This window comes from Nerophis lumbriciformis, linkage group LG01 (assembly GCF_033978685.3).
Source record: "Nerophis lumbriciformis linkage group LG01, RoL_Nlum_v2.1, whole genome shotgun sequence".
Lineage (NCBI taxonomy): Eukaryota > Metazoa > Chordata > Actinopteri > Syngnathiformes > Syngnathidae > Nerophis > Nerophis lumbriciformis.
The window spans coordinates 16212501-16355000 of record NC_084548.2 but is presented as its reverse complement, the minus strand read 5'-3'; the positions used below and the strand labels follow the sequence as shown (position 1 = coordinate 16355000).

Here is a 142500-nt window from a genome sequence, read left to right as displayed (position 1 = left end):
ATTTGTCTTTTTCAAACTACCGGTACACCAGTTTTGCCTTTTTTCATTAAAAAAAACACTCAGGAGTAAAAACAGTATTTTCGCTACCAAGGAAAGTATATTTTCTTTGTGTGTTGCCTATTTTATCTTGTTTTTTTAATAAAACTTGATTCAAAGATGTCAGTGTCTTTTGAGCAGATTCAACAATACTGTGATAATAGAAATAACCGTGATTATTTTGGTCACAAGAACCGTCACATAAACGTGTCATATGATTAAATCTATACATATACAGGAAGTTCATTCATATGGGCCTATTCGTCACGGTTTACCTGACACATGAAACATGACAATATTGGGGGAGTGCTTTATCTGCTTTAGCCGCCAGGTGGCAGTGGAGTGTTGAATATCTTAAATATGTTTTGAGGCAATTCCAACTTTGACCACAGCGTCAGTTGCTGAGTTGAGTGGTGCTTTCCATCATTTTCAACAAAAACACATTTCAAAATGATTAACTGCCCCCTTTTTTCTTTTCATATGGCCCTTTTCTGGGCCATATGAACTACTGTCGACAGGTCACACCCATAAGGGCTAAGTGCCAAAATGTTCCATTGTTTTAGACGGCACCGAAACCAAGACAACAAGAATGGTGGTACGGTTGAAAAATACACCGTAGAGTTTACATTGGCAGTAGTGTTTCATAGGTTACAAAAAAATGTGTATTTTTACAATAACAATAAAGTAAATTGCATAAAAATGGAATAAAGCAAGTTATGATTGATTAGTATATCAGTATACAACGCATTGTATTCTTTGTATTTAGTCAAGTGACTTTTTCTTACCTGTTTACGTCCGGTGAACGAAGTGGTGGTCAACCAAACCAACAGTGTGCAAACTATCCCAGTAAGCAAGGGGCCCGCTAAAAGCAGATACGAGCAAAAAATCTTAACTATGCAATAGAATTGATCCCTATACTTTATTAACAAAGATTTGTCGAGTGATCTCAAGGATTATCCGTCCGTCGCATTCCCAGGCATGTCGAACTATCTGGTGCTCCAGATATCATTCTACACGACAAAACAGATGAAAGCCTGGAAAAGCACGGAGGTCTACAACTTCTTTGTGCAAGGCCGGGCCAAGGAAATTGGTATTTATCAAAATATAACTATAGATCTCAGTGTTGTGTATGTGCTCAAAGCTTCATTTATGATTGCTGCCTTTGGTAAAAGCTTAACTCTTTTACAATTTGTTATTCTTTTAGCCAGACCTGTGAGTTTTTTTTCCGTACCTGACGGTTTCGCCTTCCTCAGAGGTTGTCACGTGATGGAAAGCAAGTTTTAGCTGAAACCGTCAGGTACGGAAACAAACACACAGATCTGGCTAGAAGAATAACAAATTGCATCATTTTTTGAAGACCTAATGAACTTCTTTGGATTACTTAACTCTTTTAGTTTTGCTCACCTTTTGCTTTCTTTTATTTAGACTCACCCGGCTGGTGTTTTACGAAACACTCGTAGCAAAAAGGTGTTTAAAAAAAACCTAATACATTGGAAATATTAAACAAACAAACCTTTAACGCAGAGATCACTCAACACTTGTGCATTTCTCGTCGATTCGTGAAATCTTGCTATCTTTCGCCCTTCTTGATTACCTCTCGAGGAACTCTGAAGAAATGTATTATCCTTTCCTCGATTTGAAAAGTTCTAACAGACTAAAACAACACGAGCATAGGGCATTTTTCTCTGAGAAAGGCAAAATGCCGCCCAGAACGCTTTGACAACAGACGCTTGCTTGACCACCACTTCGAGCCAAACATTGCTTTAAATGGGAATGTGGCCCCTGCTAAGATGGCCACCACGTATGCACGTCGAGTTACCGTATAGCTACGACTGAGACATACAGAAATCGGAGCAGTGTTTACTTCCGTCATGTTTTGTACACATCCGTCAATCTTAGACCGCATTTTTCTTTTGTAACAATATCAAAAGATGGGATTGAAAATAATCAGAAAAGGACGTCGTACCCTTCAGTGTGAACAGAGCCATAATAACCTATATTTTAGGCCACTATTGTTGTGCGTTTGTATGCAGCTTTTTGCAGTATACACTGAACACAACTGTGCACGGTAAAACCTAAACATGAAGCAACAAGCGTGTTCTTCATGACAAACTGTCAAAAATGTGACAGAGACGTTAGCTTACACACTTTGTACACAAGTGCATACAGTAATAAACCCTCCTTGACCCAAGATTGCAAACCATCGCCCCTGGACCCCTTAAAAAAAAGACCAAATAACACAATGATGTAAACAAAAAATATCTGTCCAGCCTTATTCAGACTCCTCCTGTTGCTATTTCTCCTCTGGGACGGCCAGGAAGATCTTCTGGCAGAACATGGTGAAGATTTCTGCGGAGAGACAACTCTTTATTATCATCGCCCTCAAACAAAAACAGACTGCAGGCGTCGGGCCCACAGGTGATCTCCACATGTGTGATCTCCAGCTGATGTCCGGAGCACAAATCTCATAACAAAGTGTCATCGATGCCTCGCAGCTCACACCTGCACAAATACGAGCAAATTCCAGAAATGTCTTCACTCACCGAGCATCTTATTGACCACATGCGGTTTCTTCCACTTGTAGCCCAGCAGGTAGGCGGGGATGCCCGTGAGAATGATGCCGCAGCCGATCAGGCACTCAAAGGGAGCCGCCCAAAAGGACACGGCGATCATGAAGATGCAGCCCAGAACAAAAATCACGGGGATGAACAAACACACCTGCACAGACGTAACGAAATGCTAAGTGAGTCAATGTGTCTCAATGTATTTTTTCATCCTAGTCAGGCCTGTTGTGAGTCCGATAAACTAACTAAACTATTAAAAAGTGTTAGTACTTTTACATTTCTCAATCGATTCGAACAGTTCCGAAGTCAAAATGCTTGTTGCTAATGTTAGTCAACTGCTAGCATGCTAGTAATGTGCAAAAACAACACAACTTTTTAAATAGTTGTAAAAGAAGCAGCAACGCTGGTTGCTAGGAAGACTTGGTAGGGCTCAGTCATAAGCGCCCCATTGGCCAATGAAAACAATTGGGAGAAAAAAACAAGAAGGCAAACACAACACTTAAGTATTCTGAGACTAGTCTATTAATAAAGATCAAAACTGCCCTGCATTGAAAATAAAATACATACTTGAAAAGAAAATTGCTAATTCAGTACATATATTATACATGTTTGTAACATGTATAATTGCATTAAAAACATTAGCATTTTTAAAAGATGGGCTCAATGCTGCCTCTTAACACACATTTTAAGCACCTGGTCTGACATAGAATAAGAAGATGTAGAGAGGAGGACATCAGTCTTGCCAACATATATTAAACAATTCAGACGCTAGTGACAAGTCTAGCAAATTTAGAGTTATTGGACACTTTTAAAAAGGTCAACATGAAAGCATGTATCGCTGTTCTCACCGAGCACCGGGTCTCTTACTGAATTAACTTAAAAGCACTTAAAGACTTGTGAGACACGAAAAAAAAGAAACACAAAAAAAAGCGACATTTGATAATAATGCAAACCCACAAACCGATCTATTGTGGTTCTGGAGGAAACACTATTAAGATCCAAACAATACAAATACAATTGATAACAAGTGGAAAAAATGGTGCAGACCACCTTATTTAAATAAGGAATGTGTGTGTATAACCATGGAGACACTCATTTACAGCACATCCATGGCATCATTTGATGCAGTATGTTGCTGTGTTGTGGAACACGCAGCACACAAATATAATCTGCACCACCTTTTTTGGGGCTATTGGAAGCGCTTTTCTGGCGTGATCAAGACAACGGAACCAAATGTTGTCACGCCGAAAGTGCCCTTTGAGAGACGCCAATACTAACTGTGATGATGCGCTGTAATGATCCACTTGCAAGAAAATGCAGTGTTGCAAAAAGTTTTTCAAATATAAAAAAAAAATTCTAAGTCATCCAGCAGCTCAAAAATGGCATTGATAGTCAGATAGACAACATGTCCACTATTTTTTTTTATTTCTGACAGTCCAAATATGTCGACACACTCAGAAAGATTTGTCTCTCTCCCTCGTCTGCCGTTACTCCGATCGCCTCCTTCTCGCCACAATGTCCGTACCTTCCACGCGTGCTAAATATAGAATCGAAAACAGCAGCTGTAAACACTTTCAGGCTTGATAAATGCTAAATGATTAAATTTGCATCCCCTCCTCGCTATTTTGCTTTTTTGCTCATTTAAGACATGGAATTCTCTGCACACAAGCTTAGTACATCAGTTGTGCATGCGCTGTCTACAACACAGACACCTTAAGTCGATCAGGTCCTGAATATACGTTTGTATTATATAGTGCTGTCAAATTATAAATTTTTTAATTAGATGAATCATACTTTTAAATTTGGATTAATCATGATTAATCACAGGTTAACCTGCTTGCTTGATTAAAATGAACGTAAAAATGACCCCAATATTTGCACAGGAATGCAATTTTATTTTTTATTTTTCTTTAAGGTTTTAGGCTACTTTAATGCACTATGTTTATTTGCTCAAAACTTGGTGACAGTTTTGTCTAATGTCAAGTTAGGGTGTATTTGGATGATAAATGTTCCAGTCTATGACTGTGTAATAACACGTACCGCCTTCCAGGTAACCATCCTCGATTATGCTATAGGAGCATGTAAAGTCAAAATAAACTGCTTGATTAATCTGCGTATATACATGATAATGCAAAACTTTTTTATGATTAAGCACATGAGTTAAACTCGTTATTTGTCACAGCCCTAATATTATAATTATACAGAGTAGAGATATATTATGTGTCAATTATCTAATAACCGTATTTTCTGGGCTATAGAGCGCACCCGTATTTAGGCCACGCCCAAATTTTAGAAGAAATAAACATGTTTACATATATTAGCCGCACCAGACTATAAGCTGCAGATATATACCAGTACGAAATATTTTTGTAAATGTATATTTACATACCGGTACGTTAATTGTTTCCAAACGGTGCCTGTCACAGGGCAAACAAACCATAAGTCATCGTCATGGACCCACTAGCTGCGGTAGCTAGTTTTCCAATTAGCTAAACAGACTCAGTAACTCCACCGTGAGAGTTTGGTGAATTTACGAAACTTAAACAATACAAAAAGAATGCGGTTGTAAGTTAATAATACTAACACTCATAAACGTGTTAGCATATTCGCTAATGCTAACGACGCCAGCTTAATTACATTAGGATAGCTCGTACAAATAGGCATGAAAACACTCCTACAGACATCACACATGGGATGGTTTAGTAAGTATAAATTGTTTCAGTTATATTATAAAACTTACAAATGTTGCATGGAGTGATGAATGAAGAATGCTTTCGAGCTGAAACGCTATGGACAAATACTTCCGGTTCAAGGAACGAAACAGGAAGTACATTTTTGAACTCGCAGCGCCTGCAGTGAGCAAACTCGTTCCAAAGATGGCACCATAGCACAAACAATACCACACATTTTCGGTGTCTCTGTTGGTGTAGTATGACAACTATTTGTTGAATACAAAACTTTATGGCCGTTAGCAAAGAAAAATCCATAAATTAGCTGCACCCTTATTATATAAGCCGCAGGGTTCAAAGCGTGGGGGAAAAAAGTATTGGCTTATAGGTGGGTTGCAATCACGTGACCTAGGGGCACATCCGGGCATTTCTGGGTTTCAGGCGATGGTCTAAGTCCCATTAGGCTACTGTATTTTGAAAGGCTTAGAGGCAAATATAAAAGCAATCATGAAAAAAAATATTTTAAATGGGATGGAGTGGATTCTTACACTCTTAAAAAAAGTATATGTTTTTAAAGATTTAAACCATTTATCATCACCAATAGGTTACTGCTATCTCACTTCACTTGACACTTATGGAATTGAGAGAAGATAAGAGGCACATCATGTCTTTATATCTGAGGGGTCCACTAATTAAACATTAATTCGTGAAAGACAAAGTTGGATTTATTCGTGCATCGCTAAGTAACGTATTTGATTGACATAACAGAGTGCCGTGCTGCTGTGATCATGACGCTGATGAGAAAAAGGATACGTTTGTTTGCAGTTGATTTCCTGCTACAAATATTAGTCGCATCTACAATTCATGTCTGCAGTTGTTTTTTTGATGTGAAGTTCATATTTTGTCTCATTATTTGGCTGTTGAATTAATCTTTGCTAGCGATATCAATCGTCAGTATATGCTGTTGAGCCTACGAGATATTTAATCATCTAGTTTATTAAGGATATTTTCTTGATGCTAACTAAATATCACCAAAGACGCTATAATGTGGTCATCCGTCTCGAATAAAGCATTTGGCTTTACTGCACAACAACAACTAAGCTATTAGTTTCTGTTATGAAAACCGAGGAAGGACCAACAATCACAATATTTATTACAAGAACTTAAAATGACGTTAGTTTATTTGCACAAGCAGGTCTTCGTAGTTATATTTAGACATAGCAACCACAAAAGAACACAAACTAATGTGATCTCTTGTCCTTTTCTTACTTTTAGTTCTGCTATCAAACACTACATAACTCGATTGCATCACAGAAAGTTTCTCAAACAAATCAAATGTTCAAACAAACATTTTACAAAGTGATCGCTGCAGACACAAGCGGGCCGATTGTATTCCACAAGATGATGAAAGTGACATTTTTAAGAGACATTTCCTTTGACACACTTTTATTTTCCCTGACTTCATTAACTTTATGAGACACTTCTTTCGGGACTCTTTGAATACTATTTCCTATCCCTCTATTTGAAAGACTAGAACACCCAAGAAAAGAACAGCAATACGGCATTTTCTGCTCAAACTTTACACTCACTCATACTTGTTTTAATGCTACTCTCAAGCTGCTTGACCATCATGTGAATTAAAAAAAACGGATGTGATGTCATATGCAACCCTCCTATTGTCCGGAAAAATGGTACTCCTATAAATTTTCATATTGCTGTTGAGGTCTGACTTCCTGTACCTGCCAACTCTCCCTGACCTTTCTCCGCCTTCTGCTCAAATTGCAGTAAAATTACATTTGGGCACAAATATTTTCACCTATTAATTTCCGCGTGGCCAATAGTGGCTGTTTAAATATGTCCATCCATCCATCCATTTTCTAGCGCTTGTGTCTTTCGGGGTCGCGGGGGGTGCTGGAGCCTATCTAAATCCAATAAATTCTGTTGATCTCCACTACTACTTAATAAAAACTTTCCCCACGTCATACATTATGCTTAGAACTGACTTGACTTGAACAGTTTACTCACACGGAGAGAGCACACAGAGACAACTAGTTAATTCCATTAAGCAGAGGCTGAGAGGTCATTTGTCTCAAAGCAAAAGATGAAAGATGGCACATAATGGCAGAGAAAGAGCGAGCGTACCAACATCAATCCTCTCCGTACACATGTTCAACCAATATAACAATGTTTGGAGTCATAAAAATATCAAAGGTGCTTCAACGAAAAAAATAAAAGTGTTTGAAGTTTAGCAACGTAGACCACTCGACATGGCGCTCTCGGATCCAACCAACGTACCTTTATTGGCCTTCGGCGGTTGGGTTGTTTGAAACGTAGCCACAGCATCCCAGCGATTGCCATGCCGACACAGAGCCAAGTGAAGAAACTGAACAGGTTGATGACAGAGAAGATGTCCTGAGAGATGGCGTACATCATAGACAGCAGACACTGGGGGGAATAAAAAGAATGTACAGTTTTTGCCATGGTGGAAATGACAATTATCATGTGCATTATTTCATCAGACATATGGATGCTCAGAAGCTAATAATTCAAGAGATTTATGACTTGGTTGTTATATCAACAAGATTGTATTAAATGTAACTATTTGCACTGCCTCGACCTTTTCACCCTGCAAATCCCTGGTCATGAATAGTATTACTTTAAGAACAACAAAGAAGCAGCGTTGCAAATGTCTTCTTACTGTGAAGATGAGGGACGGCACCGGTGTGAAAAGGTCAGTGTGGACCAATCCCAGAGCAGCGGGAAGTTGACCCTCGCGAGCTCCAGCGTAGAACAAACTGGAACAGGAGGTGCAGATGTATTTTTTTTTTGTTGTCATGATCCACTTGGCCTTGGTCACGCTGGCCAACAATAACAAACTCAAATTCTGCATTTGATCACACATCACATGACACTTTCTGTCGCATTTGCTGGTTTGCATCTCAAATTTCACCCTTTGTAACAATAATAATAACTTATAAAACTAGTGTATTACTTTACCGTGCCGAGGTGAACAAGGACCCATTGACAGCTCCAAAGCAAGACAGCCCCACGAACACTGGAATTAGCCAAGACATCACACCGAGATGGTACTCCCCAAAACTCTGCAAATCAGCCACAGATCACATAGCTGAATAAAAAATAACCGCAGTCGGACATCTTATGTTAGAGCATGGCAACTCACTACGGCGACAGCCTCAGAATTGACCATCTCCTCGGGAGAAATGGTTGTGAAGTAGGCCAGGTTGGTGAGAACGTAAACAACCGTTACGATGGGCATGGAGATGATGATTGAGAGGGGCAGGTTCCTTGGCGGAGATAGGACAGTGTTCATTCAACATATAATCAGATCCACTTCAAACGATTTGTCAGTGATCATGCACGCGTGACAATAAAGTTACAAATCTGATTAATATAAGAAAATATAATATAGAATATAGAATATTGTCAGGCATGTCACTGACAGTTTGGTTATGTTTTAGTTTTCCCTCTGTTTGCGTTTTATTTCCTGTCAGCGCTCTTATTTTTGTTCAGTTTCCTGCTTGCTTCCCTTAACGCTGTTTCCCCTCAGCTGCGGCTGATTGGCACCTGGCCACACCTGGTGTCAATCAGTCGGCTGCTATTTATCCGGCCTTGCCCTCCAGTCAGGGCTGGAGTATTGTTTGCTTTAGGCTGTGGACTGCTTGCTATCTCCAGTTCTCCCTGTTTCTTGTATGCTGTGAGCTATTCCCTGGTTCCTGATTCCTGTTCCTGTTTCCTGTTTCCTGCCTCCTGATTCGTGTTTTACCTGCATTTTTTGGACATTAAAACCATGTTTTCCTGCACCAAGCCTGCCATCCCTGCATCTTGGGGTTTGTCACCACCAATTCCTGACAGAATAGAAGAAACCGGACTGGAAGTAGTCTTGGTTTAAAACCCGGTTTTGCTTCTTGTTGTTTCTGTGATGTAATGCATGCAACACAAAATACAGTAAAAACTCATAGGTCAAACAAAATGTGTTCTCTGAGGCCATTTTGTTCTTATATCAAAGAAACCGTTCCCTATACCCAACAATGTCGGTAGCGAAATATAAATAATATATTTTGTCCTAATAAGTCAAGTTCATGTTCAATGCTTATCATCACATTTGTCCTATTTGCCATCATTGCTGCCCCCTTTGATAGAAGCATCACAAAAAAGACAGAGAGCCAAATTAAAACACACTTTTGGATTAATTCCTTTAAATTAGTGGTTAGGGCCGCCAAAAAATATCTGTTTCTCAGCTGTAGTCCATATGGACTGCAGCGGTACTCAATTGCAATACACTTTTACAACCAAGTATCAATATCAAACAAACAAGATGTCTGGAGCTAAAGTCATAAAGAAATTATGATTAATGTAAGAAACATACTGTAAATATTATTTATTATGTATTTAGTTAGAATTTATTTATTACTGTATGGGTTTTTCATCAGTTTTTATGGGTCCATTCTTTTGCAGTATATTTGATTAGTATTTATTTTTCTAATCAACATGACCAAAGGCTTGATAATTATCCTTGTAATTAACACATATTTATTCATTATTCATATCATTTGACAAGATGCATCCTGTTAAACTGTAAGTAGGTTAGATATAATTATTGAATATGATTAAATCAAAAGTAAGAATACACATTCAGCGTTGATATTCGAGTGGGCCCCGGGTCCCTCTATAGTGGAAAAGTTGAACCCCCAGGTGAGAAAGGCTAAGAACCCCTGCCTTAATTACTTATTGAACCGAGGCCTCACATTTGCTAAACTCCAAGTTTTGTTGACTTTTGAGGAACATTTTGGTTGAACTGCAAATTGTACGACATTTGGCTTTGACTTTGGTAATTCCACTGTATATTGCAAAGTAAAAATCAGAATTTCCCTTTAGAGATGCTAATTAAACATCAAATATGTCATTATTCATGTCCAATGAATGCATCTAAACTTGTTGAATGTGCAGTTTTTGTAAGGCTTTTTTTTTTGTTTCTGCTAATTTTGGCATTCTGCATCTCCATGCAATTGACAAATAACAAACATGCTCTTTCTTAGTCATCCATGAGCAGAGTCATGCTTTTGGAAAATACTAACAGGAGAACCCCGTTTTAAAACAACCTCCACCACATTTAAGTCACCTCTCTGGATTGATCATCTCCTCTGTAACGTAATTCAGGTAATTCCTAAAAAAAAACAAAAAGACAACAATGTACCATGAAGTTTCAAGTATACAGGAAGGCATTGGTTTAAACAACAACACAATAGTTAACTCTCCAGTTTTGGTTGACACAGTTAGAGAGGTACTAACTTAACAATTTGTGAATTACTGTTTGCAGTGTTGTACAAGGGCACTGCATAGTACTGATAGTAGTAATAAAGGATCGAAACGATATCAGTTTGGCCTGCGGTTGCGATACAAATTTTACTCTTATTGCAATAACATGTTGATGATTTTTTTTCAATGAAATTACCTCCCGGCTTTTGAGCTCTCCTTAAATTAATCTGAATGTGAATGAGTCTGTGGTCTGTGATCCTGTTTTTTTTCTGTTTTATTGTCAGGTTATTGTTATTGAAATGTATATGTACACCAACCTGTCTGGGAACTACCGACGGAAATTAGCTTGAGGCTAAAATCTGACTTAGTTGCATAAGTATATGTTCAGTAATATGTGCTGTCTGTCCCTACTTTAAATAAAGAGAGGGGAAAAGTCACACATTTTATTGTGATGGCTTGGTACTGTTGGAACCTGGGTTGTAATGACATAAAAATGTCATATCATAGTTATCGTGGTCAAAATGATCATGGTTATTATTATTATATATTGAATGTGATAAAGAAATACTTACACCCACACTGAAATCTTTTTTTAAATAAACAAATACAGACATAGTTAGAAAATCCACTATATTGCATGTTTTCTGTTTCTTATGCTTCACTGATAGTGTTTTGGTCTTAGTAATTGATCTGTTGTAATAGCCAAGATTTTATTGTTATTGATTTGTACTGTAGAACTTTAAGAATTATTTAAATGAAACCTATCATTCTTATTTATTATGTCTGCTGGGCGTTGTTGCGTCCTACTATGTTCAGCGGCCCCTGAACGCACCGTAAAAACACTTACCGGGTAAGAATCATAGTCCTCGGAGTATAGCATGATCACTCTGTTCTTGTAGGTTCATGTGCGCAATTGAATACCTTAGTTGCTCATACAACAAAGTGTTTGTATACGTTCAGATTGAGGTATGTCATATCTCAATAGGGAACGACGGTAATGTCTCTTGTTTTCATGTTAGCATTTAGGCTCGTGAGCTGGCGCCAGTCCTTTTGTGAGTTTTTCAAAATGCAGTGGTCACGGTTTTTTGATCATTTTGATTTTAAACGGTAAAACTAACTGTCGAAGTTTTACCACGGTTATCATTAACACGGTTTATCCTTACATCCGTAGTTGGAACTAACATACAATATGTTTGCAGTAGTGTGTGTGCCTTGTACTGGAAGTATTTTCTTAATTCAAATAAATAATTGCTTTAATTAAAAAAAAAAAAGTGTACCGCACAAAATGTTGCAGGCTGTGCAATAGTTTTTTTTGTAGTATTTGTACACCACATTTCAGGAATAGTCAGTATTTAAAGTAGCTATATGTTGTATGTTCCTGCTGTGAGGAGGCAGCCTGTCTCAACAGAATCAGTGCGGATGCGGAACCAGGAAGCATGTCTCGCCCTGCAGGACTGTTTTGAGACCACAGACTTGGACGTGCTCTGTAAGCCTCACGGGACAGACATTGATAGCATCACAGACTACATTAATTTCTCTGAGGACTCCATCATCCCTACAAAAACTGTCCACCATTACCCAAATAAAAAGCCCTGGATCACCAGCCAGCTAAAGGTGCTGCTGAAGAAAAAGAAGCTTACCTTCAGATCTGGTGATAGGGACGATTTGAGGAGGATACAGTGGCAGCTTAAAGTTCAGCTGCCAGAAGGGAAAAATGCCCACAGAAGGAAGCTGGAGGCCAAACTGCAGCAGAATAACACTTGGGATGTGTGGAAGGGCATAAAAACCATCACGTGCTTCAATAACAAAGCCAAACTGCTGGATGTGGGTGTAGATAGAGAACGAGCTTGCATATTTGTACATGCTATCGTAATGTAATGAAGCTAGCCTTGTTAGCATCAGCTAATATGCTAACACATTTACGAGTGACTTTGTTAGTACTATTAACTTACAATGGCATTCTTTTTGTATTGTTTCAGTTTCATAAATTCACCAAAATGTCTTCAGCATCTAGTGGGTCCATAACGATGACTTCTGTTTTGTTTGATCAGCCGTTTTACTGCTGTGTTACAGACACTGTTTAGAAACAATTAAGGTATGTAAATAATCATTTACAAAATCTTTCTGTGTAAATAACTAATTTCACAACATACTTATCTGCGGCTTATAGGCCTGTGCGGTTAATACATGGAAAATTGTGTTTTTCTTCTAAAATTTAGTGGGTGCGCTGTGTAGTCCAGAAAATACGAAAGAGAAAAAACACTTAGTATAATGCAGTACAGTTCTACACAGCTACAAATTAACATTGTTGCTAAATGAATACCTCTCTGATTGTGTGAATCGACATCAAGCTGTGTTATTCATCTTTGCAAAGCCACAATTATTAATGCATTAGTTCAGACGTACCTAATGTTTCCATTCAGGGCAGAAATTAAAATCACTTTGAAAGAATTGTTTCCATTTCTAATCAGTAATTAGGTCACAAATGACTTACCAGCCTCCAAAAGCAAATAAACCACTGTACAGAGCCAAGACAATATTGTCCACACCAAATTTGCTGCCTTCAAATGCATTTTCTGGCTGCAAGTAAGGCACATCACCTGCACACACACACAAAATACACGATTATTGTGCTGTACTCATATTTATTGGAATTTATTGTGAAACATAGGTCTTCTTCCTCATAATGAGGGAGACTACACACCACACGTGCATTTGCTCACACTCCTGTCGTTTTGCGCTTCAGCTCTCTAAAAGGGCCACAGTGTGCGACAGCAGCCGGCAAGCTTTTGCAGCCTCATCGTCATGGCAACACAGCGCCTCGCACAATGATTGTGGGTGTGGCCTTGCAAATGAGGGCGAGCAAGGAGCAGATGTAGCGTGGCGCAGACGGCCGCCATACTGTGTGTGCCTCGTGCTGTGCAGTATATTGTTGTGCGGCTGGGGCTTCAGTGGACAATTTTTAAATGATAATATTCTACGACTAAAATATGGTTTAACGTGTGGAATATGGTAGGTTTTATTCAGAGGGTTTTGGTTTTAAAGATTATTATATAACGCAAAAATATTATTTAAGACTTGCTCTTTGTTCTTTCAATGCTAATGAAGCATCATAAGCAGCATTTTTAATTATGTAACTATATGTTTTGATTATTTTTAAACAAGAATTGATTGATTTGCTTTAATTCCACACATACTTGATTCCATGTAACAGAATTTTGCCTACAATTCACATTTTTTATGTAAGAAAATATTTATTTTTTTTGCATCCTAAAAAGCCCTCTAAAAAGACATCCAAAAACGGCTAACAATACTTAATTTACATTTTGGACCTGAATATCAACCAGGTATTAGTGATATTGTTATTACAAGCGCTAACATTAAAGCCCCACTTAGAAGAACTTGTAATTTTGGTTGATTTTGGCGGCGCCAGTGGACCGAAGCGGTAGTGTTTGCCTGAAGGAAGAGACCATTTCCATTGAGAACCAGCGCATAGCGTCGTAAATCGTCAGAAACTACTGTCACGCACTCACAAACTGACACAGCAATACCACAATGACACATTTTACTCAAACTTTGTATTTGCGGTTTGCAGTCATAGCATTGTTTTTTCTCTATACATTACTTTTGAGTTTGTTGCGTGGCTGGTCGTGTCAGTGTAGAACTGCGAACTATCAAGCTGGTGGCTATTTATTGCTATCACGCACATTTCTTATAGCTAACATTATCATTTTGATTTGAGCATCGAAATGTACTTAATAGTAAAGCAGAAACAGAGCCAAGGCAACATCGGTTTGAAATCCTTAATCATGTTTATGAGCTCACGCCAGCGAGTGAAAGCCCGGCCAGTGTCCATCCCTTTTTCTTTTTCTTTTGTCTCCTCAGACAAAACTTTTCGTTTTTTTGTGTTGTTTTGCAACTTTGGCCATGATAGCAGTAATTCGCATCACTTCCGTCTTTGCAACGAAAGGGAAAAGGGGGGACTGTCGTATGCCGTAAAGCAAGTCAGCACATTGGTAGTTTTTTGTGTGGCAGGGTGTCAGGGTTGCTACTACCCTCCTCATGGTCGCTAAGAGCCAGCAAAAGCAATACAGAACCCCTACGGCCATGACAGAGGTGTCATTCAACTAGTTGTAAGTCCATGTATCACCCCAAAAGTTATGAAAATATTTTGTGAAGGTTGACAAGTTACTTACTGCTGTTTTAAGAACCTATTTTTAGCGGTGCATTGTAACAGAGAGCTAACTTCCTGATGCTGCTGTATTGACATCGTCGGCTGGTGAGCTGCTTCCTGGCCTCGGAGCTCATGAAAGTTTATTCTAGATTATAAATCATGTATCGCACCTGGATAGTAAAAGGATGAGGACGTAATTCGAGAAGTTGGTCAACTGTAACAGCCAATTTAAACCCCGAAATGGCGAAACAGACCGAAAAAGACACATGGTTCCACCCCGCATTTTTCTTTGCGACGATTATGAGTGATTCTTCATCGAAACTGGAATATATCAACATCGTAACAGTCGGCATCCCAGCGAGAGCAGATATTGTACAGTAAGTGATGTTTTATTATGTTTGTTGTTTCCCATTAAGTTTGCAGTGAGTAGTAATCAGTGATGTGTTTGTAAAATTAATGACCAAAATATGTAAATAGTACATGTTATTAAGAATATGCTTGTTACTGCATTACATATGTACAAATGTGTATATAAAACCTTGATCGAGGTGTTTGGATGTTTTTAAGCGCCTTATAGGCAAAATAGAGCCACTCCTCGCATTTATTTACTAGTTAGAATGCATACAAAACAGAAAAACATATGTATGCTTGTCTTACAAAATGATTGTGAATGATATACAAAATAAAATTTAAAAAAAGCGCAGTTCCCCTTTAAGATCATACATTTTAAATCTGACAGGATTAATAGGTAGAATAATTGTTGCATTTTGTAATTTCTGCTCTGTATTTCAGCAGCATTGACACTTGTGTACAGAAGCATACACAAACACACGCATGAGTGCACACTCGCTCGTGGAAGCAGACACACAAGTGTTCACACTTGGCCACTTTGCAAACAACCTGAAAGCAAGTCCTCTACTCGTTAGTGATGACCATCATTAAGAGACAAAAGAATGCATCTTCCTTGTTGATGTTGACACTAGCATTTGATAGCAAAAATGTGAATGTATTCTCTAGTGAGCAGAAATTCTTCCTCAATGATTGTTCCCATGGTTAGTAAGGCAACAAATTGTTAATACGTCAGAACATCAGAGACCTCGGAAAGTTTTGTGTTCTGCTCTAAAGGTAAACAGAAGGCTGGTTGAAAGTTCTAAGACTTACCTGTAAAGATCTCTATGAAGCCAAAGAGGATGATGATGACCAGGGCGAGCAACTTGGAGGCCGTGAACAAATCTTGGACCTTGGTGGCGGCCCTCACGCTGATACAGTTGACAAAGGTAAGGCAAGCTGCGGGAGATCAAACACAAAGAGCCATCAAACGCTGAACCGTGGTCATGATGGCGTTTGTTGCTACTCACTGAGGCAGAGGCAGGCGATGAGCTTGGCGGCACTGTCGGGCACACTGCAGTTGGGGTAGATCGGTTTCAGGAGGTACGTGGCGAACACCAGCGACACAACGTACTGCGACGACGGCCGGATGATGAGCATCTCCACCCACAGTTTGAGGAAGGCTGCCAGCTCGCCGTAGATCTCCAGGATGTATGTGTAGTCCCCCCCGGACTTGGTGATGGTGGTGCCCAGTTCGGCGTAGCAAAGCGCCCCCATGGTGGAGATCACGCCGCACACGGACCACACGATCAAAGAAAGGCCGGCCGAGCCCGTCTCTTTCACCACGCCTGTCGGCGTGACGAAGATGCCCGAGCCGATGATGGTGCCTATGATCATGGCCACGCCGTTGAAGAGGGTGATGCTGCGCTTGAGTTCGATCTTCTGGCTCTTGTCAGCGGGGGGATCTGTGGGGCTTGATGGGGTGGCGAGTGGAGTGGTTGGGGATGGAAGGATCTCACCATCTTGGTCCATGTCTGCTTCAGCTGATGTTAGTCAAGAAAATAAAAAGATCTTCAGATTCAATGTATTTTATACTTACTACAGAGCAGTTCAATGTGTTAGCAAAAATACTGTGTTGTAGTGGGTTTACAACATTCACCCACGGAACTTTAGTTAGAGAATTCCAGTTGGACGGGTTTTGACAGGACACATTTCCTGTGTTATTGTTGTTGCACTAGGAAGCCACAGATGTGGAGGTACTGCTCCATTGATAATTTGAAACAAAATCTGAATGAATTAAAACAGTAAGCTCCTGTCCTCATGCACTACAGTGTATTCATAAATCCCGCTGGTATGTGTTCTTTTTCATTGGCCCAAGGTGCATTTCATTAGCAGTTAGAACCTGTCTAACAGCATCTCAATCGAGGATAATAGCCAACGCTATCTCCCCAGGTCAACTCAACAGCCCGACGTTCAATCACATTATCAAAACGCTCACATCCTTTCTCCTTAGACATTGGAGCAGGTGCGGAGCAGGCAACAGATGAATGCAAATGAAACGCATGTTTGCAGACCATTGGTTGAAACACACCTCAAATGTGCACACGTACCCTGAGGCTTTTCCTTTGTGTAATGCAACATTGCATCAGACCACATGGTGGAACAGTGCCGCTCTGCTCCATGTGCTAACACCAGAAGTGTGTGTTGTAGTGAAGTGTGGTATACTGCACTTACCCGCCTTCTTCTCCTTGGCGATGCTCTCCCGGCTGCTACGTAATTTCAGTTCGGGCTCAGCCATCTTTTCCTCCTAACCTGTGTCCCCTTGTCTTGTATTTCCCCCCTTCTTTACGCCCTGCCTCTATGTCCCCTTCCTCCTCCTGTGACTAAATTCCCTCTGACACACACACACGCCGCGCTTTATCCCTCCCTCCCTCCCGTGATTTGCTCTCCCTCACTCATATACACACACACACACACACACACACACACACACACTTGCTAACTAATGAGACTCCATCTGACCCTGATCCTGTCTGCCTCTCCCCTCCCTCGCCTCCGTCCTTACAGCATACACAGAAAGGTAGAAGCTCCACCTTTGTGATGCTGTGGGGGTCTACGCCCACTCCTGCTGCTCCATGATGACATAACTCAGGGTGGAGGGGGAGGGTGGACCGTGGTTACTGGCAGCCAGTGTTTAGAAGGGGCCACAATGTGACGCTCTAATCTTGTTGTGTACTTCTGGCTAATCCAGACAGTCTGCTCCTGTGCGTGAAAGGGGGGATGTTGCATGGCAACAGCGCTCTCCTGCGGCACGTGTAGTGTAGTGATGTGGTTCTTCCGCCATGATGCCATGCTGGAAGGCGGTGAAATGGATACCCACTAGACCTGTACAAAAACACAGACTGAAATTGGGTCTTCAATGAGCATGATGGTTTATAATTTGAGATAACATGTTCACTTAACTAACTTAAACAACAATAACATCATTGTTAACGTCAAGGGACAAAAATATTGAAAACTTAATACAACATTTACATTCAATATCATGTATAACAGTACAAAACAGAATGTTTAGTGTGTTATGGTACTTTAGTTAAAACTCACCTTGTCTGCTTCAGTTGATGTTAGCCAAGATAATTCAGATTCAATGTATTTTATACTTAATACAGAGCAGTTCAATGTGTTAGCACAAGTACTGTGTTATAGTGGGCTTACATAATTCACCCATGGACTTTAGTTACGGTTAGAGAGTTCCGGTTGGGCAAGTTTTGACGGGACACATTTCCGGTGTTATTGTTGCTGCACTCGGAAGCAATAACACAATTGTTAACGTCAAGGGACAAAAATATTTAAAACTTAATACAACATTTACATTCAATATCATGAATAACAGTACAAAACGGAATGTTTAGTGTGTTATGGTAGCACTGTATTTTAGTTAAAACTCACCATGTCTGCTTCAGTTGATGTTAGCCAAGAAAATAAAAAGATCTTCAGATTCAATGTATTTTATACTTAATACAGAGCAGTTCAATGTGTTAGCAGAAGTACTACACCTGTACAAAAACACAGACTGAAATTTGGTCTTCAATGAGCATGGTGGTTTATAATTTAAGATAAATGTTCATTTAACTAACTTAAACGACAATACCATTATTATTAACATCAAGGAACAAAAATATTGAAAACTTAATACAACATTTACCATTCAATATCATGTATAACAGTACAAAACATAATATTTAGTGTGTTATGATAGCACTGTACTTTAGTTAAAACTCACCTTGTCTGCTTCAGTTGATGTTAGCCAAGAAAATTCAGATTCAATGTATTTTATACTTAATACAGAGTAGTTCAATGTGTTAGCACAAGTACTGTGTTATAGTGGGCTTACATAATTCACCCATGGAACTTTAGTTACGGTTAGAGAGTTCCGGTTGGGCAAGTTTTGACGGGACACATTTCCGGTGTTATTGTTGTTGCACTCGGAAGCAATAACACAATTGTTAACGTCAAGGGACAAAAATATTATAAACTTAATACAACATTTACATTTAATATCATGTATAACAGTTAGTTACGGTTAGAGAGTTCCGGTTGGGCAAGTTTTGACGGGACACATTTCCGGTGTTATTGTTGTTGCACTCGGAAGCAATAACACAATTGTTAACGTCAAGGGACAAAAATATTATAAACTTAATACAACATTTACATTTAATATCATGTATAACAGTACAAAACGGAATGTTTAGTGTGTTATGGTAGCACTGTACTTTAGTTAAAACTCACCATGTCTGCTTCAGTTGATGTTCATCAAGAAATTAAAAAGATCTTCAGTTTCAATGTAGTTTATACTTAATACAGAGCAATTCAATGTGTTAGCAGAAGTACTACACCTGTACAAAAACACAGACTGAAATTTGGTCTTCAATGATGGTGGTTTATAATTTAAGATAAATGTTCACTTAACTAACTGAAACGACAATACCATTATTGTTAACATGAAGGAAGAAAAATATTTAAAACTTAATTTACCATTCAATATCATGTATAACTGTACAAAACATAATGTTTAGTGTGTTATGGTAGCACTGTATTTTAGTTCAAACTCACCTTTAAATCTTTCGATATTAGCTGGATGTATCCGACGATTAGCCGAACAAGTTTACCTTCGGGTACTAATAAAGTAACCTTAGCTAACGCGCAACAGTGAAACATTGAGTTTCCCAGCATGCTTTGTGTCCTTCGTTCCACAGCATTGCTTTGCATGAAAAAGGGTCGAAACAAATAAAGGTGGTTCGTGTCTTGGATGAAATAGCAACATATTTATTAGTATGTGTTAGCTGGATCATGTTATGAATGTGAACATTTAAACACCGTTACAAAAACGACTGGCCAGACAGGCTCGAAATATAACGACATGAACCGTGGTATCGCTTCCGTGGGAGGAAGCTCATTGTAGAGGTCACGTGCAGAGTGCTCGTCACTCATCCAATCACCTCGGGGAAGGTCTGAGACAAGAGCCAATGGCTGCCCTAGCAGGGTGTCACCTGACGTGGGTGAGCGAGCCAACAGTAAGTGTTGGTCAGAGTGTGGTCGGAACAGGAGAAGCTAGGTGGCGCTAATTGACGGCGTCCTTGGTGGATGTGACGCACTCCGACTTGGAACGACTCGCGGCTGGCGAATGAGTTCGATGTATGAGCTGGAGCACGACTCCAGAACCCAATTCAGACTACTCTCCTCCCACATTTTGTTTGTTTTGGGATTATTAATGTGATTTAAATTTTATAAAGTGTATTTTCTGACTTGTATTTTCTAACGTTTTTACAGTTACAGTTAGGAGTTGAGCTAAGTTAAATGTTATTAAATGAATATTATCATATTACAATGTTAACTATATTTACTGTGGTAACAAATCAGTACTAAACTTGATCACCACCCTGATGTCTAATATTTACAGACTGCTTTAAACCGTGTCAAACTCGTTTTCATTTAGGGCCCGCCACTTAATTTTATTTGGCCCTCGAAAGCCTAGAAATAATATGTATCAATAAAGTACTGTAACTTTTTCTTACTAAATGTATTCTTTCTTTCTATTTTGGGAGAACAAAAAATATATGTACTCCACGTACTCGCAAATGATGTTAACTTAAATATTGTCTAATTATGCAAAAATATATTATCAAACATTCAAACCATTTTTGAAATAGAAATAAATACTAATAGTCATGATTTCAAAGCAAGTTATCCATCAATTTGTGCAATGTAAAAATAGCAATAGATTATATACATATACATTGAAACAGAAAATTTTAAATAAATAGAAATTAACTGTGGTTTTTACAGCATTTTTCTCGAAATGAAAAAAACACTAATTATTTTTACTGTAATAAACTGTGGTGTTGTTTTGTCAAACTGAAAAATCTGCAGTTGTTGATTCACAGTAAAAAAACAAACGAACAAACTGGCAGCTCAGGTGCCAAAATGTTACTGTAAAATTGCAGTTTTTTTATTTACAGTAAAAAAAATTTGAATTTTACAGTAAAATTCTGGCAACTGAGCTACTTTTTTTTTTTTTACCATAAAAACAGCAGTACTGTTTTTCCATTTACAATAACTAAAATTTGAGTGAAATTATTGCAACTTACCATATTTTTTTTACATTTTAGTTTAAAAAAAATCTACTAATAAAATGCATCCAAAAATGTGGGTAATAATAGTATTCACTGTTAGAGGCCGCCCTCTGGGACCACACATAACCGCGATGTGGCCCTCAGTGAAAATGACTTTAACACCTCTGATTTAGGGCCACATGACAGTTATGACTGCCCTCAAAGGGCTGCTTGTAACAGTTAATAATAAATCAATATAAATACATAAGGACTTGCCTCATGATATTGTTGTACAATCGCCTGTGTATTTTATTATTGTATATTTTTAGGTATGCTGTAGTAAAAAAAAAAGATTTTATGGTAAAAACAAACAAACTGGCAGCTCAGTCACCAGAATTGTATTGTAAAATTACAGTGTTTTTTTTTACTGTAGATGGGAAAAAAACAGTGCCACTGATTTTCACGGTAAAATTCAGAAGGCTGGGTTGTCATGTAATTTGTGGTTGTTGTTTACGGTGTATTGTATTGTAAATGGAAAATGGTACACCACAGTTTTTTACAGTAAGTACAGGTTTTTTTTTAACTGTTTTTCCCCTGTAAATTCTAACATCATTTTTACAGTGTACAATTTGATGGATACCTTGCTTTGAATTTATAAGTTAAGCAGATATTTCAGTATGTATTTAAATTTCAACAAAAAAATACGTTTAATATTTGTTTATTATTATTAGATAATAATAAAGTTTAAAAGATGCATGCAGTACATACATACGTGATACTTTTTTTTTTTTAACTTGGTGACGGATTAAAAAAACAAAGTACTTGGGTTCAAAACATCACAATTTTTATCCCAATGTCCTTTTTTAAAATGATTGACTTTGTGAATGTTGTCTGTTTATCTGTGTTGGTTGGCCCTGTGATGAGGTGGTGACTTGTCCAGGGTGTACACCGCCTTCCGCCCGAATGCAGCTGAGATAGGCTCCAGCACCCCCCGCGACCCTGAACGGTACAAGCGGTAGAAAATGGATGAATGGATGACTGTGATTTTACCATTTATCTGGGGATATAAGGCGCACAGAATCTCTAAACGACATCTTCAAAAGCCAAAGGTATTTGGAGGCCTCGGCTTACCATGCTTTTTACACTATTATTAGTGTAAAAATTTTATGATTAATAATATATATTTTTTCATCACCAAGGCCAAGAGCCTCTTGCATTACATAATAATTAATGCTCAAAACATTTGGACACAGATTAGAAAATGTTGAAAACTTCCAAAGCCTGATGTGGGATCTGAGCCGAGGATGTCGTTGTGGCTTGTGCAGCCCTTTGAGACACTCGTGATTTAGGGCTATATAAGTAAACATTGATTGATTGATAAGCCATCAGTACACGCCCCTATATGGCGTAGCCTTTCTCCCTTTAAACACAGATGCAGTCTTTAAAAATTGGTATAGGAAAGGGTCTATAAAAGATCTTTATGTCGATTAGGGTCTCTGTTAATTTGAATTATTGCAAACGAAATATAACCTGCCAAAGTCAAGGTTGTTTAAGTATTTACAGTTACGTCATTACACAAGACAAAATATAAACAAGCTTTAAATGACGTTCACCATTGCTCAGTCAATGCTAGGTTACTATTGATTCAATTCAAAGTTATTCACGGGTTACACTACTCGAAGGTTAAGTTGCATAAAATATTTCCCCAAACTTCCCCCTTGTGTGAAAGATGCAAGAGATCAGATGGCACACTTGCACACCAATTTTGGCTATGCCCTAAGATTAAAGATTTCTGGAGTTCGATTTTGAAATGGTATTGTCATGTACTTAAAGTAAATCTGGATCCTGACCCTGAAACTGTTTTGCTTGGCATTTCTAACACTTTAGACAAGATGGGTCGGAATGTTAGCACAGTAATGGCCTATGGCAGTGTTTTTCAACCTTTTCTGAGCCAAGGCACATTTCATTCATTGACAAAATCCTGAGGCACACAACCAGCAGAAATCATTGAAAAATGAAACTCAGCAGCCGACATTGACAATTAAAAAGTTGTTCTCGCAAGTGTTGGATATGAATTTAAACCATAACAAACCATGCATCACTATAGCTCTTGTCTCAAAGTAGGTCTACTATCACTTTTTTGGTGTTTTCCCGTGCATAGTGTTTATTTATATATATATATATATATATATATATATATATATATATATATATATATATATATATATATATATAAATAAGAGAAATACTTGAATTTCAGTGTTCATTTATTTACACATTACACACACATAACACTCATCTACTCATTGTTGAGTTAAGGGTTGAATTGTCCATCCTAGTTCTATTCTCTGTCACTGTTTTTCTAACCATGCTGAACACCCTCTCTGATGATGCATTCTGCTTCGTCTCCTTGTGTGCGCAGTTGTGCACTGAACTCTCTAAAAGCCCTAGATGTTGTTGTCACATATGCATGTACAGTAGATGGCAGTATTGTTCTGTTTAAGAGTGTCACAACATTGCTGTTTACGGCAGACGAACTGCTTTACGGTAGACGAAAACGTGACTGCTGTTGTTGTGTGTTGTTCCCGCGCTGGGAGGACGTTAATGAAACTGCCTAACAATAAAACCACATAAGAAACCAAGAACTCGCCCTCCATCATTCTACAGTTATAACGTGATTGGGCAGGCACGCTGTTTATATTGTGGGAAAGCGGACGTGAAAAAAGGCTGTCGACACGTCACTCAGGTCCGCCTGAATTTCGGGAGATTTTCGGGAGAAAATTTGTCCCGGGAGGTTTTCGGGAGAGGCGCTGAATTTCGGGAGTCTCCCGGAAAATCCGGGAGGGTTGGCAAGTATGGCAGTCAGTTCAGTTTTAGTTTCGTTTTCCATAGTCATCCCTAAGCTTCAATGGCTTTTCTTAGCGGCACTCGCTTTTTGTTAATTTTTGGTTTAAGCGTTAGATACCTTTTTACCTGCATGCTTCTTCATTCATTATTTTTTTATTTACTTTATTATACATGTATATGTTTATATTAAGAGTTTGAGTTTATTTCGAACAAGTAGCATACAACATGATACATCACAACTTCCAGTTCCTCTTTTCAACATGTTCGAAAAGGAGTAGGAAGAAGTGAAGTTAATTATATTTATATAGCGCTTTTCTCTAGTGACTCAAAGCGCTTTTACATTGTGAAACCCAATATCTAAGTTACATTTTTAAACCAGTGTGGGTGGCACTGGGAGCAGGTGGGTAAAGTGCCCAAGGACACAACGGCAGTGACTAGGTTGGCAGAAGCAGAGCTTATTTAATCCTACCCCTTTTCTTTTACATAACAGTCGCCAAAACTTTTTGTTCACTTCTTGTTCACAATTTATTCACAATATACTCCATAAGTAATCACAATAAAAATAAATAATAATAATTTAATAATAATAATTGGTGAAGTCAGTCATATTTAATATGATGAGATAAGTAAGAAAGAAAAGGAAGAAAACTGACAATAAAAATATTTTGAAAAAACAAAACAAAAAGTACTTAATATTTGATAACAAATATTTCAATGGCGACATACAGCCTTCAGGAAACGGTATAAAGTACAATAATTAATACATTACAGACACATTCGACTATATATCTTCTATTCACATATTTGTTCACTGGGCTTCTAAATCAATTTTTCAAAGGTTAAAATAAAGGAAGAAAACGACGAGCATTCGGAGATTAAGCCCCGTTATGTCAATGCAATCAATGCAGTCTTGCATATCTGTAATCAATGACAAAGTCGACCCAGCGATACCAAGCTCAGTTCCAGTGAACATCTTAGCTTACGGCGGTCAGCCGAGTCGACAGCCGCCTTCAAGCGGTGCACTTTCTGCGGTGTGTCCGGGGACTTTCCCCTGAGCAAGTGGTGGAGAAACTAAGTTCTCAGCATGTAGCTCAGAGAGCAAGCCTTCTGAATGCCCGGATGACCAAAGCGCGGGCGGGTGAATAAATACCTCGTAGAAATATTGACATTTTAAATCAGGGTTTTACAACGTCAGTTAGTTTTGCGACTTAGATATTAAGACAAAGTACATGTATACATATTTATAAGACAATGACTTCAGTTTTTACCGAGAAACGATGAGTGAATGTGTTAAAAGACGTGGTTGGAACCCGAAATGAATTGTGGGAAATGTGGTAGCCGGCGAATACCTGTTTTGACTTCGTTCGTCAAACAAGCACATCCGTTGAAGTCAAAATAGAGGGAAAGCTTACAAACTTACGACCGTTTAAATATTAAGATATTTGCCTGTACAGTGTTCGAAACAAATAGGAAAAATGAGACCCAGTCACTTTTTAAAAAACCGCTGCACGGCTACAAAACGGTATGATACTACAAGATTGTAATTAAAGTAATTCGCAGACGAGCAGTATTTCCGTATCACGAGCACTTGGGCTCGTCTCTCCACCAATCATCTGGGGGAAGGTCTGGGACAGGAGCCAATCGCCGCCCTCGCGAGGTGTCACGTGATGCGTGTGAGCGAGTCAACAGAAAACATGATTCAGAGTGTAGTTGCAACAGGAGACGCTAAACGGCGCTGTTTCGCTACCGTCTCCAGTGGAAGTGACACGTTCCCCACTTGGAACGACACGCGGCTGGCAAGTTTTTGATTTATTGATTGAGACTTTTTAATTGCACAGTACAGTACATATTCCGTACAATTGACCACTAAATGGTAACACCCGAATAAGTTTTTCAACTTGTTTAAGTCGGGGTCCACGTTAATCAATTCATGGTAAGTGAATTTGATGTATGAGCTAGAGCAGTGTTTTTCAACCTTTTTTGAGCCAAGGCACATTTTTTTGCGTTGAAAAAATCCAGAGGCACACAACCAGCAGAAATCACTAAAAAAACGAAACTCAGTTGACAGTAAAAAGTCGTCGCAATTGTTGATATGATTTTAAATTATAACCAAGCATGCATCAATATAGCTCTTGTCTCAAAGTATCAATCAATTAATCAATGTTTATTTATATAGCCCTAAATCACAAGTGTCTCAAAGGGCTGCACAAGCCACAACGACATCCTCGGTACAAAGCCCACATAAGGGCAAGGAAAAACTCACCCCAGTGGGACGTCGATGTGAATGACTATGAGAAACCTTGGAGAGGACCGCATATGTGGGTAACCCCCCCGCCCCCTCTAGGGGAGACCGAAATCAATGGATGTCGAGTGGGTCTGACATAATATTGTGAGAGTCCAGTCCATAGTGGATCCAACATAATAGTAAGAGTCCAGTCCATAGTGGGGCCAGCAGGACACCATCCCGAGCGGAGACGGGTCAGCAGCGCAGAGATGTTCCCAGCCGATGCACAGGCGAGCGGTCCACCCCGGGTCCCGACTCTGGACAGCCAGCACTTCATCCATGGCCACCGGACCTGTGCCCCCCCCCCTCAAGGAAAAGGGGAGCAGAGGAGAAAAGAAAAGAAACGGCAGATCAACTGGTCTAACAGGGGGGCTATTTAAAGGCTAGAGTATACAAATGAGTTTTAAGATGGGACTTAAATGCTTCTACTGAGGTAGCATCTCTAATTGTTACCGGGAGGGCATTCCAGAGTACTGGAGCCCGAATAGAAAACGCTCTATAGCCCGCAGACTTTTTTTGGGCTCTCGGAATCACTAATAAGCCGGAGTTCTTTGAACGCAAATTTCTTGCCGGGACATATGGTACAATGCAATCGACAAGATAGGACGGAGCTAGACCGTGTAGTATTTTATACGTAAGTAGTAAAACCTTAAAGTCACATCTTAAGTGCACAGGAAGCCAGTGCAGGTGAGCCAGTATAGGCGTAATATGATCAAACTTTCTTGTTCTTGTCAAAAGTCTAGCAGCCGCATTTTGTACCAATTGTAGTCTTTTAATGCTAGACATAGGGAGACCCGAAAATAATACGTTACAGTAGTCGAGAGTAGATGTACTGTCACCACCTGTCACATCACGCCCTGACTTATTTTGTATTTTTTGCTGTTTTCCTGTGTGTAGTGTCTTGCGCTCCTATTTTTTGGGTATTTTCCTGTAGCAGTTTCATGTCTTCCTTGAGTGATATTTCCCGCATCTACTTTGTTTTAGCAATCAATAATATTTCAGTTGTTTCTATCCTTCTTTGTGAGGACATTGTTGGTTGTCATGTCATGTTCGGATGTACATTGTGGACGCCGTCTTTGCTCCACAGTAAGTCTTTGCTGTCGTCCAGCATTCTGTTTTTGTTGACTTTGTAGCTAGTTCAGTTTTAGTTTCGTTCTGCATAGCTTTCCCTATGCTTCAATGCCTTTTCTTAGGGGCACTCACCTTTTGTTTATTTTTGGTTTAAGCATTAGACACCTTTTTACCTGCATGCTGCCTCCCGCTGTTTCCAACACTTACAAAGCAATTAGCTACCGGCTGCCACCTACTGATATGGAAGTGTATTACACGGTTCCGCTGCTGAGCTTTAGACAGCACCGACACTCAACAACAACACATAATTTGCAGACTATAATTACTGGTTAGCAAAAAATATTATTAACCCAAATAGGTGAATTTAGATAATCTCCTGCTGTATCTCGTGGCACAGTGGTTGAAAAACACTGAGCTGGAGCACAACTTCAGAACTCAATTCAAACTACTCTCCTCCAATTTTTTTAGGTGATTGTACATATACGTATAGTGTATATTTATTCATTAACATTTAAACGCATGTTCTGGTTTATTACTTAAAAGAGTAGCGTAATTAATATGTCCATGTTCAGATTAGTACTAAGTTTCGTGCCATTCCATATGTGCTGGTATGGCAATAAAGTACTTGGAACAAACAATGTGGTATAAGTGTGGGGTTTAAACTGACAAAGGCACCAACAGTGGAGGCAAATAGACTTATGAGATATAATGAATCTCAGTAGAATGTGCCTGTGGATCTTGGTATGAGAACTAACACCATACAATGTATTTCCCTAAAGAGCCCCTACCCTCATATTTCCCTTCTCCCACCTATTATTTCTTTCCTGACTGCCATTTTTTTTCTCTCCACTCTTCAAAAAAACACCCCCTTTTTATTTCCACCCTCGACGTGCACCTCTCGCTTCCGAAGATACCCACATTCCCCAATGAGCACCACAAAGTCTGCTTTTCAATGAGCATGATGGGTTTATTTCACCTCTATTCCAAATTCCTCTACTCTCCCTCGGCTCACATTTCTACGTATTTCTTTACTTCATTTTTTAAAATTGCATTCTCTCTGATCATTCACTGACATGACTCCTGCAGGATATGTTGTATAACCTTCTGAAGAATGTTATCACCTTCTGCTAAACATTACAACATGCCCCAAAAAAGGTCCACATGCCATATCTACTCCACCCGAAGCTGGATGATGAAAGTAGGCCACGGAGCTCAATCGATAAGACAAATCAAAGGATTTCTATTCACAGGTAAATCATATATATTTATGAACATGTCGACAAGTTGAATTTCCTGTTGTCTTGCCACGCATCTGCGTGTGGTGCAATCAAGAAATGTAGGACTAATTAATTCTGCATACATTTCAATACACATTATGAATACTAAATACTTAAAGGTCTAGCTCCATTCTATCTTGCTGATTGTATTGTACCATATGTCCCAGCAAGAATTCTGCGTTCTAAGAATTCCGGTTTATTAGTGATTCCCAGAGCCCAAAAAAAAGTCTGCGGGCTATAGAGCGTTTTCTATTTGGGCTCCAGTACTCTGGAATGCCCTCCCGGTAACAGTTAGAGATGCTACCTCAGTAGAAGCATTTAAGTCCCATCTTAAAACTCATTTGTATACGCTAGCCTTTAAATAGACCCCCCTTTTAGACCAGTTGATCTGCCGTCTCTTTTCTGCTCTGCCCCCCTCTCCTGCGTGGAGATGTTATTAGGTGACCACAGGTGATGCGCGAGCTGTTTAAAGTCGGGACCCGGGGTAGACCACTCATCTGTGCATCAGTTGGGGACGTCTCTGCACTGCTGCAAAGTTTATTTATATAGCCCTTAATCATAAGTGTCTCAAATGGCTGCACAAGCCACAACGACATCCTCGGCTCAGATCCCACATCAGGGCAAGAAAAAACTCAACCCAATGTGCTAGTGGGACCATCCATTGCACCTCCAAGGTTTCTCATTGTATCCCATTGGGTTGAGTTTTTTCTTGTCCTGATGTGGGATCTAAGCCGAGGATGTCGTTGTGGCTTGTGCAGCCCTTTGAGACACTTGTGTTTAAGGACTATATAAATACACTTTGTTTGAAAACTTTGATTGATGAATACCCACAGATAGTATGCTGGCTTTTGACATTAATACTTTACTTAGGATTCAGTTAATACTTTAATACCAGGAGAAAGCTATGTATGCACTTCTTTCGGAAGTTTGCAAATAGTCCATTATGCATGAATGTCAACATTTTGTGCATGTCATTAATTTTATTGCATGCCAAAAAACAAACAGAACATCCACAGAAACAATTTCACATTCTTGATCAAATAAGAAATTAAAAAGCGTGACATATTTTCTCTATGATTTATACATCATGCACATACTGTAAACACGCATCACATTAAAGTAGTAGCAACCATCAAACTGTACATGGACTTATCTGAACTACTTTCATTGACGACTGTACACAATAGACTTGTATTCTCTAGTGTCATTACACAAAACACTTTCTGCATCCAAAATATAAACATCTACTTGAGTGTCCACTGGTTATAACACTGGCTTTTGAGTTTTACGTTATTTGGTTATTAAGGTGTTAATTGTCTGCTAATGTTGCTATATTTACAGTGAAACTCATTGAGAATACATTTGCAATCTACATATAATCTACCTGTTTGAACAATTAGGTCCACGTTTTTTTCCCTAAAGTGCAAGAGTGATAAAAGAGAATAAAGAGTTACATATGCATCATTATTGTCAGTAACGGTTTTTTTTGTCTAATCTCGAGGATGTTTTCATCCACCAGCAGAAAGAGGCTAGATAGCAATAATAGCACACAACATCACAAAGAGGACAAAACAAAATGAGGATAACTCATTATTATTAATATTGAAAAAAGGAGTTAAGTTGAACTTCTTATTTTAGCATGACATAAAATGACAAAGTAGTATCTATAAGAAATCATGCATTATTTTCAGTGTTTTGTGCTTCTAATAAATTAAGAGTAAGAGGTGTGCCCCGTCAATATTATTACTGTTCATCCTGATCGCTCAATTAAGTATTGCATTATCTTCTATTCAAGCTTGGTTTCATCATTTTATACATTGAAGCAAAGCTTTGCGACAAATATTCTGGCCAACATGCCTTGAGGAAAATGAGAATATCTTTAAGAAAAGAGCCACAAAAACAAATCCCATTTTCTCTTCCAATCTTTGCTGATCCAAAGCAGCTTTGCTCCGTCAGTTGTTGTTCATAATCCACCAGGAAGCTGTTTTAAAAAAAAAGTGAATGGTTATTGCGGTTACAATCAGGGGCGGTGTTAGGGGGTGGCTACCTGAGCTCAAACAAAATTGTACTTTTGGGAACTTTTCAGAAATAACGTGCAGTACCGCAGTCCAACAGAGAGGCAGCAGCTGCATTAAGTAGCCGACATACAGGAATGTCCAATTATTCAATCATTTTGGTCCAGAATTTTCTTTTTTTACTCGGGGGTATATCAGAGAAAACTTGTCCCTGACAGGGATATAATCTTGTTTGGGTGGTCTTCAGAAACACAAAAACTTCCAAAATATATTACAACTGTGTTGCTGCTCGGGACGGTTTTGGCCAAAAGACTCATTCTCAAAAACTGGAAAAGCCCATCTGCGCCCAACTTCAGGAACTGGCTAAATGAACTTGTGAATGTAATGACTCTTGAAAAAATAAGATTTATAAACTCTGCAAGTATGAATAAATGGGAACTAACCTGGAAACCTTTACTGACATTAATTGAATCATAACTTAGACATTTAAGGAAAAAAGAAAAAAAACAAGAAAAAACAAAAACTGCCATCTTTTTTGTAGTTGTATTCCTTTTTTATTATCTCTATTCATTTCTGTATTATTCCTACACTATTATTGTTTTTTTTGTTTTTGTTACTTCTGATATGGCTTTACCACGGTTTACCGTATTTTTCGGAGTATAAGTCGCACCGGAGTATAAGTCGCACCTGCCGAAAATGCATAATAAAAAAAGAAAAAAACATATATAAGTCGCACTGGAGCCCGTCCAAACTGTGAAAAAAACTGCGACTTATAGTCCGAAAAATACGGTACTTGCTTATTTATTTTTAAAAAAAATTTTGTGTGACTTTTTATTTTGTATTGTTTTGCATCTGATCAACTTCTGTGACTTTCCTTTTCTTTTTTAAGTGTGAACGATGGAGAGGTCCTCGAGAGGTGATCTTGGGATCACTTCCTGAGGATCCTTGATGCCGAGGAATGTTCATCCATTTTGCTATGGTCTGGATAGCCTGCTGATCCTGAGCCAGAGCGGGATGGATGGATATATATATATACAATCCATCCATCCATCCATCCATTTTCTACCGCTTATTCCCTTCAGGGTCGCGGGGGGTGCTGGAGCCTATCTCAGCTACAATCGGGCGGAAGGCGGGGTACACCCTGGACAAGTCACCACCTCATCGCAGGGCCAATACAGATAGACAGACAACATTCACACTCTCATTCACACACTAGGGCCAATTTTAGTGTTGCCAATCAACCTATCCCCAGGTGCATGTTTTTGGAAGTGGGAGGAAGCCGGAGTACCCGGAGAGAACCCACGCAGTCACAGGGAGAACATGCAAACTCCACACAGAAAGATCCCGAGCCCGGGATTGAACCCAAGACTACTCAGGACCTTCGTATTGTGAGGCAGCGCACTAACCCCTCTTCCACCGTGCTGCCCTATATATACAATATCTGGGTATTTTTTCTAATAATGTTTATACTGTAAACCTTGAGTTGTTAAAGTTTAAGTGCACCTCTCTCCTCAAGTGTGCATGTGAGTGTGTATGAGTGGATGTGTGATTGTATGTAGGCTTTGCATTAGCAAAGTATGACTGTTAAATGTGATTTTAACTGTAAAATTCAATAAAAATATTTGCAAAAAAAAAAAGTCTTGAATTTGAATTGTACTTTTGGGAACTTTTCAGTAGTAACGTGCAGTACCGCAGTCCAACAGAGAGGCAGCATCTGCATTAAGTAGCCGACATACAGCCCGAAGAAGCATTTCCGCAGCTGGATATTGGATATTAGGACTTTTTTTCAACAAAAGTACCGCAACAGTTTGACAACAACACCGGCTGTGATGAAACGTTTAATTATTCAGGTTTGTGAATCTTAATGAAAATTGCTTGATGCAACTCTGCTGGTTTTCTAAATGTTAGCTACTATTCGGAATGTGCCGATTGATTGGCCACCGATGTATGTACGTACCGTATTTTTTCGGACTATAAGTCACAGTTTTTTTCATAGTTTGGCCGGGGGTGCGACTTATACTCAGGAGCGACTTATGTGTGAAATGATTAACACATTACCGTAAAATATCAAATAATATTATTTAGCTCATTCACGTAAGAGACTAGACGTATAAGATTTCATGGGATTTAGTGATTAGGAGTGACAGATTGTTTCGTAAACGTATAGCATGTTCTATATGTTATAGTTATTTGAATGACTCTTACCATAATATGTTACGTTAACATACCAGGCACGTTCTCAGTTGGTTATTTATGCCTCATATAACGTACACTTATTCAGCCTGTTGTTCACTATTCTTTATTTATTTTAAATTGCCTTTCAAATGTCTATTCTTAGTGTTGGGTTTTATCAAATAAATTTCCCCCAAAAATGCAACATATATATGTTTTTTTCCTTCTTTATTATGCATTTTTGGCCGGTGCGACTTATACTCCGGAGCGACTTATACTCCAAAAAATACGGTATGTAAGTATGTGATTCCTCGTGATGGTCAGATGAAGCCTCATTAGGCAGTGAACCACTTGACCACTTTGGTTCGAGAAGTATGACTGGCTTTATTTCACTCTTACGTTTCACTTTGCGATGTGCAACGTTACAAGTGGGTCGACGATATTGGCTCCAAGAGTATTCTGGGTAAAATAGTCATCAACCCTCCACCAAAGTCATCCGTCACTTGTCAACAGAGTACAAGATAGGTGAGCATTTTTACGATGAAGGGCCCTTCATATTAACATAAAAGTGGAGCGGCAAAAATCAAAGAAAAGGAAACCAAGTTTAGAGGTGGTGTACGTTGTTTCCTACTGCTCCAAGCGGGGCGCGAACACTGGTTGCCGGCATGAGAGGCGAGCGTGCTGACTACAGCACAGAGTTTAAAAGGCCCGATGTTTGCCAATCCCAATGCTATTGCTACAAAAGTAACCAATGATCTAATGTGTCAGTTTTTTTTTTTTACCTGGGAGGAGCATAGTGGAGACAATCTCTGGCTCTTCCAGTGAGTCGATGATGCAGCGCTGGAACGTCTTACTGATGGTCGATTGCAGGAAGCTGTGAAAGGAAGACAACACACGTTAGTTACAGACAGTCTGCCCCTTGCTTCAAATCAAGGGATGACATTTTAAAATGTTTAATTGCTACCGAGTGATCTCACCTCATCCAGGAGAGGCGATCCTGCCAAAATTCATACATGATGAAGCAAGATCTGTCTGGTAAGTTCTGGACTGAAATGCTAAAGCAAGAGAAGAGGGCAGAGAGAAAAATAAAGGCCAGTGAAGGCTATAGCAAGACTGAAATCATTTAAAGTCAGATGTAGACAAAGGCACTGACTGCAGGTTGTCGTGTTGTCCAGTGCTGGCCTCTATGTAGATCTTCAGAGCTTGTTGAAAGTTCTCTACGTCTTGTTCCTTCACTGACATTTGTCTTTGAACCAGAAGAATGTTCTAGACAGGCAGCAAGAGAAACAAACATATTGTTATTACTTAACTCCCCTTGAACCGGCTGACTGACATTGTATTTCGCATTGTGTATGGTTCTAGGCTGTGATTTAGGGGTTTGGCTATAGGAGGCAGTGGTGTTTGCCTGCTGGTCAGAGCCTGCTCAAAAGAGAAGAAGAGTTGCCAAGCTGCATTGAAGTGTGGAGTATGAATAACTAATAGAGATGCGCGGATAGGCAATTATTTCATCCGCAACCGCATCACAAAAGTCGTCAACCATCCGCCATCCACCCGAACCAACGTTTTATCAAAACCACACCCGCCCGCCATCCGCCCGTTGTTATATATCTAATATAGACGATGCAAGGCATTAGTGAGGTTATAAAGCTTTTGCCTGTTAAAGAAAGGAGACTGATCCAATGTAGCAGAGACATTCAATGCGTGCCACGCATTAATATCTCTTGGCCACGCATTAGTGGCTAAGAGATATTAATGCGTGATAATATTATTTATCATTATTATAATATTATTGTCATTTCCATTAAGAAAGTGTTGACTATTGTTGCCAATGCCCTCAGATCAGGAGTGCGTTCCTCACACTTTGTGTGCGCAGTTGCAGCAAGCAGAACGAGGCTTTTAAGAAGTTAAAAAAATGTTTTAGAAAGACTAGGCCGATATTTTCGTTAGGTAAAAAAAATGTTCTGAATTTATTTCAATGAATATTAACTTGTTAACGTTATAATGCTCAAATAGGGACGAGGGCGGGGTGCACAGTGAAGCAGTGAACAATTTCGCGACAAAGATGAACCTTTATTGATTGATCTGCAGCCATGACAAAATATCAGACAATCTCCATTGTCAACAACAGGCAGGAAAATAAAGATAAACACATAGCCTATGTTGTAGGCATAGGCATATAGGCTCATACGTTTTTAAGTTGAAATAAAAAAAATAAATAAAAAATGTGCCTCATAAGCTTTAGGCTGTCAATCACGCGCACAAACTTAAATTATACAATAACATATGTATGTCATCTCTATTTAAACAAAAATAAATAAAATAAATAATAATAATAAATTACCTGCAACTTATTGGCCAAGGCAAATAGCTGAAGGGGGGAAATCAAACCCATCAGACTGCACTTTATCATCAAACTTGAATTATAATGAAAATAGACGATTGCGACAAACAAAGCAGGCTAAATAGCCTTACATTGTCGCCAATCGGAGATGCGCTTCACTTGAAAGCGAGGCCAAATAATTATTCACACATAGTAGTATATCTCGAATAGAAAAAAAACACAATAAACAACGCAATTGCCTTAATTCCTTTGCATTGTAGTGCGCCCAAACAACAAGTAACCATCAAAATTATTTAGCTGACCGAACTCAATATAGGTTATACATGGGCTTATTTGGTATAGCCTATAGGTAACGTAGACTAATTCGTTTAACATATCCAACCGTATGTCTACTTACTTTTTTTTTTGTTAGCACTATGCAGGAATAAAATGGCATCTACAGTGCCAGGATTCATGCGAGAGCGCCTGGCCTCTAAAATGCGCCCTGCTGCGCTGAAGGAGCGCTCACTTGCGCCACTTGTTGCTGGGACGCGGTGCCATCTTTTTCTTTTTTTCTTCTTCTTCTGTTGTGTTGTGCTGCAGTGCCTGATGAATAATTGACTGTTTCAAAGAGTGCTGCTCGTTTTTTGTATGTGGGTAACAACATTTAACTATGTATATATATTTCCGAATTGGCTCAACCGCCAACCGCCCGCATCTATTTAAAATCTATTTTTACCCGCCCGACCCGCGGTTTATCCGCGGACTCCGCGGTTGTGTACGCAAACCGCGCATCTCTAGTAACTAATATGTATAGGCGCACGATAATTATCAGGCCGATATTAGGAATTATCACGTCACATCGATAAATCCGATAACATTAAAAATAGATCAAAAATGAAGAAAAAAAATGCTCCAATTAGGCAAGATTACCAATATTGTGCCATAGGTGGTTTAAGGTGAACAAATCAAGCGCTTCTACCTCGTAGGATGTCCTAACTTTCCTTAAGCTCACTGACCTCACAGTTTAAACAAACATGGCGTCGGTTGTGCGGAACATTTTTACTAGGGATGTACTGTAAATCATTCAACAACTGGCGATTTGATTCTAATTCTTGGGGTGACGATTCAATTCAGAATCCATTCTCTATTCAACACGATTCTCGATTCAAACCGATTCTTGCAATATGTTTGGTGAACATATTATTAATCAAATCTTTTCAAAAAGTTAAAAGTTACACTAACTAATTTTGGCTGTTGACACGGCTGGTAAGCGCAGAGATAGCCTAAAAAAATATTTGCAAAAAATTGCAAATGAGCTAATATTTGCAAAAAATAACAAAGTTTTCCAGTTCGAACGTTAAGTATCTTGTCTTTGCAGTCTGTTCGATTGAATATAGGTGGAAAAGGATTTGCAAATCATTGCATTATGTTTGATTTACGATTTACACAACGTGCCAACTTCTTTGGTTTTGGGGTTTGTAATACAACACATGCTGACATATACGGAACAATTGTATTCATGTCGAGGAAAGCGGTCAACCATGCACAGTATTTCAAGCAGGCAATTTTTAATAATCGGAACAACAACATGAGGGTTATCGGGGTCAAGGCTTGATGAGTTGTTCAACATAGACAGGTAGGCGACATGAGCGGGATCGACTTCAGCGGTGGACGATACATCAGATCTATTTTAATGAATACATAATAATTACCATATATTGTTACTTGACTCACCGATTTATACGTCCCTGCCAGTGTGTCTTCTTTGAGAGGTTCCAAATGTGGACTCTGAGAAGGCAGAGATATTTGAGTCAAAGTATGATCTATCAACACATCCAAGCACAAGGAGGATATGGCCAAATGTATATTAAACGTTAGAGCTGTGGCTATAATAAACTCCTGTCTGCATAAAGAAGATAAAGAAATGTCATTACGGGAGTCTTAGCATGGGAGCCAATTTCCTCCTGATCCAGACAGATATCTATCCTGGGAGAAGGTGTCAATTTTGAGTGCATATGTTTGAAGCTAGAAGATACTTTGCAAGGTATTTCTGCAACTTGTGATTGGCAGACAGCATAAAACCCCCCACAAAAACCTTTCTTTGTTGTTTTAGAAATAAAAATAAAAACTGTGGCACTGTGGTTCTCTCTTTTGATTAATTTCTTGTACCCTGTAATTTAATTAATTATATTAGTATATATTTCCTATGCATTTCATATTTAATACAGAGTGATTGATTTTCACTGTGTCTACTCAACTGCAGCGAGTAACACGTGTGTATTTGAAGGTCTATTATTAAAATCATTAGTAGCACCAACAGGGATGGTAAAAGTATTCTATTAGGTAAATTCAAGTCTCTTCTTTCTGCCAACTCTCCTTCCCCCTTTACTGCTGTGTGTGGCAGTGGAGTTCTCCAAATGAGTTAACGACGAGAAGGGGTGTAACAGTATTGTAGATACCGCTGTATTTCGGTTTCAAAGTCTTCACAATAATGCCGTGACGGTATCAAACAAAAATTTGCTTGAAACAGTGAATGTTCCTTTACAATTATCTGCACTTAAAAATACATGTTTGTAGCAAAATATATGATTAGAACATTTTAGCATTATGTTTGTGTTCAATTACAGTAAGTGTGTTTATCCTAAACATTCCTGCTACTTCATTTTACACACTAAAATATTTTTCAATCTTTTTTGGACATATATCACTATAATATCATACCTTGGCCTTAATACTGATACTGTTACATCCCTACTAATTAGGGATGGGTACCATTCACTTTTGAATCCATACTGTACCAATTCCAAGAATCTGGAAATCAATACTCAACTGTACCAATTGCCGGTACTTTTGTGTTTATTCAAATGTGTTGATAAATTACTTAATTGTTCCCAATTTTTGGTATTTTAGCTGTGCTGTCCAGTTTTTATATTGCATTTCTGTGTCTCATTTGCAGATGCTGTACTGTATTTTATAGTAGACTTTGCATGCAGTTACAATTCCAAGGCGTTAGATGGCAGTAGTGTGCTTTTGACCATATTGTTTTTCCTTTTTGGCATGGAAAAAATGTCAAACTATCTAGAGGCAGTCCAGCTGTGTCCGCTGTGAGTCATTGGCTGCTTGTTTCCCGGCAAAGTGCTTGAGGCTGCAACTGGACGTGACCGCACAGGCAACAAAAAGGTATCGAAATATGGCACCGTTTGATTTTGTGTGAATCGGTACCAGGTAGTACCGCCAAGTACCAAATTTGGTACCTATCTCGAATACTAATATCTTATTGTGCTAGAGTGGAGTCCATTCAATCTGCCCAGTAACATGTGATCATGACAAGGATTAGCAGTACTGTTTAACTGCATTGCACCCCCAACTCAGCTAAATTTGATTTATTTTGTGAGTTCTATAGTGAATAACATTGTCTGTGTAGTTCAGTGCATCGTTGCTGAAAGGACATAATAATATTGATTCCATACCAACCTCACAGTCCAGCTTATCTATGAGATGCTCCAACTGGTCAACCTGGGAGCCCCAATGGTAGTCTGACTCCACGCTGACCCCTGAAACACAACATCAACATGATTCTTAGTCTAACGTCACCCTTAAATACAACACATTGTCCTAGTGGATGGAACACACCTGTGGTCAGCATGCCAGAGTAAGGGTCCGTCGGGGAGAGACACATGTTCTTCTGGATGCGTCGGCCCGGACGTTTGGTCACCCTCTGGATGGGCAGGTCCTCTGGCTTCTTCACTGTCCTCCTGCCAGTGCAGCCTTGGTCGTGCACGGCCTCCATCGCACAGTCCAGTGATGACTGCAGGGACTGCAGCTGGGTGGAGGTCTCCCTGAGCAGGAAGCGTGTCACAAACTGACCCAGCACTGAGGAGCCCTGATACTCCTGCATGGTAGGAGAAAAAAATGAAGAAATATACAGATATACAACATTGTTCTTATGCATCATGAGTGTTTTTTAGTTGTATTTAACAACTCTATATTGTCGAGTGTTCCTCCGGGTGAAACCGATCTTCACTGTTCACTCAAACAAACAAATAAATCCAAGCATCCTCTTAAGCTCTCGACTTAAAAACGAATGAACGAGACAAAAAACATAAAATCTTATAGCAGCAGTCCTTCACTGTGACGACAAAGGAGCTACGACACCTCAGCCAATGTTTCCTTTTTTATCTCGGGGGACATTCTACTCCATTTATTGCATCGTTTTTGTGTTTTCCTGCACTATAAAAGCTTCTAGACCAGGAATTCTTGTGAGAGTGTAAGCCACATTGCAACACACAATACTAGAGGCTATTACACGCTACCATTGGGGCATTTAACAGTACTTTTCAGAACAAAACAAAACACAAACTTTAAACGTAATAGCAAAATGAATTAAAGGGGTACTATACTTTTTAATTTTTATTTTGCCCATCGTTCACAATCTTAATGAGAGACATAAGGTTTTCTTTTTTCCATTGTGATTTGTAAAAATCGGCTCGTTCTTGGTGGCTGGCATTGAAGTTAATGGGAGCAATATATACTGCCGCTAAATTACTTTAAAAATGTATCCAAAAAGCGCCAACAATACACCATAACTAAACTGTAGCGAGATTGTTATTGTAATAGCGAACACTGAGGAACTCTTTTTCTAGTGTACTAAGACATTGTCTTAGAATGACATGCTAAGGCATTCGCCGTAAGTTTGGTCAAGCTGGCCGGGGAAGTTTTTTCAAGTTGACTTTGGGTAAGCACACTATATATGTACGCATAGCTTGGCTCCAAGTTCCACATTTACACAGTAAAATCTCGCCAACCTTACTCTTTCGGCTTCCGTCTGCTCCAACGTTTCACCCCAAGTTAGTGCTCCTTTCTATAAGCAGCAGTTCATCCTCCATGTATTCAGCTTCAAAAAGATAAGGTTGTGAATCCTCATTTGTCCAAAAATAGTAATCTTTGTTGTCTGTTACCAAGTCTGCTATGTTTACAACACACTCTCATTTGTTTCCAGAAGTAAAACCACCTATTTGTTGCCGAAAGTCAGAAGTGCGCTGCTGTGGAAACGGAAATAAAAGCGCTGAGGAAAGAAGTTCAGATAATGCATAAAATGACCAAGATACGGTAAATACTGAACATATGACATATTGTTATGAACGTGTCTGTTACTACATTATATATAGACTTGCAACGTGTATATAAAATGTTGATGGAGGATTTTGAAGTTGTTTTAGGGCTTTGAAGGCTACAATGGTGACTCCAATTAGCCACATTTTGCGAGTGTCCTTATCATCTTTAAAATTCTAAAAAATAAAAAAAAGACGTGTGTTCTTGACTTTCATAATGATTGTGAACGATAGGCAACATTTTTTTAAAAGTGCAGTTCCCCTTTTAGTGTTAATATTACATAAAAATTTAACAGGAAGGTAATTCTATTATAAGAAAACAAATCCTGAAATCTATACAAAATAAAAACATAATATATTTTTAATTACAAGAATAATGTTGACACAATGTTGCAATCAATAAGTTTACATGTACATTAAGGTGAGGATTACTGAAAATAACAATTATACTTATATTATACAAAATGAAACGAGTAAACGTCGTAATATTACAAAACACAATTCAAATCAAATCAAAATTACAACAATAATGTTGTAATATTACCATATAAAAACCTGAATAATAGATAACAAGTAGAAAAAAATTAAACAAGTAGAAAAAAAACCTAATTTACAAGATTAAAAATGTACAAGAATAAACCTTGCAATACAAGTCAGTCAGCCGGTTCAGGGGGAGTTAGGAAATAATAATGTTCGGAGGGGGAAACCGACTACCGTAGTATTCTTCTGGTAACCATCAGACTTTTTTGTAGAAATATTTGACTTTATTCTCGTAGTACTGAGAAAAAGACTTTTGTTAAATATTCTTCTAACATAACATTTTTTTTTTAGTACGTCGACATTAATCTCATAATATTATCACTCCATCCATACATCCATGCAACACACATAGACAAGCAACATTTATCAATAATATGACAATATAATTGTAATGTTATATACAGTACATAAATATATATACATATATATATATATATATTACAAAATACAACTTTATTCTTGTAACATTCAGACTATTTCATAGAAATATTTGACGTTATTTTTTTTTCATTACAACTTTTTCTTGAGAAAAACTACTTTATTTATTGTTAAATGTGTATTTACTTCTGTAACATTAAGACTTCTATCTTTTAGTACTGTACTTCGACTTTATTGTCATATAATTATGACTCGTACAAACACAACTATTTATTATTACAATATTATTGTAAGATTATGGCTTTTTAAAATCAATATATTACAACGTTATTTAACATTTTTATTTTTTAGAAAATACAATTTTATTCCTGTAACATTAATGCATAACTGCATTTGTTTTCACTAGATAACATTTTTCTTCTTTGCCGAGTGCTGCAGGATCTGGGTAAACACAGATGCTGTGTGCCTGGTTTGAATAAAACGAGAGAGGATAAAAAAAATGTGGAGGTCATGTGACGTCAGAGGAGTCTGTGTGCCGTGTGCTTTGTCAGTTTGTGTTAATGTCATTGATGCTGCACGACTGGACTTTATTGTTCATCTTACCAGCACAGGAAACACAAAGTAAGTCCCTGCACATTGTAGGGAAAATATCAGTGCCCACATTCATCTCCATATTAACAGTCTATTCATTATTCCCTTCAGTTTGCCGCTGACAAACAAGGGGCCAGTAGGTGAGGAAGACAAGAAGGAAGACACTCTATCAATTTTGTCTCAGAGGAAGTTGTTATAGGTTGAGCTCCATTTGCAAATGTGGAAAACAACGCGAATAAAGCTATTAGGCTCCAGATGCGGGCTCTTTAATCCTCTCTACGTCTCATGAAATATACACAAATGGCAGCAGTCACAATGGTCCAATTAGCACATTCCACATTTTAAGGCTGATGAAGGTTGTGTCTCTGTAAATGTTGTAGAGCAGGATATAAGAAGAATGGCAAAATACACAAAATAGGTAAAAGAAAAAAATATTTAACCTTATTGGGATGAGACGGATGACATTTTTACTCAGTGAGTCCGTGAAGAAGCAAAATCAATATAATGACAAATGGGCTGTGTCAATAATCCCCGTGTGAGTATAAAATATAACAGCAATAACATATAACGGGCTGCCAGAAGAAGTTTTGTTTACATGTTACACTGATTTATACTTAAATAAGCAAACATGATGAAGTCTTTCCATATTTCTTAAACGCTAACATATAGAGTAATACCTAAAATGTATGTTTTTATTGATTCATCTGCCATCATCAGATTAAAGTAACAATAAGGAGTTCATTGTTTTCCCACCTGCTGTGGTAAAGGCTGGACAAATGGACAGAGGTTAAAAGATCTATAGCGTCCAGATGTATTTTTTGCTCCTGAAAATTAATCCGGCACTCATTTTCCATATTATCAATTAGTTTTTGAACAATGGGTAGAAAACTAACTGTATCCGGAATGCCCCCTTTCCATCGCCAGACTCAATATGCTTGGTGTGACGTCATCTATAGAATTGGAGCCAATTTCCCCTTATAGATTTTCTGTTTTGGCTCTTGGGAAAGTCGGTCACACTCCTTCCCATCGCCGTATCTGCCCTACATGCCTCTTTGTCTCATCCTGTCTTGTTTACCTTTCTAGTTGCCTCTTTTTGCACTGCTCTCAAAAATCTAAACAATGGTATTGATCAACTGACCTATCAACAAATTTGACTTCAGGTTCAGAGGAACCTGTCTGTCCTGTCCGAACGGTTGTTGCTGGACACACAACGGACTCTTGGGATAAGAGGAGTTCCCCAAAGACCGTCTGCCCTGCAGGATGAATTTGAGGACCAGAAATAGACAGAGTAAAAAGTGTGTTTTTACTCGCTCAAACACAACCATACAAATCTTGAGTGTTTTCCCCGGTTGTGACATGACAAGGTCGTTGCTTCAAGACTCCCCTCGAGGACAGTGCAGCGAACGTGAAACAAACTCCTTCCCTGTCAACAACACCCAGAAAGATAAACTCTGTTCCTTTGCCACAGCATGCAGAGTGAATCCAGGCCTACAGACTTAACACACACCATGGACCATGGCTACATATACACAAATTGCCATTTTGGAACTTCCATAGCCTGTGTTTCCTCATGCTCTTTCAGCTTTCCCTTGGGGAAAACATCACTAGAAGAGGACATAAAATAGTATCAAACCAAACGTTTTTTTTTCTCTCGTTGATGAGTGCGGGTCTGCTCTTCTTTCTCAATTTTTCCTCAGGTTTGGACTCCGTCTTTCTCCTGTCAAGAGGGCTCCTGATTTTCGGGATCGCATTTGAGTCTTTTACATTTTTTCCATCCAAACTCAGACCAAAACCCTTCTTCTTACACTCTTCTTGCTTAGTACGACACCGTTTGCATGAGTCAATTTGAAGAGGTCCATACTTTCCTTCTTTCGTTGTATTTCTACAACCTGCAACAATGCATCTTGCTAGACATATTTGATAATTTGTTTAAATTATGCATTAAATAATTCATCAAGGAGGTTTGGATCTTCATAATTTTCAATCATATTATTGGGCTGCTAATATAAACTGTATGATGTATTGGTCACACTACCACCTTAATAAGAACTGCCCCATATGGGTAAGAATAAAAGCATGTCGTGCCCTTCTTCGTCACTGCCAGAGTTACTCCAGGCACCATCGCCTTTAACAGAACATTTGTTCATAAGCGACCCAATAGTAAAGCACACACTATGGATTATTTTTCAGTTGAACAAAATACTTAATCTGGTTAGCATTTATCTTTTTAGCCCAGTGAAATTGAGTCATAGATTTATACTGTACCTTCAAAAATTGTCAGAGCCTTTGATGTGGTCTGAAAGGGGCCTGAAAAACTTTTTTAAATAATTGATTTGCTTCTTTCGCACAGATTTAAAAAAAATATATATATTCCTAAATCGCATAAACCTGCAAATTAAAAACTATGTTAAAAGCATCATACCGCAGTTCCCTTATAGTCCCCCGGTTGTTGATATACGTCACTTGACCCAACAAGAAAAGGGACAATCTCGGAAATACTTTGATTAATTTCTACTAAAAAATAATTTTCACTTTCTAAAATTAAAAGAGAATGGGCAAAGGATTTCCAAATATTATTAGATGTTGGAACATGGACAAAGGTTCTGGAAGGGGGTTCACACATCTTCAATGTGTGCTCGACACGCTCTTATTCAATTTAAAGTGGTGCATCAAGTGCATTGCCTCAAGGCCAAATCAGCCAAACTCTTCCCACAAACTAGCCCACCACGTGATGGATGCAACACTGTCTCATATGTTTTGGTCCTGTCAAAGCCTGGAACCTTTTTGGTAGGGCACTTTTGATTCCCTATCTACCATTGTCAGATTTAAAATTGCTCCGGACCCACTGATTTCTCTAGTTGGAGTCTTACCAGACGGGTGGGATACAGGAAATTCTCATTTACTTTAATTTACCATGAATTGATTACGTGGACCCCTACTTAAACAAGTTGAAAAACTTATTCGGGTGTTACCATTTAGTGGTCAATTGTACGGAATATGTACTGAACTGTGCAATCTACTAATAAAAGTTTCAATCAATCAATCAATTTACCACATTACTGGCCCATAGTTTAATTTTACTAGAATGGAAGGAGGCTTCCCCACCCATCCTTTCTTGTAAGATTCATGCTGCTTGCTTTTGAACACAATATTTTTAAATATTTGGAAATGATAAATAAATGATAAATGGGTTATACTTGTACAGCGCTTTTCTACCTTCAAGGTACTCAAAGCGCTTTGACAGTATTTCCACATTCACCCATTCACACACATTCACACACTGATGGCGGGAGCTGCCATGCAAGGCGCTAACCAGCAGCCATCAGGAGCAAGGGTTGAAGTGTCTTGCCCAAGGACACAACGGACGTGACTAGGATGGTAGAAGGTGGGGATTGAACCCCAGTAACCAGCAAACCTCCGATTGCTGGCACGGCCACTCTACCAACTTCGCGAAACATTTATACTCTTTTTCGATATACCCACTACACACATACAGGAATTTCAGAGTGTATAAAAGGGTTTGGAGAATATTGCATATTTTTGAAAAGTAATTTAAAAAACTCTAAAAAATAATTTCTGCGTAAAGACACTGTGATTCGGGATGAACATTTTACCAAATCACAAACTACGCAATATAAAATTGCCACCAGTCTTCTGTAGGTGACGTCAGCAGGCTGATGCAGGCCCACCCACATTTTGGAACTAAAAGTGGGCGTTCAAAAATGTGCTGAAACTCATTACAAAACAAGTCTAAAATAACTACACTACTGTGTCCATTTTAGAGGGAATGTTACCTCTTAACATCATTTTAGGTCCAGAACTATGAAATCAGTGTCATTGTTGACAGCATTAGAAAAGCCCTTTAACATGCATTTAAAGAAGGCTGGTCTACCAATGTTGAAAGTATATAATTTTCCAAGATAAGGATGAATTGATTATTCAGTATTATTCTCCACATATGAGACATCAAAGTGGAAAGTCAACTCACCTCTTTAGTTTTATCCATGGCCTTTAAAATAGCCACATTCAGCTTTTCCAAAGCAGACAGGACACTGACGTACTCCCCCACATGTGGACTGAAGTACTCTAAAATGGAAAGATTTGGCAATAACTAAAATTTAAAAATACAATACATGTAAAAATATGCATACCTGAGAGTTTGTCGATGTCCATGTTGCTATATAAAGAAAAATAAATAGAACTTTCAGACATTGTTCTCTTTGTAAGACCATTGTTCATCAGTTTGCTACAAACTTTAAACGTCATAAGTGAGCATCCATTGTAACGTAAGAAAATATTTCTGCAGCAGGAGGCGCTACAGACGGCAGCAGAACAAAAAGGCGAATAAAATCAGAAGGATCTTACTCTGTGTGCTGCCTGTCGATGGAATAATAAAGCTCCTGCATCTGCTCCTCTGTGAGGACGCCGTCGCTGAAGTATGACTGGAACTCCTCCAAGGACAGCTTCCCGTCATCTGAAAAGACCACAACAATGCAACCAGGTTGTATCAAGACTGGTTCTGCAGCATATTCATTGACAACAAAAAACACAGTTCAATCCTTGGCAAGACTCAAGTGAATACAAACAAAGAGAATATGTATGAGGAAGCTAAGCAGCATCTCAGGGGGTTTGAGAGCTCGTACAGAGGGAACATCTCACACACTAATAAGATCTCGCTGTCATCTTGCCTGCTTTGCTCGACGAGCACACACCACTCAGGGATGTTTGCCAGGCAGCAGAACTCCGCCTGACTTGTCTGAGAGCAAAGTAAATGATATCATCTGTTACTTGATAAGAGCAGTTTTCACTTCCTACTAGCAAGCAATGAGAAGACAGTGCCTTTTTGCAGCAAAAACAAATCTATAATTATTTAATACCAATGTCTGACTGACTCTTTTCCTACACTTCTGAAAATCTGACCACAGTGAAACGCATTTTTTTACAGTAGCGAGAACAGCATTATTTATATAAGTGGAGAGACACTGAAATGTAGGTGCTCTTGTTTGTAATTAAGTAAACATGAATACAGTAATGCACATCAAAGAAAACAATTAACATAGGGAGATAATAGTCCAAATAAATATGTTCTTGTCCACACACAAGTCTGCACTCGTAATTCTCCAAATGCTTGGTTATTTAGTGATCTAAAATGCATTTTTTAATAATCATTGATGAAATCAGACGTCATATAGAGAGGGCCTTCGTGACTCCCCCAGGGGGTCTGTGAAGGTACTGCAGGTGGGGTTGTAAAATATTTAGTTGATTGGACTTTTTCATATATATTATTTTTACACAAATAAATTAAATGGACTGGACTCTTACTATTATGTTGGATCCACTATGGACTGGACTCTCACAATATTATGTCAGACCCACTCGACATCCATTGCTTTCGGTCTCCCCTAGAGGGGGGGGGTTACCCACATATGCGGTCCTCTCCAAGGTTTCTCATAGTCATTCACATCGACGTCCCACTGGGGTGAGTTTTCCTTGCCCGTATGTGGGCTTTGTACCGAGGATGTCGTTGTGGCTTGTGCAGCCCTTTGAGACACTTGTGATTTAGGGCTATATAAATAAAGATTGATTGATTGATTGATTGATTGAAATACATATTATTATTGTCAATAAATGGCATTGGCATGGACACCCTACTCACCCTTACCTTTACACCTGCAGTTTTAAAATCAAAACATAAAACAACTATATTACTGTAGTCATGTAAGCATTTAAGATTGCTAGCGAGTAGCACTCTAGTTGCCAGCGAGCGATTACTGCAGCAGTTGCCATCTAGTGATTAGCTATCTAGTTGCCAGCTAGCAATATAAGGACTAGCTGCTAGCTAGCAATTAGCACACTAGCTGCCAGCTAGTGATTTGCGCACTAGTTGCCAGCTAGCAATTAGTAGTGTGGTTGATAGCTAGCGATTAGCACACTAGTTGTCAGATAGCAATTAGAGGTGTAGTTGTCAGCCAGTGATTAGCGCACCAGTTGACAGCTAGCGATTAGTGCATCAGTTGCTACTGTAATTGTCAGTATCTATTAGCGGCACTACTTAGCATTGTACAATACTAAGGTACTTATACATTACCTTTATGACCAGTTTAGTATAAAACACAATTTTCACAAGATATATGAGTAGGGGATCAGTTTGGGGGTCTTTGGCCTGGACAACGATGAAGACCCTTGGATTAAATATTACCTGAGCTATACTTCAACACCAGAAAAATTACTTTGTATTTCCAATTGTTGTTCCCTTGTTTATTTTTATTATGGTTACCTTTCTATTTTTGATTGGCTCAGGAAATATGTTTACTTGTGTTTTTAGCTATAATTTATTATTTTATTATTTATTTTTCCGTCAGTCTACCACAAGGCATCTGTGGCTCCAAATAACCAACACCAATGTGTGAATGTGGACTGAATGAATGGGCTATGACTGAAAATCAATTTGAGTGTCTAGAAAGGGGATTTTTCAAGCATTCTATCAGTTTGTAGTTGGTTACTTATCTCTGACATACATCACTTTCTTTTCAACTGTGGTAGTATGTTTTTAGAGGGCATTATTGGCAAAGTAGGTCAATTATAATTACATTTATTGTTAGTGGCCACTTGCGAGCAGTTTTTCCACAATTTACAATGAACATAAAAGAGACATGAGTGGTCTTGTCTCACATAATGATTGGGTATAATGGGCAAAAAACAAAGTGCAGTTCCCCTTTTAGTTCCTCACGTGATAGTTTTGTTTTATTTTTGCTGCTGGGCTCCCTCTACAGCTGTGAAATTATTCATGGTAAGCTTACGTTTATTTAACAAAATGCTACTCTGTGTCCATTATGTCTTGAAATAAACAATAATAAGCATAGCACACACCTCTGAACAGTGGTTTTAACGGAAAACTGCACTTAAAAAATATATATTTTGAGAGAGGAGAACATAACGTCTTTCTCTGTTCTGTGCTGACAGTTTTTCACGAACTATGCAAGTAATAGCGATTCACCTATTTTACCTATAAAGCCCTCAAAAAAACAAAACTCCATTTATATTATTAATATTAACCAAGCTATAAGGACATTGTTACTGTAGGAATTAACAGAGAGGAGTGACGCTACCGATAGATCACACAAGCTACTGGAGCTTCTGCGGCTGTATCTCTTTTCAGTTTCTTAACGCCAGTTTATAAGTCAGGCCACGCACGTGTATAGTAGAATGTTTGGCAATATGTGTTATGCAATATGTTGCATTAGCTACCAACTAAAAATCAGAACCGATTGAAGCAGTGGATACTAAGTTTTAACTTAGACTTATTGCGCTCATAATTTTTTACCCGGAGACAATGCTGAATCTACCAGCTCAATAGGGAGCACAAGTGTGTGCTGAAAGATACAGTCATCCCTTAAGAACGCATTCTCTAGTGCTGTTGTTGTTGACGAAAGTAGCGTTCGTTGCTGTGCGCTCTGTGAAATCAATGCACCAAGGAAAGAAGTTCCGATAATGATTAAAATACTGTAAGTATTACATATTGTCATGAATGTGCCTGGTATGGTTACGGCATGTGTATAAAGCATTGTGGGAGGTTTTTGTGAGGGCTTTATAGGTGGAATAGGTGAATTCCCAATACAGTTAAACCTTGGTTTACGTACCCCTCATTGTACAAGCTTTTTGATTTGAAAATATGCTTTGGTGTATGAACTTTGTCTCCGTGTACAAACGTTTCATCCACTCATTGTGTGCCTCGCAGCGAAGCCATTTTCTGCCCGGCAGCACATCCGTTAATGGCAGGCTGATTGATCTCCGGTGCTTATTGTTTGCCAGCTCAACATTGCTGTTGTTAGATACTGTGCTCAGTGCTACTTTGTGTGCTTTTTACGCGTCTTCTTAGCCAACATTTTTCTAGTTTTGCTAGCTTAAAGGGGAACATTATCACAATTTCAGAAGGGTTGAAACCATTAAAAATCAGTTCCCAGTGGCTTGTTTTATTTTTCGAAGTTGTTTTCAAAATTTTACCCATCACGCAATATCCCTAAAAAAAGCTTCAAAGTGCCTGATTTTAACCATCGTTATATACACCTGTCCATTTTCTTGTGACGTCACACAGTGATGCCAATACAAACAAACATGGCGGATTGAACAGCAAGGTATAGCGACATTAGCTCGGATTCAGACTCGGATTTCAGCGGCTTAAGCGATTCAACAGATTACGCATGTATTGAAACGGATGGTTGTAGTGTGGAGGCAGGTAGCGAAAATGAAATTGAAGAAGAAACTCAAGCTATTGAGCCATATCGGTTTGAACCGTATGCAAGCGAAACCGACGAAAACGACATGACAACCAGTGACACGGGAGAAAGCGAGGGCGAATTCGGCGATCGCCTTCTAACCAACGATTGGTATGTGTTTGTTTGGCATTAAAGGAAATTAACAACTATGAACTAGGTTTACAGCATATGAAATACATTTGGCAACAACATGCACTTTGAGAGTGCAGACAGCCCAGTTTTCATCAATTAATATATTCTGAAGACATACCCTCATCCGCTCTCTTTTCCTGAAAGCTGATCTGTCCAGTCCAGTTGAAAATGCATCTGCTTTGAGTGTCGCAGGATATCCACACATTCTTGCCATCTCTGTCGTAGCATAGCTTTCGTCGGGGTAGTGTGCGGAACAAACGTCCAATTTCTTGCCACTTTCACATCTTTGGGCCACTGGTGCAACTTGAATCCGTCCCTGTTCGTGTTGTTACACCTTTCGACAACACACCGACAAGGCATGATGTCTCCAAGGTACGGAAAACAGTCGAAAAATTGGAAAATAACAGAGCTGATTTGACTCGGTGTTTGTAATGTGTTTGAGAAAATGGCGGATTGCTTCCCGATGTGACGTCACGTTGTGACGTCATCGCTCCAAGAGCGAATAATAGAAAGGCGTTTAATTTGCCAAAATTCACCCATTTAGAGTTCGGAAATCGGTTAAAAAAATATATGGTATTTTTTCTGCAACATCAAGATATATATTGACGCTTACATAGGTCTGGTGATAATGTTCCCCTTTAAAGAAAGCAATGGAGAGGCGACAAGGAGACATTCAGGAAGTATCCACAGCATTGTCGACACTGCCTCCCTTCCTGTGTGTTTCTGTCTCATCTCAAGGATTGTGGATTTGGGGAAAAAAAAAAAAAAATGCCATTTTTCTTTTGATTGTACCGAAAAGTGCTACAGCAACATGAGAAGTGTCCCATTCTGTGCTCCTTATCTGAAAAATGAAGCAGGATATTTAGGATGAATGCATTACATATCGTTGCCTTAAATTGGTGGTCAACGAGCTGAATGCTGCAACTTCGGTGTAAAGAAATAAACAATATTTTGAGCAGGATACTTCATTCGGCAAGATGTAGGAGGACACCAGATCTGACTCATTCTGCCGCCTTTCTTCACCATCACCTTCACACACAACTCAACTTTAGTGTGCAGCTCAGATGGCACATTATGTAAGTGCCTGTCATAGAACAGGAGGACTGGTGTGGCAGACCTCACAAGCTGGACTGTAATCTGTCCGGCATGTGCTTTGGTGGCGCCACACAGTAAACAATCAATCCATTAACCTGGTCAAACATGTCTAATTATGTCATCTTGATTGTTGTTTTCATGCAATTAGTGATGAGGAGCAAAAACTGACGGCATTGCAGTCGACAGTCTCAGTAGCAGAATATGCGTATTCTCATGCAATAGATACACAGCAGCATTGTGGCTATTTAAAGAGCTGTTCTTTAGGCAGATAATACATCAGTACCTCACGCCAGACACTCTCCTCACTGTCTCACGCCGTACTGTATATACTGTAGCTGCTGTTCTGAGCGTGTATCTCACCACAAACACATTTCCTTGAGGGAGTTTACAGCAGCAATAATTCCTGAAGCTTTGCACAGCGCCATACAGGAACATATAATGTGTGCTGCTAGTAAAAAACTGTGGTGTTTTTGGAGTTATTTCCTTAGTGACTCAAATAGCTCAGTCTGATGTGGGCAAATCTGAAGCTTGACAGCTCTTTCCATTGACTTCTGGAGCAACCATGAATGAGCCTTATGAAACGAGTGCCATATTTTTCTTTAATAAGAATGTCATGTCAATAATTTATCAACTTTCTTTTCATATTGATCATATTTATAATATTTAGTTTTTGTATAAACATTTCATCAGTGGTTGGCCGTCAGGGCCAGCAAGGCCTTCTCTCCTGGCCTAACATAACCAGAAATCCATCCATTTTCTACCGCTTGTCCCTTTCGAGGTCGCGGGGGGTGCTGGAGCCTATCTCAGCTGCATTCGGGCGGAAGGCGGGGTACAGCCTGGACAAGTCGCCACCTCATCGCAGGGCCAACCCAGATAGACAGACAAACATTCATACTCACATTCACACACTAGGGACAATTTAGTGTTGCCAATCAGCCTATTCCCAAGTGCATGTCTTTGAAGGTGGAAGGAAGCCGGAGTACCCGTAGCCACCCACACAGTCACGGGGAAAACATGAAAAGTCCACACAGAAAGATCCCGAGCGCAGGATCGAACCCAGGACCTTCGTATTATGAGGCAGACGCACTAATCATGACCATTATTAAAGATAAAAGTAATTTTTTATTTACTTTCCCTAAATATCTAAAAGTAGGGATGTCCGATAATGGCTTTTTGCCGATATCCGATATTCCGATATTGTACAACTCTTTAATTACCGATACCGATATCAACAGATACCGATATCAACCGATATATAGTCGTGGAATTAACACATTATTATGCCTAATTTGGACAACCAGGTATGGTGAAGATAAGGTACTTTTTAAAAATAATAATAAAATAAAATAAGATAAATAAATTAAAAACATTTTCTTGAATAAAAAAGAAAGGAAAACAATATAAAAACAGTTACATAGAAACTAGTAATTAATGAAAATTAGTAAAATTAACTGTTAAAGGTTAGTACTATTAGTGGACCAGCAGCAGGCAGAATCATGTGTGCTTACGGACTGTATCCCTTGCAGACTGTATTGATATATATTGATATATAATGTAGGAACCAGAATATTAATAACAGAAAGAAACAACACTTTTGTGTGAATGAGTGTGAATGAGTGTAAATGGGGGAGGGAGGTTTTTTGGGTTGGTGCACTAATTGTAAGTGTATCTTGTGTTTTTTATGTTCATTTAATAAAAAAATATATATAAAAATAAAAAAACGATACTGATAATGAAAAAAACGATACCGATAATTTCCGATATTACATTTTAACGCATTTATCGGCCGATATTATCGGCAGGCCGATATTATCAGACATCTCTATCTAAAAGTATTCATATTCTCTTCATGTCATATTATGCTCTTTCCAATGCTGTTGTTTTAGGTTAGAGTTTGTATCCAATCACAATTCAGCTAGCTTATGTTGCCATGCTGTACGAAATCTGCCCGGAACCTTCAGAATCAACAATGCAGGCATCTTTGCACTGTCAGTGAACAGACACATAGAGATGATAGACAATTGCGATAGCCAATCAGATCACGAGTTGTTGTCAGCAAGGCCTTCTAGCTGGCCTAACACAGTGATTGGATACTCACAGTTTTTGCATTTTGCCACAACGCCGGCGGCAAAAGGGTTTGCTCGCCACTTTCACACGAATCAAAGGACTACGACGGTACCACTGGCTTATACGGCGTCGGATGTATACTACAAATTGTGAGTTCAAATATTTTATGACTTTATTTTTCATGTTTCATTTGTTTTACACAATTATTTTAATTTTGACAGTACCACGTAAGATATGTTTTAATTGCTGAAGCGGGTTTATTGAATGTTAAATGAAAAATAGACCATTTTGTAAACTTTTGAAGTTATTCAATGTCCAGTAGTGTGCAAGTGTGTTTCTGTATAGTATCTCCAGCCGTGTCCATGTGGTGACCTGAAATACGGTATTTTAAGAAGTGAAGTCGGACTAGGTAGGACATCACTGAACGCCTAGGTGAGAAACGCACAGCCTGCCACTGCATTTCATTATGTAATAGTATAATATATTATTGTTTGTATTATATCTTTATCCTTATATTTATTTCATAAGTTATGGGTCATGTACCTTAATTAAGTTTTGATCGATTGACTGACACTACTTCAAACTTTCCAGCAGGTCAAAATAAGGTAAGCAAAGCAGCATTCTTTACTAAACCTATCCAGGAGATCGCAAAAAGCCGCTGCCTGACCAGGGCTCAGAAAATCTGCAAAGACTCCTCCCACCCCCACCAAGGACTGTTTTCACTGCTGGACTCTAGAAAGAGGTTCCGCAGCCTCCGAAGCAGAACCTCCAGGTTCTGTAACAGCTTCTTCCCTCAGGCCGTAAGACTCTTTAACGCATCATACTTAAATTAAATTAACCCCTCAACTCCCCCCAAAATGGATTAACTCGCTGGAATAAAAAAGACAATATAACATACATCCATAAACGTGGACGCATGTGAAAAAGTGCAATATATTTATCTGTACAGTAATCTATTTATTTATTTATATATATTTATTTATTTTATACATATATTATATACATTATTTATATATTTTTACTTATTTATATATGCACCTTATTGCTTTTTTATCCTGCACTACCATGAGCTAATGTAACGAAATTTCGTTCTTATCTGTGCTGTAAAGTTCAATTTGAATGACAATAAAAAGGAAGTCTAAGTCTAAGTCTAAGTCTAAATGTGGTGTATCACACTTAACTACAGTATATTATTTATAGGGGCGCTCCACAAAATCGATTCACATCCGAATAGCGATTTGTATTTATTCCGATTCTAAATCCATCCACCCATCCATTTTCTACCGCCTGTCACGTTTTGGGGTCGCGGGGGGTGCTGGAGCCTATCTCCAATCACAATTTTCAAAAATCGATGTAGAAAAAAAGTAAGAATACCTTTTTTTAAGGGACATTTGCAAAATTTGTAAATAATAAATTTTTTCAAGAATCCATCCCCGCTCACTCGCTGCGTGTATACATCATTCTGTACGTCCGCAGCCAAGAGGAGCTTTTGTAACCTGTAACATCTTTTTAAAAGGTTTTATTATCATTCTTGTACCAAATAATAGATTGCAGGAATCGGTTTGAATGGAGAATCACTTTGGATCGAGAATCAATTCTGAATCGAATCGTCACCCCAAAAATCGGAATCAAATTGTTGAGTCGTTGTAAGATTCCTATCCCTATTTATTAATGAGGGAAAAAACAATACAAGCAGAAATCTCCACACTCATTTCTACTATTGTCGACTAAGAAATATGATGAAATAAATGAGTTGTAGTTTGGTAATTTTTAGATGACAAAATTAATTGCCTATTGTGTTGGCACTGAGGATTTAGAGTCTAATTTCAGCGATTGCATCCGTCAGCATCAACATACTTTATTACAAGCCATCTCCTCCAATGGCAGGCTGGAGAAAAGCTTCCAGTTTGGGCTTGATATCATTATTTTTTTTCAAATATCAGTCCTTGTCACAATATTGCAGTAAAGAAAGAATAGAAGAATAGGATGTGCTGATAGGAGGTCCTCATTAAATGGTAAATGCGAACAGCTCCAGGCCGAAGTTGCAGCAGCAGCCCACTCAGTGCCGAGTGCTTGCTTGAGAGGAGGACACACCTTCCTGCCGGCCCTTTACAGACCGCGTGCACACAAGCTGTGAAGTGAAGATAGCTCGCACAAACAAGCCACGGAGTTCTCTTCTCTTAACCTCCTCTCAGTTCCGCACAGGAAAGAACAAAAAAGGAGGGAGGAGGGATGAGGAGGAAACAGGCCTGAAGCTTGCATTGCCAATGTCTATGTCCTGGCTGCTCAGTACAATATGGTGAACGAAACAACAACTTGACAATTAATTGAAATTGAAACCCTGCCTTAAAATCCTATAATTTACTCATGTGTATATCTGACTTCCTGTTGCTACCGACTCTATCCGTCTTTTCTTTGCTGTGCGGGGTTAATTACCCTTCTGGTTGTAAAATGAACAGTACAGTTCATCCACAAAAACTCTTCCCTACAATGGTACCGAAATTTAAAAGGGGAACTACACTTTTTTTTTTTTTTTAAATGTTGTCAATTATTCACAGATAAGAACAAACATGTTTTTCTTTTTTCATGTATTCTAAATCGCAAATAAACGTTAGCAAAAGTCAGCTTACAATGTAGTCGATTTATTCCGCCGATAAAGTGCTCTAAAAAACATCCAAAAATCTCTATCAATGCCCGATTGTAGCTGAGATAGGATCCAGCGCCCCCGGCGACCCCGAAGGAAATAAGTGGTAGAAAATGGATATGGATGGGTGTTTTATATACACACTGTAAGAATATATGCATTGTAGTAACAGTCACATTCATAATAGCATGTAGTATTTACGTATTTTAATCATTTTAAGCATACCACGGCGTATTAAGTTTACATACACATAACAACATTCACATTTTCCTTCAACAATCATAAATCTACTAGTTATAGCAGACGTCACAAGAGGCCACTTTGGGACAAATGACGATCCACAACCTTATATTTTTGAGCCTGCATGTAAGGAGGATGAAAGTTGTAGAAGTTGTGTGCTGAACAAATTAAGCTTTAGTGAAACACTAAGCATCATGTAGCACTACTACTAAGTGCTAAACAAGAAATACAAACTACGAACATAACAAAACAATCACTTACTGTACAATGTCTGCTCTCACTGGGATGCCGACGGATGGGTTGTTTATATAGTCCCGTTTAGATGAAGAATTAATCATAATCCTCATGTAGGGGTGGGGAAAAAATGTGCCGCAAAGGACAACTTTTCGTGTCTTTGTCGCTGTCTCCGGATATAAGATGAATGTCAGTGTAGACAACTTTTCAGTTCATGGCCACTATACACGTTTTTTTTAACTCTCTCTTTTAAATAACCTGAATGTTACTGAGTCTGTGGTGGTCATCCTGACTTTTTCTCTGGTTTGTGTGAATGTTATTGTCGTTTGATTGTGTGTATACACCAACCTGTCTGGGGACTACTGGCGGAAATTAGCCTTTGGCTAAAACCTGACATATATACATATTGCATACATGTTCATTGATATGTGCTGTCCCTATTTTAAGTAAAGAATTAAAAAAAAAGTGAGAGGCATAATTTATAATCTAGGATTAACTTTCATCAACTGCAGTAGCAGCAGCTCAGTATGTCAATACTAAAGCTGCATAAGATAGTTAGCGCTCTGTGATCACGGTGCAGCTAAAAATAGTTACTTAACGTTAGCGCTTATCATAACAATATGGCTAACACTTGGTTGATATTCAGGTCACAAGATGTAAATGGAATATTGTTTTTAGAGGGCTTTATGGGCAGAATAGTGTACTTCTATTAGCTGAATTGTTAGCCACCTCGTACTTGCCGTATATAACAACTTAGAATGCATACAATAAAAATAAAAAAACATACGTGTTCTTGTCTTACATAGGGATTGTGAATCATAGGCAACATTTCCAAAAAAGCGCAGTTCCCCTTTGAGCATACTTGCTAACCTTGAGACCTCCGATTTCGAGAGGTGGGGAGTTGGGGGGGGGGGGGGCGTGGTCGGGGTGGGGCGGGGGCGTGGTTGGGGGTGTGGCTAAGAGGGGAGGAGTATATTTACAGCTAGAATTCACCAAATCAAGTATTTCATATATATATATATATATATATATATATATATATATATATATATATATATAAATATATATATATATATATATATATATATATATATATATATATATATATATATTATAGTGCATGTGGATCACATATGTTACCATGGTAAGAAAACATGGAGAGACTGCCAGTTATCTAGTCTCCACCAGTTGCAGAAAATGTGCCATCAGTACAACTGGACAGTGCTGTTTCAGTTCCATCACCAGGACCATCAGTGAGTCAGACACAAACTAGTCTCATCATTGAACCAGATTCAAGGGCTGCTGAGTTGCCATCATCAGAACCCAGATCACCCACAACAAAAACCCCACCAGTGATCCGCAGTTACCCAGAAAGGTTTTGAGTACCACCAAAAAAACTGAATCTCTGAAGACGGTATAAAAATCTGTGTTAAAGATGTACAAATACTGTTTGTATAATAAGCATGTTATTGTTTACAAATGAGGGTTAAGAGTTCAGTACTAAAAAAAAGAAAGAATGTGGCTTAAGTACAGTTTTTTAATTGAGCTGCTGCATTTTTTGGTTGGGTTGTTTATTTCTTTTGAGTAAATTCTACACTTCTAAAAGGGGAGGAATGTAATGGAGTGATCTTGGGCAAGACACTTCACCCCTTGCTCCTGATGGCTGCTGGTTAGCGCCTTGCATGGCAGCTCCCGCCATCAGTGTGTGAATGTGTGTGTGAATGGGTGAATGTGGAAATACCGTCAAAGCGCTTTGAGTACCTTGAAGGTAGAAAAGCGCTATACAAGTATAACCCATTTATCATTTATTATTATCTATGTTTGTCTGTTGCCATCTCCTGGTGAATGTTGGCTATAGCGTACTGGGGTTACTTTTTGGTTGGCCAACGATTTACGTGGTGTTGCGCACCTGACGTCAAGTGTGTGAGTCTGTTCTGAAGTCTACAGTAAAGAGACCTACTTCATCCCCTCGCCTGGTTATTGCCTCCAACTCAATATATTACAACAACATTGCACCATGCAGACCCTCCAGGTCCGCATGGAGCTGGAGGGGGCGTGGCCTCCAGGTCCGCCTGAATTTCGGGAGATTTTCGGGACAAAATTTGTCCCGGGAGGTTTTCGGGAGAGACGCTGAATTTCGGGAGTCTCCCGGAAAATCCGGGAGGGTTGGCAAGTATGCCTTTGAGAGTGCCCTGACTTAAGAGTGTTTTGATATAAGAGCTGTCTCTCGGCTAATTGTTACGCTTCACGTTGGAAGCGCAAATGTTAGTTACGAGCATCCCCGCCATTAGTTGCCGTAGCAAATGTCATTTTTAACCCCATAAAATCTTCCCAAAATATCTGGTCTTACTCGCTAGCGTTAGCTTATCGCTAGAGGTCGACAAATCTTTGTTTTCCAACCATGGGAAGGAAGAAAGAGAGTGCGGAGGACAGTGCTGACAAGACGAAGTGGATGATATTCATTGAATTAAAAAAAGGAAAAAGGATCAAAAACATGACAGAGCGTGTAGTCGACTCGACGAAGCAATCAGCACAGTACTGAAGCAGAATGAGTCTAATGCAGTGGTTCTTAACCTGGGTTCGATTGAACCCTAGAGGTTCGGCGAGTCGGGCTCAGGGGTTCGGCGGAGGTCAAGACACACCCGACTCATTGTGTAAATAAAAACTTCTCCCTATCGGCGTATTACGGATACGGCAACAGCAGAAGTCAGACTGATTTGCAGGTGTGTAAGTTGTTGTGAGTTTATGCACTGTGTTGGTTTTGTTCTTTGAACAAGGTGATGTTCATGCATGGTTCATTTTGTGCACCAGTAAAAAAACATGGTAACACTTTATTATGGGGAACATATTCACCATTAATTAGTTGCTTATTAACATGCAAATTAGTAACTTATTGGCTCTTAACTAGTCATTATTAAGTACTTATTAATGCCTTATTCGGCATGGCCTTATTATAACCCTAACCCTCTAACCCTGGCCCTAACCCTCTAACCCTAACCCTAACCAAATAACTCTAAATTAAATCTTTCTTACTAAGAATATGTTCCCGAGTGTCCAAAAAACTCTAAATTAAGTCTTTGTTACTTAGAATATGTTCCCCTTACTAAAGTGTTAATGTTCCCCTTACTAAAGTGTTACCAAAAACATATAACTTTGTCTTGAATTTGAAAGAAAAAAAAACATTTTATTTTTCACGGTGAATGCGCATATGAAACTGGTGAGGTTCGGTACTTCCAACAAGGTTAAGAACCACTGGTCTAATGCAAGCCAAGAATGTTAAAATATCTAAACGGCGGACATTAATTCATGAAAATATGGAAAAGCTGCTGATGGTGTGTTTGATGTAGAAGCAGCTGAATGGAGATATCGTAGAATTTCACTCTCTAGGATGACTGCTGTACATTATTATTACATTACTCCATACATGTACTATAGTTGTTAGTAGCACATTATAATGTATTGCGACCCCGTAATGGACAAGCGGTAGAAAATGGATGGATAGATGTTTTTTTACAATCTTTCTTATCTAAAAGTTTGTTTTAAAAAGGCATGTTACATGATAAATTGTGCAATTTTGAAGGGACAAGCACCATTTAAATTGATATCAATTAATTGATTTGTACTTTTTAAGATTTAAATCCATTTCAATGGGAGACGTTAAGAGTTCGGTCACATAACCAATTAAGCTCGTATGTTGAGGTACTATATGGAATATGTAAATATGAGAAGTGATGGGAAAAAATCTTAGCTGCTACTGCATAATTTACTTATTTGATTTACTCATTGTTGTGGTGATTGTTTGTTCTGAGTTGGAATATGTTGAAGTGAAGTGAATAATATTTATATAGCGCTTTTACTCTAGAGACTCATAGCGCTTTACGTGGTGAAACCCATAATCTAGATATTTAAGCAACATTTAAACCGGTGTGGGTGGCACTGGGAGCAGGTGGGTACAGTGTCTTACCCAAGGACACCACGGCAGAGACTAGGATGGCGGAAGCTGGAATCGAAACTGGAACCCTCAGGTTGTTGGCATAGCCGCTCTACCAACCGAGCCACGCCAGTAAATACCAGAGAAAACCAGGTCATCCACAATGGACAGAGCAACTCACTTTTCCTATCTGAATATCTCCTCACACCTAACTCGTGTACAGCTTCGTGCAAATAACATTAGTGTGCCTCTTATATAACACAACCTCCTGAGGAATACTCAGATACTCTAAATGCACAAAACACTTACCCATTTAGCATTTTGAATGTCATTACACGGAGATGCATGCATGAATAAACGATTAGGAGGGAAAACATTTCCCTTTATGTCAGCGCTGTTGTTTCCCATCCAATGCTGTTTTCCCTGAAGGAGGTTCTGTGAAGAGGATTTAGTATCCTCAAGTTTAAAGGGCACTTCAATTAATCAAGTTAGGTGAATTAAGATCCTAATTAGGTGCACATGTTTTCTCTAAATTGACAATTTGGGAGTTGAGATGCTTTTCTAAAAAAAAAAAAAATAGCCTGCTGGTGAAATAAAAGTGACATTAAGCGCATATCGTCACCTAGGGGGACAATTGGAACCCCAAAATATATTCTTGCTGCATTAATATCAAATTGACCATGCAAAATAATCACAGTAACAGAGCTTTTTCTGTAACTCACCATTTTTGTCTGCCCGTCGGAATATCTGCAACAGGAAAAGAATATCATGTTTAAGATTCTGGTGTGTCCACATAGGAAACGCAGTGATGCAACCATTATAATAATAATAAGAATGGATTCAATTTTCTTTCTTTTCTATTATTAGATACTCAAACCCATCATTCATTCACACTTGGTGGTGGTAAGCTACATTTGTAGCCACAGCTGCCCTGGGGTAGACTGACGGAAGTGAGGCTGCCAGTTTGCGCATACGACCCCTCAGACCACCATTCATTCATCGTTCATTCACCAGTGTGAGCGGCACCGAGGAAAAGGGTGAAGTGTCCTGCCCAAGGACACAACGGCAGCGATTTGGATGTCAAGAGGCAGGGAGTGAACCTGCAACCCTCAGGTTTCTAGCACGGCCGCTCTACCCACTACGCCATGCCGCTGCTGCACATGAGTGCATTGGATGCACTGATTTTAACACTGACACACAAAAATCTCAAGAAATGACAAGTATGTGCGATACGTTGCATTCAGATCAGTGTGCACTTCATGAACTACATCAGAACTCTGTTGAAAATGAATGCAGCACAACCCTGATGTTGTATGGCACATACTTAAGCCTTTAAAATAGTAGGTCAAATAATCCACAATATAGAGTCTTTTACAAAAGTGAGTTCAGTTCTCACATTTCAGCAACTGTTTTATTTTATAGGGACAACATGGAAAATGACACCATGGAACTGAAACTTGGATATACCTCAGCTTGGAAAGCAGCATATTTATTCCCTATTCAGTGAAAATATATCATTGTGGAAATAAGGAGTGAGTAGACAGTGAACATGTCTAAATTGGCCACTTCTTTCGCAAGGCACTTGCCATCTTGGAGATGTTTTTGGGCTCCTTATGTTGTAAAACTGCCATGAGAGGCAGTTCCCCAAGCGAGGGCTCATGTTCAGCTTCACAATGTCACAGTACATGTTATTATTATGTTTCTCTAAACCAGGGATGCCCAAATTTGGCCCCATGTGTCATTTTCTTGGAAGGAAGGCTATCAAATTTAATACATTTTCATACTGACCCCTTTCAAGCTGCACAATCAATGTCTGATTGATTGATTGAGACTTTTATTAGTAGGTTGCACAGTGAAGTACATATTGCATACAATTGACCACTAAATGGTAACACCCGAATAAGTTTTTCAACTTGTTTAAGTCGGGGTCCATGTCAGGAAGGCTACTGTAAAAAGTTAACCATAAAAACCTGCCAACTCAGTAAAATGATCAGTGGTAACAATTTTCCATTTCCAGTAATGCAATGTAAAAACAAGGAAAATAGTTTTGACAGAAAAAGGTAGCAGCTTAGTCTCCAGTATATTGCAGTAAAAATAACAGTTTTTCAATTTATAGTAATGCGCTGTAAAAAAAATTTTGTAGATTTTTCTGTAAAAAAAACTGGCAGGTCATTTGCCAAAATATTACTGTAAAAAGAACAGTGGTATTATTTTTCAATGCACAGTAATGCAGTGTAAAAATATTACTGTTGATTTTTCCGTTCAAAAAAATGGCAGCTAAGTCTCAAAAATAATACTGCAAAAATATTACTGCAAAAATATTACTGCAAAAATAACAGTAGTACCGTTTTCCAACTTACAGTAATGCACTGTAAAAAAAAATGGCTGTGGATTTTCCGGTAAAAACTGGCAACTCAGTCACCAGATATTCAACGTAAAAACAACAGTGGTAAAGTTTTTTAATTTACAGTAATTTGGTGTAAAAATCAAAATCAAAAATCAAATTTCACGGTAAAATTCTGGCGACTCAGCTGCTACTTTTTTTTACTAGAAAATCTGTATATGTTTTTTTTGCAGGCTAGCTAATTGCCATCTATCGAACTTGACGGTTTCTACTACCTTTTGTTTCAGACCACTGCCAATGAGCAGGTCTAGTTAGGTCTATTTTAATAGAAAAGGCACACCCAATTGTAAGGCGCATTAAAGAGGCCATATTATGATTTTTTTTCTACATATCTAACACTTCTTGGTGGTCTACACAACATGTAATGGTGGTTCTTTGGTCAGAATTTTGCATAGATTATGTTTTACAGACCATCTTCAAGTCGCTTTCTGACCGTCTCTTCAGGATGCGCTGTTTTGTGGGCAGGTCTTACTTACGCAGCTTCACTTCGACAGCGTCTTCTCTCTGTCATATTTGTTGTGCCCATATATTTTAGGACTTCCTTAGCGAGTCTACTGACAGATATAAGTTAGAATTATGCTACTTTATATTAGAAATGGCAACAGCGGAGGATGAATGCCCCACAACAAGAGGATCGAGAAAAAGAAAGAGCTTATTGACTACGCTGCAGATTACAATGGCGGACGCACGCAAATTTTCCGGACTTATGCAGATCCCTAATATACATCAGCAGATACCAGTAAGAAAAGTTGATTTTGCATAATAGGTCGAAACAAAACACCAGATAATATGTCTCTTAGTAGGTGCCATTTTGGGATCCTTAGACACAAACCACAATAATATACGTATGTTGAAGCACAGCACGCCTGACTACGGTAGCCGACAATCGTAGCTTACCAAAGTCGTACTAAAACCTTTTCACAGATATTTGATCGCCGTGTGAAATGTTCTATATTCTCAATGAAACATCAAAGTTCTGGTGTTGCTTGCTTACGAGTACTTGCTAGCGTCATTTATTGAACAGGCGTCAACCTACAATACATACGTCTCTCTTATGTGTGACTGCCATCTACTGGTCACACTTATCATTACACCATGTATCAAAAAAATTGCTTCGAGGTCGATAAGCACAACCAGAATTAGGCGCACTGAGTTCTAAGGCTCACTGTCGATTTTTGAGAAAATTATTTTAAGTGTGCCTTACGGTCCAAAAAATACAGTACTTTATATTTATATATGGCGGTATGAGGCTAAATTCCTCACTTGTGGTGCTGTTACATGGTAAAAATCACTGTTTGGCCCACAGACCATAGGCATATTTTCAGTTTGGCCGTTGAGAGCAAAACGTTTGGCCACCCCTGCTCTAAACGAACCGCAGCTCACCGTACCAGGACCACTCCTGCAGCCCTAGATCATTATCTTACCAACTTGTGTGTCATTTTCAGAGGACAGTAAACAAGATATACACTGACTACTCTAGTATTTCAATAGCAATGTCCTTTAAGAAGACTATGTGTAAAAAAGGTTGCTAAAATGTCAGTGGTAAGATACTGAGAGATGACTGAGGTACATTAAACAAGTGGTGTGGCCTTTTAACAATGTTTAGGCGATGCAGGCATTTTCAGAGGCCAGTGATAGCGTGATACCTGGAAGCTGAGCCATCATTGTCACTGCTCCCTAAACCTTGAAAGTGCTGATGTAAGCGCTGTATAAAAAGATGCCTTCGAGGGAGCCCACAGCAAGTTGCTTTGTAACATTTGGGGGACTAAAGCGATAGCAATAAACATCGACTGGGTGACGGAGGTGATGAAGATCTTCTACAAGCCAACACTGTGCACAGCCCCAAAAACCCCTAGCTATTCCCTGGAGACAGTGAACACGTCACTCTGAGACTTATTGAAGACAATAAAGCTGCAGCAGCGGGAGAAGGAGGAAGAAAGACACAGCTGCATCTAGAAGGCTTCCAGTCAGCCTCTGTAGAAATTAGCCTGCAATAAATTTTTCAGAGACATCTAAGCACCGCACAGGTGTGAGTCTATTCCAACTAACAAGTTGCACGTCTGCACATGCACAAAAACACCAAAAAGAAACACAACTCTGAGCTTATGAGACTTTAGCTTGAGAAAAACACAAATCAAAGTGCAACAAAGGAAGAGAACAGAGTCAGAGGTTGCAAATAGGTAAATAAAGGCTTTGTGTGTGTTCATTTGGACCGTAGTTAAACAAGAACAGGCCATAATGGCACTCAGGAATGTGCAGCTTTGACGACTTGAATTGGGATCTGCACTAAAAATCGCACAGCTCCTACATATGGCTGAATGAATATGTCATATTAAGAGTCATGCAAATCGTCACAGAGAAATAACAAGAATGTGTAATGAAAAAAACATCCAAAATCTGCTCTTTCATTTAAATATACCTCATGTTTAACGTAACATGCAATGATTAGCCACTTTCATACGGTTTGTTTATATACATTTGGGCAATTTAAAACAATTTGCCTCTGGGTAATGTACATTTTATTTATAGATAATCATTTGGAGGAGGTTCAAAACTGGGATGATGTTCAGTACATCCTGTCATGTTGTGGGGTTTTTTCTAGGTCATCACCTCCATAAATCAGCAGCATAGATGGTTTATAATACTGCGATTGTCAGTAAAGAGGCATTCATGTTAAATAGGAAAGAGTTGGATCATTTGCATTTGCAACAATAATTGAAAGTGTGCATGCTTGCTATTTTACAAAGTGCTTTACAGCAGAGAGAAGGTTATTGATTTTTTTTTTTTATATTGGCTTCTTATATAGCAGGTACAGTAATGACCCTCACGACCAAATTACGTGAAACATTGTGATATTTTGCAGGATTATACTCAAACATATTATTTGCTGTTTTGACACTCACATTTCTTACTTGCATAACAAGCTAATCACAATTGATTCCATTTGAATGGACGCTGTTTGGATTTGCACCATTCATAAGGAGCAGCATTACTCCAAGCTGTGACCCCCTCCCCCCTTAGAAAAATAGGACTCGATTTTTTTCCGCCACATATCTGATCTATTAGGCAATGTAGAGACACAGTTTAAATGACATAAAGCTGAATAAAATGTACTTACATCGTGAAAAAGGGGTGCAGTGTGGTTATGGTTGTGGTCACACGCTTTCTGCTGCTTGCTGAGATGTTGCTGCTTGGCTGACTGCAGACACATGGTGATCATCTCTGTACACGCCAGCATCCTGCCGCTGAAGCCCGCTCGGGTGCACCTTGCCTGGGTTGGATGGATGGATACTGTGCCGCCGTGTGAGGATGAGATGGATGGAGGTAGGATGTAAGTCGACGCTTTGCACCGTGCTCACTAGTAATAAACTCCGCCTTCTGGAGGGAGGGTCTTCAGGGGGTCTGTCAGACTCAGATCTGGAGAAAGGCACCCTCTGCTGGTTACTGCACGGGCCTAAACACATGATGAACATGATCACACATCATCATGCACCAGGGACAACAACAAATCATGTTACTTACTCATGAGACTGTATAATCTGAAATGATTATATTTTTAATCCCAATAGCATTTTATTGCTCCTTAAATCTGAACATAGAATGCATTATGTTGTCCCACAGGTGAAACTTAAAGGCCTACTGAAATGCGATTTTCTTATTTAAACGGGGATAGCAGGTCCATTCTATGTGTCATACTTGATCATTTCGCAATATTGCCATATTTTTGCTGAAAGGATTTAGTAGAGAACATCGACGATAAAGTTCGCAACTTTTGGTCGCTGATAAAAAAGCCTTGCCTCTACCGGAAGTAGCAGACGAGTAGTGTGACGTCACAGGTTGTGGAGCTCCTCACATCTGCACATTGTTTACAATCATGGCCACCAGCAGCGAGAGCGATTCGGATCGAGAAAGCGAGGATTTCCCCATTAATTTGAGCGAGGATGAAAGATTGGTGGATGAGGAAAGTGAGAGTGAAGGACTAGAGGGCAGTGGGAGCGATTCAGATAGGGAAGATGCTGTGAGAGGCGGGTGGGACCTGATATTCAGCTGGGAATGACTAAAACAGTAAATAAACACAAGACATATATATACTCTATTAGCCACAACACAACCAGGCTTATATTTAATATGCCACAAATTAATCCCGCATAACAAACACCTCCCCCTCCCGTCCATATAACCCGCCAATACAACTCAAACACCTGCACAACACACTCAATCCCACAGCCCAAAGTACCGTTCACCTCCCCAAAGTTCATACAGCACATATATTTCCCCAAAGTCCCCAAAGTTACGTACGTGACATGCACATAGCGGCACGCACGTACGGGCAAGCGATCAAATGTTTGAAAGCCGCAGCTGCATGCGTACTCACGGTACCGCGTCTGCGCATCCAACTCAAAGTCCTCCTGGTAAGAGTCTCTGTTGTCCCAGTTCTCCACAGGCCAATGGTAAAGCTTGACTGTCATCTTCCGGTAATGTAAACAATGAAACACCGGCTGTGTTATCTGGCACAACAGTCAAGGGGTGCATTCTACGGCGGGGGTGCGTTATCCAGCACACCTGCCGCAATACACCGCTTCCCACCTACAGCTTTCTTCTTTGCTGTCTCCATTGTTCATTGAACAAATTGCAAAAGATTCACCAACACAGATGTCCAGAATACTGTGGAATTTTGCGATGAAAACAGACGACTTAATAGCTGGCCACCATGCTGTCCCAAAATGTCCTCTACAATCTGTTACGTCACGCGCAGGCATCATCCTACGGAGACGTTTTCAGCAGGATATTTTGCGCGAAATTTAAAATTGCACTTTAGTAAGCTAACCCGGCCGTATTGGCATGTGTTGCAATGTTAAGATTTCATCATTGATATATAAACTGTCAGACTGCGTGGTCGGTAGTAGTGGGTTTCAGTAGGCCTTTAAAAAAAACAATAGAATAAAGACATTCATTTTTTCAGCAATTAAATCCCAAATCTACCGTATTTTTCGGAGTATAAGTCGCACCGGAGTATAAGTCGCACCTGCCCAAAATGCATAATAAAAAAGAAAAAAAACATATATAAGTCGCACTGGAGCCCGGCCAAACTATGAAAAAAAACTGCGACTTATAGTCCGAAAAATACGGTACTCATTACATACAAAGTGAAATATGTCAAGCTTTTTTGTTATGGTCTACAGTTTTTGGAAACCCAAAATTTTCTGACATTTTCAATTCAACGTTTTCATAAATTGTAAGCCGTAATCATCAAAATTATATAAAAATAAGTCTTGAAATTACATGAGTTGCATGTCATGAGCCTATGTCATATATTAGTGTCACCTTGTAAATCTGATTGCTGGTATACACGAATCTTTGAACCATATTTTTTTAGTTTCATCTGTATACAGCAAGGGTGCCCAGAGTGCGACCCAGGTACACTTTGTGGCCCACGGCTTGTATTATTGGCCCGCGAAACATTCTAAAGACAGTATAAACATGTCCAGGATAAGAACATTACACACAAAAACAAAAACAAAAAAAAACATAGCCGACCCGATTCCCCCCAAAAATGTCAGTCTTAGGCCATGTCTTAGGCGCAAGCATGATCACATCACACCTATTCTCAAATCACTCCACTGGCTCCCTATCGCATACCCAATTTAAGATCAACCTGCTCACTCACCAATGCATCTACGGCAACGCCCCCTCCTACCTCAAGGCCTCAACCCCCTATCCGCAACCTCCGCTCCTCAAACACTAACCTGCTCAAACCCATCAGGACAAAGTTACAATCTATGGGCCGCCGGGCTTTCTGCTCGACCGCTCCCGAACTTTTGAAACGCTCTCCCCGACCATCTTAGAGCACCACAGTCGGTCGACCATTTTAAGAAGGGACTAAAAACCCACCTTTCTAGCACAGCTTTTACCTAATTTCTCTGCCTTCTTGTTTTTAAATGCACTGCTTGCGTATCTGTTTTGTATCCAGTGCTTTCATGCTTTTTATTTCTATTTGTATCTATGTTTCTGTTTGTGTGTCATGATTTCATTTCTATTTTAATTTTTTATTATACATTCTTACTTTCTATTTTTTTTATACTGTGTAGCACTTTGAGATTTTAACAAATGTAAACTGCGTTACAAATGCAATTCATTATTATTTTTACTATTATGTCCGCACGAACACGGAGAGTTTTAAAAACACATATTTGGGGTTAAAACGATCTCCATCCACACAAATGTAGTTTCAAAACTGTCTACGTCAACACCCAAACGCATACACTTGCTGTCATGCACATTTTGTCCAATCAGAAGCCTGAAAAAAGCAGCAATATCTGACTTGGTGCAGCATTACACCTCCTATTATGTTTATTTTGATATACTAGACGTACAATAACATGTACATTATCTTTAAAACCAGCCTGCATGTACACAAAGCCCCGGGAACATTATTAAAGAGCGAATGCACACCTGTGCTGCTGAAACCCAACACTCATAGAATTATAACATGTTCAGCAACATGGTGATGTATTACATGTGCAGTGAAGTGTACATTATTTCTAAAATCAGCACGCAGTAATGAGCCAAGGAAACCATTTTGCATGTTTAAATGCCTATATAAAGCAGACGGACGCGCGTGTGCTGCGACAAAATTCTTATGGAATTATAAAGCATTTAATGATGGATATAGTGATACAGTACATGTAAAAAGTACCACTGATATTCACACACACACACTAGGTGTAGTGAAATTACTCTCTGCATTTGACCCATCCCCTTGTTCCACCCCCTGGGAGGTGAGGTGAGCAGTGAGCAGCAGCGGTGGCCGCGCTCGGGAATCATTTTGGTGATTTAACCCCCAATTCTAACCCTTGATGCTGAGTGCCAATCAGGGAGGTAATGGGTCCCATTTTTATAGTCTTTGGTATGACTCGGCTGGGATTTGAACTTACGACCTGTCTTTAACATCAGTACACACCACAAAGAGGACGCTACATTATGGTTTTTTTTAGTGGCTTGGTTGCTTTTTACTCCATCTCCAAAAATGAAGGCAAGACACGAAAGTTAACTTCTAACTGGGTTCGACAGCGATCTTATAAAAAACAGCTGACTGTCATTTGCGCCGGCGGGAGTGTCGCAAAGCCCATTTTGATGTGTCTTTTTTATTAATGTTGAATGAAAAGAGCAGCATGTTTACGCTCAGACATACAGTAAGTCCTCTTAAAGTGTGTTTAAAGCCAGCAAGGCAGTGTTGTTGAGCTTGGAAATGACAGCGCACAACCGTGACGTCATCACAAATCTCCGTTTGTGCGGTGTACACGCATACGCTAAGCGGAGAGTTTTGGATCTCTACACTTTAGCCAGCGTTTGCAAAAGTCTGCGTTTTTAAAGAAAAAAGTATGCGTCTGCGTGTGGTCAAGAGGCCTAAACGCAGAGATAAGTATGCGTTTATTAAGTATCTGTGTTCGTGTGGACATGGCCTTACTGTATATGGTCTTTGATGATTTCCATGTGTCCTGTCATAATGAGAAAACTATGGTACGTTTTTGGGTGTACTAAAAAACGGTTCTAATTGGCGGTACAATATTAGTGAAGCATAATTAATTAAAAAAGAATGATGTGAACTAAAGAGACAGTCGTAGTAAACCATGGTGATGCTGTGGTGGTGGCAGCTATAGTGGGAGGAGCTCTGTGTTTTTTGTGTTCTTTGATGTATCCCTCTCGTTTTTATGTGTTTTTGCCTTTTTTGTGGACTATTGGATCTGCTCAAAAGACTCCTTTTGGTCATGGCTTGGTTGTTTGCATGTCCATCACTGGAGCCGAGGTTGCTGAGGTAATCAAAAAACTGCCCAGCAGCAAGGCCCCAGGAAAGGACGAGATTCGCCCCGAATATCTAGATGTTCTGGATGTTGTGGGAATGTTGTGGCTGACACGTCTCTTCAATTTAGCATGGAGGTCTGGGGTGGAACCTCTGGATTGGCAGACTGGGGTGGTGGTCCCTCTTTTCAAGAAGGGGGACCAGAGGGTTCCAATTAAAGTTAAAGTTAATGTTAAAGTACCAATGATTGTCACACACACACGAGGTGTGGCGAAATTATTCTCTGCATTTGACCCATCACCCTTGATCACCCCCTGTGAGGTGAGGGGAACAGTGGGCAGCAGCGGGGGCCGCGTCCGGGAATCATTTTTGGTGATTTAACCCCCAATTCCAACCCTTGATCTGAGTGCCAAGCAGGGAGGTAATGGGTCCCATTTTTATAGTCTTTGGTATGACTCGGCCGGGGTTTGAACTCACAACCTACCAATCTCAGGGAGACACTCTAACCCCTAGGCCACTGAGGGATCACACTTCTCAGCCTTCCAGGGAAAGAGAGGAGAGTCCGGCCGATAGTCAAGCTTCAGATTCAGGAGAAACACTGTGGTTTTTGTCCTGGTCGTGGAACACAGGACCAGATTTATATCCTCACTAGCAGTGTTGGGACTAACGCGTTACAAAGTAACGCGTTACTGTAACGCCGTTAGTTTCGGCGGTAACTAGTAATCTAACGCGTTATTTTTTATATTCAGTAACTCAGTTACCGTTACTACATGATGCGTTACTGCGTTATTTTACGTTACTTTTTATGTAGTATAAAGTGTGTTTTATCGGAGCGCTGCTGTGTCATCGTTCTGATTCTTCTTGTGTCACAAGCCGGAGAAGAGAGACATGCGCTCTGTGTGTGTGTGTGAGTGTGGGGAGGGAGGGGAGGAGAGGGGGGGCGTGTCTGATCATGGCGGAGCCAGAAGTCGAGTTTGCTAACATGGAGATATTTTCACTACTTTTCTTTTGTCGAGCACAAAGAAATTAACATTTTAGCTAAATGCAAATTGTGCTTTGGATCAAAGATCCCATCTACTGCCCAAAACAGCAATTCAAATCTGCTGAAACAAGCTACATAAGCAACATGCTTCGACGAAGCTAGTAAAGAGAGATAGAGACTCCAATGACACTTCACCTCCACCACCACCACTTAAGGATTAACTCTGCCTCTGCTCATCATTCAGCACTGAAGATACACACACTCTGTCAAGCAATGTTCCCTCTAATTGTTCATGTGTGTGAGCAAACGCAAAAAGTCCCTGAGCATTGAGTGGAGCCCATGTGAGCAACATCACACGTGCACACTGTGGCTACACCAGCAGCACACCTGTCCCAAACCTGACTAAATAACAACTTCAATCCCCATCCATCCATCCATTTTCTACCGCTTGTCCCATTCAGGGTCGCTGGAGCCTATCTCAGCTGCATTCGGGCGGAAGGCGGGGTACACCCTGGACAAGTCCCCATCCATCGCAAGGCCAACACAGATAGACAGACAACATTCTCTTATTATTATAATCAAATGACAGCAGTCATTTCCATTTCTAATATAAGTGTTTAGGCTCACTTACAATGACAATAACAAAAAATATTGTTTTTCATGAACTGTGTATTGTTCGTCTGGTTCTCAGTAGGAAAAGGGTGGACTGCACCCCTCGGGTCGGGAGTGAAGTTCTACCTCAAGTGGAGGAGTTCAAGTATCTCGGGGTCTTGATCACGAATGAGGGAAGAATAGAACATGAGATTGACAGACAAATTGGTGCAGCGTCAGCAGTGATGCAGTCACTGTACCGGTCTGTTGTGGTGAAGAAGGAGCTGAGCCAGAAGGCGAAACTCTTGATTCACCGGTCAGTCTACGTTCCTACCCTCACCTATGGTCACAAGCTTTGGGTATTGACCGAAAGGACAAGGTCGCGAATACAAGCGGCAGAAATTAGTTTCCTCCGCAGGATGTCTGGGATCACCCTCAGAGATAGGGTGAGGAGCTCGGTCGTCCGGGAGAGACTCAGAGTAGAGCCACTGCTCCTTCATGTCGAGAGGAGCCAGCTGAGATGGCTCGGGAATCTACTACGGATGCCTCCTGGACGCCTCCTTGGTGAGGTGTTTTGGCCATCTCCAGCCGGAGGGAGGCCTCGGGGCAGACCTAGGACACGTTGGAGGGACTATGTTTCACAGCTAGCCTGGGAACGTCTCGGTGTTCTCCCTGTGGAACTAAATGAGGTGGCTGGGGACAGGGAAGTCTGGGCATCTCTGCTTAGACTGCTTCCCCCACGACCCAAGCTCGGATAGGCGGCGGAAAAATGGATGGATGAATGGACTTCCCAACCAATTAATTTGTCAAAATAAAAATAAATACCGTATTTTTTGGAGTATAAGTCGCACCGGAGTGTAAGTCGCACCTGCCTAAAATGCATAATAAAAAAGGAAAAAAACATATATAAGTCGCACTGGAGCCCGGCCAAACTATGAAAAAAACTGTGACTTATAGTCCGAAAAAAAAGGTACTTAAATATCTGGGTGACTTTTGATTTCAAAGCGAGTTATCCATTAAATTGTACACTATAAAAATTCCAAAACATTTTACGGTGAAATTTATGGTGGTGTTTACAGCATATTTCTATAAATTGAAAGAACTGTAACACCAATTTTTTATGGTAAAATTATGTCGACCGAGTCAGTTTTTTACCGTAAAATATATGAGTTTTTTTTGCGGTGCAGTACCATAAATGAGAAAACACATTTTTTTATGGTAAAAAACTGTCATCTTAGTTGCCAGAATAAAAATAAATAAATAGTGTATTGTTTTTCCATTTACAGTAATATGTTGTAAATACCACAGTGAATTTACAACTAAGCTGCCAGTTTTTCCCCGTAAAAAAAACAGTGCTACTGTTTTTCCATTTACTTTAATATGTGTGAATGTGAGTGTGAATGTTGTCTGTCTATCTGTACTGGCCCTGCGATGAGGTGGCGACTTATTCATGGTGTACACCGCCTTCTGCCCGAGTGCAGCTGGGATAGGCTCCAGCACCTCCCGCAACCCCGGGAGGAATAAGCAATAGCAAATGTATGGATGGATGGATGTAAAAAAAATTTTTTATATTTTACAGTAAAAGTCTGGTAACTGAAATGGCAGTTGTTACTGTAAAATCAACATTTATTTTACAGTGTACATAAAAAATATACATAACAATCAGATGCAATGGCAAATTTGTATATTATTTGCTGTTACAAGCGGCCCTCTGACGGCAGCCTAACTGCAATGTGGCTCTCAATGAAAACGAGTTTGGCACCCATGGTTTAGCATGTATTTTTTTACATTCATCGTATTGGTCTTAGTATCTTTAATGTAGAGAATTTATCAAAGTGGCCCCCGCATTCTTCAATATTTCTGTACGCGGTCCTTGCTGAAAAAGTTTGGACACCCTCGCCCTATAGCAGTTATTGTCAAACTGTGGTACATGTAGCTCTAGTGGTGCGTGGGCTCCATCAATTGATACGCCAAATAATCACTTGATTAAAGTACAGTGTTTTATTTTCCTATATTCAAACACAGTGTTACTGTTCAAACTGTGTGTAATGCTACAGTGGCCAAACATGAAATATACTTGTCAAATAAAGTCTCTGCCTTGTTTTTAATGAATACTTAGGCCTACTATGCTACTGTATTTTAATGTTGGTCATTATGGTGGTACTTAGAGAGCCAAGTGTTTTCTGTGGTGGTACTTGGTGAAAAATGTTTGAGAACCACTGGCTTATATTATTGTGGTTTAATATGTTATAGTTTATATTTTATGCTATACATAAGGATGCTACAAAGGGCATACTACAGGATAAAAATGCTTTTCACAAAAAATAAAAGGTGTCAAAATATAGTACCTTATTTTTCGGACTATAAGTCGCAGTTTTTTTCATAGTTTGGCCGGGCTCCAGTGCGATTTATATATGTTTTTTCCTTCTTTATTATGCATTTTCGGCAGGTGCGACTTATACTCCGGTGCGACTTATACTCCAAAAAATACGGTAAATAATTACAAATATAGGCAAATTATGCCAATGCGGCTTCTCAAACAAACAGCAGATGGGTACAACGGCTGTCGCAATATGGTTTAAATTAAATTAAATTTGTATTTAATAGCATTGATGCAAAATATACAACATATATCAATGATAATAACTGTATTTAAATTGTGTTTCATTCATTCAAACACTGACACAGTCAAACAAAAACCACAGTATTTTAAATATTGTGATGATGATCAGATAATTTCGCATATCCATAAACATTTACCTATACTGTGGTCTGTAATCATAACTAGGGATGTCATCATCTGCAGAAAACCCTCCTACATGGGTGCAACCCTCAATGGTGAGTTGTGACATGTTGGAGGGGTGGGGGCAGAGCTGATTGCGTAATGCACCAATAAGTGTGGACTCTTCTTGACAGTTGGTCTATTGGCTGTTTTGAAGTTCGTCCTCAGTGCAGGTCAACAGGTGAGTATTTGCTTTATGAAAATTGCGTTGTTTTATGTGCAGTGATAATTTCATTGGATTGAATGACCCCGAAGGGAATAAGCGGTAGAAAATGGATGGATGGGATGAATGGTAGTAAATGTGATTAAAAATGTATTTAAATGTGAATGTTAATAGTATTGGTGTTATCCATTTTCTATTCTTCCATGGGGTATGTTTCAATTTATGAAGTACAATATATTAAAAACTAATATTACATTCTTATATTGCCGGCTAAAGTTAAACGAATGATGGGATTTTTTTTGCTATTGACAGTATGAAACTAAATGCTGAAATTTATGATTTTGAAATACAATTTGACCCACTTTTGTTCTATAAAGGTCTTTCATTGACAGGCTCATGTAAAGATAACATCTGACCACAAGAGAAAGCCTGCACAGATCCTAAGAATTGTCTTATCTTTTGACAACAGACCAAAATATACATACGAAAGACATAATGCAGCTGGCTGTTTGTAAACTGAACCTGTGCATAGATGCATTTGAACACTAATCAAAAAATGATTAATCTAGATTCAGCATCTTTGTAGAATTATTAATTATTATTATCGCAAAGTATACATTCTCTCAGAGAGGTATTAATCCAACAATGTTTTTATTATTGGGATAATTGTTTTGCATCATATTAAGCCGTTTCTATTATTTTGGTAACCTTAACACATACAATAAAATTATTGGCCAAATAATACATTCCTGGCCAGCAAAATTAGCTTTATTTTCAAATATAATTAAGTATAAGAATTTGAGACACTTTTGTTGCGTCTTACATTGGAGTATGCGACACTAGTCTTTGGTGATGACGTGTGTAACGCAGCACTGCAAACGCCTGCAGGGAGAAGATAAACCGCACCCTGAGGGTTGTACCTTTTGCTCTCATATGTAGAAGGTTGACAACCACATTGACTGCAAAATTCATCAAAAATGTTTCGTCTGCAATGTGGAGAGAGATATTGCAGATGCAGAGTCAATTCATGGCACGAAAATAACTAGAAAGACTTTCGGACATGGCAGACTTCCGTCAGACTCTACCTCTCAGTAGTAAAAAAAAAAGTCCTGAATCCAGACGGTTATCAGGATCACCCACAAAATGTAATCACTTGTTCTTTATCCCATCTCTGACCAAGTGCCTATAACTTTTTGATTTATCTATAGCGAGTTTAAAGAAACATATTTGTCTGTGTTAGTGGAAATGAGGAAAGAAGCATACACACACCGAAGTTGAAGCTTGAAATGTACAAAACCCAAAACCAGTGAAGTTGGCACGTTGTGTAATTCGTAAATAAAAACAGAATACAATGATTTACAAATCCTTTTCAACTTATATTCAATTGAATAGACTACAAAGACAATATATTTAATGTTTGAACTGAGAAACACTTTTTTTTTTTTGTGAATAATCATTAACTTAGAATTTGATGGCAACAACACATTGACACACACTGACAGTGGTTTTCTGAAGTGTTCCTGAGCCCATGGGGTGATATCCTTTACACACTGATGTCGGTTTTTGATGCAGTACCGCCTGAGGGATTGAAGGTCACGGGCATTCAATGTTGGCTTTCAGCCTTGCTGCTTACGTGCAGTTATTTCTCCAGATTCTCTGAACTTTTTGATGATATTACGGACTGTAGTTGGTGAAATCCTTAAATTCCTTGCAATAGCTGGTAGATAAAATGTTTTTCTTAGACAATTTGCTCAAGCATTTGTTCACTAAATGGTTACCCTCACCCCATCCCTGTTTGTGAATGACTAAGAATTTCATGGAAACTGCTTTTGTACCCAATCATGGCACCCACCTGTTCCCAATTAGCCTGTTCACCTGTGGGATGTTCCAAATAAGTGTTTGATGAGCATTCCTCAACTTTCTCAGTCTTGTTTGCCATTTGTGCCAGCTTTTTTGAAACATGTTGCAGGCATCAAATTCTAAATGAGCTAATATTTGCAAAAAATAACAACGTTTTCCAGTTTCAACATTAGGTATCTTGTCTTTGCAGTCTATTCAATTGAATATAGGTTGAAAAGGATTTGCAAATCATTGTATTCTGTTTTTATTTACGATTTACACACCATGCCAACTTCACTGGTTTTGGGTTTTGTAAATGTAAAGTAATGTAGTCAAAATGACCCGGATCAGCCCCAAAAGTTAGGTAGTGACATTCATCCACGGTATTTGTGTCTGCGGGGATACTTGCATACGCACACACAGAAATGTAAACGTTACATTCTTCTCAAATAGTGGGGCGGAACACTGCGGGGGGCGCGATGCAATGGCAGGGAGGCGCGTGTTACCCTGGGTAAGATGCTTTATCAGTATCATGCAGTATCACCCTTTTTTTCCCCCGCTTCGAAAAGCTGTGCACTAAAAATGTGCTCATCGAATCCAATAATCCTGATTTCCTCATTTTGTTTCAAAAGAAAATCAGCAAAAATTGTTTTATTAATTCTTGTTTTGTCAGTTGAAGTGTTTTATATATTTTGCTCTTGAGTTAATTTGGCTGATAAAGTTTAAGTTATTATTTATTGAGTTATTTTATTTTTCACTACCAAATGGTTCAAGTCAGTCAAAAAATGTTTATAGTTTAAATAAGGATTTAATTTTGGGTGGGATTTCAGGCAAATTAATGCACTTTAAAACATTTCTGCTACAGACTCAAAAACAATGTTGATAAAGTTATTATTTATTGTAAATTGATCTATATTTCTTTCTATTTTTCTTTTCTTTAATATCAATGTTATGGTGAGGTGTAGGTAATACAATTGGATAGACAAATTATACTTTTAATAGTAAGCAAAGAATGGTGGTGGGCACAAAATGTTTGGGCTCAACAGAAAATAATTGAGAAGTACTGAAGTAAGATAACATAGTAGAAATTATTCAGATCATGAATTGATTTACTACCATGAATTGATTTACGTGGACCCCGACTTAAACAAGTTGAAAAACTTATTCGGGTGTTACCATTTAGTGGTCAATTGTACGGAATATGTACTGTACTGTGAAATCTACTAATAAAAGTTTCAATCAATCAAAGTTTCAATCAGTTGTTCCTTATCCCATTTCGGATATGTCATCAAAGTTTCATGTAAATTTGTCCATTACCTTTTCAGTTATTTTGCTAACGAACGAACTGACAAACCAAGGATTACTTAAAGGGGACCTTTGAAGATTTTAATCTACGGTACATTAAAAACACACACAGGCATCCATAACTGTGTGCAAGCTCACACCCAAATGCATGAATCTCATGATTTGATGGCATTGTTTAACACCAGTATCCAATATTGTAACAATTTTTCAAGTCAGAAAAGACCGAAAATATAATTGGTCCCCTTTACAATCCTGGCAGCAGTAATAGTGATGTTGTCATCTCCTACCTTATTAACTCAGAGCAGAAACAGCTGGTGCAAACATGGCTGCCTTCCTTCACCACTGCCCCTTCTTCAAGTCTGCCACCAAGCCATCTTTGAGAAGACAAGGACCCTCCTTGCTGTCACTGGCCAATCAGTGTCCCATCATTGCACGTCAGATCAGCGTCTGCGGGTTGGCATCGCTGGAGGCCAAGCTGAGCGCATCCTATTCCAGCCCTGACTGTAACCAGCGTACCACGCTGGAGCAAAGGAGGATGTTTGCTCAAACGGCTCCTCAGGTGGCCGAGTCGACATCAAAGGCTTGCCCTTTTGTCACCTCTCGCATCGGGATGGTTCGAGCCAGACCTGAAGTGCAGGAGGATGTCCAAGAGGGTAAGACTCAGTATTTGATTCTTTGTTTATGACTGTGATGTGATGACAAATGAGCATTATTTTCTTACAGGCATGATGATCTCTCTGTTGAAAGATTTAAAGGAGTCTCTTCTCCCGAAACCATCTCAAATCAGTACCATCAGTCACCTCCTCACAGACAACATGGGTGTGTTTTACAACATCCCACATGTGCATACACACCTAAATATTGTATATTGCATTACATAACTGACATGTTGTTCATGTAGCTGGACCCAGCTATGATTATGACCACTTCTTCTCTGAGAAGATCGCTGAGAAGAAGAAGGACCACACTTATCGAGTCTTCAAGACAGTAAACCGTAGTGCCGGTTCATTTCCTTTGGCTGAGGATTACTCTGTGTCAGACCGTGATAGGTCCCAAGTCTCTGTGTGGTGCAGCAACGACTACTTGGGCATGAGTCGGCACCCACAAGTTATTAGCACCATCAGGTAAAAGTGGTGATGAAGAACATTCGGAACTCTGTCCACATTTTCTTCATTGTTCTTCAGTGAGGCCCTGAGCAGGCACGGTGCAGGAGCAGGAGGAACCAGAAACATCTCAGGTACTAGTAACTTCCACGTGTCTCTGGAGAAGGAGTTGGCTGAGCTGCATCAGAAGGACGGTGCTCTTGTCTTCTCTTCCTGCTTCGTGGCAAACGACTCCACTCTCTTCACTTTGGCCAGGATTCTACCAGGTACTACATCTGGTCCAGTTCATTCCAAAGGTGTTTAATGGGATTTTTGCGTTTTGGCTCGGCTTTGTGCAAGGGCTGTGAAGAAAGAAATAGGTCTAAATCTGGGACCTCCTAAACTGAATGCTGTGCCATCTCATGTGTTCTGGTATGACAATAAAGGTCCTTGAATATTTTGACACTGTTAAAGGGGAACATTATCACCAGACCTATGTAAGCGTCAATATATACCTTGATGTTGCAGAAAAAAAGACCATATATTTTTTTAACCGATTTCCGAACTCTAAATGGGTGAATTTTGGCGAATTAAACGCCTTTCTATTATTCGCTCTTGGAGCGATGACGTCACGTTGTGACGTCACACCGGGAAGCAATCCGCCATTTTCTCAAACACATTACAAACACCGAGTCAAATCAGCTCTGTTATTTTCCGTTTTTTCGACTGTTTTCCGTACCTTGGAGACATCATGCCTCGTCAGTTTGTTGTCGGAGGGTGTAACAACACGAACAGGGACGGATTCAAGTTGCACCAGTGGCCCAAAGATGCGAAAGTGGCAAGAAATTGGACGTTTGTTTCGCACACTTTACCGACGAAAGCTATGTTACGACACAGATGGCAAGAATGTGTGGATATCCTGCGACACTCAAAGCAGATGCATTTCCAACGATAGTCAAAGAAATCTGCCGCCAGACCCCCAGGAAAAGAGAGCGGATGAGGGTATGTCTACAGAATATATTAATTGATGAAAACTGGGCTGTCTGCACTCTCAAAGTGCATGTTGTTGCCAAATGTATTTCATATGCTGTAAACCTAGTTCATAGTTGTTAGTTTCCTTTAATACCAAACAAACACATACCAATCGTTGGTTAGAAGGCGATCGCCGAATTCGTGCTCGCTTTCTCCCGTGTCGCTGGCTGTCGTGTCGTTTTCGTCGGTTTCGCTTGCATACGGTTCAAACCGATATGGCTCAATAGCTTCAGTTTCTTCTTCAATTTCGTTTTCGCTACCTGCCTCCACACTACAACCATCCGTTTCAATACATGCGTAATCTGTTGAATCGCTTAAGGCGCTGAAATCCGAGTCTGAATCCGAGCTAATGTCGCTATACCTTGCTGTTCTATCCGCCATGTTTGTTTGTATCGGCATCACTATGTGACGTCACAGGAAAATGGACGGGTGTATATAACGATGGTTAAAATCAGGCACTTTGAAGCTTTTTTTAGGGATATTGCGTGATGGGTAAAATTTTGAAAAAAACTTTGAAAAATAAAATAGGCCACTGGGAACTGATTTTTAATGGTTTTAACCCTTCTGAAATTGTGATAATGTTCCCCTTTAAGCTCCTCAGGAGATGGTCAGAGACACTTCTGTTTGCTTAACTGAAGTTGCTTTTGTATTGCCTGACAAAACTGCCAAAATAAATTGTACTATCAGTCGCCCAGGGTTCACCAAACTAGGAAGTCAAGTGTATGGCTACAAAATATAGGCCCGCTGGCTGCAAGAGTAGGACCCATGAATCAGGGTGTACTACAGGGTCTCATCCAATGATTGAATAAAACACTAAAATATGCATATTTTATCAAAGGAAGACATATAATCTCAGGATTCACGGTGTGTTTACTGTCACACCCACAGGCTGTGAGATCTACTCTGATGCCGGGAACCACGCCTCAATGATTCAGGGCATCAGAAACAGTGGAGCCAAGCGCTTCATCTTTCGCCACAACGACAGCCAACACCTGGAGGAGCTACTGCAACGCTCTGACCCGAAGACACCCAAAATAGTGGCGTTCGAGACGGTGCATTCAATGGACGGTAAGGATTGGAACATCCTCAATTACGAATAAAATTGTAGACTAGCCTTTAACTACATTTTCATATAAATGTATATTTTAGATTATCGACTTGCTTATGTAGGGATATTTTACATTATAGATATGTATTGATAAGTGTCTATGTTAAGTGAAACTAGCTCTTGATTTTGTGTCATTTGTTTGTGGCTATAGACACTTTATTAGGCACACATTCAAAATCTAACGAGATACTAGAGCTGCATCAAACACAATTAACAATTTCCATTTTTAATTGATTGATTGATTATTGAATTGTTTAATTATATGTTTATATTCACTTTGCATAACATTAGATTTGCAGGTGCAGCAAATGCTGTGACCAATCAGTGTATATTGTGTTGTTGGAAAATGTATTTACAAATGTGTCTTATGCGAGGAAATTGGTCTCTCTGGCGGCTCAATTATTAATGAAATAAAACATACACATGTTCTATTATTATGACAGAATAAATCATAATAATCCCTCTACTTTTCTTTATTCTACCCTCCTATTTTGGGCTGACAGTGGTTGTTCAACAGCAATCGTTTTTCCACACAATACCTTAATGCAGTGGTTCTTAACCTCGTTGGAGGTACCGAACCCCACCAGTTTCATATGCGCATTCACCGAACCCTTCTTTAGTGAAAAATAAAATGTTTTTTTTTTCCAATTCAAGACAAAGTTATATGTTTTTTTTACTGGTGCACAAAATTAACCGTGCATGAACATCACCTTGTTCAAAGAACAAAACCCACTGCATAAACTCACAACAAATTACACACCTGCAAATCCGATGGAAAATTAGAGGGAACATTGTTCGGGGGTATCCATAATACGCCAATAGGGAGAAGTTTTTAATTACACGATGAGTCGGGTTTGTCTTGACCTCCGCGGCAGATACTCTGCCGAACCCCTGAGGCTGACTCACCGAACCCCTAGGGTTCTACTGAACCCAGGTTAAGAACCACTGCCTTAATGCTAACGAGGGGAGAGTCCTCTTTAACGACTGTCGTTAGCATTAACAGAAAGGTTACTCCTTAGCATCTCAACGGTTGTTTTGAACTACATTAGGGTGGAACCATCCTTGCCCAGGAATGCCCTCCATGTGTTGGAGACAAGATCTGACCATTCTAAGTCAATGCGCATGAACTGATGAAGCCTACTTGGATGAGAGGCGAAACGTCTTCTAAGACAAACTGAACATTCCAGTTGCGATTGATTGATTGGCCTGAGAATAGTTTTATGAAGCAATGTAATAATAATGTACATAATTTACCTTAGAGATTGGACCTCTACGGTATCTTCTTCCCAGTGACGTGCGGTCACTGGAGGCAGGTGAGCGCGGGGCCTCACCTGCCATCATGGAAAGAAAAAAAATGTAAAAAGAAAAAAAATGTATTAAATTGTTATATGTATTCAGTGATTATACTATAAAGTTATTTTCCATTTAACTTCACCAGTTTTAGATTATTTTTATTAAAAATCGCTGAATTTTCACATTTGCCGTTCAAATACTGAGAAGAGACGGTGCGGTGATCAGCAGCCAGTTGAGGCACGTCACTCAGTGCCTCAACAGGGATTGCGCAATGACTCGGCTAACTGCTGGCCTGCTGTGCAGTGAGACCGTATTGCTATATGAATTATATTATACATTTCCATAGTTTAGTTAGCTGAAGTATATAATGTACAGTGTATTTTGTCAACAACTGTATGTGTGTAAAGTATTTATTGTGCTGAGCAATCATAAAACTGCTGCGAAGACGCACTGGCTGATGCTCGCAGTAATCCCGCCTCCTGGTGCCGGTTAATGCACCCCCCGACGGAAGCGCCACACCAACCAAAGCCACACCCAAACCCTCCACGTACAAGACCGAATCCACCCAAAAAAACTTAACAAAAAGCCAAAAAGTGCAAAAACAACAATGCTCGCGCCGGAGACAGGGACACAACATTAGGTACACCTGCAGACTGCAGCACGGATTTCATATTTCATTCATTCACAACTCCAACACGAACACCACTGTTCCCACACTTATAAGTAAAGGTAAGACCATAATAACCTTTTTTTAATTAAATGTGCTTTTTTGTGTGCTACAGTTTGTATGTGTAAAGTTAAAGTTAAGTTAAAGTACCAATGATTGTCACACACACACTAGGTGTGGTGAAATGTGTCCTCTGCATTTGACCCATCCCCTTGATCACCCCCTGGGAGGTGAGGGGAGCAGTGGGCAGCAGCGGCGCCGCGCCCGGGAATCATTTTTGGTGATTTAACCCCCAATTCCAACCCTTGATGCTGAGTGCCAAGCAGGGAAGAATGCTGGTATGAGCTTTTAAACATAACCCGTTAACTGCTGCCAATCAAATGGTGAATAAGATACTCTTTAGGGTTCATATGTTTGTAAATCTGACTGTGATGAAGTCGGTGCCTCACCAGTCATGAACCTCACCGCACGTCACTGCTTCTTTCAACTGATACTCCATCAAACACACCATCAGCAGATTTTCTATGTTTTCATTGACAAATGTCCACCGTTTTACTTTAACATTCTTGGCTGGCGTTAGACTCATTCTCCTGCAGCACTCAAATTGCTTCACCAACTATTTGAGTGCAAATGTGCTTGTTGATTGCACTTATTCATTTTTAATATAATCCAAATAACAATTTTATTGATTTACAAAGATAATATTGCTCTATTTTGACAATATGTTTATTATTGTTATTCTTTTCAGGTGCCATATGTCCTTTGGAGGAGCTGTGTGACGTTGCTCACCTTTATGGAGCTCTGACGTTTGTTGATGAGGTCCACGCTGTTGGCCTGTATGGAGCCCATGGAGCTGGAGTGGGAGAGAGGGACAATGTTATGCACAAGATTGACATTGTGTCTGGGACCCTAGGTGAGACTTAACTGTGATCCTATTTCCACGACACCATTAGTCTCCGATCTTGGCTAAAGTCATACTTAACTGCCACTGTTACGGTGCCAACATCGTTATGATAACTCATGCATTGGGGCTGGGAGAGGTGGAGGCGCTCTCATCACAAGAATCAGAGATTTATCAGCACGGTGCCGCCTCTACTGACACTGTGGCTTGAGTTGATAACACAACATCAGAGGTTGGGTCCACTTTAATGGCAACTACAAGTTGTTAGTTAAAAAAAATACTGGCAAACACACATTCAGTTAATTGCAATGCTTACTTAAAGTGTTCTGAGTAAGTAAAAATGATACATCGACATGACACATTACCACTCAGTTCACAGCACTTCGTGTTATATCTGTTATGTGTTGTTAGGTTTCACGTTTTCTGTTTTTGCTACTGCACCCAATTCATTTATGTAATGTGATATTGCGTTTAAAGTATATGGAGAGTGATTTCATCAGAGGGTTGGCAATTTTGTAGTAATGTTCTTTTTACAATAAAGCTATCTACATATCGATAATATAAAGTAGACATAACACTGTTGTAAGCAAATAAAATAAAAATTAGGGCTGACAAAAATAACAAGTTGACTCATGTGAATAATCACAAAAAAATATTGCATTAATCACATATATACGCAGATTAATCACGCAATTTATTTTGACCCTCCACGCTTGTTTAACTTAACCATGGATGGTTACCTGAAAGGCAATGTGGGTTTTTAAACTGTCAGCAATCAGGTCACTGCATACGTCAGTGCAAAGATGACTGAGGAGACTCAAACTGTTTAAATTTCACTTTAAAATATACCCAAATAGGACTTTAGAAAAAACTGTTACTGTCAAGACTTGGACTATGGCGTGGTTTGTTCTCCCGTGGTGCAAATGAACATTTGGACCAGATATGGCTTGAAGATGAAGACATATTTATTTTTATTATAACAAAAAGAACAAACTAAAGGTGCGCACAAGGCGGAAGTACAACCTTGACAAATGAAACCAATACTTGCACGTGGGCAAAAAACTAAGGACATGAACAAAAGTCGCTAACTGTGGCATGAATCGAAAAAACTTACTTGGACAGGGCATGAAGTACGCAGAGGTAAACAGAGTGTGACAGGGGTATGGTGTCACCAGCCAAACAGCCTGGCAACTGGAAGCTTAAATAATAGTGACATGATTAAAGACAGGTGCGTGAGTCGTGAGGGCAGGTGAAAACTAATGGGTTTCTATGGTGACAAACAAGAGTGCACAATGAGTCCAAACGTGGAACAGGTGAAACTAATGGGTAACTATGGAAACAAGACAAGGGAGTGAAAAGCCAGAAACTAAAGAGTCCAATAACTAAACAAAACAAAACATGACATGACTAAAACAAAACATGATTACACAGACATGACAGTTACCAAGTTTTGAAAAATAAATGACTTGCATTCAAATAAAACCTTTAAATGGATATCCTCTATGACATTCTGGAAAAAAAAATACACTTGTGTCCGAATATTGGGCTCTTTTTTAAGGTCAATTTGAATTACACAAGCGAGTAATAACCTCTAATTAATCATGATTAATCAAATATATGAATAATTTGACAAAACTAATTAAAATGGATAGTTTTTATTAATTTTGTATCTTTAAAAATAAAAAAAGGTTACGCTAAAAACAATTATGTACATTCCATGTTATAATCATATAATAATCATATAAAAATTATACTATATAACATAGATTTTCCAAGTGTGGTTCCAGTAGCTTGAGAGGAAAAAAATGAACTTTTTTTTTTAAATCTGCTGAGCTAACTTTAGTGACAGATTGAAAGGTTAATTTAAGTTTTAGTTCCTACAGAAATATAGATAAGTTAGCTTCAGTCAAGTGGCAATAAAAAAATAAATGCATCACCTCCCCTTACATACAGTATATATCAACTGTGACTCTTCCAGGGAAGGCCTACGGCTGTGTGGGAGGCTACATTGCCAGCAGCGCCGCCCTGGTGGACACAGTTCGCTCCTACGCGGCCGGCTTCATCTTCACTACCGCCCTGCCACCGATGGTCCTGGCCGGAGCCCTGGAGTCTGTGCGTGTCCTGAAGGGCCCTGAGGGACGCTCCCTGCGCAGAGCACACCAGAGAAACGTCAAACACATGAGGCAGCTTCTCCTGGACAAGGGCCTGCCTGTGGTCCGCTGTCCCAGCCACATCATCCCCATACAGGTATGGACCAGAGCCAGAGGTCTTTGTGGAAAAAATGTACCTTTCCAGAGCTGACATCATGTTGTTGTTTTTCACAAAATAGTTGAGGTTGAAAAAACAGCGCCTCTGCTGGTTGCACTCCATATTGCCTAAACTGCTTCAAGACGAATAAACAATCAGTTGCGATTGCACACAATCTATTATATTGAAATTATAATTTAACTAACGTAGAGCACTCACATAGTTTTGCTCCTGTATAGATCATCACTGCTGCTTTTGTTGCCTTCTCTAGGTGGGCAATGCTGAGCTGAACACCAAGGTGTGCGACACCATGCTGGAGAGACACAACATATACGTCCAGGCCATCAACTACCCTACAGTGCCTCGTGGCGAGGAACTGCTGCGCCTGGCCCCGTCTCCTCATCACCACCCAGCCATGATGGAGTACTTTGTGGGTGAGTGGCTGTTTCAGGGAAATTACTAATCAGGATAAGTAAGGCCAGTGAATGATTTGTGTACTTTTATTAAAACCCCGTACACACTCTTGGCACCCTACTATCAACACAATGACACAGAGCAATGTGTGTGCAAGCTCATTCAGCGAGAAATATAACATTAAGATTCAAATTCACAGAGAAACTGGTGGACGTGTGGCAGGAGGTGGGACTCAAGCTTAACAACCCTGCTGCTGCTTCCTGCACCTTCTGTGACCGCCCCCTGCACTTTGACCTCATGAGTGAATGGGAGAAGTCCTACTTTGGCAACATGGAGCCCCAATACATAACTGTGTCTGCATAGAGGACACAGAATCTCATCTACAACATATATTTTGAATTATGTCTAGCTTGCATTAAAACAATCACCTCTTGCTTTCTGTGTGATAAAAAAAACAAAACATTTAGATGTACTCTCATATCAATATAAAGAATTGGATTGTATAAATGCCAGGTAATGTGTATTTGCCGCTCTAGTTTTAAAGTGTAAATCCTGCACAATAGACACTTTCTTATCTCTAGATATGTTTGTTTGACTTTAAAAAAACTAATGTGTGAATTAACCAATTTGGCCTTCAAATTGAGAAAAAAATTTCACATATTGACAAGAAGGCTTATAATGTATGCATTTGTGATTATAAATATGATAATAAAACATTGAATACATTGAGACTGGCACCAAATATTCAGCTGTATAGCTATTTTAGATTCTGATACTTCAAATTGTTGTAGAAATATTTCATAAATACTAATAAATAATAATCTTCACCCAAAAAAATAGCTTAGGGTTAATATTTATCACAAACATTGTATTTCATGTTTTCTCCAATTATTATACAATACTGTGAAGTATTTTAAATTGTATTGAATGAAATACTAAATCTAACTGGAAAAATAGATTAGGTTAGTATTCATTTCAGAAAATGTATTTCATGTTATTAAAACGTGTAAGCGGTAGAAAATGGATGGATGGAAAACGTGTATGAAACAATCTGAAGTATCAAGATCTGAAATAACTAATTGTATAACTGTGTCAAAATACTGTATGATATTTTGTATGTTCGCAGGCACAGTTCTTTTCATGTTGCTAGAACAAAGTCCAGTTCCAACATGACATTGTGTGTATTTTTTTATGATTTCATCTAAAATTGTCTTTTGAACCATTTTTTAAATTTGTTTATGTTTTAGTTTGCTCATACAGTAATACCTCAGGTGAAGAGTGCTCCATCTTTGGAGTGTTTTGAAATAAGAGCTGTCTTTGGGCTGATTATTATGCTTCAAGTTGAAGCAAAACAATTGAGTCGCAAGCATCCCCGCCATTAGTTGCCGTGGAATCTTACAGTAAACCCTATAATATCTGACCAAAACATCTGGTCTTACTCGCTACCATTAGTAGTATTAGTCAACTTGGTGAAGCAGTTCGAGCACAGCACTGCTAATCTGCACAATATGAAAGCAGACTAAATCGATAATGCCACCAAAGAATGTTGAAATAATATCTAAACGGCAGACATGTATCCATGAAAATGTAGAAAAGCTGCTGATGGTGTAATTGATGGAGAAGCAGCTGGAAAGAGATACCATAGAAGTCCAGTCTCCATTATTTTTACATTACTTAATAACAGGGAAACTAGAGGGAACAGTGAACAACATTTGTCAACGGTCTAAGAAATGTTATCGGAAATATCAGTAATATAGAACTTATACATAGGGCGAATGACAGAGGAAACTGGAAGGCTCTGATCATCGATGTCTGCAAACAGGCCTGATATTCCATGATGATGATATTTATCTTTTAAGTAAAACACCAGTCAAAAGTTTGAGAACACATTCTCATTTTACTGAATGAGAATTTGTGTGTAAATGTTTGACTGGAACTATTTGTTGTAAATTTGCAAGTGAATAATAATATTTACTTATTATTTACAATCTTATTATTGAATCCCAGACCAAAGACTGTATCAGGTCTAAATACATTAATTTAATATGTAGTGTAAGGTTATTCTATTAATGAGTGGATTGGATCACCATTTGGTTTGTGGACTCACTAGTTGACATTACAAGGACTGGCCACTTCTCGCTTGACCTTTGCCCGTACTTTGCGCAGTTCTGCATTGTCTTCATCCACAACAAGGCCACACTCAATTAATGTCCAAGCTTTGCTGAGCTGCTGCTCTCCATAGTGCTGCAGTGCCCCTCGCAAAAAGCACTCTGCCAACCGCAGCCTACCCAGACCTTCCTCAACACATTGCATTGCCCGCTCTCTGTGGAGCTCAAGAGCCCGGCTAAAATCCTCCAGAGCTAGTCCTTCTCTGGAACACAACACTAGGCTGTGACCGCGCTGACAAAGACCTTCTGCCAAGATTCGGGGGTCCTCAGAAGAGCTGGCGTCGGACCCACCGTGTTTCTGAATGACTTGGTCGAGGTCGGCTACAGCACGCTCGTGTAAGCCGAGCTGAGCGAGGCAGGTAGCCCGCTGGCGGAGATACTGAAGTCTGTGTTTGTCTGCTGTTTGTACTGCCACCGTCAGGAGAGGGAGGGCCTGATCCCAACTTCCATCTGAAGACATGCTGCTGGCATCCTGTGCTGCCACCTGCCATTGGAAAAATGTTATATTTGTATAATGAATACACAGCACCGTACTACACCATCACAATTGTTGTTTTAGCAAATACCATATAACCAGAATGTAATGCATTGACCCGAATATACTAAAACAATTATTTTTTAAGACAAAATGTTTTTTTTTTTAAATCATGTTTTAGTATAAGTAAAATGGCATCTAGTATGTTGCCAGAAAAGAGTATATTATATTTCAAAGCTGCTTTACAGTTGATTGATTAATGTTATCTTGAACATTGGCATTATCACTCCTTTGTGTGTTGTTTGCCAACTTTTTCAACATTGGATACTTTTTTTCCTCTGTTTAGCGGTTTAAAATCACAGGTTTGTGTAAGTGACAAGAAGAAAAGCTCAGACTCGCTTGGGGAGAAGTCAAGTGGCGCCACATGTTGGTTTGCATGTACAGTTGATGTCTTCAAACCCACAATATATAACTACTCATATTTTAGTATTTTTCTCTGGAAAAAAACCCCATCTTATATTTAGGTCAATATGGTAACTGTCAATTGCCAAACTGTTCACACAAGTGGGAGGAAAAACTTGTGTTTGTCATTTAGTTATCAGGATACTTCCTGGTTCATGGAGGATAATGGACATGATGTTGGGATTTAAGGTGATTTAATTGATGCCATTGTGACTCAAATGATGCACATTTAAGTTAGTAGACATTAATAAGAAAAAAATATCTAGCAGCTTTAGTAGTACAACTAAGATGTTGCATGGTAGCACATATGTACTTGCACCATGTTTCGCCCTAAAAAAAAGGTTAACAACAACTAGAAAAGCACACAAGAGAGCGCAGATCTCCGCCAGACTCTATCTCCTAGTAGTAAAGAATCCTTTAAAAAAATCCTGAATCCAGACGGTGATTCGGATCACCCCCAAAATGGAATCACTTGTTCCTTATCCAATTTCTGACGTTTCCTAAAAGTTTAATTAAAATACGGTCATGCCTTTTCAAGCTATCTGTAGCTGGATTAAATTAACAGAGTAAACTCTCTTGTGAGTCATCCACTCTCTTTGTTTGGCTCTGTGGGTGGAGGCGGGGAAGCCATTATAGCTAGAAGTTGAGTCTTGTAACGTAAAGGTAAGGTATCAGAGTAGAAATGACCCAGATCACCCCTAAAATGTAATCACTTGTACCTTATCCCATTTTGGGCATTTCCTGAAATTTACGGTAATCAAAATTAGCCCATAACTTTATGAGCTATATTAAACTAACTAAATAACAAACAGACAGACAAACCCTAACCAATACATAACCTCCTGGCGGAGGTTGATTACCTCCGCCAAGAGGTTAGGTATACTACACTTGTACTTTATTGTGGATCCTATCATAACGGGAATGGACTGAAAAATAGTTTAAACACAGAATTACTGTAAGTAATCTGTCGTCTATTTCCTTGGTTCAAAGAAGTGCTATGATGATTATGGAGAAATATAAATAGCTTCCGTAGAATTACCTGTGCCACGCGTTTCCTTTGATTAAGTGGGATCAAAGCCAACAAGAGATCCAAACATGACGGCTCTTTCTCAGCGAGTTTGCTGAGTCTGCATGCTGCGCTGCAAGATTTGTGCTGCCAGGCCTCTACCACGCCTACCCTGGCCTGGGCTGCTGAATCTCTTGGCTCTTGGCCAAACACCTGGCTCAGGTGGACACCTGCCGCCTCTACTTCACCTGGAGCATATGAGCGAGGACAGCAGCAGCTAGAAAATCACTTCAAACAATGTCCAAATCAGATAATTTTAAGCAAAGTCATACTGTGTAATCGTGCGGCAAAGATTGGTTAAGTCACACCTTTGGCTAAAAGTATGTCAACATGGAGGAGATGCCATCTGGGAGCTCTGCAGTCTGTCCTTATCAGAGCAGCACAGATTATAGAAGCCTCTCTAAGTCGCTCCTCGTGGCAAGGGACAGCATTGGTGACCAGGACGTCTGACAGGCTGCTCCTGCAGAACCGATGCAGCCAATCACAGACTAGTTTGCGTGCCCTTTCCTTGAGGGACAGGAGGTCTTTGGTGACCTCATCAGTATTTATCTGCAGAGCAGCCAGGATGTCATGAGTGCATTCCTACATTATCCGAGAAAATGTTGAAGGTTAGTATATTATGATAAATGTAAGACAAAGGGACTCTTTAAAATACATTTTGTGGACAAAAGCATTGGAACAAGAGGGCTAAATGGGACAAAATTAAATAAACATGTCATTGTTAATTAGAATTTTAATTAAATGTAAAGTTACATTTAATTATTTCACTATTTATTAAACTATTGAATTAATTATTTAATATATTTAATTAATTATTTCATCATTTAATTAATTATTTCATCATTTAATTAATTATTTCACGATTTGTTTAATTATTGATTTAATTATTTCACGATTTGATTAATTATTGTTTAATTATTTCATGAATTTAATTTATCTGTCAAACTCACCTGTCAAAGTCAGTGGGCGGGGCTAATGCGAATCCAGTCCAATCATTGCAAGTGGAAGTGCCAGGTAACCAATCAGCTGTTAGGATCCGCCCACTGACTTGATAAAATTAATTAATGAAGCGTTGCCAGGGGCCAAATTGGACAAAATTAGATAACTAAATAAAATGGAAAACATTTTAATTAATATTTAAATATGTGTTACTAATTAATTAAATCCTTAAATTATGAAATAATGAAATCAATAATTAATAAAATAATTAAATAATTAAATTTAATTTAAAATTAAATAAATGCCTGACATTTATTAACACATTTATGTATTTAACTCCATTTATAACTAATTAATGACAACATTTAAGTAACTATTCAAAGATCTCTTTATTCAATTGTGTCCTCCATATTACAAATTTTACACAACATTACACATTTGTTGTGTGTTTGAGTCCATTCAACCGGAATAAAAATCCCAAAACTGTTTAATGTGCCTCTCAAACACCTTGCTGTTTTATACACTGGATCAGAGAAGAGGTGTGTCGTTTCAGATGTACCTTTTGCTGGTTGAGCAGGAGGTAGGTGAAACCTCTTCCACATAGTGCTTGAACATGCTTGGGCTGCTCCTTAATAATGGTACTGAAATCAAAGATGGCTGTCTTTCTTTGGCCAAGTAAAGCATAACACCTGCCTCTCTCCAGCAAGGACTCTGCTGCCCCGCCCCCTAAAAGGGTTATAATTTGAAGTCATATGATTCCTTCATGTGTCAACGAAAATAAAACATTTTAATTACCAGATATGATGATGGCAATGGAGAGATAGGCCACTGCCTCCCTGATGGTGCTCTCGTCTCTCGCGCCCCCCAGTATGCGTTTGGCAGCGGAGTGGCAATGTGCCTGCAGCAGCGCCCGGTCCTTCTTCTTAGCCACTGCCAACAGTGGGCGCAAACAATTGGTGTCGCCACACTGAACAAGTTTCTTTAACAGCTGCAAGACAAAAACAGAACATAATATGTTACACTCTCTCAGTACAAAACACATTTAAATAAATACTTTTCAAATATTATAGTTCAACAGAATTATTGCAGCTAAAGTTGCTGGTGTAAATAAATAATTTAATTGTGTTCTATTTGAATTTCACAGTAGTTTGCTTGGGTGATTTTTTATCAATTTAGGCTGAACTTATTGAAATCATCAAAGGGGATATGATGATTTCCCTTTTTTCGAACTTAAACTCCCTTTTTGTGTAAACTTATACTTTAGATCATGCATGGACTTGCTTACGTAGGGATAATTCATAGGGAGAAATACATTACATATACATGTATTAATCAGTGACTACAGAACTTAGGTATTGGTTTTGTAACACTTGTTTGGGGACACTTTCCCGATGATTCCCGGGCGCGGCCACCACTGCTGCTTCAGTGCTTACTGCTCCCCTCACCTCCCAGGGGGTGAACAAGGGGATGGGTCAAATGCAGAGGCTAATTTCACCACACCTTAACTTTTTTTCTTTGGCACACATTTACAATCTAATGAGATGCAATACAAGAGCTGCATCAGACAAAGATAATAATTCACATTTGCATTTGATTGATTGGTCACTTTGCATAGCTTGAGATTTACAGGTGTACCAAATGCTGTAACCAGTAAGTGTACCCTGTGTTATTACTTATAACTTATCGACAGAAAAGTTTTGTAGTCCATCCATCCATTTTCTACCGCTTATTCCCTTTTGGGGTCGCGGGGGGCGCTGGAGCCTATCTCAGCCTAAAGCCTCTTGTTTTGTTTTCCTAAAGAAACTCCAATATTTGTCCTTTTTTCCAGTAAAATAACTGGAGTAAAGAAAATGTTATTGATAAATTAAAGGTACCAATGATGATTTTCCCCTAAATGTTATTACAATGTTGGATACTTGTGTTATACAATGTCAAAGCGTAAAATCATAAGGGTCATGCATTTCAGTGTGAGCTTGCACGCAGTTTTGGATGCGTCTAAACGCTGTGTTTTGCAGTCTTTTTTAAGAGTGACGTCACAGTGTAGAAGGGTTGTTTGGTACACTGGTAGTAATAAAGTACCGTGGTACTAATGCATTTAAAAAAGTATAATACTTCCTTCAAAAAATACCGGTACTTTTTTGCCATCTGCATATGCTGCCATGCGGCAGAGACGTTGCTGAGCCAAGGTGCATGTTGTGTGTCAACGCTCACACACAGAGCGCATACAAGCAGAAACAGAGTGGAGAGGAAGAATGGCAAAAAAATGCAATTCTACTGGTTAAAAAAGAGGGTACATGAAACGCAACAATGAGATATTTGGACTTCAAAACGAACAATAAAGGTGACGCTTTCAGAAGCGCTGCTCTGCAGGTGCTGCTTTAAAGTACCAGTAGAGTGGGAAAACAAGTTGACTTTATATATTCTTAATTGTGTTTCATTCTATCCATTAAACCAAATGCAATTGTATTTACAATCTGCAAAGTATGCCACAAATTCTGTCAGCCATTTTGAATTATTCGCTCTGAACGTCTTCGGTAATTTCCGTAGATTGACGTCACTGTAGTAACACTTCTGCACTATGACCATAGTATCAGATCAGTCTTACTGGAAATATGCAAAAATTAGACAGAGATGTACTGTATATCATTCAAAATCCCTACATGAGACATGAACAGATATGTTTTTCTTGTTTTTATTGCATTCTAAGTCGTAAATAAATAAACACATAAATAGTCTGACAATGGGGGCTCTCTATTCCACCCACAAAATAATAACCATCCAAAACCCGCCAACAATAGTCCTTATATATATCGTGACCTGAATAGTAACCAAATATCAGCGATGTTGTTATTACAAGCACTGACGCAGATTGACAGCACACAGCTAAGTACCCCTCTGCTGCTTTTATTGTGAGCCGGCTCGTCAAAGTTATTCTACATTAAAAACCATGCCTCTCATCATATTAGGAGGATTTAGCCATAAGTCTAGAAGTTGTTCATCTGTGACCTTCAATTTAAACCCTGAGATGGAGACACATAGACACAACCACAGGCAGTGTCTGCAGGGAGACTTTTCCATGTTAACCATTTGTGTGTATCATGGTTAATTCTTCAAATAAACGGGAAGATATGGACATCCTATCAGTCATCATCACAGTTAGAGCAGACATTGTACAGTAAGCTATCGTTTGTAGTTTGTATTACTTGTTTAGCATTTAGCAATACTGCTACATGATGCTTAGTGTTTCACTAAAGCTGAACCTGTTTAGCAAAGCTTTTAAAACTTGTAGCTTATCCTTCTTATATCCAGGATCAACAATACAAGTTTCTGGATCATAATGTTTCCCAAAGTAATCATTATAGGCTCCTCCAAAGTCTGCATGATTTGCATTGTTGTTGGTGATGAAGGGATCTGCGGTCCCTACCTCTACGTCACGCGATGACATGACTGGCTGGTTCATTATCTCACAAAATGGCTCGGGAATCTGCGTGAAATTAATACTACAGTATTTTGATCATATCTATTTACTCACAAACTTTGGAAGTCTTTCAGTGTCATACATCAGATATATATGATAATAGTTTCAATATAGAGGCAACTTGTTTTTCCACTCTACTGGTACTTTAAAACATGCCACATCAAAAATAGCAAAACAGCATTACCACCTTTGCTTCAAACTTAGGTAAATATTTAAATAAGAAGCATTCCGACCCACACAAAGAGTTTAAAGATTGACAGGTAATATAGTTAAATAGCTCCCACTGTGCACATATACAGTACTGTAGATACGAGATGTGCACACAGCTGGTTGACTTGTTGCCAATTATTAACGGAGTCAAAACCACCCTTATAGCGTAAACTAATGCAAGTGAATTGACTAAATTTCGTAACAAAATCCCACTATTTCATTTGTGTTTTATCTTTAACAATGTGTGCTTTACCTTCTCCATGTCTTATCTGTGTAGTTTTAGCCATAATATTGTTTATAGTATTTAATAATTATTGTATTTGTCTTAAAGCACAGATCAAAATTGGCACCATTTAATACAAAGCCAATCAGGCTTTCTATTCTATTCTTACCTAATTCTAGATTATAAAAGGCTATATGTAATATGTAAAATTGTAAACTGTTCGTTGAGTGCATAAGAAATAGGTGAATTCACACCTCATATTTCAAGTCCTTTTGAGCACATTCTGTCACATATAGCACCAGTTAACAATATACCTGATTGGTGTCATACAGAAACCCTCTGTGCAGTTGTAGCAGGGCAAGTCGGGCCAAGATGGGTGCACGGGTAGTGGTGGGTCCCATGCAAAGCAGTAGCAGGCGGTAGGCTTCCTCTACTCGGCCAAGCTGGTGTAAGGCGTCTGCTGCTAGAATCTGAGGACCATCAGTGCCGGGCTGGAGGTCCACGAGAAGCACAGCCAAGGAGTGAACACCAGCAGGAGTCCTACATAATGAAATGTGTCATTAAGGCAGTCCTTCTCAAATAGTGTGCAGTGCAAAACATGCTCATTGTAGCCATTAATTTTGACTTCATTTTAATTTATAAAAATCAAAATCAGCACTAATCGTTGCATTAATTTTTGTTTTATATATTGTGATCCTGAGTTAAAGGCCTACTGAAACCCACTACTACCGACCACGCAGTCTGATAGTTTATATATCAATGATGAAATCTTAACATTGCAACACATGCCAATACGGCCGGGTTAGTTTACTAAAATGCAATTTTAAATTTCGCGCGACATATCCTGCTGAAAACGTCTCGGTATGATGACGTCAGCGCGTGACGTCGCGGATTGTGGAGGACATTTTGAGACAGCATGATGGCCAGCTATTAAGTCGTCTGTTTCGTCGCAAAATTCCACAGTATTCTGGACATCTGTGTTGGTGAATTTTTGCAATTTGTTCAATGAACAATGGAGACAGCAAAGAAGAAAGCTGTAGGAGGGAAGCGGTGTATTGCGGCCGACTTTAGCAACACAAACACGGCCGGTGTTTCATTGTTTACATTCCTGAAAGATGACAGTCAATCTTTACCATTGGCCTGTGGAGAACTGGAACAACAGAGACTCTTACCAGGAGGACTTTGAGTTGGATACGCAGACACGGTACCGTGAGTACGCTTCCAAACGTTTGATCGCTTGCCCGTACGTGCGTGCCGCTATGTGCATGTCACGTAAATAATTCAATGTATACACCCTGATGATTATCTTGTGTGATGACTGTATTATGATGATAGTATATATGATAGTATATATCTGTATCATGAATGAAGTGGACCCTGACTTAAACAAGTTGAAAAACTTATTCGGGTGTTACCATTTAGTGGTCAATTGTACGGAATATGTACTTCACTGTGCAACCTACTAATAAAAGTCTCAAAAAGTCTCACGTACGTTAGTTTGGGGACTTTGGGGAAATATATGTGCTGTATGAACTTTGGGGAGGTGAACGGTACTTTGGGCTGTGGGATTGAGTGTGTTGTGCAGGTGTTTGAGTTGTATTGGCGGGTTATATGGACGGAGAAGGGAAGGTGTTTGTTATGCGGTATTAATTTGTGGCATATTAAATACAAGCCTGGTTGTGTTGTGGCTAATAGAGTATATATATGTCTTGTTTTTATTTACTGTTTTAGTCATTCCCAGCTGAATATCAGGTCCCACCCGCCTCTCACAGCATCTTCCCTATCTGAATCGCTCCCACTGCCCTTTAGTCCTTCACTCTCACTTTCCTCATCCACAAATCTTTCATCCTCGCTCAAATTAATGGGGAAATCGTCGCTTTCTCGGTCCGAATCGCTCTCGCTGCTGGTGGCCATGATTGTAAACAATGTGCAGATGTGAGGAGCTCCACAACCTGTGACGTCACGCTACTCGTCTGCTACTTCCGGTACAGGCAAGGCTTTTTTATCAGCGACCAAAAGTTGCGAACTTTATCGTCGATGTTCTCTACTAAATCCTTTCAGCAAAAATATGGCAATATCGCGAAATGATCAAGTATGACACATAGAATGGACCTGCTATCCCCGTTTAAATAAGAAAATCACATTTCAGTAGGCCTTTAAAGTCGCTGATCAATTTGAATTCATCATTATTTTTTGAGTTTATTATTAATAATTTTATTTTGAAGTATCAAATGGCTCAAGTCGATCAACTGTTTTATAGTTTAAATAAGGATTGATGCACTTTAAATCTTTTCTGTTTCAGGCTAAAAAAAACATTGTCAACAAAGTTATTATTTGTTGTAAGTTGATCTATATTTCTTTTGTTTTCTTTAATGTTAATAAGGATACAGTGTTATGCAGAAGTGTACTTATAGCAATTTTATATTAAAATTATACTATAATTATAGTGGCAATGGAGAGTGTGTGTGGGGTGGGGGTTGTGTAACAGAAAATAATTGAGAAGCAGCTGAGATAGGCTCCAGCACCCCCCGCGACCCCAAACGGGACAAGCGGTAGAAAATGAATGGATGGATGTATTCAAGTGACAGTGGATGCAGCTTTTTAACTTATGTGATAAGCATCATACCCTGCTCTGTGGTTGTCTTGCTTTGATGTGGCTTGCCGCTGACCCCCTTGCAGGGTCTGCTGGGAGTTTCCACATGAGGCCGGATGATGCTCTCCAGCCCCCTCCAGCATGACTCGGCCCTGCTCCATTAAAACAGTGAAAAGCAACCCCCGGAGGTTCCACGGCACAAGACAGCGAACGGTGAGCGCCGTCTCCAGAGGGTGCAACCTGGTCGCGGTCACATAGTCGAGCGCTGTGAGGTAGTGGAAGCCGGCCATCATGCGTAGAAGACCCCTGCCACAGAGCGCCCGCACACAGCTGGGTGGGTGGGGGGCGTTGTGTTCGATCACTGCCTGAAAGTCCTCCAGAGCCCCCTTGTGGTCGTCTGTGAGAAGTCGTGTATATCCACAGAGAACTTCTACTGTGTTCTGATAGCTGTGCTGGTCTTTGGCAGCAGCCAGCTGGCTACATATAGAGAGAGCTTCTTTGTGCTCTCCCCTTAGTAGAAGACATTCGGTCAGTCGCACCCGCAGCGCTCGTCCTCCTCCGTCAGGCTCCAAATGGCAAAGGGTCCGTAACTGAGCGATCACCGGATCAAGAAGTTCCACTCCTTCTGTGGCCCTCATATCTGCTCGGGTGACAACCATCTCTCGAAAACCAGATAGACCCTTCTCAGCCTGCTGACGAAGATGGCCACGCGCAGCCCCTCCCGTACCGAGATCAGTGAAGAGCTTTTGGAAATAAATCCGAGCACACGCAGGGTGAACGTCGAAGGCCTCGCCCAGATCCACACAGGCCTCTTCAACGCGGACGCCGCCTGAGAAGAAAGCTGCTGCTCGGCTGGTTAAGAGCCTGGCTCGCTTCTCGGCTGTGTCTTGCACAGTCTTCCCAGCGTCATTCTGCAAGATAGCAGAGTACACATCTGCACTGTCGCCAAACTGGCCCGAGAAAAACAAATGTGCTGCCTGGAGTTCCTGCACTTTGCTGTTACCCGGTGAGAGCTCCAATAAGAAGTCAATCAGTGGAGCAGCGGCTTCGATTTTCACATGTTCACTCTCCTTTGAACTCACTTCACTATCGCTGTCCAACATCAAGGAGGGATGCCAGAGATGCATTTGCTTTGTAAAAGCCTTGACTATTGTGGCTATATGAGAAGCTTGTCTACTCTTCACCAGTTTGACAGTTTCACATTTGTTGCTCTTGTAAGAGCTGAGGTAGAGCTTCAGGCCCTTAGCACGGCCACGCTCTGACAACAAGCAGGCCAAGGCACGAGTTATTTCCAACGCCGCACAACAAACACCCTCTGGATTAGGCTTTTGTTTTCCCTCTAGCAGGGCAGTGCAACGAGAAAAAATCTCCTCACAGCCTTGCCCGCTACTCTGAAGGAGAGACTCCATTTTATAAATGGTGGCCGACAGATTATTAGGGCAGAGCGTGGACAAAAAGACAGCTACCAGACCTTTACTGAGACCCCCTCCAGGCTGTTTCTCCTGGCGATTATCAAGCCAACCCTCAAGGGTTGATACGACCCCCTGTAGTTTGGATGCCTCCATTTTGCGCATGTGGGACATGGTGGTAGCAGCGTGAGTACTGAAGGCAGACATGTAGAGGGAGGTGGCCCGCACCAGATCCCTGGTCTCTAGAAACTTGTCTCCGTCTTCACACAGAATTGGAACTTTAATGGCAGGTCGCACCTGAGTAGTCATGATCACTGTTTTTTTCCCTCTGTTGCACAGTCACCTGGCAATGTAAAACATAATAGGTTAGCCTTTTTCATACCAAACATGTCGCCGTAGAAAGGATATTAGGTCACTGACAACAAACTGATACACTTCTGAATATCTGAACACATATGCCAAGCAATATTGGTGTTTAGTATTGTTTTTAAGACTACATTTTAAGCTATGAACACTTTAAATCTAACATATTCATTTTTGGAATATAGAGAACTCATATTTAGAAGCGTATAGACATGATAAATTTAAAAAAAAAAGGTTAAAAAAAAGACAATTTAGTTTAGTTTATTGAGTATGTCATAGTCAGTTCCATATCATACATGTATTATATAATATACATACATATCTCCAGAGAAAAATATTGTGTTCAATGGCAATATTATTATTTCATATAATAATATTTAAATAAATAATTCATTATTTAAAGTCTCAATGTCATACAGTAATATGACAATTGGCCGCTAAACTCCCATTGCAGCGGGAGTTTAATTGTGTTTAATGGGAGTTTAATGGTCGGATCCAGGTGATTTGCGATGTGCGTCATAATTTTATGTGTGTGGGGGTTATTTGTAGAATTTTACATTTCAAGATCAAACAAAATTATACCCAGATTTAAGTTTGCAACGCTTTACATATAGTTTAAACAGTTTGTATACATATCTGTCCTTATAATCCTGAAATATGAAATTAATCTGAGCATTGAAACATGTTTTTTGTGCAAGCCAAAACTGTCTCTCCTAGGTCATAAAAAGCTATGAACATTTTGTAACATTTCATCCAGAAAAACTTCACTAAGGTCAAATAGTAACAATGTTTTTAAACTATTCACAGGTACAGTATGCCTATTCCATAAGTATGATCTTCCCGCTAAATTATTTAGCGGGAAGATCATACTTATGGAATAGGCGTATTTAGCCTAAATATAATAATAAATTAATTAATCAAGTTTTTAATTGTTTCCCTAAGTGATTTTCTTTGGGTTACTGAACTAATCCATGTGCTTTTTATGTCATGCATGTATGACAAATAATTAGTTAGCTATGATATTTTGATTTTGCAAAAATATAAGCGGTAGAAATGGATGGATGGAAGGTCACACATATTGTCTTAATCGCTAAAGACTAGAAAATGAGTACATTCTTTAACTTTCATAGCTCCCTTAATATTTAGCCTATCACAATGGCTGAAGTACCATTGGAAAGTTTTTCCCAAGGTTTTTAAAATAGAATCAATTGCTTTGAGGTATTTTGCATTTGAAATGTTTTATCACGTACCTAAAACAGGGGTGGGTTTCATTGTAGCTTAGCATGTTAGCATCATTTTAGATACATTTTATGGTGTGTTTTGTTCAAAAATATTACTTGAAGAACAAGCATGTGGGAATTTGACATAATAAATGTCTCAATATATCGTACATGTACAAGGTAACATTTTTTGTTTTTAACTTAAAAGAGAGATACGATGAAGGTCCTGTACCGAACCATGTCTAATTTACGTACCATTAAAACTGTGGGAATTTTCGCTATCAAACTTACCTTCGCCTTTAGTTTTCGTGTGCAAAAGCAGACCCAGCAAAACTTACCCCAGACCAGAATGGCTCAATGTCTTCTGAAAGTCCGGATAAAGGTGGTAAAAACGTCATGTAATTGTTCCAGAGAGAAAACCAAACAAACTGAGCTCTCATTTTTTGGTAATTCAATAGCGCTGTGCTTGTCGTTGCCAGGACAATACGAAATGACCGCTCGGCAGGCACCAAAGGCGAGTTTTTGAGTCTGTAAAGACAGCTACAAATAAAGACATTAATAATAACGATACACTTGAACCCCAATTGTCTGTTTTTGCCCAACTTTTCTTGACTCGTGATGACGTGATCCGCGGTCCTCGTGAGCGCTGGTCTGGTTGCCATGGTAACTTGGAAGACACCGTGTAGCCTCCCGCTTGGCGTCACAGCGCCCATATTCATGTTCACTTTTTTCCGTTACATTTGTCTGCTTTACGTGAAGCATGAGTATACAAATATTTACAGTCCACAACAAGCTACACAGGAAGATCCTATGAGTACTAATTTGACATAATATGTATTATTATGCGTTGCTGTAGCATAGAACTGCACTGATGTTGATTACTGTACCTGTATACTGAAACGTCTAGGCTAGGGGTCCCCAAACCACGGCCCGCGAGCCGGATACGGCCCGCCCGCGTCCAAAATCTGGCCCGCGGGAAGTCCCAAGTAAAAAAATAAATTATTATTATTTAAAAAAATCTGACCTTTCTAATCCATTTTCTGCCGCATGTTACTCTCGGGGTCTCCTAGCCGCTCAGACAAATCATATTTTCTAAAAATGCATTTTCCCATCGATAACGTGACATCATCCCGCCGCAGTGTCGGGCGAGCGCGCGGCAAGTGCGCGTTCTTTCAGTCAATTAATACATACATACATACATACATACATACATATATATATATATATATATATATATATATATATATATATATATATATATATATATATATATATATATATATATATATATATATATACAACACTCCAATACGTGCACCATGACAGCAACCACCCACCCACCACCACGAAAAGAATACCTACCGGAATCAATAAAAGGCTATTGATGCTGTCATCTAGCAAAGCTGAATTTGACCAAGCAACCCCCCCGTACCAAAAAGCCCTTGATGAAAGCGGATACAATTTCACCCTCACCTATGAACCCACGCCAGGAAACCAGCCAAAAAAGAACAGAAAACGAAACGACATCATCTGGTACAACCCCCCATACAGCAAAAACGTCTCAACGAACATTGGACACAAATTCCTCAATCTGATTGACAAACACTTTCCCAAAGACAACATCCTAAGAAAAGTATTCAACAAGAACAACATTAAATTGAGCTACAGCTGCATGAACAATATACGACAAATCATCTCAAACCACAACAAAACAATTGCAAATGAGCCGTCGGCCCCCAGACAGAGCGACTCCAAAACCAACAAAGGATGTAACTGTCGAAAGAAACCTGATTGCCCTCTCAACGGGGGGTGCTTACAAACATCAGTTGTCTACCAATCTAAGGTAATACGCAAGGACATTAACACATCCGACACATATGTAGGATTAACCGAGGGAGAATTCAAAACCAGATGGAACAATCACAAGGCTTCTTTCAGGAACAAAAACCTGCGAAATACCACAGAACTCAGCAAACACATTTGGGACCTCAAAGACAATAATGTTGAATATTCAATAACATGGCAAATTCTTGCATCCAGCACACCTTACAATAGTGGTAATAAAAGATGCAACCTATGCTTGAAAGAGAAACTGTTTATTATTTACCGTCCAGACCTGTCATCCCTCAACAAGCGCAGCGAAATTGTAACAACATGCCGCCATAGACGCAAACACCTCCTAGGTAACACATGAGCCAATCACCACGCCCCTAGGCCAGCCTGTACCCACCCACTCTGTACCCTATATAAACCATGGTATGCGAATGCTCCCATTAAAATCTCCTGATGATTGAGGGTACCCCCCCTCATGAAACAGGCCTGTAGAGATGAAATAGTCTTGTGATTATTTTCCCACACATACATATATTGCCCTCTACTACGGTATTGAGCACTATTTTTTGGATAACCTTATTAAGACATATATATATATATATGTATATATATATATATATGTATATATTTTTTTTATTATATATATATATATATTTATATATATATATTATATATATATATATATATATATATATATATATATATATATATATATATATATATATATATATATATATATATATATATATCCTGCCAATCTTTATTCAACCCAATGCAAGTCCAAGTCAAAAAGTTTGGAGACCCCTGGTCTAGGCCTATTTTGACCCTAGCAGTTACAAGATATAAACACATTTGGAAAGCATTTTCAAACTTTTTAAAAATAATCTAAATCCATAGCTATTGCTAAGCAGAATACATGTTTTTTTATAATACCATCCATCCATTTTCTACCGCTTGTCCCTTTCGGGGTCGCGGGGGGTGCTGGAGCCTATCTCAGCTGCACTCGGGCGGAAGGCGGGGTAAACCCTGGACAAGTCGCTACCTCACCGCAGGGCCAACGCAGATAGACAGACAACATTCACACTCATAAATTGAAATGCAAAAGATTGGTTTAATCCAAGATTATGCCAGCATTTAAATGATACTTTATTTACAAAGCTGATCTCCACTCAAACAGTGCAGTCAGTGTCTTCATCTCATTTGTGGCAATTTATCATTGAATACATTCATAATGTCTGAAGTGAATAGTTGTAAAAAAAATACTAAGAGTTTAAGCAAATATTGTTTCACTCTTTTGGTAAGAAAAAAAAATGTAGAGGACTGCTACCTGGTGTACAGTAAATAAATAACAACAAACAAACCCAGTAAACACAACATTTCCAATTCTGATAAATAGTTACAATATTTAAAAACACAAATACATACACAAATAGATTTAAACATAAAATACTGACAATCAAAATCAAAATAAAATTTCCCCTTGGGATCAATAGAGTAAACAGATTTGGATCAATGTGTTCCAGCTTGACAAGAACAAGGAACAAATATTGCCTTTTAGTTCATAATAAAGTTCTTATCAGTCAGTTTTACTGGGAAAGCCCAATGTTTTCATTTTCAAAATGAGTTACGCATACACCACAAAAGGAAACCATGAGTTTAGACAGAATACGTGTGGCTGGGGAGGGTGTGATACCGCTTTATGCCTTTTGACATACACAACTTGCTGCAAGTGCAAACTGGGATTATGACATTTTGTGGGGATTTCAGTCTCATTGCTTGTTTTTTCCTTTCCACTGGGCAAGAAGCCGGATTCTTGTGTCACCAAAACATAATAATTGTAAAAGAGCATCAAACTGGTGCAATCATGTGAAACTAGAAATAAAGGGAAGTAAGGTATACATTTCCTTATTTTAGCATCATACATTTTGCAATTGCACTAGGAAACAAGTCAAGAAAGTTAAGAAAATAAAAATCTTTGATCTTTGAAAAAAAAAAAAAAAAGATTTTCTATCCTTGATGTATTGAACTCGTGATAACTTGCACAGCTTCAGTATCTACTGTAGGCCAGGATTTCTTCTGGGTTGTTATTTTTTATCTCAAGACTGAAACTGGGACTCAACCTTGCTCAAATATGTCATATATTGCCATGTGCTTGGATGTATTTGTATGTGTAAGCAAGCTTTAATCCTGAACCAATGTACAGAACAAAACAAATAGCAAATACATGCACCCAGACTAGGCTGGCAGTGCTATTATTTCTCAGATCAATTCACCAGATAGTGCTGCTGTTGTTAAACCCCAATGTGTGACTCCGTAAGTCGGATTGACTTGGAATTTCTCACACACACCCTGTAAATTGAGGGTGATTGGGCATTTCCTAATGTTTTACTTGAAATGACACTTCAGCAGGTGATGAAAGCCTCATTTGACTGGTTTCTGCGCTGAAGCTTCTCCAGGTTCTCCTGCAGCGTCTGAGCACAGCCTGACAAATCCATGGAATGCAAGGCGGAGAAGACATGTTCCAGACTGGAGGAGGAGCCCTGACTCCACAGCAGCAACATCTGGTACTGCCTCTCAAGGAGGCCCAAGCCCACCTCCAGCTCCACACGCTCCAGCTGATGGTCTGCCACCGACAGCAACCTCAAGAACTCCTTCCACCGTCGCAGGGGAACCTCCTTGATGATGGCGTAGAGGACCATGGGCGGCCAGCGCTCGCATGCCTTCTCTTGCCTAGAAACTGTGAGGAGACAACTTTGTAGGCTCCATTGTATGTTTATTAATAGTTGTACGATAATTTAGTACACCCACGCAACCCAAGAAGATCTAGTTAATTGTATTTTATTTTATATATGGTGCCAGATCACAAGAAGAAATCAAAAGATGACTTTCATATAGAACATGTTGTGTTTTTTTTAATAAACAGGCTACAGTAAATAGCCTTATCTGATTTACGTTTTTTTACACGGAGATATTGCATTACTTAAATGACATGTCTTAATTTTGACTTTGTGGACTAATTTGGTGTCCTTCTGTTGCATATTAATCAATGTACCGTATTTTTCGGACTATAAGTCACAGTTTTTTTCATAGTTTGGTCGGGCTCCAGTGCGACTTATATATGTTTTTTTCCTTCTTTATTATGCGTTTTCGGCAGGTGCGACTTATACTCCGAAAAATACGGTATAATGAATATTTGTGAAATATAGCAGTGGAGCAGCAACTGCAATACAGTCGACTATACAGTAGCACTTCAATTTACATGCTTAATTGGTTCTGTGCTTCTGGTTGTCTTTTACTCAACACAATCTTAAATTATCTCAAATGAAAAAAATAAAATAAAAAAATTAAATTTTTTTTAAATGATTTCAAATGCATGTCTCCCATTGAAATAAAGTGAAAATCAATAAGAGGTTGCCCCCCAACCCCAAACAGCACACTTTTAACATGCAACATGCCTTTTAGAAATAAATCAAACTATCACATAACAAATATTGTATAGAATGTAATACAAAAAACTACAGTAGTTTTATGAAGAAATTTAATATTAATGCATAGTATTTACTTTGGAGAGTGGACCAACAGTAAAGTCTTAAGAGGCACATATCATAGAAAAAAATTAATGTTATTCTGTAGAATTTAACAAAATAAAACATAAGTATGAGGAAATTATGCTAGAATGAAACAATTAGTAACATTTTTAAAACTTAAAAATCTTTTGTTATCTCCCTAGAAAATATATTGGTGAAACCTATAATATTGGAATGGTTTGTTTACAGTTGTTTAGGTGAAACTATGATAAACATAATGTCATGTCTGTGTGATCATGTTTTGTTTTAGTCATGTTCGGTTTTGTTTTTGGACTTTTTGTGCACTTTTGTTTTGTTTTGTCACCATAGCAACCATTAGTTTTCACCTGTCACGTCACGCACCTGTTTCACGTTTTGAGTCACGCACCTGCTTTCACTAATCATGTCTATAGTATTTAAGTTCATTGTTTTCAGTTTGTCGTTCTGGTGACATCTTGCATTTATGCTCTACACACTCTTCATCCTCTTAGATCATGCTTCATGTCCCATGCCAAAGTAAGTTTTTGTTCCAGGTTTATAGTCGTTTTGGTTTCATAGTTTGTTCTCCGCCATTTGTTTACTTCCTTTTTTTTTTGTAGTTATAGTGTTTAAATAAATATGTACTTACATTCCCGTCTCACCCGAGCCAACTTTCCGTTGCATCCCGGAAAAGCAAACACCCAGGACCAAGTCTTGACACATAACATGCAACTCAAGATATTTCGAGCTTTCTTTTGATATCATTTTGAATGATTATGACTTGCGTCTTATGAAAACCTTGAAGTGAAAATCTCAGACTATGTGGGGTCTTCAAAAACTGTAAGCTGTGATCATCAAAACCATAATAAATAAAGGCTTGACATATCTCTCTTTACATGAGTTGATATCACATATTAGTTAAGTTAAAGTTAAAGTACCAATGATTGTCACACACACTAGGTGTGGCGAAATTATTCTCTGCATTTGACCCATTACCCTTGATCACCCCCTGGGAGGTGAGGGGTGCAGTGAGCAGCAGCGGTGGCCACGCCCGGGAATCATATTTGGTGATTCAACCCCCAATTCCAACCCTTGCTGCTGAGTGCCAAAACCTACCGATCTCAGGGCGGACACTCTAACCACTAGGCCACTGAGTAGTTTCACATTTGAAGTTGAAATGCTGACATGAATGGAATTTTACATGATATTCTAATTTTATGAGTTTCAAGTGTGGTTGCATGAAACCATGCATGCAATTGAACCTTCACCTTTTGAAAATCAGGAGCACTGTGGCAAATGTGCTCAGGCTTTTGACCACAAACTTATTCCCTGCTTGTCTGTGTACTCTTCCCTGCCGCGGTGAAAGGAGAAGCTAGCGCCGGGAAGCAGGCATGAACTGGAACTAGTACTTACTGCCAGCCTCGGATCCAGTCAGAATCTGTGTCTCGTCTTGCTCAAGAAGGCATTCATTTTAATTTGACAACTAGTTCTAACATGATAGGCGGTGAGTTAGTACCTGTTGTATTTATGGCAAATGACATGCTAGCATGACTGCTCCTGGGGTGAGATCGACGTGGTTCAAAAACGCGACTTTTAATTTATAGTTATGGTATGCTGAATGGTAAGATGTTTCCGCATATTGCTTGTACGTCTTCCTCTTGATGAAATAGCAATCTCGCAATTATTACAACCATGGCCATAACTACAATCTGTACTTTTTTTAAGTGACAAAAATAAGATAATATGACTGACTGCAAAAATACTTTGTGTAGGACATTGTGTACGCTGTACATCACTTGTGTGCGCTGTAAATCACCGTGCGGTAGATCATCCTCTCTCAATATACAATCTTTGGTCAACTCCAGACAACAATGTAACGCAATGAAGTCCACTTTTGCTGACAACATAATTCGATCCAAATTGTGCTGTCAACATTGATTGATTGATTGAGACTTTTATTAGTAGATTGTACAGTACAGTACATATTCCGTACAATTGACCACTAAATGGCATACTTGCCAACCTTGAGATCTCCGATTTCGGGAGGTGAGGGGTGGGGGCGTGGTCGGGGGTGGGGCAGGGCGTGGTTGAGGGCGTGGTTAAGAGGGGAGGAGTATATTGACAGCTAGAATTCACCAAGTCAAGTATTTCATACATATACATATATATATATATATATATATATATATATATATATATATATATATATATATATATATATAGCTAGATCCTGAAAATATGCAAATAAAACTGTGTTTAGATAATTGATACTTCAAACTTGCATAAATAAATATTAAGGAATATAACATAACTTGGCTTCTGAGAGCTTCAAAATGTAATGAATAAAATGCTAAAGTTGTTGATAAACAAGCAATTATTTTAATAATTAAATATGGTCATTTTAAATGAATTATTATGATAATTTAAAATTAATTATTTCAAATATGTTTATTTTAATGTATAATTCTAATGGCTGGATGTAAAAAGAAGTCAGAAAAAATACAAATAGAAATACAATTAATTTTGATGTTTTAGCAAAATATAGTAAAAATTTATTTCGTTTTTTTTTTTTTTTTATTAATAAATATATTTATTTTTAGGTAAGATAAACATAATAATACAATTTATCTCGTCTGGATGATTTAGTTCTTGTCACCCTGTTGTCCTCCCGTCAAAAAAAGGCTGTCCTCACTCAGGTCCGCATGGAGCATGGAGCGTGGCCTCCAGATCCGGCTGAAAATCGGGAGATTTTCGGGAGAATATTTGTCCAGGGAGGTTTTCGGGAGAGGCGCTGAATTTCGGGAGTCTCCCGGAAAATTCGGGAGGGTTGGCAAGTATGCTAAATGGTAACACCCGAATAAGTGTTTCAACTTGTTTAAGTCGGGGTCCAGGTTAATCAATTCATGGTAATTCATGTTAACATAACGTTAACATTATATTATACTGATCAGTGGTGTGCTGTCAGGGACGTCAAAGCCTTCTCTGCTGGCCTAACATAACCAGAAATCATGATCATTGGTTCTCTTGGACAACCAATTTTTGAGTTCGGTATTTGTCAAATTATAGTTACGGCTCTGATTACAAGTAGCGCAGTTGCAATCTTTTCTTTTAAAATGTAGCCAGATTTGAAAATGAAAATGTGAACAAGCACACGTGCAAAGCAAATAGATATCAGGTCAAATATGGAAGCTTACCATTGTTTGGCAGTACAGCGTCCATGTGGTCCATGTTTACTGGTGCAACTGATGTCTGGCAGGGTATCATCATGGTGGTTTCCTTACAGACCTTAACTGTCTTGATAAAAGTGACAAAAAAGGAATTAGGACCTTGATAGTTGTGTTTTCACACAATAACATTGACTGGGGTTCCGCTAAGAACAATTCAAAGTTAGGTGTACTTGTGTCATTTCTGAACAGAATTTCATGTGTGGCTTATTTGAGACAAGCAAAAAAAATGTTTTCCCTATATAAACATGTATATACATGTCAAAGGCGTGAGAAAAGCAATAATGCTACAAGCGGTCATGGCACAGACCAGGTGGATTACTTTGACATCATCCCTGTTATTTGTATGGTTTCTGGGAATTGCTATGATATGTAGTCATGTATTAACCAGTAAATCATTTATCAATGCATTTCTAGGACATACTGTCATTTGTTATCATTGACAAACAATGTATGCTTCATACAAAATAGTATACAGTTATATAAACAATACATGATATACAATATACATGCAAGTGAGAACTTACCACTGTGGTCGGGTCGCTGCTTGAATAACTTTGAGTTTCTGTAGAGAGAAAAACAGATATAATCAGTGAGATTCTTTGCAAAACTTCCCAGAAAGCAACATAAATAGGTCACTGACATTTCTGTAAAATATAATCATAAACAAAACTGATTTTTTTTATCATTTTAATTTATTAAAAATAGCCCCTTAAGATGCAGCATCTCGCTTCTGAGGGGGTCCCTAGGTCCGTACGCTTTTATTAAAAAACTGAAAATTAAATGTCTAAAATAAAACTAAGAATATTTTTCTTTCCATTTACTTTCTATGTTAGACCAATCTCAAGTAATATGCACTGAAACCTATATACCTTTTAAAATAAGTTAAATACAGTCCTCCCTTGTTTTTCGCTGTTGAATGGTTCCAAACATGAGCACGGTGAATACATTTTTGCGAAGTAGGAATCATTTACAACCTTCTATATACACTTTTCAACATTACGAGCGCCATCTAGACATGAAATATCACCCATCAGTCACCTTTACACTCTTTTAATCTAATATAGTAATGCTGCATGAGGCTAAACCAATCAGTGGCCACGATACTTAACAGTGCGCTCTGATTGGTTTGGTTTGGTTTGTTGTATTGATATTTTTAGCTTATTTAGCCATTTTTGATTTAAGACTAAGAAATAATAGCTATAAATACATACATATTTATATATATATATATATATATATATATATATATATATATATATATATATATATAGACAAACGGTAGAAAATGTATGTATGTATGTATGTATATATATATATATATATATATATATATATATATATATATATATATATATATATATATATATAGACAAACAGTAGAAAATGTATGTATGTATGTGTATATATATATATATATATATATATATATATATATATATATATATATATATATATGTATATATATATATATATACAAATAGAGCATTTGTGTGAATCTGCTCATTTCCTCTCTTCTATTGAAAAATAATATTTTACTTATTTACCATTAAAGCATTCTGTATCCTTCCCAGGGTTCTTGTTGATTCTGCAGCAGGGATGAGAGCAAGGGTAGGAGGCAACACAGATGCAGAACACCACAACCAGGATCATGATCATCCACCACTGGACATCATTTCCTGCTGTGAATGCAAAATAATTTAAACCTAATTGTAGAAAATGACCAATTCAGACATTATTATTCAAACATATGATCTGACCAATTAAAACTATACAACCAGCAAATGGGTCCGTAGTAGCAGATGTGTTAAAAAACATAAAACATACCATTAAGCGGAGCTTCATTTCGTGATTCATTTGAGTTGAAATCACTTGTCTCGGTTGTGAATGAAGTAGTTGTCGTCGTAGTTGCACATTTTTTCTTGCATTTTGCATCTTTCAAACACTGTTCCTTGCTAAACGGCATAAAGAGAAGTATAATTTTGCAAATTAATTTATCTCCACACAGTCTGCTGTCTACAACATTAGGTACACCTGCACAATTTAACAAATAAAATAAATGAGGGTTGCGAAGAAAATTCTGAAATTGTAATAATAGCTGTCATTGACATGCCAGAGAAGCATTCATTTTACAATGTTTATTATTCAGGTTGTTGTGGTGTAGAAGTGCACAACTTAATACTAAAACATATTTTGTGCCCGTCATGTACTGTAGATCTTCAAATAGTGCCCGCATCTCAAATAAACATTCCGTATTTTCTGCAATTGCGTTAAGAAAAAAAGACACTCCCGCGCATTATTTGAGGAAATCATGTTCATGTCTTGATCATATAGAACAGGGGTCACCAACGCGGTGCCCGCGGGCACCAAGTAGCCCGTAAGGACCAGATGAGTAGCCCGCTGGCCTGTTCTTAAAATAGCTCAAATAGCAGCACTTACCAGTGAGCTGCCTCTATTTTTTAAATTTGATTTATTTACTAGCAAGCTGGTCTCGCTTTGCTCGACATTTTTAATTCTAAGAGAGACAAAACTCAAATAGAATTTGAAAATCCAAGAAAATATTTTAAAGACTTGGTCTTCACTAACTGACAAAGAAACAGATAACAGATTTGGTGTCCAGTTCAAAGTGTGACATGATTTATTTAAAAATTTGAGAGTTGACTTTTGTATTTTACATGAGTTATTATTTGTACAAAGATGGTGGAAAGTAATTCATGATTTGTTAAAAAATGTTAGTGGCTAGCTCAGGGGTCGGCAACCCAAAATGTTGAAAGAGCCATATTGGACCAAAAATACAAAAACAAATCTGTCTGGAGCCGCAAAAAATTAAAAGCCATATTACATACAGATAGTGTGTCGTGAGATATAAATTGAATTAAGAGGACTTAAAGGAAACTAAATGAGCTCAAATATACCGGTAGCTACAAATGAGGCATAATGATGCAATATGTACATATAGCTAGCCTAAATAGCATGTTAGCATCGATTAGCTTGCAGTCATGCAGTGACCAAATATGCCCAATTAGCACTCCACACAAGTCAATAACATCAACAAAACTCACCTTTGTGCATTCACGCACAACGTTAAAAGTTTGTTGGACAAAATGAGACAGAAAAAGAAGTGGCATAAAACATGTCCTAGAAAGTCGGAGAAAGTTATACATGTAAATAAACTACGGTGAGTTCAAGGACCGCCAAAATTAGTAGGACAAAACGGCGCTCGCCAAATACTCGAATCCGTGAAGCTGGCAGTGTGCTTTATAACAATTAGGGAGGTTTGTGTCATGTTTTGTCCTCCTACAGAAACCATATTAAAACAAAAAATATATTTTTTTCCCCTCATCTTTTTCCATTTTTCATACATTTTTTAAAAAGCTCCAGAGAGCCACTAGGGCGGCGCTAAAGAGCCGCATGCGGCTCTAGAGCCGCGGGTTGCCGACCTAGCTAGTTAAAATGGGATATTGTGATTTCACAAGACTGTCTTAGAAGTGATCATTTGAAAATGTTCAATTTGAAAAATGTGCACTTAAAGAAAATATAAAAATAAAGTGTTGCATATTGATATTTATCTGTTTCTATATATATTTATTGTGAGAAATCATTAAGATGATCAGTGTTTCCACAAAGATAAACATCATTAATTATTAATAATAACATAGAGTTAAAGGTAAATTGAGCAAATTGGCTATTTCTGGCAATTTATTTAAGTGTGTATCAAACTGGTAGCCCCTGCGATGAGGTGGCGACTTGTCCAGGGTGTACGCCGCCTTCCGCCCGATTGTAGCTGAGATAGGCTCCAGCGCCCCCCGCGACTCCAAAGGGAATAAGCGGTAGGAAATGGATGGTTGGAAACTGGTAGCCCTTCGCGTTAATCAGTACCCAAAAAGTAGCTCTTGGTTTCAAAAAGGTTGGTGACCCCTGATATAGAAACACCTCTCTGTATGATGCATCCAAGCGCTAATGTTTTTGTGCACTGTTGTGTTCTTTTGCAGGTATTTCCCCAATGAATAACCAACAGATGCTCCTGTTATGACTCACCTAAGACAGGCCGCACACATATCAAAAGGAGGGTTATTGCTAGAATCTGAAAAACAGAAACAAAACAAATGACCAAAGAAAAATACAAACATTGGGAATAATGAACAATAATAAATAAATATAAATTACTTTCACAGCCTTCACAGTAGCACATGTGGCAAGATTTCCTCAATTTGTAGTATCCATCCTTGCAATCACATACTACGTCACTTTTGGAGGTGCACTTCTGTTTTTCAACTAGATTACCTGAGGAGAAATCAGAAATCTGTCACACTTTGGATGTGTTTCCCCTTCTTTATCCAAATGTTTTTTTGAATTGGGTTTCCTTCTCGACACAATCCCAATATTGATTGTAGAATTCAAACAGAGGTGGGCATAGTAGCCAAAAAATTATACTCAAGTGAAAGTACTGTTACTTTTATATCAGTCAAGTAAAAGCAGTAACATGTGGTGACCTTTACACTAGGTAAGGCATAGATGCCTTTGGAGGTTGTTTTTTTTTACTTGAATTCATACGCTCATATCAGCGTTAATACGGGTTGTAGATTAAAATAACAAGAAAAAAAGGGAGTCATTCACTTAATAAAAGTGTTACGATTATGATATGATAAATGTGACCAAAAAGTATTTGATGACGACGTTATCAAATTATTTTTGGTCCCATTTGCTTTAATGAAATAATAATAAGTATTAATTCACTCATTAATTTCATTTAATTCCATTCCTTTTAACAAAATTGTATTCAAAGCAGTTAAACAACATGTTTGCATCTGACAAAAACGCCCCACAAACGCTGGCTTCCTGTGTTACAAATTCCATGATTGTTATGAATAACATTGTTTAACCCCCGCGACCCCCGAAAGGGATAAGCGGTAGAAAATGGATGGATGTTTAAAAAAACGCTGGTTTCCTCGCTGGTTACACATTGATTGGTTGTGTGGTCCTCTGTGTTTTTAAATTTGTATTTCTATCTATTGTTTTAATTAGTTTTACCCTTCAAAATCGTTTTAATCATATTTTTTTAATATTGTTTTTATTTAGTTTTTATTCAGTCATTGGTGGAGCTAAGGATAGTATTTGAATCTTGTTTTTAATAATTTTTGTGCTGCACATTTTTGTTGTTTTAATGTGCTATATAAATAAAGTGGATTGGATTGGATTGGAGTAAACTGTCAAAATTGAGAACAGGAAGTGAATAAAAGTGCTAGTAATGGCTATGATATGGAAAAGGGGTAGGATTAGATAAGAGCTGCTTCTTCCTACTCCTCTTCGAACTTGTTGAATAGAGAAACAGGAAATTGTGATGTATCATGTTGTAACTGTATTCATGTTCGAAATAAACATAAACCATAAATATGAACATTTCTACTGACACAAATGACAGCACATGATGTATATGTTCTTTTTTCCTACATTGTAAGTAAACATTGAAGAGTTAAACTGCCTTTTCTGACGTCATTATGGCACTTTTGAGTGCAGTCATGTGACTGCCAGACTCCGTTTGATTGGTGAAATGGAGTCAGGTCACTAGTGCTTAGGTTGGATTGGTGAAATAGATTTATGTGACCATCATGTGATAAGAAGTCCCTCTAACAAGCCAAATAAATGATTCATTGCAGCAGTAATCAATGGATTATAAATTAATATAATGATGAATAAATACATAAATGTAGGGATCGGAATGAAATTCAATGTTTAAATACTTAGAAGGAAAAAGTATGTTGCATTAAAACTACTTGTACAATTTATCCAAAAAGCTATTGTAAATGTAGCAGTTCTGATTTTAAATGATAACTTTGCTTTAATATCACATCACCCATCCATCAGTTAGTATTACCGACTTGTTGCGTTATTTCTTTTTGTATGATGATGTAGAATGTGTGATGAAATCATCTTGGTAGGCAACAAAACGAATGTTACTCACCTTCACACCTGCTACAACTAAAGCATTTATTCCTAGTGTTGTTGTTTGCTGTGTATGTGCGATTCTCACATTGTCCACATCTCTCAGAAAAGAGATCATCGCAGTTTCCCTTTTTATAGTAACCTGTAGGCGACAAAAAAAGTACTTTAAATAAAACCAGTTAAACAGAAGATAACTAATGAATCTAAGTGTTAGAACTTACCAGCTGGACACGAACAGGAATCGTCACTATGTCCAATGGAAAATAAGGCCAGAAACAAGAAAATCTAAAACACAAGACAATGTGTTTTCTATACAGATTAAATAAAATAATCAAAAAAGACTGAGAATAAATAAACATGTACATTTTACCTACATACACTACAATATATCAGTGAGTACAACTCTGACATTTTAGATTGTCACTAGATCTTGTATAGCAGTCATACTTGCCAACCCTCCCGGATTTTCCGGGAGACTCCCGAAATTCAGCGCTTCTCCCGAAAACCTCCCGGGACAAATTTTCTCACGAAAATCTCCCGAAATTCAGGCGGACCTGAGTGACGTGTCGACAGCCTGTTTTTACGTCCGCTTTCCCACAATATAAACAGCGCGCCTGCCCAATGACGTTATAACTGGAGAATGATCGGGGACGAGTTCTTAGTTTCTTATGTGGGTTTATTGTTAGGCAGTTTCATTACGTCCTCCCAGCGCGGCAACAACGCACAACAGCAGTTACGTTTTTGTCTACCGTAAAGCAGTTTGTCTGCCGTAAACAGCAAGGTTGTGACACTCTTAAACAGGACAATACTGCCATCTACTGTACATGCATAAGTGACAACATCTAGGGCTTTTAGAGAGTGCAGTGCACAACTGCGCACACAACAAGGTGATGAAGCAGAATGCATCATCAGAGAGGGTGTTCAGCATGGTTCGAAAAATAGTGACAGAGAATAGAACAAGGATGGACAATTCAACCCTTAACTCAACAATGAGTAGATGAGTGTTATGTGTAAATAAATGAACACTGAAATTCAAGTATTTCTCTTATCTATATATATATATATATATATATATATGTGTATATATATATATATATATATATACATATATATATATATATATATATATATATATATATATATATATATATGTATATATATATATATAAATAGAATTCACTGAAAGTCAAGTATTTCTTATATATATATGAAATACTTGACTTGGTGAATTCTAGCTGTAAATATACTCCTGCCCTCTTAACCACGCCCCCAACCACGCCCCCCGACCGCCCCCCTCCCGAAATCGGAGGTCTTAAGGTTGGCAAGCATGATAGCAGTATACATTTATCATCCACACAAAAAAAATTGTCAACATACAGTCATTATTGTCTAAATAGTTGGAAAACCAAGGGAGTGCAAAGATTGCTGTAGTTGCTGTCACGACTTGGTCCTTGGTGTTTGCTTTTCCGGAAGGCAACGGAAAGTTGGCTCGGGCGAGACGGGAATGTAAGTACATTTTTTTTTTTTTACACTAACAAAGGACAAAAAAAAGAGTACAAACGAAAAGCGCGCACAGTGGCGGAGAACAAACTATGAAACCAAAAGACTATAGCATTAATAAACAAAAATTTAATTGGCTTGGACTAAAATAGCAGCATGAAAGATGGACATGAAAACAAGTGTCAGGAATGTGAAGAGCATAAATGTGGGATGTCGCCAGGAAGACAAACTGAAAACAATGAACTTAAATACTACAGACATGATTAACGAAAACAGGTGCGTGACTCAAAACGTGAAACAGGTGCATGACGTGACAGGTGAAAACTAATGGGTTGCTATGGTGACAAACAAGAGTGCACAATGAGTCCAAACGTGGAACAGGTGAAACTAATGGGTAACCATGGAAACAAGACAAGGGAGTGAAAAGCCAGAAACTAAAGAGTCCAATAACTAAACTAAACAAAATATGACTAATACAAAACATGGTCACACAGACATGACAGTTGCCCACTTCATTATAGACGCATGCATTACTATCTTCAATAAACTATGAAATACAAGTGTGCATTGATTGTGAGTAAGCTTGTTGATCCTGCTATTACAGATGAATTTAAATTCATAAGATTTTTTAAAGGTAAAAAGTCTTGATATATTTTAACCCAGTCAACAATAGTGCATTATACAACAATATGTTGCTATTAATAATACTAGTAGAGCTAAACTAGTTTTTGGGGTTCATCGGGGGTTCCATTTAAGGAACTCTTATATTTCATATCTATATCAATGATTTAAAAAATGTTTGTAAGAATTGTACTACCTCCTGTCTTTTAATATCATATTCAAATCTTGATGTTTGACAAGGAAAGCAAATGAAGAACTGTCTAATATTTCTGAATTGTTTAAGGTTAATAAACTGTCATTTTATATAGAAAAAACCCTTGAACTATATGATTTTTAGTATGAAGAACAAGAGCTACAATAAAGACGCTGTAAAATTATTCATGAATTCGTTCATTGCATCAAAATTAATCTGTTGCCTCAAGCCAAAAGTTTTAGGAAGTATTTTATTTTATTTTTTTAAATAACTTGAAAATAAGATACTGTACATAACTTGTCCAATAAGTTAATGAAACCAATAGTTATTTTGAGTACAAGAGGTCATGTTATTAATAGTTCTTGTATGTAGACATTATATTATAGTTTAATATATTTTTACATTCGTATTTGGGATGCTACTTGTCAATCACACCTTTACAACAGCTCATTAATTCAAAATTAATTCTTAATAATAATAACATTTTCCAATAGATCATTCATCTGGTCCTCTTTTAATTGAAGACAACAGTTTTACATACTTCTGATATACAGCACATACTAATCAAATCAAATCAAATCAACTTTATTTATAGAGCACATTTAAAATTTACCACAGGGGTAGCCAAAGTGCTGTACAATGAGCAGGTTAAAAGATAAAACGAGTACCGAGCAAACACAACACAACACAAACAGAACACGATAAAAAATAAATAATTAAAATAGAATTAATAAAAACATAAAAACATAAAAACAGGATCACAGCAGGTGTATTATGGGGCGCCATACTAACTCAACAAGACACCGTTGTAACTTTTATCTACCATGTAGATTAGAATATCTATGAGGATATGCTCAACTACACTTAAATATAGAGAACCCTCTCTTTCTTTCTTTCTTTATTCTTTTTCAAAAAACTATTTAGGCTATGTTGGTCTCCAGGGAACTATGATGTGTATTGTATTGTATCTTATATTCATTTTTTTGTGTGTGTAAATAAATAAGGGCTAGGTTAAACTGAAAGTGAAATGAACAAAGTTTCAGTAAGGAATTATCGAATTACGAGTGCATAATTTGATCAGTAAACAATTGTTTTGATTTTAAATACCAATCAACTGCAGTAACAAAGCACTTGACATGATTACACGCTTAACAACAAACAATATTACCAAATATGGTATTGTTTGATCATCATGATCAGTTTTTACAAGCACTACAGCTACTGCATGTGTTTTGCTTCTTCCTCACCTTTTAAGTGACATGCATTAGAAAAATAACATGAACTCCTTTAAGAAGCTCGGTCAGAAGAAATACACAAGAAGAAAAAGAAACAATGTAAGTTACGTAATGGCCACAGTGTGACCCCAGAAGAGATTCATTGAGGATTTTATGTTGAAACAAATCACCTACAATAATGCATTCTGAAAAAAATACCGATGCTCACCAAGTCCATGTTGGATAAGTAGACCTTGAGGTGACACAAATGACAAACTTCTGATGGAGTTGGATCTGGTCATCTGAGAGACAGCGTGGCACATAGGAGGGCATCAACGGGTAAGGAAGCCCTTCCGACACTCTGCCATCATGAGGGAGTGAAAGGAAATACGGGTAATTTAGAGTCGGTGTGTGTCGGTCTGCCTTAGGTTCAGGTTGTTTTCTCAGAGGGCTGCGAGAGACAGGAAATCTGGTGACATCAGCTTATACCACAACACACTCAGATGGTGACGACCAGCATTAAGTTTCACTTCATGATGATTACAATAATTCCTGTAAATCTTCGTGATGCCAGTCATGCGGATGTCTTGATAATATGCAAAAAAGGCACCACAGTATACTGTATAACACATGTTTTGATGTCGTGTAAACATGAATGGCTTTTTTGCAACTCCAGTTTCCTCATTTGTGGGACTAAATCTAAGTATACTAATAAAATAGACACCTGCATGCTTGGCTGGTAACAAGCAAGTACTGTCTAGAACGTTTTACAGATTTAAAATCTTCATTGAGTCATGGGGCATTCACTGAAACAAGGCTGGTGGTCGGGAGTTAAGAAAACCCCAACCCTAACCCTAACTGCTGAAAACATTACCATGAATTGATTTACGTGGAAAACAAGTTGAAAAACGTATTCAGGTGTTACCACTTAGTGGTAAATTGTACAGAATATGTACTGTACTGTGCAATCTACTAATAAAAGTTTCAATCAATCAATCAACACCTTGTGGCATTTCTAAGACATGTTTGCGGTTTGTCAGTTCATTTATTTCATATTTTTTTGAGGGACAGGTAAGTGTCACTTATAACGTAAGCTCATCACATTGAGATACAAGTGCATTAGTATACTTTACAATTTAGATTTTTTTTAGATTTAGATTTATTGGTCCCCTTGGGGAAATTCATTGTCACAACCTGTATCCAAAATAAGGCTAGGTAGTGGACGGCGTGGGAACCCGAGAGTCCCTGGTTCAATCCCCACCTAGTACCAACCTCGTCATGTCCGTTGTGTCCTGAGCAAGACACTTCACCCTTGCTCCTGATGGGTGCTGGTTAGCGCCTTGCATGGCAGCTCCCTCCATCAGTGTGTGAATGTGTGTGTGAATGGGTAAATGTGGAAGTAGTGTCAAAGCGCTTTGAGTACCTTGAAGGTAGAAAAGCGCTATACAAGTACAACCCATTTATCATTTATTATTTAGTGTTGCACAGACAGTGTCAGAGAAGTTGTAGCACACCAGGATGCGTATCGTAGTAATTTGCCCATTATGAAAGAAACAAGTGTACCAGTTTACTCATTCCAGAATTCTACTTTCACTTAGATATGGCTATGTATGAGAAAATCCACAAGATGTCCAATGGAATACATTGTGAATAGCTCTACTAAGAGTCGTGTAGAGAGAGTATGGCCAACTCGGTTTCAGGCGATTTCGTCAATGATTGGTCAAAAGGCACTCATGTGACTACAGGGCGCCATGACTGCTACCATATTGAAGCATTTATTTCAAACCTGCACAGTACAACTACACACATTTTTTTAAAATATATTTTGGCAGATACATTTTATATTACATATTACAAGGCTTGAAAAGGGCTTGGATGAAGCAGATGCTTATAATATCCCAACCCCTCTCACTCATTACACATTTAACATAAACAATATAAAACAAGAACAATACTATAAAAACAAAAACAAGAAAAGCTCCTGTACACTAACAATACAATAGTACCACTATTACTATGAGACAAGACAAAAGGAGACAAACACACACACACACACACACACACACACACACACACACACACACACACACACACACACACACACACACACACACACACACACACACACACACACACACACACACACACACACACACACACACACACACACACACAGGCCCAAACACTCTCTGACCATACACCTCTCTCCCATCGCTCTGTGCTGAGGGCATCACTCTCTTTCCTCCTCGTACTTCTTCTTTAAACAGTGTTTTAAATTTAATCATGTTAGAACACGTTTTTAACTCGTCCCCTAAGTTGTTCCACACACTGACTCCACGCACTGAAATGCACATTGATTTTAAAGTTGTTCTAAATTTAGGCAAATATAATTTGTTGTTTCCTCTTAGACTGTAACTATGGTGAGCATCTCTATCCTGGAATAGGTTCTGTATATTGGATGGTAGAGAGTTTTGGGATGCCCTAAACATCATTTGAGCAGTTTTAAAGTTAATCACATCGTGCAGTTTAAGTTGCTTTAACTCCATGAATAGTGGATTTGAATGATGTCTGTAGTGAACATTGGACACAATCCTAATGGCTCGCTGACAACAAGCTATCCATACACTTGGGTAAAACGGAATCCATCCTATTTGGGTCCCACATCAACCTTAAGAAAGTCAATGACTTCAATATAAAAGTGGGTGACATTGTTATCACCAGGAAAGATGAGGTCACCTACCTCGGTTCCATTCTAGAGGCTAATCTTTCCTGTGATAAAATGGCAACCAAGGTAATCAAAAAGATCAACCAACGAACGAGATTTCTCTACATAACCTTCTCTCTGGTCAACAAAAGCACCATGAAGATTGTAGCGGGAACTCTCGTTCAACCCTTTTTCGATTACGCATGCACCTCCTGGTACCCTAGCACCTCCAAAACCCTAGACCCTAGACCTCCAAAACTCTAGACTCCAAATATCCCAGAACAAGCTAGTCAGATTACTTCTAGACCTCCATCCCAGATCACACCTCACTCCTACCCATCCCCTGGGAGGTGAGGGGAGCAGGGGGCAGCAGCATTTTTGGTGATTTATATAGTTTATATAGTTTATTATTCTTCGGTCAATCGTCAACAAAATAAAGAAACAGTTGAACATTCATAGATTGAAAATGAAAATGTTGCAGACCGAAAGGGTTTAGGCTGAAGTTGAACACTTATTGCGCCTAACCCTATAAACAATGTCAAGTACAAGATGAACTTCCGAAAATTGTTAAATGTCCTTTGTACAACATATTATAAATACACATTATACACAGCATGAACACAGTTCAATTATATACACAGTAAAGGCATGTGAAATATCCTTGTACACGTGTTAAACCTTTGTACCAATTTATATACTATATACAAACAATTATACTTCCATTATTATTTATATCCCACATTTAGAATTTTAATTAACATTGATCATAGTATTAACTACTGTGTTGATTCAAGAGTGATATATGTTTTCAAGACATTGGTCTTAAAGTTTTTTTTTAAATGTGTGAATGGAATTGGAACATTTTAAGGAATCATCCAAGCTGTTCCACAGTTGAACCCCCCTGATAGAAACACATCTACTTTTTAAGCTTGTTCTTATCTTAGCTTTCTGGAAGACAGCTACGCTATGAAGTGAGGGGAAACTGAGTGAATAATGACAGGTTATATCAGGGGTAGGGAACCTATGGCTCTCGAGCCAGATGTGGCTCTTTTGACGACTGCATCTGGCTCTCAGGTAAATCTTAGCTGACATTGCTTAACACGATAAGCAATGAATAATTCCGCTGGTAATCACAGTGTTAAAAATAACGTTCAAAATATAAAACCTTCTCATGCATTTTAATCCACCCATCCGTTTTCTACCGCACCTGTTCAAGAAGTGGCATTAATGGTAAGAAGTATTTTATTTATTATTGGCTGGCTTCAGAATAACAATGTTATTATGTGCATCGGTTGGGAACATCTCTGCGCTGCTGACCCGTCTCCGCTCGGGATGGTTTCCTGCTGGCCCCACTATGGACTGGAATCTTACTGTTATGTTGGATCCACTATGGACTGGACTCTCACAATATTATGTCAGACCCACTCGACATCCATTGCATTCGGTCTCCCCTGGGGGGGGTTACCCACATATGCGGTCCTCTCCAAGGTTTCTCATAGTCATTCACATCGACGTCCCACTGGGGTGAGTTTTTCCTTGCCCTTATGTGGGCTCTGTACCGAGGATGTCGTTGTGGCTTGTGCAGCCCTTTGAGACACTTGTGATTTAGCCCTATATAAATAAACATTGATTGATTGATTGATTGATTAAAAAGAATAAGAGACCTATTATACCCTAAAAATGTTGGTCTTATTTAAAAATGCACGCATTTAGTTGTGTTCAGTGTTAAAAAATATGATATGGCTCTCACGGAAATACATTTTTAGAATATTTGGCTTTCATGGCTCTCTCAGTTAAAAAGGTTCCCGACCCCTGAGTTATATGATTATTTATTTAAACCATACTTGCCAACCCTCCCGGATTTTCCGGGAGACTCCCGAAATTCAGCGCCTCTCCCGAAAACCTCCCGGGACAAATTTTCTCCCAAAAATCTCCCGAAATTCAGGCGGACTCAGGTCCATGCGGACCGGAGTCCGCTTTCCCACAAAATAAACAGCGTGCCTGCCCAATCACGTTATAACTGTAGAATGATCGAGGGCGAGTTCTTGGTTTCTTGTGTGGGTTTATTGTTAGACAGTTTCATTAACGTCCTCCCAGCGCGGCAACAACACACAACAACAGCAGTCACGTTTTCGTCTACCGTAAAGCAGTTTGTCTGCCGTAAACAGCAATGTTTGTGACACTCTTAAACAGGACAATACTGCCATCTAGTGCATTTGATGAAGGCACTTTTGTGCGTGCCACACAGCAATGCATCATCAGAGAGGGTGTTCAGCATGGTTCGAAAAATAGTGACAGAGAATAGAACAAGGATGGACAATTCAACCCTTAACTCAACAATGAGTAGATGAGTGTTATGTGTCTGTATGTGTAAATAAATGAACACTGAAATTCAAGTATTTATTATATATATATATATATATATATATATATATATATATATATATATATATATATATATATATATAAAATACTTGGTGAATTCTCGCTGTAAATATACTCCTTCCCTCTTAACCACGCCCCGCCCCCCACCTCCCGAAATCGGAGGTCTCAAGGTTGGCAAGTATGATTTAAACTCATATTCGGGCCACTTTATAATGAATATGTCGGCATGTATTTGTAAAAAAATAAAAATAAAAATAAAAATATATATATATAAAACACCAAATTATTTAGGGGGGGCTTAAGAATATTTTAGGGGGGCTTGAGTGTACAGTATTACTGTACACTCCAGTATCGTGCAGGTGTTCCTAGTAATAATATTTTACTTTTTGACGCAGGAAACACTTGCAAGAGATACATCGCCATGTGCTGTTGTAAGGCATTTATATCGCGTTTAGGTTTATTTCTAATTGTCACATAAACACAGTATGAGCGAGCGCCATTAAAAGTAGGTCAGAGTGAGTCGCAAATCCAGCCTAAAATGATTTCCTCTGTGTGCGTGTGTGTGTGTGTGTGTGTGTGTGTGCAGCTGCACAGAGGCTGCAGTGGCACCCAGAAGTGAACAAAGCGACCCGGAAGCGCTGTTGGAACTGGAGGCAGGCAGAAAGAAAGAACATCCAGTCTTTTTTTATATGAAAGCTGTGCTGGCAAGACACTACCTGCAGTCAGGACCAAAAGGTATTTATTTGTGCATGTAATGTGGTGCCCGTGAGTTCACCAAACGTCTGCGTCGTGCAGGGAAATAAAATGCAAACCGCCGTCATTTCGATTCGTCCAAAAGTTGCAGTGTGGGGGGAAAAAAAACCCTGAAAGTAGGATTTGGTTAAAAATGGCACGTCGCGCGTCCACTGCAAAGCGGTTTTTTGTGAGCTTCCTCAAAGATAGGTGCTCGTCTAGCCTGCACGATCTTGCCTTCGTGTTTCCGCGCTGCTTTTTTTTTTGTCGACAGGGCATGGTTGTAGGAAGTGTCAGTTTTTTTAAGGGGTGGGGAGGCCGGGCTATTCAAAGCTGCAAGTGTCCGTAAACAATCCATCATGCTAACATGGACGTGATAAACACGCCACAACATCCTCGCCGAGCAAGCGATCAATGTATTTCTTTTGGAGAGGTGGAAGAAGAAGACTGCAGAATATGGCGTCCCGCCTTATAAAAATAAGGCTGCCATTTTTGTTTCCCTTTTGTCTGGGAATGTTTTAAGATGACCGTCTGGGAATGTTAGCTCCGCGCCGGGCGATTGTGTACCGAACTAGAAGCTCCTCTAGCCGGGGCGGCCTGAGGTGTTCGACCACGGGGCGCATGGAGGCAAAGTTAGACTTGAGATGAAAAAAAAAATGTCGACCAACTATTTCTTGTTAAAGAGACACAGACACGTCAGAGCAGAAATGGTGGAATGAATTAGACGAAGACACATAAAAGGCACATTACAAACACGATCACTGAATTTTGTATGTGTGTGTACAGCTCCACTAATGGACATTGGAGTGTTACTTTCAAAGGCAAAGTTAAAGTATTGCTAGAAACATAATTTTATAAGGGACTTTATTGTATTATATGTATAGTACATGTTCCAAAAAGAAAAAAGCATAAAACACCACCAGAATTGCTCATGACTTGGTGTAACTAAACCAGGGGTCGGGAACCTTTTTGGCTGAGAGAGCCATGAAAGCCAAATATTTTAAAATGTATTTCCGTGAGAGCCATATAATATTCTTTAACACTGAATACAGCTAAGTGCGTGCATTTTTAAGTAAGACCCACATTTTTAGAGTACCGTATTTTTCGGATTATAAGTCGCAATTTTTTTCATAGTTTGGCCGGAGGTGTGACTTATACTCAGGAGCGACTTTTGTGTGAAATTATTAACACATTACCGTAAAATATCAAATAATATTATTTAGCTCATTCACGTAAGAGACTAGACGTATAAGATTTCATGGGATTTAACGATTAGGAGTGACAGATTTTTTGGTAAACGTATAGTATGTTCTATATGTTATAGTTATTAGAATGACATAATATGTTACGTTAACATACCAGGCACCTTCTCAGTTGGTTATTTATGCGTCATATAACGTACACTTATTCAGCCTGTTGTTCACTATTCTTTATTTATTTTAAATTGCCTTTCAAATGTCTATTCTTGGTGTTGAGTTTTATCAAATAAATTTCCCCAAAAATGCGACTTATATGTTTTTTTCTTTCTTTATTATGCATTTTCGGCCGGTGCGACTTATACTCCGAAAAATACGGTTTAATAAGTTTCTTTTTCTTTTTAATAACAGTTATTCTGAAGGTAACCAATAATAAATAAAATACTTCTTACCATTAATGCGACTTCTGGTGCTGTATGGTTTTGATGATGGCTTTGTAGTCTGGTTGATACGTGGTTATTTTTAACACTGTGATTACCAGCGAAATTATTCAATACTTATCGTGTTAAGCAATGTCGGCTAGGATTTATCCGAGAGCCAGATGCAGTCATCAAAAGAGCCACATCTGGCTCTAGAGCCATAGGTTCCCTACCCCTGAACTAAATATTACCCTATAACAGGGGTCGGGAACATTTTTGCCTGAGAGAGCCATGAAAGCCAAATATTTTAAAATGTATTTCCGTGGGAGCCGTATAATATTTTTTAACACTGAATACACCTAAATGCATGCATTTTTAAGTAACACCAACATTTATAGAGTAGACCAAGTTTCTTATTCTTTTTAATAACATTGTTATTTTGAAGCTAACCAATAATAAATCAAATACTTCTTACAATTAATGCGACTTCTTGAACAGGTGCGGTAGAAAATGGATGGATGGATTAAAATGCATGAGAATGTTTTATATTTTGAACGTTATTTTAAACACCGTGATTACCAGCGGAATTATTCATTACTTATCGTGTCAGCTAAGATTTATCTGAGAGCCAGATGCAGTCATCAAAAGAGCCACATCTGGCTCGAGAGCCATAGGTTCCCTACCCCTGCCCTATAAGATGAAGGCAATTGCATTTTATTGATATTTGAAATTTATTCAATGTTTATAAATGAATATTTAAATATACTAAATGTAAAAAAGGGAATAAATATTCAAAATAAGATCATTAAATGAAATCTAGTTTGGTTACGCCATCATGAGCGCAACACAATGTTGTAAAAGTTTCAACTACAATTCTAAATAAGATGTCAAAATCAAACTGAGATCAAATACACACAGCTTAAAGATTGATCAATACATATTTAAATTTAGTAATACATAAATATGATGATTGATCAAAATTTAAAAGAAATATACCTGAACAGAACGCTCATGATGGTTACACCAAAAAGTAACGCTATGAATCGCGTTTTTCCAAGTTTTGGGGGCATTTTTATGCTATTTCCAAGCATCTCCTTTTTATTATCGTTGATTCTAAATGGTCAAACTAATGCATATTAGATATGCATGCCCTAGTAAACAAAACAAAAAAGTCATTTATTTTGATTGTTACATTTTGAAGTACATTTGTGCAGGTGAGTGTGAATGTACCCATTACCAGAGCTGTACACATGTATGTTTGGATGACGTGTTCGAACTGTAGTAACCTAAACAGGCAGGCAGACTCATGACTGTTTTATACATGACAGCTCTCAATTTGCCACTTTGATCTTTCAAACATCCATCCATTTTCTATCGCTTGTTCCGTTCGGGGTCGCGGGAACCTATCTCAGCTGCATTCGGGTGGAAGGCGGTGTACACCCTGGACAAGTTGCCACCAAACATATTAATGTATTTTAATACTGTACACCATAACTTTATGGTTACTAAACAATCCAATACATCTTAGGCCCCATGTTATTGTAAAAAGGAAAGTGTGTCATTAATTAAGTTAAAGTTAAAGTACCACTGATAGTCACACACACACACACACACACACACACACACACACACACACTAGGTGTGGTGAAATTACCCTCTGCATTTTTACCCATCCCCTAGTTCCACCCCATGGGAGGTGAGGGGAGCAGTGAGCAGCAGCGGGGGCCGCGCTCGGGAGGTAATGGGTCCCATTTTTATAGTCTTTGGTATGAGTCGGCCGGGGTTCGAACTCGATCTCAGGGCGGACACTAACCACAAGGTCACTGAGCAGGCTTAATTGAGTAAGTTAATTGTATTGATCAGTGGTTCTCAAACTTTTTTCAGCAAGTACCACCTCAGAAAACATTTGGCTCTCCAAGTACCACCATAGACCAACATTCAAATACAGTAGCGTAGTAGGCTTAGTTCATAGATTAAAAGCTAGATGGAAGTGAAAGCTCAAAAAACGTAAGCATAAACATTGTTGGTTTTGAGAGTTTGGCACATGAACCCTCCTTCCTCATGAACTCATTTTCCTCTAAAGTGAAAAACTGTAAAACGACATTCCAGCTCATCACACTTATGTTCATGGCTTACAAGTACATGCTCTTATTTCAGGATGGCGGAGCCTCGATTTAACAACCCTTATTTCTGGCCGCCACCTCCATCCATGCCTGGCCAGGTAAGTCCACATTTGACATGAAGTAACTATGACATTTCCATGTAGAAATGATCGCATTTTCTTCTCAGTGTGCATGAATGACAATTCACACACGGTGGCTGTTTTTTGTTGAGCATGACCCGTTAACCCTTTCAGCTGGATAACCTGGTGCTCATTAACAAGATCAAGGAGCAGCTGATGGCCGAGAAGATCCGACCCCTGCACCTACCGCCTACCTCCACCCCTTCCCAGCAACCCTTGTTGGTGCCCACCTCCCCGGATGGCAACGCCCAGCATGGTATGCAGATGCCTAAGCCGCAGCAGGTGCCCAGTCACCACCCACATAGTTCCGTACAGTTAGACATCGCTTTACACGGTCGGCAAGTCTCCAACTCTGGACCAGGTATCAAATCCTTTTGTCATATTTTGTCACGTAATTATTGTTTAGTTTTATCGCGTCACAAGATTAAACTGAAACCTCCAAAAATGTGTGACCATTTAAAGTTTGCATGGCCTCACTTCTGCTAGATGGAAACATGGACGACAAGGCAGCTCTGAAGGCCAAGGGATTATGGGAAGACTGGCACATGAGGCAACTGAGTGAGCAACACAGCCGCAACAACCATCGCTCAGGTACTGCGAACCACTGTAAATGTAACAGTCCCAAACAAATTGAGTCTTTTGAACGGCTCTGTTTAGTGAAAGATGACAACCGATTAGCGTGTCGCCCAACCTACAAATGGACTCGAAGAATAGGACTAGGTTGGGTAGTATAATTTTTTATTCACATTTCTAATATGTCAGAGTATTATTTATTCATTTTAATATACATTTTATTCATACCTTTTTTGTGTATTTTTTCTGCACAGTCGCCCCCTATTTATCGCGGTTAATTGGCAAACAAATTTCGGCAAAGTAGAAAGCATCAATTATAAATCAAATATTTTCATAACTAGAGCATACCACCTTCTAAATATGTTTTTTCAACATTATGAGATCACTCTAGACACGAAAAAGGGCCCTCTAGTCACACTCTTTACTCCAATATAGTAATGGTGCCTGAGGCTGAGCCAATCAGTGGCCATGATACTGAACAGCGCACTGATTGGTTTGGCCTCCTCTAGTGGCCAATACTAGTGTAGTATTGATATTCTGTGTTTATTTAGTCATTGTATGCTTGAAAATGCTTCATTTATGGCAAACATTTGACAGCATATGCTTGAAAAAAAAATCCGCATTGATGTGAATTCGCAATATTGGAAGCAAGATATATTGAGGGACAACTGTATTGTCAAAATGCTCTTGCTAGTAGGACTTCAGCTTTCGATTATTGTAGTAATCGAGTAAGGTATTGATTAATTTGTTCAATTATTAAAATAAAGCACACTTTCTAGCCTCAATGCGACATTTAGGGAAAATAGATCAAATAAACAAGGATTTTTTTAACGACCTTTATTCTTTTTTCTTAGAAATAACATTAAAGTTGCACTTTTTCAATAGGAGCATCAGTATGTATTATTTATATTTAAAAAAAAAAATAACAGAAAAACTGTAGCCAGGTCAACATGAACCAGGTAATACATAATAAATAAAGAACCAAACTAAACAAAAATACTCTGTTAAGCTATGATAAATTGAGTGCCAATGTATTTAACAATTGAACATATCCACTTTTAAAAGGGTATTAATTGGAGGAGTGGTGGTTAGCACTAACATTTAAACTGTAGATGCCAACATGTCCTCACATGTGTTTGAATTTGTGATGCAAGTTAAACAAATAAGATGACATTAGCAGATAAAATGGATGTGTACTTTGTTTCTGCTTGTTTGCTGTTTTTAAATATGCAGGATGATTTCTAGAATTGTTGCATCATTGGTGTAGTGCTATTGTGAAATGCCAGCTTTGTTTGACAGTGCAAACATTTCACTACAATATCTGTCTTTTTCACTTTTAAAATGATCGCCAAAGCTCTTTCATCTTCTCAGAGCTCTTTGCTGTCTTTCCACTTTGTCGTTTTTTTTAACCATCTCTCTCTATCGGCACTCCACTAGTCCCGCCGCCACACACTGGCTTTTTGTGCCATCCATTTGCTTTTTTAAAGCATTGCATGGATTCAATTCTTTAAGATGTCAATAAACTTCTCAATCAATCAATCAAAAACATCATCGGCTCATTAAACGAATCATCAAAGCAACAAAATACAAATCGATGCCTTTTTCTAATAAATTAATCGATTTGATCGTTGCAGCCCTACTACAATTAAGAAAAAAATGGTGATGTCACTGTCAAAGCATGGGGATATGGCACCACCTTATGGAATGTTTACAATGAAAACACTACATAAGAAATAATTCCCACCAATAAAGAATTATTGATGTAGATTTATGATTCTGACCCAAACTTTCCTTGTAACTGCTACCAATGATTGTTTCATTGATAACAAATACGTTTTTAAAGAAGTGCACAATAGGTAGACATATTGGAGTATGTGACATAAATACCCTGCTTCCCACCCCCACAGGTCTGTCTCCTTCATCCCGACCCGACAGCCACAGCACCTCAGAGGCTCTAACTCCCACGACTCTAACCTCAAGCAGCCAGAACCGCATGGGCGGTGCCCCCTCTGTCAATATCCTCTCCGGGTTGGCGAGTGGCCCCGGCATGGACCACATGAAGGTTGGAGGCCTGGCAGGACTGTTGGGCCCCCCACCCAAAGCACCGCGAGGGCGTAAGAAGATTAAAGCTGAGTCAGGTCCTCTGCTGGTGGTCCCCTACCCGATTCTAGCGGACCAAGGCTGCATCACTGTGGCACCCAAAGAGGGGAAAACCTACAGGTAGGATGCTCAAAGTTTCTACTTCATATTTCCTATAATGCAGGTTTAGACTTGACATCCTTAAATGAGCTTTAATTCTAGTCTTTTAGGTGTCAGGTTAATTAAGTGGTCTGTTGATGATTTGCAAGAGTGCTTCCTCACATAAATGTCTATATAAACACAAGTATGAACTAGGTATGTAACTGTAAACGGTATAATGATAAACCGCGGTAAAATTCCTGACGGTTAGTAATACCGTTTAAATTTTTAATTACCGAAAAAACAATTTATCAATGCATTTAGGCAAAACTGCTTACTTCCTAGATACAGAGTCAGGGCAGCGCTGGCGTCGTTCGGCTTGAAGAAACCTGGCGGAACACAACTATACGGACTTGGCAACAGAGATTTCCCCTCGGAGTAAACGGAGCCGATCGCTTGGTTCAACTTCGTTTTCCCTCGCTTCATTTTCGTAGAGTCTCGGCTTGCGTTTAAAAGCGCACTGCTGTTCATAGATGGCGACAGGTGTGGACAATATTGGAGACAGACGCATTTGTCTCACACTAAAAGTATACAGCGAAGGAGAAAGCTATTTGATGTTGCTTTTATTTTGTCAATACAGCGTCCATCAGCTGCTGTGACTGAGAGTTAATGACGTGAGGAAACGTGCAGCAAGCGATGTGTCGGGAATGTTGCCACAACTTGTTTATAAAGTCTTTAGTTTGTTTACTGGTATGCTCACTCGTCCTTTATTTAACTGCAAACGGTATCAGTGTTCCAATAACATCAATACCAGCTGTAATGTTTTGTCATCTCATCGAACTGAACGCAGGCTGTGAAGATTGTATATTAGATGTGAGAGGTATCACTTCTGTTTATTTTTGTTGGCCAATTTGTTGCACTGGAACCACTAGGAGGCGTTGTTAGAGAAGAACAAAGCTTGTTTATTATACTTCATCTTCATTATCCAAACTGCTTTGTGTGTTATATTGATATCAAAAAGTAAACCAACTTCATCAGGTGCCATCTTTCAAAATTCTTACAATTGTTTTTATTTGTTTATCTCTTATGTCCATAAAGTGCTATTTTGCACAATTTTCCCATTTATTTTATTTATTTATGTTTTGTTTTTTTCTGCCATATTACTTTTTTATAATTTTTGTTTGCTTTCTTATGCACATTCAATTTCTACTTGAGGTCCATGAAACAGTGTTTTTATCTACAATATTGTTTCTTCTACAAAGGAAATCATTTTGAGTGTTGTTTTTAAATAAAACTTGGTTTGAAAATTTTAGCACATTTAAAAATACCGCGATAATTATAACTGTGATAAGAAATGTTCATACGTGACATCCCTAGTATGAACTGACCAGATGAATGCTTCACTAATTGAATAATACATTGATAAGAATTACTGTTGTCATATGTGGTTTGGTTCACAGGAATGGCAGCTCCCGCAATCAGTGTGTGAATGTTAGTGTAAATGGGTGAATGTGGAAATAGTGTCAAAGCGCTTTGAGTACCTTGAAGGTAGAAAAGCGCTATACAAGTATAACTCATTTACATGATAACCGGGTCTTTGGTGTTATTTGTGGGGCAACATTTTTTATTAATAAGTAAACAAAAACATGAAGAGAAAAACAAATACGTTTAGAAATACGAAGACATTTTCTTCTGTCAGTTATTTTTATGTCACAAATTAGATTTGAGATGCTTTTATATAGGGTAGGGGCCAACAGTAGGACTCACTACAATGCGTGCTTTCATGGCGGACTACAAAAGTCCAAAAGTGCCCAAAAAAGGTCGCTGGATTTATCATTAGTGCCATAGAGGTCAGAATATTCCCTAAATATAGCGTAGGGTATTGGGAAAGAATACTGCGGGTGACCACATGCCTTGCGGTGTGGTGTGTAGTGTAGATAGGTGTGTAATTTAGGGACGGCGTGGCGCAGTGGAAGAGTGGCCGTGCGCGACCCGAGGGTCCCTGGTTCAATCCCCACCTAGTACCAACCTCGTCATGTCCGTTGTGTCCTGAGCAAGACACTTCACCCTTGCTCCTGATGGGTGCTGGTTAGCGCCTTGCATGGCAGCTCCTTCCATCAGTGTGTGAATGTGTGTGTGAATGGGTAAATGTGGAAGTAGTGTCAAAGCGCTTTGAGTACCTTGAAGGTAGAAAAGCGCTATACAAGTACAACCCATTTATCATTATTTATTTATAAACGCTTAATTAGATAAATGAAAAGAAATGTCAATTAATTAATTAACATCAATTAAAGATGCATCAATAATCGATTTTTTATCAAATCGTAGCTCCTGAATCATTATCGTAATCGAATCATGAGTTGGCCAAAGATTACCACCTCTAGAAATGATGTACATTTGGCCAACGATATAACTTTTAATACTACAGTTCTATTGTGATAATGCATATTGATGACACATTCTACCTGTGTCCCGCAAATTTGACAGCGACAAGCGAACAAAAGCGTCCTCAACGCAATGTAGCATTCATGCTCGCGGACAGAGGTGGGTAGTAACGCGCTACATTTACTCCGTTACATCTACTTGAGTAACTTTTGGGATAAATTGTACTTCTAAGAGTAGTTTTAATGCAACATACTTTTACTTTTACATAAGTATATTTATAGAGAAGGAACGCTACTTTTACTCCGCTACTTTTATCTACATTCAGCTCGCTACTCGCTACTAATTTTTATCGATCTGTTAATGCACGCTTTGTTTGTTTTGGTCTGTCAGACAGACCTTCAAAGTGCCTGCCTTACTGGTGACGTTTCACTTCGTTCCACCAATCAGATGCAGTCACTGGTGACGTTGGACCAATCAAACAGAGCCAGGTGGTCACATGACCTGACTTAAACAAGTTGAAAAACTTATTGGAGTGTTACCATTTAGTGGTCAATTGTACGGAATATGTACTGTACTGTGCAATCTACTAATAAAAGTTCCAATCAATCAATCAAAAGTGTGAGGGAAAAAAGATACTTGTTTTATTTCAACCGTACCGTCAAAAGCCTCAAGACTGACCGCACTTGAGGACGTTCCTGTCTTCACAATAAAAGTGCCGCGCCATCGCGCCTGCGCTTTCAAAACAAGAGTCTCCGAAAGCCAGCGCAAACAAGCTAGCAAGCTACGGAGTTTGACGCCAATATATTTCTTGTAAAGTGTATAAAAACGAATATGGAAGCTGGACAAATAGGATGCCAAAAACCCACCACTTTCATGTGGTATTGGACAGAAAGGAGGAACTTTTCTTCTCCTCCATTTGAAAACGTGGACATTATCATCACAACTGTCTGATTACAATCAATGCAAGTCATCAGAATCAGGTAATACACCAACTTATATTCTAGTCTTCATTAAAGAAAGGAATCTATATGTTAAACATGCATGTATATTCATTAAAACACCTTTAACATGTAAACAAAAACAGCAAAATAAATACTTATAAATTATATACTGTATATATCAATGTATATGTATGTATGTATGTATATGTATATATATATATATATATGTATATGTATATATATATATATATATATATATATATGATATGAGTGTGTATGTTACTCATCAGTTACTCAGTACTTGAGTAGTTTTTTCACAACATACTTTTTACTTTTACTCAAGTAAATATTTGGGTGACTACTCCTTACTTTTACTTGAGTAATAAATCTCTAAAGTACCGGTAACAGTACTCTTACTTGAGTACAATTTCTGGCTACTCTACCCACCTCTGCTCGCGGATAATGCCGCTCCACAGTGCAAAACCACTTCTAAGTCAGTAATCATCGCCTCCATGGTGGCAAATGAACAGTTTATTTAGAAAGAATCCTCCCTGGAGGATGAGGAATAACTAAACATGCTACACTACACGTTGTAGGAGGCTTTGCTAACCACAAGATAGAGCTCATGAATGTAGTCAAAGGTGGGCGGATCGATACAAATATCGACAGTAACAATACAAGTATAGTGTCAGACTATGATCGATAAAATGGTTAAATCGATATCTTTTACTATCAAAAACTCGTTTGTGGATTTTTTTTTTTTTTAATTGTTTACAAACTCAGGAAATAAGTCCCTAAACACACGAGAGATTTAGGGGCAACAACCAAAGGATATAAATCAGAGCCAATGGTGAAAAATAATTTGAATATTTAATTGAATTTGTTACACCGCCATCCTGTGTTTTTGTCTGAATATAAAGGTGATTTAAAAAAAAAAAAAAAATAATTAAATGATCTTGAAAATGTTAAGTATCTGTATCAGTACTGGTATGACTACTACTGCCCCTGTAACTACTTGGTATTGAATACTCAAATTTGTAGTATCGCTTAAAACTAGGGATGTCCGATAATGGCTTTTTGCCGATATCCGATATTCCGATATTGTCCAACTCTTAATTACCGATACCGATATATACAGTCGTGGAATTAACACATTATTATGCCTAATTTGGACAACCAGGTATGGTGAAGATAAAGTCCTTTTTAAAAAAAAATTATAAAATAAAATAAGAAATACATTTAAATCATTATCTTTTGAATAAAAAAGAAAGTAAAATATAAAAACAGTTACATAGAAACTAGTAATTAATGAAAATGTATCCCTTGCAGACTGTATTGATATATATTGATATATAATGTAGGAACCAGAATATTAATAACAGAAAGAAACAACCCTTTTGTGTGAATGAGTGTCAATGAGTGGGGGAGGGAGGTTTTTTGGGTTGGTGTACTAATTGTAAGTGTATTTTGTGTTTTTTATGTTCTTTTAATTAAAAAAACAAAAACAAAAAAACCCGATACCGATAATAAAAAAAAAACGATACCGATATTTTCCGATATTACATTTTAAAGCATTTATCGGCCGATAATATCGGCACGCCGATATTATCGGACATCTCTACTTAAAACTAATGTGAAGTTGTCAAACCGAATAAGTGCCTATCACATTTTAACAGAAGTGTAGATAGAACCATGTTAGAGCAGAAAGTAACCAGATAATAACATGTAACCCATTTTGAAATGGTTTTATTATCATTTACATACCAAGTAATACATTGTGGCGAGCTGTCTATCTTGCTATCCATATCTATGTTAAATTTATGTTTTTGCACCAGGTAGGTGTTTGGGTTAGTGACGTTCTGTTCCTTAGTGTAAGGTAATGGATTATTTGCTTAGCTGACAAGCTTCCATAAGCAAACCAACGTTTGTCTCGCAACAAAGTCACTGAGTTGGCAATATTGAGCCCTCATGTTATGTCTTCTTATTCTTTGACAAAGTGCCTAGTCACGAACCATACCGCCACCTGCTGTACGACAAGTTGCATTCACAAACAGTGACATTCTATTGTGTTTGAATAATGACCAACAGGTCCAAATTAATTTCTGTTGGGCCCGCTACAAATAAATGTATTTATGGGAAGCACTGGGCTACAAAAAAAACTTCTGCCGCGTTTGTCCTCTTCATTTTGTAGGTCTAAAATTAACTGTCAGTTATTCAGGAATGATTTCTTCAGTGCTGAGCTACAATAATTCACCAAACTAATTCTGCAATCACATTTTTCTCACACTGTAGTTGTTTTTTAATCAAGCTTAATAGCAGTGCATTGTTTGTCTTGCTTTTAAAGTGTTTAATAAACTTATTTTGCTCTCGTCAAGATGCAAAGTGTGCCCACTCACCTTCCTGACCAAATCGGAGATGCAGATCCACTCCAAGTCCCATACGGAGGCCAAACCGCACAAGTGTCCCCACTGCTCCAAGACGTTCGCCAACGCCTCTTACTTGTCACAGCACCTGCGCATCCACCTGGGTATCAAGCCCTACCACTGCTCCTACTGTGAGAACTCCTTCCGCCAGCTCTCACATCTGCAGCAGCACACCAGGTTGGTCAGGGACCTTTTAAAGGAGGATTTTATTATAAAGTTGTTGATTTAGACAAATGAAACTTGCTTTGATGCTCAATTTTCTTACTTGGTTCGCTTTCTCGGTGACAGAATCCACACCGGCGACAGACCCTATAAATGTGCTCACCCTGGATGTGAAAAGGCTTTTACGCAGCTGTCCAACCTTCAGGTTGGTACATTATTCACATTTATTTTGCCCACTCTAGCCTCAACTTATCAATACAGTGCTGCAGGAGACAAGGCAAAGGTCAAAATGAAGTTATATCATGTTAAATGTGTGTTTTTACAGTCTCACCAGAGGCAGCACAATAAAGACAAGCCGTACAAATGTCCCAACTGCTACCGTGCCTACTCCGACTCAGCATCGTTGCAGATCCACATGTCAGCGCACGCCATCAAAAACGCCAAGGCCTACTGCTGTAGCATGTGTGGCCGGGCGTACACCTCAGTGAGTAAAGCACACATCCTGTGTAGCTGTGATCCTCTCATAAGCGCAGCTTGAAATACAATATTATTCAGTAACTGACCATAAAATAACATTTAAAATCCCTCTTGGCTTATAACAGAGAGAATAGTATCACTGTTATTGACAACACATTAGTGCTCTATGGTAAAGATGTGTCTGACTGGTCTTCTTTCTTTTGAAGGAAAATTACATATTGACTCGAATAAAAGATGGTTGTATTTCCCTTGAAAAACGTTTTTAAAAGAGAATATGTTTTTGGGGTCTAGATATTTATACAAACATGTAGCAATGTATGGAGACAAACACCGATTTACAAACTATTGACATGTTTCCTTACTTACACAATTTTCTAAAATGATTGGAAAATTATTTAACAAAAGATTGGACAAATTGTACATTTACATAGGACTTAAGGTATTTGCAGATGCCACGGCTACATTTTGTTCAGGGGAGAACAAACAAAAGCTAATACAAGTACTAACAGTAGAAGTAAACAAATTAAAGAGATGGTTTGACGAAAAGACTATCCTTGAACCTCAGTAAAACTAAAATAATGCAATTCTGTAACAATAGGACAGAAAGTCAAATACAAATAGAGTAGACGTTGTAAGGGTAAAATAAATCTAGGGCTGCAACTAACGATTAATTTGATAATCGATTAATCTGTTGATTATTACTTCGATTAATCGATTAATAATCGGATTTAAAAAAACAGCATACTTGCACCATACTTATTTTGATTATTGTTTCTCAGCTGTTTGTAAATGTTGCAGTTTATAAATAAAGGTTTATTAAAAAAAAAATGCGCATAGCATAGATCCAACGAATCGATGACTAAATTAATTGGCAACTATTTTTATAATCGATTTTAATCGATTAGTTGTTGCAGACCTAAATAAATCTAATTTCTAGGTGTAACAATAGATGATAAAATATAGTAAACTGCGAATCTCATACAAAAATACAACATAATGTGGCAATAAATACTCCAATAATGACTAAAACAAATATGTTCTGGACCAAAAATCACTATTCAAATTCACTCACCATTATTAACCTTACTAATCACCCAGAGAGGTACTGCTCAAAAAAGTTGCTCGCAGCTTGGGAAAGTTAGCAGAGGAGTTACAGTGCCAATTTTAAGATGAATAAGGTGGTGATCAATAAGTCATGAAACAACTTGAGCAGCTAAGAAATATCTCATATTTTTTATTGCAATCCACAAGTTATTTAACTGATATTGAACATGATTCTTAAAAATAATTAATTTTGTTTAAAAAAATACATCTTCCATAAAAGGAGGTGTGATCTTATATTTGGGTGCATTTTGTACTATTATTCGTGCAAATTTTTTGTACTATTATTCGTGCAAACCTACTCAGTGGCCTAGTGGTTAGAGTGTCCGCCCTGAGATCGGTAGGTTGTGGGTTCAAACCCCGGCCGAGTCATACCAAAGACTATAAAAATGGGACCCATTACCTCCCTGCTTGTCACTCAGTATCAAGGGTTGGAATTGTGGGTTAAATCACCAAAAAATGATTCTCGGGCGCGGCCACCGCTGCTGCCCACTGCTCCCCTCACCTCCCAGGGGGTGATCAAGGGTGATGGGTCAAATGCAGAGAATAATTTCGCCACACCTAGTGTGTGTGTGACAATCATTGGTACTTTAACTTTAACTTTTAACTTTAAATTAAGGTACTCACTGTCACATTTGTTACTGTGGTTCAATATAATTTATTTTCCGTGCCATTCAAGTATGACTAGTGTCGTTTTTCTATACTGTGTGAGTTGTCCTTTAGATGAGTCTGTATCACATTGTGTGTTGTATTTTTTGTAGGAGACCTACCTTATGAAGCACATGTCCAAACACACGGTGGTGGAGCACCTCGTAAGCCACCAGTCCCCTCAGAGGACCGAGTCCCCAAGTATCCCTATACGGATCTCTCTTATCTGAGCCGTCTGGTGCTCAGTGCGGTCCAATTTAATGTCAACTTTAGGCAGGAGCCTTCCGGGCCCTGCACCTAAGGCCATCTACATAAGGCTTACATTAGCATTATGACAGCTGACATAAGCATTCAGCGCTAGAGTCGAGAGCAGCGCGCCTCCTTCCGTCTTGATGCGGGCGTCCAGTGGAAAACGAGCACGGCTTTATTTTGTGAATGTAACAAATACAGCTAGATGTTGTCCAGAGGATGGAGTGGCAAAGAATGTCTTGCGTCAGATTTAATAAGCACTTTCGTAAGCGTCATGTAAAAAGCCAGATGCATCGGCCATCCAAAATGTGTTTTTTGCCCCCTTCCTCCATGAAATGGGTTTCCAAATACGCCAGATGATAAATGCTCCTCGAGGAAAAAATGAATTCAGTTTTAAAATGTTTGCTGGGTGTATTCTGGAGATATCCAAAGATAATCTCAAAGCACTTTTTAGGCCATGTTGTGTTGGCTCAAATTGTTTAAATCATGTCTGATGAGAAAATGCCAAAAAGGGCATTATTTGTGGCAGCTAAGAGCACTGACTGTGTAGAAAACAGTCTTTTCTGTTATTTTTTTCCTTTGTTGTACTCACATTCTTTGTGCAAGAATACATTTACAGGGTCATCGAAATTTGAAGAAAGGCAATCAGATGACTGAAGCATTTAGTGATCATTCTGTTTTACCGATGCAAGGACGGAGGAAGTTAAAGGAATAATCTTTAAATTTTACTCCCCCTTCGACGGCACCTTGGGATCATACTATATGATCGAAGTAACACTGCTTTTTAAATGACCTTTCCCGATACATCCCACAAACTAGTGCCATATGTTGAAAGCCAATCTTGTAATATTTGTCCGCTTCCTCCAATCAGTTTGACAAGTATTTGTTGCTGAGGTCCTAGTCATTGTAAGGTAAGCTCAGCTCTACTTTAAGAACAATATACGGTAAGTAAAAAAGTACACACTTAATTTTATTCAAGTAGCAAATTTAACTCTAATCATCGGACCAAAATGTGAAGCAACTGTACAGCACTCGCTCAGTAAGGATTTTTGTCATCAGATGAATTGTTTTGAAATTAACTGCAGTATAAACATCTTCCATTATGCTTACATGGGACGCCTTACTCTTGTATTTTCTCTCTCCAGTAGTATTATTTTTTACTGTACGCAGTATTCTTTGTTGGGTTTTTCCTGTTGTACTTTTTAACCTCTGGATGGTACTAATAGGGTTGGCTGTATTTTTCAGGGCACTTACTGAAAGGTGCTATGTATGACAAGGCGTCACATCCAGGATAAAAGCACGAATAATGTTTAAAAAAAAATTACAAATTCAAAAAAATTGGTAAACTGAAATAGTCAAAGCGAAGTCCTGGGCAACGATTGACACTTGACACCAATGACAAACAACACAACCTGCCTCTTTAAAAAAACATTTCTGTTTGGAAATCATGGACAATATCCATGTTGCTGTACGGTTTAACATATTACTCATTTATAGTATATATTTCAAAGGGTTATGGACAAAAGTATTTGGACACGTCTTGCTTTGCTGATAGAAGCGATCAGGACTTCCACTGGCATTAATGTCAGCATTTGGGGTGACCAGATCCCAATTTAGGACTACGTTTTTGTTGGACAATGTGGGAAACCAATGCATAGAAGTAGCTTAAAATAACTTAAAAAAACATTAAAGTTTTGCTTTTTAAGTTATAACATAACTACATTTTACCAGACGGTTGATTCAGTAGCATATTACAGACTGCAAATAAAAGCTTAAAATATATTTTATTTAAATACAACTTTCCCGAGCGCTCTCAAGTAAGAAAACAGTAAGCATGGTGCTTTGGGAAAAATTGCACCTGAATATTAAACTGACTACCAAAAACAATGAAATAGGCTGTCTCTCTGTGAAGAAAAGGCCAAAACATGAAATAAAATGGCATATCGACTTTCGACAAACAAAATTGTACTTCAATTTTGAACATCTTGAAATAAAGTTTTCCCTCCT

General features: G+C 38.7%; 6 protein-coding genes across 9 annotated transcripts in view; 2 read left to right on the top strand and 4 right to left on the bottom strand.

The window, feature by feature from the left end:
- Positions 1-17453, bottom strand: part of LOC133616687 (large neutral amino acids transporter small subunit 1-like) — a 19581-nt gene extending 2128 nt beyond the window's left edge. The window contains exons 1-11 of the mRNA XM_061976243.1: positions 17283-17453; positions 16079-16591; positions 15882-16007; positions 13041-13146; positions 10410-10454; positions 8451-8574; positions 8267-8370; positions 7968-8064; positions 7565-7714; positions 2580-2754; positions 1-2385 (exon numbers count right to left, since the gene is read on the bottom strand). The exon at positions 1-2385 is cut by the window's left edge and continues 2128 nt beyond it. Coding sequence (XP_061832227.1) covers positions 2330-2385; positions 2580-2754; positions 7565-7714; positions 7968-8064; positions 8267-8370; positions 8451-8574; positions 10410-10454; positions 13041-13146; positions 15882-16007; positions 16079-16591; positions 17283-17346 — 1560 coding nt within the window. The 5' untranslated portion in view covers positions 17347-17453 and the 3' untranslated portion in view covers positions 1-2329. The remainder of the gene's footprint in view (positions 2386-2579; positions 2755-7564; positions 7715-7967; positions 8065-8266; positions 8371-8450; positions 8575-10409; positions 10455-13040; positions 13147-15881; positions 16008-16078; positions 16592-17282) is intronic.
- A 12011-nt stretch (positions 17454-29464) lies between these two features.
- On the bottom strand, positions 29465-78675 carry LOC133616725 (N-terminal EF-hand calcium-binding protein 1-like). The gene is made up of 13 exons (XM_061976308.2): positions 78543-78675; positions 65911-66246; positions 61111-61135; positions 46135-46243; positions 45921-45946; positions 45758-45855; positions 38783-39041; positions 38624-38703; positions 36884-36937; positions 33980-34092; positions 33804-33881; positions 33609-33700; positions 29465-30620 (listed from the first exon to the last, which is right to left on the bottom strand). Exons 2-13 carry the CDS (start codon positions 66028-66030, stop codon positions 30592-30594), a joined length of 1083 nt encoding a protein of 360 aa, XP_061832292.1. The 5' UTR covers positions 66031-66246; positions 78543-78675; the 3' UTR covers positions 29465-30591.
- alas2 (aminolevulinate, delta-, synthase 2) lies at positions 75032-87433 on the top strand. Of its 2 annotated transcripts, none has more exons than XM_061976255.1 (10): positions 75032-75129; positions 78556-78908; positions 78979-79074; positions 79157-79379; positions 79440-79624; positions 81258-81437; positions 84186-84350; positions 86317-86585; positions 86857-87019; positions 87199-87433. In XM_061976255.1, the coding sequence occupies exons 2-10, from the start codon at positions 78578-78580 to the stop codon at positions 87360-87362; spliced, it is 1776 nt and encodes a 591-aa protein (XP_061832239.1). In that variant the 5' UTR covers positions 75032-75129; positions 78556-78577; the 3' UTR covers positions 87363-87433. The 2 variants fall into 2 exon arrangements, with proteins under 2 accessions (XP_061832239.1, XP_061832248.1); XM_061976264.2 differs by having other exon boundaries at positions 75083-75129; positions 78561-78908.
- Positions 87434-87810: 377 nt separating this feature from the next.
- On the bottom strand, positions 87811-100022 carry ttc34 (tetratricopeptide repeat domain 34). Its single transcript, XM_061925145.1, has 7 exons — positions 98647-100022; positions 96335-96560; positions 92905-93097; positions 92669-92835; positions 91479-91752; positions 91144-91358; positions 87811-89651 (listed from the first exon to the last, which is right to left on the bottom strand). The coding sequence occupies exons 1-7, from the start codon at positions 100020-100022 to the stop codon at positions 89106-89108; spliced, it is 2997 nt and encodes a 998-aa protein (XP_061781129.1). The 3' UTR covers positions 87811-89105.
- A 4606-nt stretch (positions 100023-104628) lies between these two features.
- On the bottom strand, positions 104629-120037 carry LOC133612995 (tumor necrosis factor receptor superfamily member 1A). Its single transcript, XM_061970502.1, has 10 exons — positions 119908-120037; positions 116372-116435; positions 116170-116292; positions 114375-114491; positions 114246-114291; positions 112035-112162; positions 111755-111889; positions 110735-110772; positions 110178-110277; positions 104629-106175 (listed from the first exon to the last, which is right to left on the bottom strand). The coding sequence occupies exons 1-10, from the start codon at positions 119914-119916 to the stop codon at positions 105841-105843; spliced, it is 1095 nt and encodes a 364-aa protein (XP_061826486.1). The 5' UTR covers positions 119917-120037; the 3' UTR covers positions 104629-105840.
- Positions 120038-125373: 5336 nt separating this feature from the next.
- znf362b (zinc finger protein 362b) overlaps positions 125374-142500 on the top strand; it is an 18432-nt gene continuing 1305 nt past the window's right edge. The window contains exons 1-9 of one of the 3 annotated variants that reach the window (XM_061976223.1): positions 125374-125502; positions 129272-129335; positions 129498-129717; positions 129843-129947; positions 131837-132149; positions 137809-138033; positions 138145-138223; positions 138344-138502; positions 140358-142500. The exon at positions 140358-142500 is cut by the window's right edge and continues 1305 nt beyond it. In XM_061976223.1, coding sequence (XP_061832207.1) covers positions 129273-129335; positions 129498-129717; positions 129843-129947; positions 131837-132149; positions 137809-138033; positions 138145-138223; positions 138344-138502; positions 140358-140474 — 1281 coding nt within the window. In that variant the 5' untranslated portion in view covers positions 125374-125502; position 129272 and the 3' untranslated portion in view covers positions 140475-142500. Of the gene's footprint in view, positions 125503-129271; positions 129336-129470; positions 129718-129842; positions 129948-131836; positions 132150-137808; positions 138034-138144; positions 138224-138343; positions 138503-140357 lie in introns of all 3 variants that reach the window. The other 2 variants (XM_061976231.1, XM_061976212.1) reach the window with 2 other exon arrangements.

What these genes read in the sequence shown, in the direction of transcription:
- LOC133616725 (XM_061976308.2), bottom strand. Translation starts at nt 66,030, where the DNA reads ATGCTGGCGTGTACAGAGATGATCACCATGTGTCTGCAGTCAGCCAAG. An exon ending in CTGCACCCCTTTTTCACGAT is followed by an intron (nt 61,136 to 65,910) that starts GTAAGTACATTT and finishes TTCCTGTTGCAG; the next exon opens with ATATTCCGACGGGCAGACAA. An exon ending in GGACATCGACAAACTCTCAG is followed by an intron (nt 45,856 to 45,920) that starts GTATGCATATTT and finishes TTTCCATTTTAG; the next exon opens with AGTACTTCAGTCCACATGTG.
- alas2 (XM_061976255.1), top strand. Translation starts at nt 78,578, where the DNA reads ATGGCTGCCTTCCTTCACCACTGCCCCTTCTTCAAGTCTGCCACCAAG. An exon ending in CCTCCTCACAGACAACATGG is followed by an intron (nt 79,075 to 79,156) that starts GTGTGTTTTACA and finishes TTGTTCATGTAG; the next exon opens with CTGGACCCAGCTATGATTAT. An exon ending in GACGGTGCATTCAATGGACG is followed by an intron (nt 81,438 to 84,185) that starts GTAAGGATTGGA and finishes TATTCTTTTCAG; the next exon opens with GTGCCATATGTCCTTTGGAG.
- ttc34 (XM_061925145.1), bottom strand. Translation starts at nt 100,022, where the DNA reads ATGGAGTCTCTCCTTCAGAGTAGCGGGCAAGGCTGTGAGGAGATTTTT. An exon ending in CATTGCCATCATCATATCTG is followed by an intron (nt 92,836 to 92,904) that starts GTAATTAAAATG and finishes TAACCCTTTTAG; the next exon opens with GGGGCGGGGCAGCAGAGTCC. An exon ending in AAAGGAAACGCGTGGCACAG is followed by an intron (nt 89,652 to 91,143) that starts GTAATTCTACGG and finishes TTCCAATGGCAG; the next exon opens with GTGGCAGCACAGGATGCCAG.
- LOC133612995 (XM_061970502.1), bottom strand. An exon ending in ATGTGTGCGGCCTGTCTTAG is followed by an intron (nt 112,163 to 114,245) that starts GTGAGTCATAAC and finishes TATGCCGTTTAG; the next exon opens with CAAGGAACAGTGTTTGAAAG. An exon ending in CGCTGTACTGCCAAACAATG is followed by an intron (nt 106,176 to 110,177) that starts GTAAGCTTCCAT and finishes GTCTCCTCACAG; the next exon opens with TTTCTAGGCAAGAGAAGGCA.